This window comes from Camellia sinensis, chromosome 7 (genome assembly GCF_055761805.1).
Source record: "Camellia sinensis isolate YWXY chromosome 7, ASM5576180v1, whole genome shotgun sequence".
NCBI lineage: Eukaryota > Viridiplantae > Streptophyta > Magnoliopsida > Ericales > Theaceae > Camellia > Camellia sinensis.
The window spans coordinates 106,867,393-107,011,571 of NC_138967.1; the positions used below are offsets into that span (position 1 = coordinate 106,867,393).

The 144,179-nt window shown below is 37.5% G+C and overlaps 1 protein-coding gene and 1 long non-coding RNA gene across 4 annotated transcripts; both read left to right on the forward strand.

Moving 5' to 3' along the window:
- Positions 1 to 3,422: 3,422 nt before the first annotated feature.
- Positions 3,423 to 45,621, forward strand: LOC114265542 (disease resistance protein At4g27190). The gene is made up of 8 exons (XM_028206361.2): positions 3,423 to 3,597; positions 29,712 to 32,826; positions 33,807 to 34,196; positions 37,658 to 38,029; positions 39,733 to 40,113; positions 40,434 to 40,790; positions 44,807 to 44,875; positions 45,030 to 45,621. The coding sequence occupies exons 2-8, from the start codon at positions 30,103 to 30,105 to the stop codon at positions 45,111 to 45,113; spliced, it is 4,377 nt and encodes a 1,458-aa protein (XP_028062162.2). The 5' UTR covers positions 3,423 to 3,597; positions 29,712 to 30,102; the 3' UTR covers positions 45,114 to 45,621.
- Positions 45,622 to 58,710: 13,089 nt separating this feature from the next.
- On the forward strand, positions 58,711 to 85,748 carry LOC145795241 (uncharacterized). Of its 3 annotated transcripts, XR_014335832.1 has the most exons (7): positions 58,711 to 59,007; positions 67,591 to 67,668; positions 67,825 to 68,019; positions 84,379 to 84,506; positions 84,630 to 84,706; positions 84,916 to 84,977; positions 85,344 to 85,748. It is a non-coding gene; the product is annotated as an uncharacterized LOC145795241 (long non-coding RNA). The 3 variants fall into 3 exon arrangements; XR_014335835.1 differs by lacking the exon at positions 84,630 to 84,706; XR_014335833.1 differs by lacking the exons at positions 84,630 to 84,706; positions 84,916 to 84,977.
- The last annotated feature ends 58,431 nt before the right edge of the window (positions 85,749 to 144,179 follow it).

The window sequence follows — 144,179 nt, forward strand, 5'->3', positions numbered from 1 at the left end:
GGGAGCTCAATGTATTTCTCAAAATTCTCTTTAAACATTAAGGGAGGGTTGTGTAATTTGACAAAATCTTACCCTTAGAAAAGATAGACTGCACTAACTACTCCACAAATTTGACAAAATTATATTGACCACTCTTTTAGTAAAACTAAAATAATTAGAACTAATGTAGATGATATAGACAAAGAGATAGAAGAAAAAAATATTTATTTCAATATAGAAGAGATGACAATATCATTTTTTTTCACCAATCAGACTAACAAATTATTGATGAAAAATGTGACTATGTAAATTAAAACTTTAAAAGAACCCGGTGCAATTATGTTGAACTTGTGAGGCTCGATGCATTTTCTCTAGATCTAAAAGAAGATTTGTGTAAATTACTTATAAGAAAAATGAAGGGATATATTAGTTTTGTAAAAAAATTATAATATACACCCCAAAAATGGATGTACCATTTGCCTCAGTTATAGGATGACCTTTTGTGATCTTTAATTATAAACCATTATAATGTTTGTTATATAACTTAGTTTATGACTCATTGTGCTTATTATTTTTAATGAAAATCAAAGAGGTATTTGATTATGTTTCAAGTAGTGTTTGATTATAATCTATTGTGGTTTTTTTGTTATAATCGATAGTAGTTTGGTTATGATATAAAGTGGCATAAATATTATAAAATATCACAGCTTGTATAGATATGTAATTTTGAATAAAGTCATGTGGCACGGCCTTGGGTTGAGATATTAGCTTGTAGAGGAATTGGTATGGATCACCCCGACCTAGATTTTAGGTTAGGAGGTTGAGTCTTGATAGAAGTGCGACTCATAAGTTGGATATAAGGATAGAAGTGTCCTAGATGGGATGAGTTTGACAAGCAAGAGAACTTCTAAGAGGCCAAATGATGGGAAAATTCTATTTTTACACACCACATTGTCTCTGTATATATCTTTTCTCATTCCACTCACTTAGTAATTTGATTTTTAGGTATTTATCTCAATCCACACACCTTACATTTCAAATATACCCATTTAATAAAAAATGAGTGCACACCCTTATTTTCTTCATCTTCCAAACTCTAACCCTAATCAACAATCACCTCGCCGGCACTAATTTACGAAATTAAGTAACATGTTTCTTTCTACTTACCTTAAGCATGCCAGTAAATCACTAAAGAAAAGTTATATCTACAATGTTTTATCAACAAACAAGGTGCTTTTCCTTCTTCTGAACTAACAAATGTCCATGTGATTTCTTCACATAGCCAACAGTCAATACGACATCCCAGCTCCCTTTTTATGCTTATCAATTACCAATCCTTTTATGTGATAATCCAAAACAGTGTTTGGCAGGTAGTATATAGAATTACAAAGACATATTACATTAAATATAAAACAGACCCCATAATATTTTCTTAGACTTCTAAAATGTTTCACAAATAATTGGTTCTACAACTCCATTATTTTCTTATCTTCTTTATTTTTAATTGTTGTCAATGGCTACTGGTAGTAGGTAGTGGCTAGGATTTTGATTGAGGGTTAGAGTTTTGATTGAAGGAGAAAGGAATATTTTGATAATTTCATTTTAGAACAAAAATGTAATAAAAAAAAAAAACTTCATTAAATATGTTGACAGAGAGTAAATGGTGAATTTCCCCACATGACACTTTATATAAAGATCAGCAACCTCCGAAGGTAAAAGTACGTGTGAGTTCGTGCATTCAAATTGTCTTTGTAGGTCGAGTATTTAAGAGCATGCCAATGGCTAGTGTCATCCCACTTGACAATTACTTGGGCAGATACTAACATCGGTATCAAAATTTTCTTGTGGGTTGAGTATTTATACTTGGATGATCAATTTAATTCATGTCTCTGTAATTTCAATTTTACAATTAAATTATTTGATTTTAGATCAATCTTACCTCCTGTTGTTAGGTGTCATTTATAATCAAACAAAAATTGCTGACATGGTACCTAAATTTCATTTGAAATTTTATTTTGCCTATCAAACTATCTCAGAAATATCAATTAGATCCTCAAATTTTATATTGTTTAGGAGTCTAATTGATATTCTGGGATAATTTGAGGAGTAAAATAAAATCTCAAATAAATACGGCAACAAGTGCTATCTAATTGTAGATAGTAGATACTGGTAATGGTGAAATTTATTAAAAATTGAATAGTTTAAGTATAAAATTAAAATTATAAAAATACAGGAGTTAAATTAATTATCAAGGACAAAATAAAATTCTCTTTTAATTATTAATATTTACAAAATTAGTTATATTTTTATAAATATTTCTCTCTTACAATCACTAATTAATGGTAATTCCCTCTATAAAGAAATAAAATATGAAGAAGGGCTCATATTTTTAGAAGCAAATCAAGTGTCAAATGTCACCTCATATTTTCGGAACTTAGTTGGAGTGATTTGGCGGCACCATACTTTATACAGTTTGACATTTTAATTTTATGCGAATAGTGTTATTTTTATTTTTTTTAGTTTATACCATGCTAATCACGTTCATATATAAATAAAATAGAAATAAATAATTGATGATAACTTCAGTGCTGGCACTGAATAGTGACGGCACTGAATGGTTCCTCAAAATTTACATATAACAACGTAAAACTTCTCCGGATTCCCGGGCGAAGTCGTTGACTTTACATTCTTGACCACTACATATTCATTGGTGGATGGATGTTGTTTAGTCTTGACACAAAGTCTGAAATTTATAGGGGAATTGCGTAGAGTGGGCAACAAAAGAAAATTATAAAAATATATAAGGTGCAAATAATTTTATAACGAGGTATAAGTAAAATAATGTGAAAGTGTAAGTGTGACTTGCATCCCTTTATATTTGTATAAAAATAAATTTTTTCTCCCCTTTAGATGTAATTCTCTCAATTTTAAAGAGGTATATTGGATAAAATCTGTCATTTGGGTTGGGATAAAATATAATTTCCATTTGGCAAGTGAATTGAGTTTAGGTTGGGATTATAAAAAAAAAAAAAAAAAAAAAAAAAAGTCAATAAGACAAAAAAAATCACATCTAAATTATAATCATTTCACTTTTTTTCCTCACAAACTAAAAAGTCAAAATTAGAAAAACAAAAAAGTCAAGCTAAAAAAGTTTTTTTTTTCCAAGTGACTTCTTAAATTCCAATATAATAATATATTTTTTATATTATGTGACAGTTATTGTAATATTTTCTATTTAATTTTGAATAGAAATTAACTTTAGCAGTAAAAAAAAAAAATTTTGAAATATAAAGGGTTAAAGTGAGAAGAAATAAATTTAAAGAGCAAAAGTGAAAAATATCCAAACATGAAAAGGGCAAAGCGTGATTTACCCTTTTATTTTTAAATATTTCAGAAAGTTGTTGGCTATTATTTTAAGTGAGGTAACTACACTATAAAGCCATCCATTCATCTTTCTGGTTTTGCTTACCTCTCTCTCATTGTGTGCCTTTCAAACTTTAGTTATTCCCATTTGTCTTGTTCTTAGCTTGGTATTCTTCACTCAGCTTAAAACGATCGAAGGGTGCTTGGTGAACTGAGGCATAGACATCTTAGTTTGGTTGGAGAACAAGAACCGAGGTATGCCTCAAAGCTTGTGCATGGAATTATTTCATTAATTTGATAAATAGCTCAATTTTGTTTCAACTGCTTATTTGCTTTTTCATATCGTCCTACGGTATTGCATCATTTTTTTATATAATAATAATAATTAAAAAGGTAAATTATGTTGATTTGTTTTAAATGCAGGCAAATCTTACAAAGTTTGACATAATTGTTTTAATTCACATCAATAATTGTTTAGTCATATGGAGAGGAAAATAATGTTTCTATTGCTCCCACTTAAATATATATTGTATTTTGTTTATCTTTGTATTTTTTGCATTATTTGTATTAATTTTAGTTTCTCTAATCTTACTAAAAAGGAGATCAGTATAATTATGCTAAATCTGTGGATCTTGATCTATTTATTCCAAGGCTCCATTTGTTTCAACCTAAAATATTTTACACAAATTTATTTTTTTTCTATAAATTGATTTTACACAAAATATATATATATATATATATATATATATATATATATATATATATATATATATGTTTGTTTTTGTTTTTCGACGTTTGGTTGGCACTTACAACAAAAATATTTTATTGTCTAAAAAAGAAATTTTGATTCAATAAAGTATCATTTATGAATTTTAAATGAGCTAAAATACTTATTTGAAAAGGCTAAATGTGTTAAAAAGTAGTGAGTGAGAATTAATTTTATTTTAACTTGAGAAATTTTGTAAAAGTAAGTCATTTTTAGCAAAATAATGAAAAATTATTTTTCTTAAAAAATATTTTACTTCACGCCAAAACAAATGGAGCCAAAATCTCAAATTGGTTAGTCATATGGATAAGGAAATAATATTACTATCACTCGCACTAAAATATATATTGTATCTTATTTATCTTTATATTTTTATATTATTTCCATTAATTCTGATCTCTATAACTATACTAAAAAAAATCTGTGCAATTATTTCAAAATTACGGATCATGCTCTATTTTCTCTAAATCTCAAACCAGATTAGTAAAATTTATCCTAATAAAAAAGAATAGATAAACACGTGAATAGTCTTGCAGTATACTGCTGAATAATCTTTCTCATGTATAAAAAATTAGAATTGACCTTTCGGCCAGAGATAAAGACGAAGCATATCAATATGATTCAGTAGGGTTGGGTATAGTCTTATTTGAATTGCCCAATTCGCTCAATTCAATTTGATCCACATATAAGTGAACAGTTTCTTAAATACAATGTAGGCGGATGCAATTTGAAATATAACATTATTGCGGGACGTGAGTTTTGTTGTTCAAATTTTGAAATTAAATAAATAGATTTATGAAGAAATCAAATTATATATATACTAATAACACATGCTAATAATTACAACTAAATTTCAACAGAAATACACAAAACAATAAAAGGGTAAAGAGACAAAACCGAAGCCTGCACGGAAGCAGTTTCCTTAAAACAGATTTCGCCGCCTCACTGGTCGAGTGCTTGAGGAATCCCGGCGTCTGTCTCCCAGGATACGACGATCAAAACCAGCTACGGCAGAAGCACTTTCTGTCTAGCTTAGCGAACAAAACAGTGGCAGCACTCTCTCACTGTAGGAACTTTCAGGCAAACTGACTTGTGAAATGGAAGTAAAAATTTCTGTGTTTGAGACTTGACAGGAGGGTCTCAATTTATACATGTATAGGGGAGAGAGGAAGAGCCTCCAACCTTTATGGCTGTTCATAATGCACCATTAATCCTCTGCAATAAAGGCAGGAGTTACAAACCCCATTAATGCAGGAGTTACAAACCTCATTAATGCAGGAGTTACAAACTTCATTACCTTTTTTTCCATGAAGCTAACTTCATGAGCTAATTTCTCATTCAAATCTCAATGGTTTTTGGCCATTCTATCTGTGGTGTAAAGATCTCAATGCAAAGTATCTAGACCCACTTGGACCCAACACAATACATGGTTGGGACCCACTTTAATCTTTAATTAAAGTCACCATACTTTAATATTAAATTAAAGTCCCCAAAAATTATTTTTTCCAACAATCCCCCACATGAATAAAAATTGACCGAATGACGCAACAAACGAACACCGTTCAACAATAATGACTCGGAGAGGGAGTACAATGGACTAACCCCGACATCAGAGAAGGTAGCTTTTGGCTTTGAACCTCTCCCAATGAAAACCTATCGAGTTTACTGACTGATCAGTGAATATGACATCTTGAACTGCTCTGCCGTTTATGTAAACTGAGACAATAGATCTCACACGGGAATTACTCCTACCACCATTCTGTTCTCACTGGTGTGCCCTGTGTGGCCCTGGACACTAGCCTGGTTCAGCGAGTGGTTTCAAAGAATCTTGGCCTGCCCAATTCTTCTAGAAGCGGCCCCACTTCACACTCACATAGGTGACTCTACCTGAGTATCCTGCTATACTCAGCTCAATAGCTTAACACACTAGAGTCATTAAAAGCTCAGCTTAACCTCTACACTTGCAGGTATCACTGATAGAAGGAATGACTGGAGGTTTAACCTCCTCAGTGACATACCACCGTTACACGCAATTAGGTTGTCCCATTGAATCTAGATCTTGGGATCTCCAGTCAACTAAGTTGGGTTTCCATTCCGGTAACTTCCAAAGGCCTCAACCCTATTCCTTTTGACAACGTTTCGACTAACACTCGATTTAATCCTTTGGTTAGCGGATCCGCAATGTTGTCCTTACACTTTACATAGTCTATAGAGACAACTCCATTCGAGAGTAGTTGTCGTATGGAATTATGTCTACGACGGATATGTCTAGACTTTCCATTATACATATTACTCTGTGCCCTACTAATTGCAGATTGACTATCACAATGAATACAAATAGCAGGCACAGGTTTGGACCAACTTGGAATATCTTCAAGGAAATGGCAAAGCCATTCAGCTTCTTCCATTACTTTATCCAAAGTAATAAACTCTGATTCCATCGTTGATCTAGATATACACGTTTGTTTGGAAGATTTCCAAGACACCGCTGCTCCACCAAGAGTGAACACATATCCACTAGTGGACTTTGAGTCCTTTATATCTGATATCCAATTTGCGTCACTATAGCCTTCAAGCACCGCTGGATATCGAGTATAATGCAGCCCATAATCCCGAGTGTAGCGTAAATACCTTAACACCCGCACAATACCCTTCCAATGAGAAGCATCGGGATTACTTGTGTATCTACTAAGCCTGCTAACCGAGTAAGCTATATCCGGCCTAGTACAACTCATCAGATACATTAAACTTCCAATTACCAGAGAATATTCTAACTGTGAGACACTTTCATTATTATTCTTGGTAAAATGTAGACTTAAGTCTACAAGTGTCGATGACACACTCGTATCTGATCCACTAAACTTCTCAAGTATCTTATCAACATAATGAGACTGAGATAGTACAATTCCGTCAGAGATTCTGGTAATCTTAATTCCCAGAATAACATCTGCAATGCCCATATCCTTCATGTCAAACTTAGAGTTTAACAACTTCTTGGTAGTTTTGATCATTTCATCGTTACTACCTATAATGAGCATATCATCAACATATAGACACAAAATGACATAACCTCTGTCAGTGTCTTTGACATAAACACACTTGTCACATTCGTTGATTCTAAACCCATTTAACAACATTGCGTTGTCAAACTTCTCATGCCATTGTTTAGGCGCTTGCTTCAAACCATACAAAGATTTGACAAGTTTACAAACTTTCCTGCTTTGCCCTGGAGCTGAAAATCCTTCAGGTTGCTCCATGTAGATTTCTTCATTCAAATCTCCATTTAAGAAAGCTGTCTTTACATCCATCTGGTGAATTTCTAGATTGCGCAAAGCAGCAATCGCAATCACCATCCGAATGGATGTTATCCTAGTAACAGGTGAGTACGTATCAAAGTAATCTAGGCCTTCTCGTTGCCTGTACCCTTTGATAACGAGCCTCGCTTTATACTTGTCAATTGACCTATCGGCCTTCATCTTTCTTTTAAAAATCCATTTGCAGCCTAAAGGCTTGCAACTTGGAGGTAAATCTACCAACTCCTAGGTGTGGTTCTGTAAGATGGAGTCAATCTCACTTTTGATCGCTTCTTTCCATAATGGACTCTCAGGAGAAGTCACAGCTTTGTGGAAAGTTTGAGGTTCGTTCTCAACCATATAAGTTAAGAAGTCTGGACCAAAAGATTTGGATATCCTAGCCCTTTTACTCCTTCTGGGCTCATCTAAAACCTCAATTTGATCATCACCTGAATCATCAATATGATCATCCTCAGTAGCAAGCTCATCAAATTTCTCCAAAGACCTTGGAACCCTTTCGTGGGTTCGGCAAGGAAAAATGTCTTCAAAGAAACATGCATTCCTTGATTCCATAATGGTATTCCTGTGTATGTCTGGAATTTCAGACTTATGTACAAGAAATCGATATGCACTACTATTATGTGCATAACCAATGAATATACAATTCACGGATTTCGGGCCTATCCTAACCCGTTTGGGTGTAGGAATTGCCACTTTTGCAAGACACCCCCACATTCGTAAGAATTTATACGAAGGCTTAACGCCTTTCCATAACTCATATGGCGTCTTGTCCAACTTCTTCCGGGGTACTTTATTCAGAATGTAATTTGCAGAGAGAATTGCTTCCCCCCACATGTTCTGTGGCAATCCAGAACTTATCAACATTGCATTCATCATTTCCTTTAGCGTCCTATTCTTCCGTTCAGTAACCCCATTTGATTGAGGAGAATAAGGCGCCGTGGTTTGGTGGATAATCCCAGATTGAGCACAAGTCTCAATAAACGGAGATTCATACTCACCACCACGATCACTTCTTAGAGCCTTAATCTTGCGGCCTACTTGATTCTCAACTTCATTCTTATAAAGAACAAACTTGTCAATCGCCTCATCTTTGCTTTTGAGCAAATAGACATAACAATACTTAGTGCAATCATCAACAAAAGTGATGAAGTACTTATTGCCACCACGTGATTGTATAAATTTTAAGTCACACACATCACTATGCACTAAATCCAACGGTTCTGAACTTCTTTCAATAGAATGAAACGAAGATCTTGTCAACTTCGCTTCAACACAAGTTTCACAATTGTGTTTCGGATTAATCTTAAAAGATGGTATGTGATCTAACTTGATTAAGCTACGTAAAGATTCAAAGTTCACATGTCCTAGTCTACCATGCCACAAATTGGAAGACTCAAGCATGTAAACAGAAGAAGATGCATCTTTATTCATCTTTGGGATAATAGTCATTACATTGAGTTTAAACATACCCCCAACATATAACCCTTACCCACATACATTCCGCTCTTGGTCAAAACGACCTTGTCGAACTAAAAAACAATGCGAAAACGATGTTTACTAAGAAGAGACCCTGAGACAAGATTTTTACGAATGTCCGGAACATACAGAACTTCGTTCAAGGTCAGCTCCTTTCCTGACGTCAACTTCAGGACCACCTTTCCTTTCCCCTCAACAGTCGAGGTAGTAGAGTTTTCCATAAAAAACTTCTCACCGTTTGTAACCGGTTCGAAAGTTGTAAATAGCTTTTTCTCGAAGCAGATGTGGTGTGTAGCCCCAGTATCAATCCACCATTCTCTTGGGTTTGAACCTACCAAATTCACCTCAGAGACAACGGCAGACAAGTGCATATCATCCTCCTCATGGGAGTGCTCTTGTAAATCTGCCATATGAGCACGGGATTTAGTCTTGTATGACTTCTTCTGCTTGTGGCAGTCACTAGCCCGATGCCCATTGCTACCACAGTTATAGCACTTCCCAAAGAACCGATTACTTAGTTCCGGTGGCTTGTAAGCCGGCTTCTTTGCAACACCACCTCTAGGCCCCAACTTAGAGGGCTTCTTTCTTATTCCAGAAGATTTGCCATGTTCAATGACATTGGCTTTTACTGAGGAGGTACTCCCTCCTTTCTTTCTATTATCCTCCTCAATCCGGAGTCGGACCACCAGCTCTTCAACTGACATTTCCTTGCGCTTGTGCTTCAAGTAGTTCTTGAAATCCTTCCAACCATTGGGAAGTTTCTCAATGATCACAGCAACTTGGAATGACTCGTTCAAAGGCATTCCTTCAGCCTGAATTTCATGCAAGATCACTTGAAACTCCTGGACTTGGCTTATCGCAGTTTTAGAGTCTACCATTTTAAAATCAAAGAACCGGCCAACCACAAATTTCTTTGCCCCGGCATCCTCAGTCTTATACTTTTTGTCCAGAGATTCCCATAACTCTTTTGCTGAGCTCTTGGAACAAAACACACTATAGAGTGAGTCTGCCAAGCTGTTGAACACATAGTTCCGGCAAAGATAGTCTGTCTGCTTCCATGTGTCAAGCACCATGACTTTCTGCCTATCAGGCTCATTCTCTGCCACGGCTGGAGGATCCTCGCTCAGAACCTTTGCAAGGTTTAGCGTGGTCAAGTAGAACAACATCTTTTGCTGCCATCTCTTGAAGTTCACCCCAGCAAATTTCTCTGAGCGCTCATGATGACTGAGCGGTCCTCCCGGAACAGCCGGAGTAACGCCACGGTTGACCACAGAGGTCACAACAGTAGGGGTTGGCAACCCAGTTGCCCCGGGGTTCAGATCCCCACCAACATTAGCAGTAGCAGCAGCATCAGTGATAGTTGCCATTTCGAACAAATAAAACCTCCTTTTTAGCCAAGGCTAAACACTTTGGTTTCTATTCCAGAAAACCAAACCAAAATCCAAACTTACAAGAAATTTAAACTTGCAAACACTTTAAAATTGCTACAACCAAATACATGCATATAAAATGCGTCTAATAAGCAAATAAACTTGCTACTACAAATTGGTAAACAAACCAACTAAATCTCAAGTAAAAAATTTCTTCAAACATAAAGAAAAATAACCAATCCAATTGAGGATTATAAGTAGTCCATACAATTCCTTTCTACGCTTAGGTATGCCTACAAAGAGAGTTAGTAGAAAACGACAACATAATATAAAGCAATTGTACATACAATCAAATATTATTTAACCTTCTAGCAAATCATAGAATAGCAAAATAACTAAGGAATTTAGATACTATACAAGTTACAAAACCTTATAACTTCTACATTAAATTAAAAAATTAATTGCCATAAATTATATAAGAATTTAATTCACAATAACCATGTAAATAAATATAGGCAAGTTACACAAATTTTATAACTCCAAAGAACTACATTTAATTCAAACTTTAATTCATCCAATTAAATCACACACTATTCATGGAAATAACTTATGTGTATAACTCTAGAAAACTAGAAGCAATTTTACATGCAAATTAGATAGTAAAGCTAGAAGCATGCAAAATCAAAATATACATATGCAACATTAGACAAATAGGATGAAACCAAATAAGTAGCATGAGGTTTATGTAAATAATTTGAATTGTTTATATGTAATAAACTAATAACCAAGCACTTCAAGTATATAACCATTCAACCATTAACATGCAAAAATTCTAAAGATTAAATAATGTAATCTAGTCTAGAAAATAATAAGCATGTAACAAATTAAAACCTAGAATAGAATAGAATTAGCATGTCAAATTGCAACATCAATAATTATATTTTATAACCTTAAAATTCATGCAAATCATAGAAGGGGAATGATGAACCATACTCATAAAATAAGATCAGAGTAATACAATTAAGTATACAAATTATGATAGGGCATTCTAATTAAACTAAACAATTAGAGAATCACATTGCATAATTTACAATCATTGAAATAGGGAGCAATTCCGCAACAGTTCCTAGTAACATTATACAAATGTCTATATAAATCTATTCGATCAATTTCATAGGAAAAACATTTATGAAAAATCTGTTTTAAGCTTGTTGTTCAAATTTTGAAATTAAATAAATAGATTTATGAAGAAATCAAATTATATATATACTAATAACACATGCTAATAATTACAACTAAATTTCAACAGAAATACACAAAACAATAAAAGGGTAAAGAGACGAAACTGAAGCCTGCACGGAAGCAGTTTCCTTAAAACAGATTTCGCCACCTCACTGGTCGAGTGCTTGAGGAATCCCGGCGTCTGTCTCCCAGGATACGACGGTCAAAACCAGCTACGGCAGAAGCACTCTCTGTCTAGCTTAGCGAACAAAACAGTGGCAGCACTCTCTCACTGTAGGAACTTTCAGGCAAACTGACTTGTGAAATGGAAGTAAAAATTTCTGTGTTTGAGATTTGACAGGAGGGTCTCAATTTATACATGTATAGGGGAGAGAGGAAGAGCCTCCAGCCTTTATAACTGTTCATAATGCATCATTAATCCTCTACAATAAAGACAGGAGTTACAAACCCCATTAATGCAGGAGTTACAAACCCCATTAATGCAAGAGTTACAACCTTCATTACCGTTTTTCCATGAAGCTAACTTCATGAGGTAATTTCTCATTCAAATCTCAATGGTTTTTGGCCATTCTATCTGTGGTGTAAAGATCTCAATGCAACGTATCTAGACCCACTTGGACCCAACACAATAGATGGTTGGGACCCACTTTAATCTTTAATTAAAGTCACCACACTTTAATATTAAATTAAAGTCCCCAAAAATCATTTTTTTCAACAAGTTTTACCCGCACGTGCAAGGCCTGCCTCGCACTTAGACTGTTCTTTTTTATTTTTTAATTGAGTAATATTAGGGACCCCAAATAATCTACCAAATGTTTGACCATCAGCGTAAGAGATTTGGTAAAACAATTGGTAGATTATTTGGGATTTATAGCATTTTTCTTTTTCTTTTTATGATGGAGTTTGCGAGTTTACAAATATTTTTATTTTATTAATGTGTTTGAATTGGATGAAATTTGACAATAATTTATTGTTATTTTATTATTATATTTTGGATGAATGTAAAAATTAATGAAAAATTACTTTCAGGTAAGTTTAAGATTTTGAATGATTTGCTTGTATTAGAAATCGATTTGCTTGTGTTTTTAATTTTATAAGTTTTAATTCAATAATTATTAATGTTGAGCATTTTAGAAAATGGGAGAAAAATGGCCCAAAATAAATATTTACAAAACAGGTAAAAAAAAGACTTAAAAATAAATTTTTAAAGAAAAAAGTCTAATCCACAACCAGTTTACGACTGCTCGCACATCCGCGAACCCTATTCTCACAAATCGCAACCAGCACTGCAGGTAGTTGCGAGTTCAATTTTTCTCAAATTGCACATATACGAGCAAGTCCAAACCACAAATCAAACTGTCTAAAATTGAACTGCGAATATTTCTATGATTCAAGTTACATTTGAAAAGTAACTAATAAATTAGTCAAAAAATTTAAAAAATTAACAATCCAAGAAGACATAAAAAAAAATTATAAATTATAAATTATAAATTCCTTCACATTTTTTTGTTATTTTATATAAAAATAAAAAATTATTTTAAATTACTTTTATTTTTTTCATTTCATATTTTAATAACAAAATTCATTAAAAAAAATCACTTTTCCCAAGATGAACCATGAATTTCATTGATTAGTGCATGGCCCACAATGCTTCACACAAATCAAGACAAAAAGCGATGGTAGTAGGTTTCGGCCTATAAATAAGCCTAAACAACAGTGCTATAAAAAAATATATAAAAAATTAGTAAATACGCGACAGAAAAAAATAAATAATAAAAAAAAGGAAAAATATAATAAAGAAAAGAAAAAAAAAGGAAAGAACATGTGATGAAAATGGATGTTGATTCTTTTCAGGGGTGTAAAAATGGCCCGTATTTCGTGGGTGGCCCAAGATTAGCCGGCCGTTTAGACCCACTTGGGCCCAGGCTCCTGGGCCATCGTTTTGAAACCCGTCTTAGAAATCGGTGCAGTTCCCGGCACTAAGTCAATGCGAAATTTTACTATTTGTTGAAGTGGAGGTCCAGGTATCTTCTGAAATACATCCTCAAACTCACGCACCACATCTACCTCACTAATATTCTGCTTAGGGATTTCTACTAAGCACTGAAAACTCGTTATCACCGACTCTTCTCCATCGCTAGAAATGTGGGTAAGTTGTGGCATATCAAGAATATCTATATTTATAGTCCTTTCGACACAATCTAGAGTCACAAAGTATTTTCGCAGCCAATCCATACCTAAAATAATTATAAACCCCTCAAACCCTAACACAATTAGGTCTGTATACAAGATTACCTGTAAAGTCAATTTCAAAATCTTTACACGTCTCATAAAGAGTAACTGCCCCTTCTAAAAGGATCTCAACACGAATAGGCCTAGACAATGAGGTAGTTACAAGGTGTTCTTTTTCTACAAACTGTCTAGATATGAAAGAATGAGAGGCTTCAGTATCAAAAAGTACTCTAATGGGTTCTTGAAAAAGATTAAAAGTACCTTGCACTTTGTCATTTCCTAGCATCACTGCAAATGCCCTGGCTGGAGCTGCCTGACCTTGTTACATCTACTGTCTCTAAAGGCAATTCTTGATTGCATGTCCCAACTGCTGACACCCAAAACACTTCCTATTGATCGGTTGAGGTGCTACTGCTCTAATAGGTGTGGGGGCCCTCTAACTGAGGTACGGGAGGACGATAACCCATCTGTGGCACTTGCTACCACTGTCCTTGATAACCCTGTGGGTGTAGACCATCTTGTCTCTGATAATAGTGCCCCTAGGGCTGGAAATTGCCTTGAGGCCTGAAATTACCCTGAGGTCTGAAATTTCCCTAACTACCCTATTGCTGTGCCCTCTGAAACTGCTGACCCCTATACCTTTGATCATAGGGTCGGTATCTGTTCCCATCCCACTGCTAGAAGTGACTCCCTTTAGAAGTCTCTCCGATCTTGGTCTTCCCTTCTTTAAACTACTTCTCCTTTTCCTTATACTTTAGTGCCAAGTCAAGAACTCTGTAAAACGTTTCAGCATAAAAGGAAATAAGGGACTTAAACAGATAATGATTCCATCTCTTAATAAACTTCTCATTCTTCTTCTCCTGCGTGTCGACCAAGTAAGGGGCATAACGAGACAACTCATTAAACTTGGTGACATACTCAATCACTGTTCTACCCTCTTGAGTTAACTTTGAAAATTCATCACTCAGTTGAGATTGAATAGCAGCAGGAGCAAACTTCCGGTCAAAACGAGTCTTGAAATCTGCCCAAGTCAAATTCATCAAATCTAGACCCTCCTTCCATGAGTTCCACCAAAATAGGGCTACTCCTTTAAGCTAATGTGTCGCCAACTCCTATTTTTGGACCTCAGTGAGTTGCATACAACCAAGCACCATCTCACATGTCTGAACCCAAGCATCAACTGCAATGGATCCTCCATCTCTAGAAAATTTCTAACCTCCCAAAGAACCAAAATCTTTGTTTCTCTTTGCAAATGGATCTCCCTGCTAACTTTGATTATTGTTCTGCACAACCTGAAGTAATTAAGCCATCATCTCCCCCACATTAACCTGTAGCGTATTGGTTGCCCTGGTAGCAGCCGACGTTGCCCTGGTAGCAGCCGTCGCCACCGTGTTAGCAGTGGTTTCTTCCCTTGTGCCATTGGGCTTAGCACTTCTCAAATTATACCTTCCAGCCATTACCTTCAAGACACACAAAAAGAATTCGTTCACAAATACTTAAAATAAACTCAACCACCAAACTAAACCAGCTAACCCATGTTTCCACAATCTGAAGATCACCTAAACTCTCACAAGTCTAGGGTAACCTAGAGCTCTGATACCAAACTGTCATGTCCCAAAATTTGGATAATTAAATATTAAATTAGGACTAAACCCCAATCAATATTCCATCATCCAAATCTTAGGGGTGAAACAAAATCTAAACATTCTCGTCTCCATAAAATTTAAGTAAATTTCAATCCTCAAAAGATTACAAGGGATTAAAAAAAAAAAAAAAAAACTAATATCAACCTTAAGCTCAACAAAATAAAAGAAGTCCAAGCGACATATCCAACAACTATAGTTATTTCTCTTCACCATCGTAGTCTCAACTAATCCTGCAAAGAAAACTCGGCTGCACTCAAATAGATCGCACTCGAGACGCTAAGAGATAAAACAAGTCAGTAAACAAGTATATTGGTATGAGTACAAATATTTGACACTCACGTGTCCACCAGACACAAACAAAAATACATTAATTCTTGTTACGAGACAAGACAAGTAGTTTCATCTGCACTGAAACGAATGGTTAGTTTCCCGAGATACGGTGGTATTTAGTTTCTTACCCGTACACAACTAAATATAAATTGAGTATAAAATAAACAAAATAAATATAAAACTATGGTGGGTCAGCCCTACATAAAATGTTAGTAAAACCCATCATTGTGCAAAAAAAATAAAGTTAGTATAATTCAATCATAAGTAACTTGTTAAAGAAGTATAAAAATGCACCATTTCATACTTAAATAATTCAAATTGACCAAAACTCAATAAACAAAAATTGTACATAATCAAATTTTATAAAAAGTTATGCGGACGAATTTAGTAGAAACTGAACAGGTTGAGAAAAAAACTTAATAAAAAAATCCTAAACGAAATACGATCGAAAAATCTGGAACTGAAAACGGAAAGAAACTGTCCTAAGATGATTTTTTTCAGAAAAGTTCAAAAAACGAAAAGTGTTTAGAATAATGTTTTACTTCATTTTATGAGAAACCAATAAAAATGAACTCGTATCGTGGGTTAAAACAACCTCTAAAATCTGTATTGCTGAAATGAATAAAAACTACTATAACCAAGATCATCTGATTATACGTTTTAATCGATCTTTTTAGTACAAAGTTAAAACAAAAAAATTATCTAGAATCACATATACATGCCTTTACGCAAATTTTATAATTTATCGAGGCCATTTATTATTTTTCAAGATGTACAAATCAATACAATTCACACTATAACAATAAAACTCATATTTAATTCTTTGTACCTTAACTCTACCACTTCAGCCCTTCACTTCCAGCCTACACATATATCTCATGTGCCTCCCGTATACCTAACACTGCTCTGAAGCCAAACTTGCACGGGGATATCGTCCCGAGTTTGACCCACACTCCCCGGATAGTTAGCATATATGTATGCGCGTAAATCAAATCACTCGTCTACTCATGAGAACGAGGTAACAATATATATATACGCAATCTCTCATCTACTCATGAGAACAAACATTACAATGCCAAGCCTAAGGTATTCAAATAAATCTCATAATCTCATTTTTTTTTCTTATACATTATTTCTCACCATTACTCAAATAAAACAACAATCCATGGAGTCATGCTGGAGTATAAAGAATTTATTTATGGGTTCCAAGTTTATTTTAATTTCATATATCCATGAGTGTGATTACAACAATAAAATAAATCCATATAAAAACTCTAAACATGGCATACACAACTAATTAAAACAATTAAAATCAATTAATCATCTATATGCAAATACAAAATTAAACCAACATCAAACAAATAAAAACAAAGAATTAAACATAAATCAAGAAAAGTGAATTTTGCACTCACAATTATTTTTTCAAGATCAAATAAATATTTGGAAGATTAATGAAGGCACCAAAACAAAACCCTAACATTTTTCTTCCTTTTTCACCACCTTTTTCTCCTTGCCGTCTCTCTTTTCTCGTTGTTTCTTACATTTCTCACAGTGCACTCTCTCTTTCTTTTGTTTGATCAATCTCTCTCTCTCTCTTCTCTCTCCGTCTCTCCTGTGGCTGTTGCCCTTCTAAGAAAACTTCGCACACACTTTATGATTATAATAACCTATGTTTAACATATGATAACCTATTAACATTATATTATATTTATATTATAAAAATACGACATAAATATAATATATATTTTATTAATATATAAACACCTTTTATATATATATATAACAAATATAAATATATAAATATTCGAATTAATTATATATAATTAAATAACACATTAAATTAATTAAATACCACATTCAATTCTTATGTAGGCACGTAATTAATAAAGCCAAAAATAAAAAAACGTAATAATAATAAATAATGACTTACGAAAAATTATGGTCGCTACACGTGCCCTTCCTGAATTTTGAGATTTTTGTTTTATTTTTTTATTTTGTAAATATAAAGAAAATATTTTAAATAAAAAAATTACAAAAATATTATTATAGTGAAATGTCAATGACATTTTAAAAATTATGAAAATAATATTGATTGCTTTGATTGAAAATGAATAGACTATTATAAATTATATTATCTACGAAAATTTTATGAAAATTTTTAAATGTAACGGTGATGTCATTATTAGTGACATGCAAGTATAAGTAATCTCACTATAAATATATAAAATTTATTGAATTGTTAGTTATATTTGACATGTGTTGTTCACTCTTTATGTGTTTATTTACTATTAATGGGTTATATCACATACCAATGATGACGTGATATTACCATTATATTGAATTTTTAATCAAATTTTGTATAAAAGAATAATTTATCATTATATAATTTATTTTAAGACTTATATCTATATTTTTTTTATATTGTTCATGATACACTAGTTACAAATAATATTATTTTTTTGATGTTTCTCGAAATCAATCGTAAAAATTTGCGTGGAATATTTTTGTAAAATTTTTTGATATTGTAATTAATAAGTGTCTTCTCTAATTTAATTTTCTAACTCTGCCACTGTACTGCATGGGAAGAAATTGTCATCTACGTAATGTTTCCTTTTCTGGCCTCGGAATCCCTCATTCTGCAACTTCTAGGTAGAAGATGCAGAAGCCGTAACAATATGAGATCCTTGGGATGACTTGAAGCTAGCCTTATAACTAGTCTTGAACCCAGAATTTTAGTCTTGAGGAATGTAAGAGAGGGTTCAAGAAAGGAGTTGGAAAATTCAAAGATCTTCGAAGATCCTTGAAGAACAACTTCGAATTCTCTAGAAGATGATGAGAGGCTTAGATTCTTCAATAGTCTCAACTCAAGAACACAAGAGTAAAGGAGATGATAGAGATAAGAGATTGGGTGAAGAAGACGGAAAAATGGCTAGAGAGAAAATAATGGCAAGGCTCTCCCATGGATCTCTTACTTTCACTCTTAAGGTTGATAATGGAGAAGGGAAATTAGTTCTTTCCCAAGAGTTAATTCTCCAAAATCCATCCCTTGTAAAGCTATGGGTGGGTGCTATTTATAGGCACCTCATGATGTAAGATGGAGCCCATGTGCAAGGCACATGTGGAATATTCTCTCTAACCACCTTGTCCGAGGAGGTGACCTCTCCGAGGATGAGGAAAAACCCCGAAGAGGAGATCAACCTCTCAGCGAACCCTTCTTTTTAGCCACACCTAACCAATGATCCCCAATCATCCCAAAAGGTCGAGGTAATCCTAGAGGACCCCCCGCCGCTAAATATTGCCGAGACTCATGGACCCCCCGGAGTCATGCCACCCCGACCCGGGTATAGGCTAGTTCAACCGAAGAGTGAATTTATCTCTACTCACCATCCACGGGATCGGGTCCTTTGTTTGAACTCCATTACGTCCAGGTTCTGGTGCGTAGATCCCGGAAAGCTCCAAGCCCGCAAGTATTCTAGGACTCATTAACGGAGCGACTTCTAGATTGCGTTTGAATCCGTTCGAAGCCAGGTGCTTCGGATCTCTAGGTTCGTGGATCCGAACCCTTTCGAGTCCGAGCTCGAGTGAGTCTCTAAGTTCGTGGATCCGAACCTTTTCGAGGCTTAGAGCGATTCAACCCGTTTGATGGCGATACATCAAGGCCCACCAATCTTGGACTTGCGATAAATTCGGGTCCACCAACCTTCAACTATTGGGCCTAATTAATTTAGTGGGCCCAAATTAGCTCCTCTTACAAGGAATATTGATATTTCGTGCTATATCAAACAACGCTAAGAAGGTTGGAAACTTGTGGTTAACTAGAAGGAACTTGTAGCCATCAAGTGTTCTTTCTATACATATTTGAACTAAGTAACTCTCCTTCACATATTTGAGGATGTTTTCACCCTCCCGCTGTTTTTCCTTATAGAGAGTGAAAGTGGTGACCTTCTCGACTACTTGAAAGAATTTTGCATGAAATTTGTTGACCATCTCCTCCTAGCTCTTGATAGAATTCGGGGCTAAGTTGATGTACCAATTGTATGCCTACTTGGTAAGAGACTTAGAGAATTCTCTCAGTTTGAGGATGTGATTGGAATCGTGGATGCCTAGAGTCTCAATAAATCGCACAATATGTTCCCGAGCATTTCCTTGTTCACCGTCAAATTTAATGAACTTCGACACCATATGCCCCTCTGGATATGGATAACTTAGCATCTTGACCGGATATGGTGGTTTGATGTCTAGGTCGGGAAAAAAAGGCTGAGTCCTCTTGCCCTGCTCTAGATCAAACATGGTTTGCATATCCGCGAGGGTGAGGAATTGTTAAGGAGAACAATTCGAATACGGTACTCCCAAAACTTGACCCATAATGCCATGAGATGATCCTGGAGCAAATTGACCATTTAGGTGGAGAGTATTCATTACTGGAGAAGAAGCATGACGATGTTGGCCAATTGCCTCTCCGAAAATACCATTTAGTGAAAAAACACAGATTTAGGTTCTGTAAACACCATTATACATCATGGGCACTCCATGTTGAGTTTGGACAACCGTTGTCTGAGCCAAAAGAGACCTGCTCAGAGCATGGGTAGAGTTTACGATTGATGAAAGCAAATTCACAATTGATGATGACCCATTTTGCAAAGAGACACCCGTGGCCATGACTTGAACTCCACTCGCCACCGAAGCTTTGTTCATTATGTCTGAAGCTCCATTGACCACCACTGGATGGAACTTGGCTCGCCATGAAAGCCATTTTCCATCGCACTACCTCTACTAAACATGCCACTGCCCGGCGCAGCCTGTATGTTGCCCACTGCTACCTCGCACGTCCTAGCTGCGACCTATGCAGCATGTGCTATGACTTGCACTATAGGCCAAACAGATAGGCCGTGGCCTATGCAACATGTGCTATGGCCTGCACTGCTGATTTGTTTCCTCTAGCCATGGCCTATCTGTTTCTTCTGGGTTGGGTTGCTTCGTGGCCTAATACCTGGCCTGAACCAGTGTGTAGGGTGACATGACCAATGGCTACTACTGCTGTATTGCTGTGGGCCACTCCTTAGCCGTTGTTTAACTCACCTAGCCCCAGATTCAACCTATGACCTAGATCATTTTTCGGATGAATTAGGTGTAGATTTAAATAGGTTTGATCACCTCCAACACCACCATGATTTTGTTGAAGATTATCTACTCCAATTTGACCTTCGTTCGTCATCAGTGGTAAAAAATTAGAACCCATCGCCAACATAGTGTGGGTGAGATTTTGAAGTGTGGTAAGAATTTCTTATTGGATATGTTAGAGCCCTTGAATAACTTCAAGCAAGAGTGGTTGTTCTTGGGTCAATGTTTCCTCACCACCACCATTGTAAGATCCTTGTTGATGCATATCTTTTGCCTCCACCATCTTTGTCGAAGTTATGTTTGTTACGGATCTTGTTGAGACCATCATCCAATCTGCCTCCCCAATGAAGTTGCCAAAAATGTATGAAAGGGTCTAAGAAAATCGCTGAAAAATTCAAAGGTCGTCGGAAAAGTCACCGGAATCTTCGAAGGCTTGCCAAAAATTCAAATGTCACTGGAAATTTTGAATCTCCTAGAAAAATATGAAGAGGCTAAGATTCTTTAATGGTCGCAACTAATAGAAACCCACATAGAGAAGAGATGATGCGAAGAAAAGGTTGGGTGAAGAAGAAGAAAAAGAAGCTAGAGAGAGATAATCATGATAAATTCCCATAGATCCCACTTTTACTCTTAAGGAAGAAAGATGAGAACTTCCAAAGACTCTCTCTCTCTCTCTCTCAAATTCCTCATCCATAAAGTTATAGGAGTGCTCCATATATAGGCAACTCAAATGGTGGAGTCCTATGTGCAAAGCACATGGGGAGAATATAACTATTTTGTCTAAGGAGGTGATCTCTCCAAGGATGAGAAAAGTCCTAAAGATGAGATCAACCCCTTAGTGAACCCCTCTTCTTAGCCATATGGAACCAATGCTCTCCAACCATCCCAAATGGATTAGGTAGTCCTAGAAGACCCCCTTGCCACAACTATTGCCAAGTCTTATGGAGCCCCCAAGGTCGTGTCATCTCAACCCGAGTATAGATTCGTGGATCTAATCTTTTTGAGACATACCAATTAATTCAGAGAATGGATCTCCTCCGAAGGTTTCACCTTTTCTGAACGTTATATCTCTCTTTCAGGCTCATTTCATGATGATTTTCCCTAGCCCTAGTGGTTTTGGGCTTTCCGAATGGCCTCTGATCAGACCCAATTAATTTAATGGACTCAAATTAACCCGTCTTACACTTAATAAGAGAAAATTATATAACAATACTGAGTGTTTATTCATTTTTTTTTATCAAGCTTGTTTTTTAATTTAAAAAAAATCTAAAATATTCAATCAAGTTAATAGTGTATCTTAATAAATCTAAATCAAAATTCCAACAAAAACTCAAACAAAAGGTAACTACTAGTACAAGCATAAATAAAGTTAGTTGTCTACTTTCATCTGAACAAGTTTTGGATTGAAGATTTTAGTTTGGAGTTTCTCAACACACTATCCATCAGTATTTCTATATATATATAATATTTTTTTTTTCTATTATGTTCTTTCAAAAAAAGATACACAAAAAATAAGAGATGTGATGTAAAGAGACAAGATGAAAGAAAAATATAAGGGGCATTTTGGTCTCATTATAAAAGCATTTATTGAGGTGAGACAATTTTTAAACTTTTTATTCTTCCTATACAAGTAAGTGTAGTTATTCTCATTTAACACTTCATTTAATGTTTCCTTAATATATACTCTAAGGACATATGTTAACAAAAGCCATTCATATTTTACAACATTAAATTGATATATATTTCAACTATATATATTATTTAGAAACATTGCTATTTAATTTTGATTTTAAAATTTAGTTAATGTACATTTTATGTGAGCCAATAAAAAATCTAGGATATATAATAAATACACTCCGATTTACTTTAAATATGAATTGTCCCTTAAAGAATCTAAAAATCTCTGAGATATTGGTTTGTGATTATGTTTCAATTTTAAACAGTGAATACTAATCTCAATCAAACAATCAATAACAAATTAGCACAACGAATTATTGTGAAAATATCATAATTGGAGTACCTCTAATTGTGATAAAAAAAAATTATGAGCCAAAGTCATAAAACAATCCACTAAAAAGATAAAAAGGAATTACACACGATTACCCTCAATTACCTAGTGAATTTACGTCCGAATTGAACCAAATGTGTCTCTTCCACCACCGTCTTTACCTCAGAATTGCTTTGCCTAACGTCGAATCCATAATACCGATGTCAAATCCATGATGATGAGCCACTCCGAAATCCACCAAAGATTTAGACCCAAGTTCTCCAAAATCTACCGGTGAACACCTTTCTCTTTTTATGAATGAAAGAACAAAAACAACTCTCGATGTTTGACAATATGTAATTTGTTGATCTATCACCTTTTATACATCAAGAAAGATCATACAAAACACCCTCCAATATAAAACACTTTATTTTCTCTTCATCTTTAAGAATCTAGACAAGGGTAAATCATAAAAATAGTAAACAATGCAGTCTATACTAAACAGAGTCGCAAAGACCGCTTAAGCAATGTGACTAAAAGGTAGTGCTCACATATAGGCCAACTGCTCGAGTGCAACATCCACTGCTCAAGCGGTGAAACATATTTTCTAGAAGTTCAGTTTACAAGAAGAGATACTAGATGAACCACATCACTGCTCGAGTACACAAATGACCACTCGAGTGGTCAAACAACTTTAACTTCTTTTTGGTTTCGAGGGTGCTACCCCTTGACCTTGTACTTAGTTAGCGAAGTGGAAAATAAGGACTGCTCATGATACGAAATATCAGCAAAAACTCCTCTACACAGGCACAACTCAGGTTGAAGTCGTATCTAAACATTCATAATCTCACTGAAACAAAAGAGCGAATAAAATTACAACTAAAAGAATTTTGTCAAACGAAATTGCAATTACAAAAACCTAACACCCCTTATGAGTTTGAAAATTACAAATACTCTCTTATCTGAATTTTTTATTTAACAAAAAAGAAAAAGAAAAAGTAAAAAGGCTTAACTACTTTTCTATACAACAGTTTAATTACCGAAATTGTTAATTGACATATAATTTTTTTTTTATAGAAATGGTTCATTTTTATGTGATTAGAAATTTAAATAGGCGGAATATAATTTTTAAAATTACAAGAGTCAATTCGTATTTTAAACAAATCTTAGAACGTGTCTTTGTAATTTACCCTAAAAATTACTTATAATTAACTTTGTAAATTAGCACCAATGTGATTGGGGTTCAAGGAGTATATCCAACCTGTGACCCTATTGCATAAATAGAATAAGGATTTCCATTTCATTTCATAACATTCCTAACACATTAAAAATTCAGTAAAATAACTAGCAAGTCATGATAAATTTTGAAACTTACCTTGGCCATTTTTCACTTTCAAACAAATATTTATTGATGTGGATCTTTTACCGCCATTGATCGTGAAATGAAGACTTTCATTTCTTAAAGAGAGAATCTAAACCCATCAAGGAGTAATGTAATTAGTCCAAATAGTATTGTAACATTGATGCATATCTAATTGATTTTTTTTTTCTTTATGTTAATATATATGGTATATATTTAGATATATATTTAGCCCACAATTTAGGTATATATATTAGGGATTGATTCCCTATAAATCTGCCTTCCATACTTGATTGTAATACTCTCCTATATATAGCAGTCCTTGTACCTTGATTCATATATACAATTGATACATATTTCTCTTAACCATTTTAACATGGTATTAGAGCTCTAGGTAATAAATTATAGCCCTCTTTCTTTTCTCTTTCTGCTTAGTCCTATATACAGTGGTACTACAACATTCATTCAATCATCAAAACACTTTATTTTCTCTGTTCCAACACTGTTTTGTCATTATTTTTTACCCAAAATTTTTCCCCTTAGCATCAAACTAATCAGAATCTTCTCACGATTCCAACAGCACCAACCTCATCACCAAAAAATCCCTCACGCGCCCTTATGGGCCTTCACGCTCTGTTTCTGTGATTGGCGCGTCAATCGTTTCCACCATCACTCTCACATGTGCTTCCATGCACACATAGCCACGCCAACTGTTCAGCCATAAGCCACTCAGTCGCTTCCTCTACTAACATCGTCTACCTTATGTCAACCCTACACGCTCGATTTTGGCCTAGCCATGTGCGTGTGGCGTCAGCATCACATCTCACCTACGCCTTCATGACGTCACCCTCACACCTTCGTGCCATACTCGCTGACAGCAGCCCTATGCTATGTGACGTCAGCCTTAATCACTTCAACCTCTGATTTTGCTTATTCTGTCCAATTTCAGCCTATTTGTTGGGTGGTTCAACTTGGTTCCTACCTAATTTGGACCTTCTGAATCCATTGGTGGACTCGTTTTTGCTGATTCTGCTCCTATAGCACTATTCTTATCTATTTACTTCATCAAACCACTGTTATGGATCGTTATGATGCTTCCTATCCAATCTCTGTTATACTTGATGGCTCCAACTACATGTTATAGGCCCAAGCCATGTCCAGTTTTCTAAAAGGGAAGAAATTCTAGCGCATTATCACTAGTGATGTGGTTAAACCAATAAAAGAGGTTAATGAAATAGCCATCAAATATGAAGATCGTTTAGAGGATTGAGACAGTAAGAATTACCAGATCATTACTTGGCTTTGGAATACATTTGTTACCTCAATCAGTCTACAGTTTGGTCATTTTCAACTTGACACTATGACTGCTCCTGCTAAAGACAATTGGGACTTTTTGAAGGAACGTTATCAGACTACTGGTTTTGGTCATGAGTATCAACTTCAGAGTCAGCTTCATCGTATGCGTCAAGAGCCTGATCAATCTGTTAATGGATTTCTCTCTCAAATATATTCTATTTGGGACCAGCTTGCTCTCTCTGAACCTAACTGGCCTCATACTGAAGATATTACTTTATTCACTAAGTATCGTAATCAGCAGTTATTGGTTCAGTTTCCCATGGCTCTCACTACCCAGTTTAAGCTAGTATGCGCATCTTTGCTTCGTTGCACTCCACTGTCCACTCTTGAGCAGGCTATTTCCGAGCTATTATTTGAGGAGACTCATCTTGGCCTTCTTCACACTCATCACGTGGATACAGTTATTGTCATTCTTCAATCACTGAGTTCATTTTTAACAACAACCTAACGGCCCACTACTTGCAATTGTTGTCAGAATGGGCGTTCTTTTTACTCATCTTCTACTTTATTGCCTAGTTAGATCTAGTCGGTACTACAACAAGATTAGTCCTGGTCATCTGCAACAAGATTGCTTGCACAATCCAGATCGCTTATCTATTACTCGTCACTTCTCTCGTGGTGCTTCTTCATGAAGTCGTTCACAATGTCCTAGGAATCAGTCTAGATTTCTGCTTGCTCATTGCACTACTGCTATTGCCTCTGAGGAGTTTTTTGAGCCTTTAGATCTGGCTTCTCTTGTCTTTTTCTAAACTGATGTTGAAGCCATGTTCAAACAGTTTCTCACCACCTCTGGTACCCTCATACTATTCTGTCTATGATTTCAGGTACATCTTCCTAGTGACTCAACATGTTGCAATCATATGACTTCCAATTCTACTATATTTTCTTCAATCTCTTCCTCTCCTCATATTCCCTCCATTCATACTGCTTATGGTTCTCTTATGTCTATAAGTTATATTGGTTTTGTTTCTACCTCTTATCTATCCTTATCAAATGTTTATCTTATTCATGCTCGCACTTTAAATCTTATCTCTATTAGTCAATTATATGAGCTTGGTCTAACTATCACATTTGCCGCTAATGGTTGTTTGGTATAGGACCCTTAGACGGGACAAACTCTTGGGATCGGCCGTAAGTATGGACGTCTCTATAAGCTCATTTACCTTCATGTTCCAGACTCCACCCCGTTAACTGCTCCTACATTTGCTTCTATCATGTCTTCTTTTAATCTTTGACATTGTCGTTTAGGATATATTTGTGTTAGTTGGTTTAAATCTTTAGTTTCTACTAGTCAGTTGGGTCATGTAATTCCTGATACTTTGGATTGTTTGTCTTATCAACTTGTAAAACAACTTATTTTTATCATTTAATACAAGTACTTCTGTTTCTCATGCACCATTTGATCTTATACATTCTGATATTTGGAAACCGTCACCTACTACCACTATAGGGGGATCATGTTACTTTGTTGATTTTGTTGATGACTTTTTAACGTTTTACATGGTTGTTTCTCATGAAAATTCGATCAAAACTCAAACAACTATGTTACAATTTTGCAAAAATGATCCAAACCTAATTTTCTAAAACCATTAAATTTTTTCGTTTTGATAATGCTATGAAATATAGGGATCTTGATTTTCTCTCCTTCCTTTAGTTTCACGATACTCAGCCTCATCGTTCCTATGCTGGCACATCCCAACAAAATGGACGTGCTGAACGGAAGTATAGGCATATTACACTACTCAAGCTCTTCTTATCTCTTCCTCGTGTCCAGAAAATTTTTGGGGGAAGTTTCCCTTACTGCTACCTACACTATCAATTGTATTCCCACTCCTACTATCAATAACCAAACTCCTTATGAACGTTTACATGGCACTAATCCTCTATATACAAATCTTTGGGTTTTTGGGTCTGCGTGTTTTGTTCTCCTCCAACCTCATGAATGCACCAAACTTGAACCCCATTCTCGTCTTTGTTGCTTTCTTGGGTATGAGATTGAACATAAAGGCTATCTCTGCTGGGATCTTATCTCTAAATGTCTTCGTATCTCTCATCATGTGGTTTTCTGGGAGCATAAAATGTTTTCATCATTATCCTCGTTCCTCTTGTCATCATCTTCTACTTCCATTCTATTTACTAATCCTTCTGTCGATCTCTGCTCTAATGAATTTGATACAGGTTCCTCCCCTTTAGAGACGCCTTTGCCTACACCTAATCATGTCCTGACTACTCCCTCTGATGGTCCTGCTGTTCTCATTCTGGGCCCCTCAATTTCCATTGAGTGTCCCGTTGAGTCTCCTATCACCCTACCAGATCCTCCTTCCACAAGTCGTCTAAGTCGAGTAACTCAACAACTTGCTTATCTTCGTGATTATATTGTTGGATCCACTGCTTTTTCTACTCATGAACCTATCTCCTATCGTGAGGCTTGTACTAATCCTTTTTGACAATAAACTATGACTGATGAACTTCAGGCTCTAGACAAAACTCTTACTTGGGACATTGTTGATTTTCCTCCTAGAAAAACTACGATTGGTTGCAAATGGGTCTACAAAATCAAGACTTACTCTGATGGTTCTATTGAGCGGTACAAAGCTCGCCTTGTTGCAAAAGGCTTTGTTCAGGAATATGGTATTGATTATGAGGAGACCTTTTGCTCCTGTTTCTAGGCTTACCTCTGTTCCCAGCCTGATTGTTGTTGCTACTTCTAGCCACTGGGATCTTTTCCAAATGGATATGAAAAATGTCTTTCTTAATGGTGATCTTCTTGAGGAGGTCTTTATGCAACCTTCACCTGGGTCTACTTATCTGGCTAATAAAGTTTGCAAACTTCAACGTGCTCTTTATGGTCTCAAACAAGCCCCTCATGCTTGGTTTGCTAAGTTTAGTTCCACCATTCATAATCTTGGCTTTACCTCCGGCTCGTGTGACTCTGCTCTCTTTATTCAGAAGACTGCTCATAGGACCACTCTTTTTCTTCTTCTCTATATGGATGATATGATTATCACTGGTGATGATGTAGCTGGTATTCTTAGTCTCAAACAATCTCTCAGTTGACATTTTGAGATGAAAGACCTTAGTACTCTCAATTATCTCTTGGGTCTTGAAGTCTCCAATGATTCTACTGGTTATTATTTATCACAGGCCAAATATATATCCGATCTTTTGGCTCTACTACTCTTACTGATTGCAAGACTGCCCCTACTCCGATTGATACTTAGACTCGTCTCACTCCTCTTGATGGGGATATTCTCTCAGATGCTACTCTTTATCGCCGGCTAATAGGTAGTCTTGTCTATCTCACCATGACTCGCCCTAACATTGCTTATGCTGTACATCTTGTTAGTCAGTATATGTCGGCTCCCCGCACCCCTCATTACACTGCCATACTTCGCATACTTCGCTATGTCAAAGGTACCATGTTCCATGAACTCCATTATTTTGCTTACTCCTCTCTTAAGCTTTGTGCCTTTTCTAATGCTGATTAGGCTAAGGATCCCACTGATTGACACTTCACTACGGGTTACTATTTCTTCTTAGGAGATTCACTTCTTGCTTGGCGCAGCAAGGAACAAAGTCTCACTGCTCGTTCTAGTACTGAAGCTAAATAGCGTGCTCTTGCTGACACTATTCAGGAACTTATATGGCTTTGCTGGCTTCTTATTGACATGGGTGTTTCCTTTTCTGGTGCTGCTAGCTTTATTGTGACAATCAGAATGCTATTCAGATTGCTCATAATGACATTTTCCATGATCGCACTAAACATATTGAGATTGATTGCCATTTTATTCGACAGCATGTTACTTGTGGCATGGTCCATCTTCTTTCTATTGCTTCTATTGATCAACCTGCTGATATTTTCACCACGTCTCATCCTCATGGCCGTTTCTGTGACTTGATTTCCAAATTCAAATTAGTTGATGTTTATCCTCCTTGAGGGGGATGTTAATATGTATGGTATATATTAGGTTAATATATATGGTCTATATTTAGGTATATATTTAGGCCATAAATTAGGTATATATGTTAGGGATTGATTCCCCGTAAATCTACCTTCCATACTTGATTGTAATACTCTCCTATATATGGGAGTCCTTGTACCTTGATTCATATATGCAATTGATATATATTACTCTCAACCATTGTAACACTTTGTATTTAAAATGCAGATACAAAGAACATTTGTCTTCTCAAACACATCACTGATAGTTGACATCTTTGGTTTTTGAAGTTGAAAGATATGAAGAGTTGAGTAGTAACCGGAGGCCTCGACTAGTCTCTTCTGCAATATTTACAGTCTTTCATTTCTTTGCTCTTGTTGGCATTTGCTTTGTACTTCTTTTATTTTGTATCCTTAAAAAAAAAAAAAAAAAAAACAAAAAAACAAAATAAAACAAAACAAAACAAAAAAAGAGAAAAGAAAAGAAAAGAAAAGTAAAGTGAGAAAAAAAGAAAAGAAAAAAAAAAAGAAAGAAAGAAAACAAGACCCAAAAAGGAAAAAGGAAAAAAAGAACACAATACGTACAGAAGAAAAAAAGAAAAAAAGAAAGTGAATCGAAAATGTGTACTCCGCACGCAATTCTGTCTTCAATTACAAGGAAAATCACTAATGTAGTGATTGAATCAGTGGTGCGTCATGTCAGTTTTCTTCTTTTCTACAAGAAGAACCTGAAGGCCTTGGACACTGAAATGAAGATCCTACAAAATCATAGAGGAAAAAATAAAGGAAAAGTTGATGAAGCCCTAACCCGTGGTGAAGATGTTAATGATGACGTTTCAAACTGGCTAAACCAGGTGGACGGGGTGACACAAGCAGTTGAGGAATTTATGGATGAGAAAACTACAAAGGAAAACATGCAGTGTAAGTGCTTTAAACTCTCATGCCCTAATTTCATTTGGCGCTACCGACTGAGCAAGCAAGCCCAAAAGAAGATTCATGATGCCAAAAAACTAAGAGAAGACGGAAGTTTTGAGAGAGTTGCACGCGCAAAGCCACCTCCTTCGGAACTTCAATTCCCGTCTAGTTCGGATTATGTGAGCTTGGATTCAAGAGCATTGGTTTTGAAGAGAATCATGGATGCATTAAAACATTCCACAGTTAACATTGTTGGGATATATGGAACAGGAGGGGTTGGCAAGACGACGATGGTTGAAGAGGTCGGCAAACAAATGAAAGAACACCGGGTTTTTGACGAAGTGGTGATGGTAGCTGTCTCTCAAGATGCAAACGTGTTCAAAATTCAAGGGCGTCTCGCTGACCGTTTGAATCTAAAACTGGATATGGAAACCGAAGTGGGAAGAGCCGCTCAACTATGGAATAGATTGAACAATGGAAAGAAAAATCTCTTAATATTGGATGATATATGGAAAGAACTGAACTTTAAGGAAATAGGTATTCCTATCACGGATGGAAACAAAGGCTGCAAAGTTGTGCTAACATCTCGAATCCGAAGTGTGTGGAAACATATGAAAGTTGATAGAGACTTTTCAATCCAAGTGTTATCAGACGTAGAAGCATTGGCCCTATTCAGGAAGGTGGTGGGAAATTCTATTGATTCTCCTCATCTACATTTACTAGCAAAGAGGGTGTGTAAAGAGTGTCAAGGCTTGCCGGTTGTTATACTTGCAGTTGGAGCAGCATTGAAAAACAAGGAGAAATATGCCTGGGAAGATGCACTTGATCAATTGAGAAATAGCATGCTAAAAAATGTTGAGGGAATTGACCCAAAAATGTATGCCTCGTTAAAGTTGAGCTACGATTGTCTAGAATCCAAAGATGCAAAATCCTGCTTCTTGCTCTGTTGTCTGTTTCCTGAAGACAACGAGATTTCAATTGATGACTTGGTCAAACATTGCGTGGCGAGGAGGTTGCTGGATCAAAACCCGGATACACTAGAAAAAGCAAGATACAGAGTACTTACAGTGGTCGAAACCCTCAAAACTAGCTGTTTGCTGTTAGACGCCACTGATGAAAATGTCGTCAAAATGCATGATGTCATTCGAGATGTTGCCATTTCAATTGCGAAAGAGCAGGAAGCATTTCTTGTAAAACATGGCGTCCAAGAATGGCTGGAGAAAGGTACATATGAATCTTACTCAGCAATCTCATTAGTGTCCGAAACCATTCATGATGTTCCTAATGAGTTAGGATGTCCACAACTCCACACCTTATTGTTGGAGTATAACAATTCCTTGCTTAAAGTTGCAGACATGTTTTTTAGTGGGATGGATAGACTTGCAGTTTTAGATGTGAGTGGAATAAGTATGGCTCCACTAACATCATCACTTGCAAATTTGGTTAACCTTCGAATGTTACGTCTAAATAAATGCAAGTTGGAAGACATAGCTATACTCAAGGAACTAAAGAATACCCTTGAAATACTTAGCCTTCGGGGTTCTGATATCATGATGTTGCCACCAGAGGTCGGACAATTGATTCGTCTTCGATTGTTAGATTTGGGAAATTGTGACCAACTCACAGTGATTCCACAAGGTATCATATCCAACTTATCTTGCCTTGAAGAATTATACATTTCAGACAGCTTTGATCAATGGGAGGCAACAACAGTCAACAAGGAAATAAGCAATGTGAGCTTGGTTGAGCTAAAGTCATTGACTCGATTAACCACTCTACATATTCATATACCAAATGTGATGCTATTGCCCAAGGACCTTAGATTTGAGAACTTGATCAGATTTAAAATATCTGTGGGTGGTAGATTTGGAAAGAATGAAAATTATTCCTCAACAAGGATCTTGAAACTTGAAGGAATTTCCTTACCAGATGAGCTAATGGTCTTGTTTGACAAAGTTGAAGTGCTATATTTGAAAAAAATAGAAGGTTTGAAGAAGGTGGCACATGACAGGTTTTTAAACTTGAAGTTTCTTGAAGTTGTCAATTGTGATGACTTGGAACATTTGCTTGGAAAACCAAAATGGTTCATGGAGAGTCATGAACTAAATCCACCAGGGCCTTTCAATAAATTGATTGTATTAAAAGTTCGAGATTGCAATTCCAAATATCTCTTCTCCCCATCCTTCACAAGAGCACTTTTGCAACTCCAAAGGCTGGAAATACAAAATTGCGAGATCATGGAAGAAATAGTTGGAATTGAAGGAGAGAAAGATGAAGGGGAAATAGCGAGTAAGGTAAATTTTAGTCAATTGAAATATATGGAGTTGAGGAATTTGGGTAACCTGATCAGCTTCTACCCTGAAATGAAGAAGACGAGAACATCAGAGGGAAATTCTTCTGTCCATGCAGAGTCTCTTTTTAATGAGAAGGTATGCTTTCTCAACCTTTTATGTATTAATATGGGAATGTCATAACATGATGACTCTTATCTCCCAAACCTTTTCTAAATCAGCCAAAAGAAAATATATTAATGCAATTAACTAATTACAAGTGAGATTACATCAATACAAAAAGTTAAGGTGTTTAAAACTGCATCATAGCAAGATTGCTCTCCCTCTTTCTCTCTCTTCAATTTTCTCTCACAAGTTATTCAATCCTTGTTAATAGCAGTTCTTGTCACTTATGGTCTATCTGTCATTCTAAAATGGATAACCACGATTATAGCATTTTTTTTTTGAAAATTGATGAGCACAAAATTTTTCTCCTTTTCAAATGAGAAATGTTATATATTATCATATTTATTTCACCTCTCATATGTAATCATGCAATAAAAGTAATGTACATGTGTACGACTCACCATATTTTAAAAATAACATGACACTTGCTATTCCATACCAGAAATCACATAGAAAATAAAGAGTTTTGGTTAAATATTTCGATAATAGATAGCACTCCTCTTTCAAATATATAACCGTCTTCAAAAAATCTTCAGCTGACAAATGTCAACATAATTTTCCTTATGTTTTGCCCATATGTTAGGCAACTTAGTAATTTGTTCATTAGGGGGAAATATGAAGGGGAATTGAAGCTCTACATACTGTATTAGAATAGATTTTCTTGATTATTTTTTGGCACATGGCATGGCATTTGAGACTAATAAAAATCAGAAAGCTATGCAACTTAATTTTTTCTTTGTTATTAGGTGATGTATTCAAAATTTTAGCATATTCATTAAGAGGTCAAACTACCATTCAAACAGTCTCTTGACTCCTCAACTTTCACATCTTTCTCTTCCAAATTTCCATCTCACCTCTTTCTATAGATTCGAACACCCGCTACTAGAATGTTGACACGAGAAGTCATTTATTTTTGAAGTTACTAACAAAATGTGTTGTAAACAACTTTATAGGTTGGCTTCCCTGCATTGGAGGCATTGGACATTGTCCAGCTGCCTAAAATTACAAAGATTTGGAACAATCAATTACTACAAGTCCCAGAAATAGAAGCAAGCTCCTTTTGCCAATTGACTGTCATGAAGGTTTGGTGCTGTGAGAAACTGGTGAATGTGGTTCCATCCAATATGCTTCGACCGTTACAGAATCTGAAAGAACTCAATGTAGACAGTTGTGGAACAATGGAAGTCATAGTCTCAAAGAACCCAGAAGGAACAGAAGATGCCAATGATCATATCTTCATATTCCCTCGACTAAGGACTTTGCATCTTTCTGATTGTGAGAACCTTATAAGTTTTTACAGTAGCTCTACAAAATCCCAAGGCCAACCATTCTTCAACCACCAGGTATGGATGTCCCAACTCTTTTAATTAACTACCACCTCCACAAAGAGTTTTTGGGGTGTTTTGTACTGTTTGCTTTTGGTATTTTATTGTTTTTTCTTTGTTTGTTGCTTTGGTTGGTTTCTCACCAACCCTGATATGGTGCTTTGCCTATGATTGCGGCTCGTCTATCGGTGGCAACCTAGTTGGAATCATTTGGTTTAACTATGATGCTTTTTGTTTTGTTTTGTTTTGTTTTTTTTTTTTTTGTATTTTTTGGATCAGCAAAAAATCCTTTTATTGATGAATCATAAGCTTACAAATACAGCAACAAAACCATACCAACTAAGTTGGCACCCAAATGAATACACAATTATATGCTAGCACTAAGCCAGGTTTGGTGAGAAACCAAACAAAAAACAATGAGCAAGGGAAAAAAGGAACAGAAACTAAAAAGCAACACAAAGAATGCTCCACCCAAATCCATCAGTCACCCAAAAGCTCAATCAAATCCAACCTGTCTCCAATAGAATGCTCCAGTAAAATCAGTCCAGCAAACAGATAACACTCCAGCACCTCTGCAGCAGATGCCACACCTGCAGCACAAAAAAAAAAAAAAAAAAAAACAGTGGCACACACCTGCAGTAGCTACAGCTCTAATCTCCACAGCTCTGCTGCTCCCATTAGGATGGTCCTAAGCATCTCCTAACTTGCTGCAGATTGAATACAACATCATTCACTGAGTAAATAATCCCCAATGTCTTGAGACCTCATCCAAATAGCCACTCTCAGTTTTATACAGTCGTAGAGATCATCAATATTGGGTTGGACATTATTAAAAATGCACTCATTCCTACATTTCCACAACAACTAAAGAACTGCTATAGTAGCACTCTCCATATTTGTGTTTACTTCTTTTTGAACTTCCAACCCAACCACCATTGTAGCAAGCTTTCAATGGATCTAGGAATTGCCCATTGAAGCCCCCACCATCTGGCTATAGCACCATATTCTCCAGACAAATGGGCAGTGGATCATAACATGATCTATTGTTTCTCTTTCCTCTTTGCAAAAGATACAGTTAAGCTCCCCATTTCCTTCCAAAACTCCCATTCTATGCAACATATCAGTTATTTTTAGTCTTCCTTTCCAAGCTAGCTACTAAATGAATTTTGCTTTAGGTGGTGAAAAATTATTCCAGATAACATCAGTTGAGCTACCCAAAGGACCATCATTCACTTCGCCCCAGCAATAGGCATAGTTAGTCTTGAATGCCCCTAATTGTGAAGACTTCCAAATGAGCCTATCTTCGAATTCAGACTCAAACATGGACCTGCTCGCAGAGAAGTGAGCAATCTACCAACCTCCTTTTCCTCCCTTGCCAAAAGGGGTCTTCTAAAAGACAAACTCTATTCTCCATGATTAAGTCTCCTAGAAACTTGCAAGCTCAGTGATATATCTTTGTCTTCATTCAGCTGAAACAATCTTGGGAATTGGGACATTAGACTTGAGGAGCCCATCCAGTTTTTCTCCAAAAGAACACTCTTTTACCATTCCCAACTCTAAGTTCCACATTATCCATGTAGAATTGATATAGGCTATCATTCCTCTAAGCCACAGCCAAAATATCATTCCATACTTTAGAAACAGAGGCAGATTCAACTGAAAAGGGAAACTACCTACCTTCCACTGAGACATACTTCTCGCAAATAATCTGCTTCCAAAGTGCATCATCTTGTTGACCATACCTCCACCACTACTTCATTAATAGACTGTCATGCTAATCTGATATTCTTGATCCCCAAACCTCCTTGTTTCTTGTTCTTTGTTGCCTCTTTCCATTTCACTAGGTGTATCTTTCTTTGTACACTAGCTGCCCTGTGTTGCCCTTTATTGATGTTTCCTCCCTGCATGGTTTCGTTGATTCATCAATAAAACTTTTTGCTGATAAAAAAATAAAAATAAAAATTCCAATCCAATCTGATTTGAATATATTTGAATTATATCCAAATCCGATCAAAGGTAAAATGACTTCAACGTATACATACTACAATATTTAAGCAAACTCAATATTATTCAGACAAAATATGTATGAATTGTATATATAACAATGCAATCTTTCTAAGTAGATATGAACCTTCTGCCGGGAAAAAAAATATATATATATATATATATAAATTAAATTAAATTGAAGATAATAGTGATTATCATGCTATTATTGACACGCGATATCATAATCTATCTTTAATCTATATGTATCTTCTATCTATCTGCTATTATAAAGTGAAGTGAAGGCTTCCTGTGGTGTTGACAATTTGTGACATTTTCATTTCCGAAAATGTCCTCCTTAACCAATTTAAACCTTCAGTCTAGAAAACAACATCTTTACTACTTAAGCAGCGTAAAGAAAAGGCTTCTGTTGGTGTTTAAAAAAAAAAAAAAAAAACCTCTCAACTTCTGATTTTTTCAATTCATTTCAATTTTTATATTTTGCTTATTTTCTAAAATAAAATGATCACATGTGCATGTGTTGTGTGCACCCCCATTTCTAATCTAATAATATGTTACATGCAGCCTGCCATGTTTATGTGGCATTTTTCAAATTATTATGAAAAGGATTATTATTAATCGACATTTAATATTTCTCCATAAACTCATTACACTAAACCTTCCTCGAAAACCAAAGACTACAACTTGAGGTAAGCTCTAGTTAAACCATGAACGGTTATATTGTGTACATATGTTCATTTTAATAATATTATAGTTAGTAGTTACCATTGTTTATACTATATTTAATTTAGGAAACATAATTAAAAAAAAATTTAGGATTTGACCTTTATAATAAAATAAATCTTAAATTTTTTATTTTATCAATTTAAATCTTAAATTTTTTATTTGTTTTTAATTTAAACCATTCGCCTTCTTCTTTTTTTTTTTTTTTTCCTATCGATTTTACTTAATGAAAATAAATAAATAGTTTAAATTGAAAGAAAAAAAAAAGATTTAAATTAATAAAATTAAAAATTTAGAATTTATTTTATTATGAAGGTCAAACTCCGGAAAAAAAAAAATATTTCTCTTAATTTATTATCTCATGTGACACATCTATAACCATAGTTGAGCTTATATGGGACCTATTATATTTATGACTCGTGAACTAAATGCAGTATAAACAGATGGTAAAGTGCGAAATTGTGATGCAATTAATATCTTATATTTTTTTTAAACCTCAAGTGGTTGGCTTAGTGGGTGTAGCTTAGGGTCTAAAGGTGTGCTCCCTTCAAATATCAGTTTCAACTCCTACTAGATACTATTAAGTCTTTGAGGCTATAATCTTGGACTCCGCTCAAGATTTGTCTGATCCACATGTAATGGGCACTTTATGTGAATCTCGGAATTAATTGAGATCCACGTAAACTGGTCTGGACAGCCGGTAAAAAAATAAAAATATAGTCATTTTAACATTTTGTATGTAAACGTTGCAGGTTGCATTACCTGCGTTGGAAGTGCTTGAAATTGAAAGAATGCCAAACATAACAGAGATATGGGACAAGAAATTAGTCCCAGATGCAGGGTCCTTTTGTGAACTAAGCAGACTGATGCTTTGGCATTGTGACAAACTTGTGAATGCGTTCCCATCCAATATGCTCCCGCAGTTACAAAATCTAAAACTAGTCTCTCTCAATTATTGTTATGAAATGGAAGCAATAGTCTCACAGAAAGAGGAGGAAGAAGTAGAAGCCAATGGTGCTATCATGGTGTTCACTCAACTACGAACCCTCAAACTTGAATCTATGAAGAATCTCAAAACTTTCTACACCTCCAGTTCTGATGCACAGCCATTTTTCAATCACCAGGTACCAATATCGTTACCTTTTTACCACAGGATGAGTTTTTCTAATTTTTTTTTTTTTTTTTTATCAGCAAAAATGCAACTTTATTGATGAAAATCAAGATAAACAGTACATGAAACAAACATTTTGGTTTGATTTAACTATAACCTCATAACTAAATTTCAAATTTTGAAATTGATTTTCACTCTTTCCTTTCATTTATTTATTATTTTTTGTTCTATCGCATTCGATAGAACATTATAATATAAATAATAAAATTGTCCCACTCTTTAATAGATTAAACTTTTAGATGAAGTGGTGGTCAATATTTTAATATGTTATTCAAGCAGGTAATAGATCTTGTGTTCACCGCTTACCCAATTATTAAAAATGATTGCACGTGTTTAGCTTGCTATGATGAAAAGCCTGGTCACACGTGAGGAGCATGTTGGAAATATACTATAAATAATAAAATTGTCGCTGTTTGTAACAGGCTAAGTTTTTAGATGGGTTAGTGGTCAACACTTCAATAACCATGGTTCTAAATCACGGTATCAGATAATGCAACGATATCGATCACGGAGTATCGGTATCGATCGTATCGGCTGGTACGTATCGGGAATCAGGGGTTGCGGATATGAAATTTCTTAACCATTTTTTACAGGTTTTTCGACACTTTCTTTCCAATATTGATCTAAACCGGTGAGTATCAGTCTATCGCGGCCTGTGTAACGGCTACATCTCGTTACGTAACGGGAACTAGATGGTTATTCGACGAATTTCATTCACAGCGGTATACCAGTGGGTATCCAAAACGATGGATCCATTTTCTGTTACGAACGTAATGGCCATTTTTTATAACCTTGTCAATAACTACCAAGAACATTACTCTCATATTCGAGTCTTTTTGTTGCAAGTCTAGTTTCTCCTCTCTTATTGCCCCTACCCAACCAATTGTCCAAAAAGAGAGAAATAGAAAGGTTCCCCAACTAGTTATTTTTATTATAGTAGTTCTCAGTTTTTTTTTATAATACCAAGTATGTCATATTTGAAGTTTATCATTATTTTTTGTAATAATGAATATTTAACTAAAAGGGTAATATTTAAAATTAAAAAAATTCTTTAGCACCATTTATAAATATGCTATTCATCTTATTTTGAAAATTCTATTGTCACTAATTACAGTATAATTAATCAAAAACTTATTAAATACAAATAGTAGCATTAATTATTGCTAAACAAATGTCCAGGCTACTTGCTAGCAGGACCAAAAACAAAAAAATAAAAAATTCTTTGATGATTGATTATGTGAGAGAAATAGATTTGGGCAGACTTGGCTACTAAAGATCATTAAAATGCAAGTTTGATATCATGTTTGAATCTTTAAAAGTATTTAACAAAAAATTAATTAGTACTGATTAAAAGGACTTCTCTAGTATATTAACTAAAGTGGCTTATGGAGATGATAAGTCTCTAACAATTGTATTATAGTTTTGGGGCATTGTCAGGTTGTTTTCGATTTAAACGTAATTGAGTCATTAATCCATCACTATTGTATTGATGTTTACAGAAACCATATATATAGTTGGTGAATGATGTGAAACAATTGCCCAAAAACTTTGTATAATTTTTCTTCGTGCACACAAGCTCTTCCATTGATTGTGTAGTGATGGTTAGTGGAGATTGCTGACATTGGAAGAGTTATTAATGAAACAAATATGTTGCAGATTGCTTTTCCTGAGTTGAAGGAATTGAGCTTTAGAAGGGTGCCAAAAATAACACAGATTTGGGACAACCAATTACTTCCCAAAAAACCGGAGTCCTTTTGCCAGTTAACAATTGTTAAGGTCTGGTTTTGTGACAAATTGGTGAATTTGGTCCCATACAATATGCTCCAACAGTTACAGAATCTGGAAGAACTTGATATAGCAGGTTGTCCAAAAATGGAAGTAATAGTCTCCAAGAAAGCAGAAAAAGAAGAAACCGCCAAAAATAATGTCATTGTGTTCTCTCAACTAAATAAACTGAAACTTGGAAATATGGAGAACCTTAGAAGTTTCTACAGCTGCTCTAGCCTATCTGACGCACAACCCTTGTTTAATCACCAGGTACGAATGTCCTAAATCTTCTAAAATGTCCATGGAGAAGCACATTAAAAAGAAGATAGAATTCCAATCTTGTTGTGTCGCAATTATCATTGTTGGATAATGCTGGTTTGGATAAATATTGGGTGTCAAATGTTGCACACTGACTCATATAAAAAATTCAACAATGCTAGAGGGTCACAATTTTTGTGGCTACAATGGCTCAAAACTGTCAAAACGACATCGTTTTGGATTCAAAACGACCCAGTTTTGAACCATTGTGGCCACAAAAATTGTGGCCCTCAAACATTTTCCTAAAAAATTATATATGATGAATGTTGCAGGTTGCATTTCCTGCTTTGGTGTGGTTGGATATTCACATGGTGGCAAACATAACAGAGATATGGGGCAATAAATTATTCCCGGCCAAGTCCTTTGATCAACTGAAGGAGGTTACAGTCTGGAGTTGTTACAAACTCATGAATTTGGCCTCGTCCAACGTGCTCTCACAGTTGAAGAATTTGCAAAAACTCACTATCGAACATTGTCGAAAGATGGAAATGTTAGTCTCAATGAATGGGGAAGAAGAACAAGAACAAGTCTTGTTCCCTCAATTATGGAATTTGAAACTTAAAGGATTGCAAAGTCTCAAAAGTTTTGCCAGTTCTAAATTTGAAACAAAACCCTTCTTCGACTTTGAGGTACGAATGTCCTTACCCTTTTCTTTTAGTGTTGACCGTCAAGGTCGGGACAAAATAAATTGAGGTTTAAAGCACCAATTTAAAATGAGACCTTTTGCAATTTTTAATATAATTATAATAAAAAAATATTTAAAACTTGTTTTTCTACGTTTTTTGACTTACAAAATTATTAATTAAGTCTTTATATTCAAATTTTGCTAATAGATCTTTGGGCAAAATTCACCTTCTTGCCGTTATTTATTCTGTCTAAAATGATGGAAAGTGTTCCACACTTGCAAACCGTAAGAGTTGACAATGAAAAAATAGAAGTCAAAGTCAAAAATCAATGTTAAAGACAAGCATGGCCTTCACATTTTATACAAGTTTGTAAGAAAAATGTCATATCATTGAGTAAATTTAAAATTTTTTTTTTTTGTAAATTTGTTAGTTCATATAGCATTGCTCATATTGTAGATGCCATATTAGTTTGTAAGAGAAATTTGTAAAAAATATTTATTTTGTATATAGCTTACTCGTTCAGGACAATAATTTTAGCATTTTTAAGCAAAACAATGATAAAATTATACGGAACTTAACTATGCTTTTAAAAAATTGGGGGCTTTTTAAAATTTGCTTGATAGTTAAGCCAACTATTCAATGGAAAGTTCTTGAAAACATTAATATACATATCTAGGTAGAGAATTGTTACAATACACACCCATTAAAAATGGCGTACTCAATTATTGTTAGGTATTTTATAACTTTTTTTGGGTGAATAGGAATTTTATAACATCTAACTAGGATGGACAAGACACGAAAATGGAGAAAAATAAACAAATTAGAACTATAAATCTAAAGCACACATAAAAACACAAGATTTATGTAATTCATTTTAAAGCTAAGATTATATTTATAATTTGCGGTTTTACTCCGATTAGAAAGAGTAACTAGGAAGACATAGAGACACCATCACCCCCACTCCCCCTTTAAAAAAATATTATATGTATCTATAATTAAAACTACAAATGTAGACATTCGATTTCGACCTGTCATAATCCTCCTCAATGATGAAACTATTACGTTGTATTAGTGGTGCTCCTGTTAAGTTGATGGGTCTGCTAGATTGCCAAGCCCATTTTGACAACATTGTCACACTTAGACAAAATAATATTTCCAAATTTCTTTCAAGAAAAGAAAAGGAGAGGTGATCACTAATTAGTTTCACATTGAACCTGAATTTGGAAGATTATGAATTATATGATCACATTTTGAGTTTATGATATAAATGTAAGTATTAATACATAAACTAAGAAAAAATAGTATTATATGCACAAATATTTATGTGAATTATAAGTTTAATCATATATAATATTCTTAGTTGATTTCAATCTTAGTCAATTTGTATTTATTTATAGAAAATAAGTTTAATCTTTTTTTTAGTTGATAATGTTTGGTTTGATTAAACTATGTGGTCATAACTAGATATCTAATTATGTTTTTTGGTTTTGGAGCAATGGATTGCATTCACACAGTTTGTTTTTCAGTTTTCAAAAATAATTTTTTGAGTTTTCAATTCGTATTTTTATATTAATGATTATTTTAAATATTTTAAATATTTTAATCAATTTTTTTTTTTTTTTTAATTTAGATTCATTTAGATTCAGTTAATTTTAATATACAAAGTAAAAAAAATTATACAAAATTTTTTTTGAATACAACAAAATATAAAATGTATTGAATTTTCAATTTTTTTTTTTTTTTTGTATTTAGTGAATTTTTAAAAAAAATCAAAAAAATTTTACATTTTAAACGTATTTAGATTAGGTGTATCTAAAAAATTTAAAAAAAAATTAGGTAAAATATTTAAAAAAACACACACACAATTTTCCGAAAAGGCAACTCCCTAGAACAAAACATGGTGATTGCATTACATAATCAATAATAAGGCCTCGTTTGGGAACATGCTTTTTTAGTAATTTTTTAATTTTTTGACTAAAATGTGATGTAAAAAATTGATTTTTTCTGAAAAGATGTGCAAAAAGTAGAGAGAAAATGAAAATTTTGACTTTTTGATATAAATTGTTAGCTTTTAGTGACTTTTTGCCTTTTTGGCTAAAATAACTACTTGTCAAACGAGGCTTAAATTTGGATCCATTTAGATAGAGTGCATAACACAGTTCGTCTGGTTATCAGATTTAAAATACTTTTTCTTAAACTGGAAACAAGCTTAATTTTTTTCCCGCGAGAAGAAAGAAAAAGTAGCCAATCAGGTGAAGAGGGGGTCAAGGGGGTGGGAAAAAAAAGGGGGTCCAAGTCATTATTATTTTAAGGACAAAGTTATAAACTTACTCAACTCAGTTAATTAATCTCAATCAATTTAGTGATAATTTCTCTTGAAAAACACTAACAATATTATTAATTGTACCAAATTAAAACAAAATCTAAAATTAATGATCAAAATTGAGCCAATTTTTTTTTTTTTTTTTTTTATCGGCAAAAGGAAAACTTTATTGATGGAAAAGGAAAATTATATCAATAAAGTGGAGCTTGGAGCTAAAACAAGCTCCAACCTCCAAGTTGGTGAGAGACCAACGAGCAAACACAACAGAGAAAAAAAAAACCAGAAAAACAGATAGCTTAGGCACTACAACACCAAAAAGGCACAGATTTACTGAGCTATATGCCATGAATACCCACAGCTCAAACAAAGCATACCAAACACCTAGCCTTGAGCCAATTGATAGTGATACAAAGGGTAAAATCTAGGGTCCATCATTGTAATTTGTCCTTGTATAAATTGGTTTTTTATATTGGACAAACTATAAATTATTTGTTCAATTTTATTTTAATTTTTCATGTGATGCCAGAACTTCTAATTCTTCTATTTAAACTCTTCATATTGTTTTAATTTCAATACGACCCTTCAATGTAAATTATTATATTTAAACCGTCCAACTTGTGTAAGTATTTAAATATACTACGGCCTATTAACAAATGTAGAAAAAATTATTAATCCAACAGATGAAAATTGATGAAGTCAGCATTTTTAAATGTTTACTTCACCCTTCATTATTCTTGTATTCGAATATTAGCTACATCCAAATAATTATGGATATTACATGCTTAAAATCAAATAGACATTCCTAATATCCTTAAAATCGACCACAATTAACCACCATGGACACCAGCTCCCATATCTGTTCTTTTCTCCTTTTCTTTCTCTTTTTAGCCACCACATGCACCGCCTCAATTAGACACTGCCACCTTGATCAAGCACCACATGTATCCCCTTCGGCCCAATTGCTAATCAATCGACCGCCACCACCCTCACCTAGTCAACCAATAGCCAATTAACCTGCACCCAACCACCGTTACCCAATCACCCACCACCACTGTTACCCAATCAACCACCACCACCCTCACCTAGTCAACCAATAGCCAATTAACCGACACCCAACCACCGTTACCCAATCAACCACCAAAAATGTGAAGAATTGAATTCTTCAAGCCCACAAGATATGAAGGTATATTAGCAAGAAAATAGATAACGAGTAGGTTTCAATTAGTCCATGATGGCGATAGGCGAAGGGTGCGAGACTAGTCCATGATGGCAATGGGATAAGAGGATCTATATCAGTCCATAGCATGTTTATAAAAATATAGTATTAATTCTATCAAGGGCATTTTTGTCCTTTCACATCAAAATTAAACGCAACTTTTAAAGGAAAAAGTATGAGTAGAAAAGTAATTTTCTATTTACTATTAGTTTTGTTTATTTCTCTATTATTGAAGTTATTGTTGTTCTCCATTAAAATGTTCCTTCTATCATTCTTGTATTACACATACCATAACATCCTATAACAACCTTTTTTTTTTTTTATTTATTTTTTATTTTTTATATCAATGGTGATAACGTGAATTTTAAGCTCATCAAATATCACAAATATGACTCATCATATCATCGTAGAGTTAAAATTTTATTCAACAACCCAACTTCATTTAGTTACTAACCAAAATGATAAAATGAATTTTGGTAGATTGCATTTCCAGAGTTGAAGGATAAATTTCTTGATGACGATTTAAAGCAACTACTTCTGAAAGCAAAGGTAACCAAATCAAATTTATGGTTGATAGATTTGATCATTTGATGAATTCTGTCTTTTGAAATATTTATTAGAAACTACTCAATTAATGCTTCTTATATATATATATATATATATATTTTCCCATTTGTATATAATTCACTTCCTTTCATTTTAGGAATCTAATGATGAAGCAAACATGACGAATCTAGATTCTCTCAATTGCATGGTTGTTGCGGATGACCACCATTATTTCATTTAATGGTTGAAAAATAAGCATATGAAATTTTTTTTTATTTCAAATTAAGAAAAAATCATTACAACCAAGTTTAACTCGGTTGTAATGATTTTTTCTTAATTTGAAATAAAGATAAGTTCATATAATTGTTATACAACTATTAGATGTGTTGTTGGCGGAGCTTGGAAAAAGACTAGGAATAAGCACAAACGGAAATTGGTGTTTTGTTTAGTTTTCAGCTTTCTAAATTGCTTTCAATTATTGGTTTTGATTTTCCTTGTTGGTTTGGTTTGGGTTTGTGTTTCCATCTTGGTTTGGATTTGGATTTTTGGTTAGCACTATAAATAGCCTTATAGCTTCATTAGTTATAAGTTTTGTGATCTTAGTGAGAGATACACGATAAAGAGAGATCATTGTGAAGAGAGAGTTTGTGAGATTAAGTGTAAGAATCTTGTAACTTCTTTTATATTCATCTTAGTGAAACCATAGTGACCCCGTGGATGTAGCCCTTAAATTTGGGTGAACCACGTAAATCGCTTGCACTGCTTTATGAGTTTGGTATTTCTCTTCATCTACTTCTCCATTCTAGAATTATTATGTGCGTTTGTTTGCTCAAGTCCTGGAGTTTGGTATTGATTGTATATACTATAACAAGTGGTATCAAAGCGTTCATTCCTAGAGCAAGATCAATAGTGAATAAAATCAAGATGAAGATAAAAAAAATTCAACAATTCAAACTTTGGATTGTGGAAGATGCAAATAGAAGATTATCTCTATCAAAAGGATCTTTGTTTTGCTCTTGCAAGAGTAGTGAAGAAGTTGAAAAAGGTGAAAATTGGTGAGCATGAGTTACTCGATCAAAAAGAATCGATATGGTAAGGCTATCCCTTACTGTATCAATCATTTTCAACATTCACAACGAGAATACAACGAAAAGTTTGATAGCTGCATTGTCACGGATGTTTGAGAAACCTTCAACCATGAACAAAGTCCATCTAATGAAGTTAACCATTTGAAAATATTAGAAGGAGTAGCGATTGAGCATATTAAGAATTTCAACACACTAATTAGTTACTTGAAATCCATTGAAATCTTGTTTGATAAAGAACTCTCTTGACACCCCATTTTTGCCCTCTCTATAAAAAGAGACGTTTTGCTTCTATTTCACTAAAGGATAGCTTTCCCAAGATCACCCAGCTTGAGTCCAAGGCACTTATCCTACCAATTCAACAAAGATATAGGATACAACCTCTCCAAGAATAATAAGTATGGACCAAGACATGTAATATCTATTAAGGACTCACTAGAAGCATGAATGCAAACTTAGATGGGATTCAAGTCAAACAGATGTCGCCATTGCATCCAAATATCAAGAACCTTTGGAAGTGTCATAACTAATCAAAGACAACCTCAAGGTAATATTGTCATTTCTTGAGCCATTGAGTCACCAAATAGGTGTTCAGGAAAATTCCTTTTCCTACTATATTCTTATTCTAACTGGCTCATAAAATATTTGATAATCAATTTGAGACCCAAAAGTAGAACTTTTGACCACCATAACGCAAAGATCGAGGCATTGCTGTGGCAAATAGTTTCACCACTATATTCAGAATATCAGAGACACTCTGGTGGTATCCTTGTTGATCTTGAGAGGATTCCTTCATTTTTCAAAACTACGAAAAACACCTTGTGAGCTTCCGCAAATTCAAGTATGAATGAGGAATAATGGAGTTGAACAGACATCGCTATTACAATCAAGGCATCCTAAAACCCTAGGAAATACACCCCTTTATCCTATTTCATTCCTGATAATCTAAAAAAGTATTTGGTAATGTAAGTGCAATCGGCCCCTGGGATTATAGAGTAGGTGTGACGGGCTTATAACTTTCATATTATCATTATACCATGAGATTGTTAAAGATCCGGTCAAATAGCATTTTATCAAATCCCACTAAGATCTAACATATAGCTTGCGTGGATCTTTTATTATTTTCCTACATAGGGTAAGTGATCAAATAAACAACAATAAAAAAACCTCGATGCCATAATGGGTCATATGCTTAATATGACTAAAAAATAAAGACAGAAAATAAAAATAATAATGAAAAACAAAGAAAATACTAGCCTTTTAAAGAGCAGAACCACAATAGAGAACGCCTCACTACCCTCAGGTTTTCTCTTTACTTGGAAGAAATCTTAACTCACCTTAGGATGAACACACCAAAGATTACACTCCAAAACTTTGAACTAGGGTGGTGTAGACACCCCATTTTTGACCGCCCTTACGACTTGGGCACCACCAATTGCGCACCCAATGATAAATTTTTATATGCTTGTCAAATACTCGAAGTTCTCAGCAGAATGTCTCAGCTTTGTGCCTCAAAACCCTACATACCTTGTGTCTTGTTTTTGGACCAAAACAGTAGTTTTTGAAACCTAAACATCCTGGGACCTGCAGACCCACTAGTGTGGACTATTGGCCATTAATGTGGCTTGCCGGCCACTATTAGTGGCTTGCTGGCCACTTGCTTGTTTTCTCAGATCTTTTTGCCAGGTGTGCTATTTATTTCCATAGATACATGCACCAGTCCATATGTGTTTGTATAAATATTTCTGAGTTGGTCTCATGTTTTTCTATAAATAGAAGACCCTCTCTCATATTTTAAAAGGTTAGAAATTTTGGAGCAAAAAAAATATTTCTCTCTTGCAAGTTCTTCACTCTTTACTTATACACTCTAAACCAAAACTTGTGGTATTTGTGCTGAGGTGTTTTTGAGCTTGCCTTTAGCTCTTGAGAGTGTGTAAGTGTTGGTTTGTAATTCAAAAGGGATATCCCTCTTCAAGAGGTATAATTCTTAGCTTGTTTCCTTTCTTTATTTGCCATATTTCCTACTATTTTTGGACTGTTTTTACTCTGAATTTTTGGACTGAAACTTATGGTTTAAGGGTATTAAGGGTGGAGGGGAGGATCACCCTTCTTTGCACCTAACTTCTTAAGTCTTTGCCCTTGTGTTTCCCACCTTCCTATTATCTTTTTTTGAGCTTTTTACTACTGAATCTCAAAAGTTTTTCAGAGGCTAAAATCGTGTTTTGAAGTCCCAAAAATGGAGGGGGTAGCCTCCCTTCCTTGTGCTTGTTTACCAGCTTAACTCACTCCATGTTGTAGCTTACTCTTTTTGCTCTTTTGACTTCAATTCCAGAACTGTTTTAGCCTATTTTAGGACTGTTTTTATGTGTTTGTTTCATTCATGCTTTGTATTATAGGCTTGTAGTGTCATAGTCCTCATAGGTTTGGTGGTTTAGGCCTTAGCCACCAACCTATTTGAGTTGATAGTGTTTATTTCTTGCTTTCTATACATGTGTTCATCTCTAATCACCTCTGCAACTTTCCTCTTTTCTTGGCTTTTTCTTTGTTTTGAAAATTATTTCAAACCAATTACTTGTTTAAGCTTGAGATTAAGGTATTGTGCTTGATGGTTTAATCCCTTTGGGGGTTCATTACTAACAGCATGGTGTCTCTCTCATGCCCAAAACAATTCTTTGTTTGATGCTTCTTTCCATTAGAGGACTTAGAGCTCATTATTGGACTTAATGAACTAAGGAATGGATGACAATTAAAATGAAGTAATAAAATTGGGATTAAAAGCGATGAAAGATAATAAAGTAATTTGGTGTTCAATCGGACGTTAATTGAACACATGGAAACTTGAGTCATTTCATACTTGTTAGTGATGAAATGGTTCAAGTTTTCAAGGTCAACCACTTCCCTTGATCAATCCATGATAGGGAGGAGGTTTTGTTGGTATTTCCTTACCATTTATTGAGATTGTATCCCTTGGTTCATAAGTCATCATGCAATGAAATTGCGTTGATTGATGGCTTGCAAATTAAGCCTACCCCTCATTTGAGCTATTTGATGATAAGGAGAGGCAGGATAGACAAATATCCCCTGAGAATACTCTGTTTGTGCTCTATATGCTTTCTATTGTAGTAGGAGGAACCAAGTATTGGTGGCCGGAAGGCCACTTTTACTGGCTGGCATACCACTTTTTTTGGACGGCAGGCTACTTTTAGTGGCTAGCTGGCCACCACTTCTGGCCTGCCAGCCTCTTTTGTCAAACCAAGCAGTACCTTTTTAGCATAGAACAAGCAGAGGTTGAGGTGAAAAAGAGTGCAATTTTTCTAACTGTGCAACAGAGGCATTCTAGTAACAGAAAAGTGAACATTTTGGGTGAAAACCCGCGCGCATGCATAAGCATTCCTCACTTCCTATGGTTGATTAGTTAGAGTAGTTAATTGTTTAGCCTACTTTTGGTTATATTCATGTGGTAATTAATTAGCTAATTATAATTTGTAATTAATTAGTTAGTGTAATTAATTAGTTTAATTCCAATTTGTAATAATTAGCTAGTATAGTTAATTTATTTAATTTGGTTTGTAATAGCTTCGTAGTAATTAGTTAGCTAGTTAGTTTATTCGGACCATCCTGCACGATGGCACAATTGTAATAATGTGTATGTCTTCCAATCCCACGTCTTTCTCCTTTTTATTTACTTGCTTATGATGGTTAGTTTAGAGCATCATATTTCGTTTAGCATTTCTCATGCCTTGCATCCATTGTCTTGCATGCATTGGGCTCAGCGCATCATTCTAACTAGCATTGTCATTGTTTACACTTTTTTTGAATATGTGCTTTACCATATGCTATCAAATTGATTCATATGCCATATTAGTAGTCGAGCCTAGTAATTGCATATTGTGTGTGTTGCATTAGTCACATTGCATTTTTTCCTAACTCTTTTATCTTTTTTGGCTTGCCTTGGAGTACTAGGTGAGCTTTTATCGCTTTAGCATATTGCATTATATGTTAGTATTGCCATGTTAAGCATGATCACCATGAGGCTAAGTGTTTAAGTGATAAACTGATTGAATGCTTGTGGATAAAGGCTAGTTGCTTGAATTGGAATAGTTTGATTAATGTACATTTGAGCCTACTCTTTCAAGTGGCGCATTTACAATCTCTTTTTCAAAAAACAAACATGAAATCAAATGTTCCAATTTTTGCAAATTAGTCTATACTTATGTGCAACATATAGTAAGTTAGGCTAAATAATAGGAACAAGAGCATATAATGTAAATGAGAATCACATCATGATTAGTAGAGACAGATCTTTGATCGGGCGAGTGGGGGTGCTCAATTCATGACCTTTCCCTCTCGTACCTAATTTCCCGAGTCGAGACAATCTTGGTGATGACGGACACGTGGCCTTCGGCATGAGTCTCGGGTTTCTTAAATTTTTCAAAAATATTTAGGTGGTGACTCTGTATCTGGCAAAGCTGTTTATTTTTGGCATTTTGATCCAAAATCGATTTCTAAAAGATTTGCCGGATTTGGACTCTTTTGTGTTTTTTTCTATTTCACATTGCACTTGTGGAATCAGATTCAAAATCACGGGAGTTCGAACTATAGGACTTGTCGTCTTCCGAAAGGAGTACGAAAAGTCGAGCTACAGTTTCTAGTGACTCTACTGGGGATTTAGAGAACTTGATTCAAACTTCATGATGTAAAATTTTATCTACACTTATATGTTTTTTGCATTGCATTTGCATTAGTGCGCTTAAGTCATTGTGTTTGTTGACTGCTATTCATGGACGGTTTGCTGGAGGCTTGTCCAAAAGCTTGCCAAAAGGCTGATCGGTTGTAGGCTGTTCCATGTTGGGAACACAACCCTTGGATCTGGACTACCACTATACCGTTTGATCCTCTTTTCACTTCTTAGTGTTAGGTGTGAGAGGTATATTAGGTAGTCTTGTTGAGGTACCCATTTGACCATTTGGTGTAGTTGCATATAATGAAGCCATAGAGACTATTCCAAACTAGGACAAGATGCTCACCTGAATACAGGATTGTATGAAATTACGTGTTTGAAATAGTGAACCCTAGTTCCCGACGAAACTAGGACAGGGTAACCTTACCCCATCATAGGGGTGTTTTGGTTCTCTTTTAACTAGTATGTGCTTTACAGTGAAATTGTACAGGAATGTGCATATTAGTTGCACAGTTGGTATTTATTTCGGAGTAAAATTCAGTGTGGAGTGCAGTCCTACAGCTTTGATCATGTCTATGTTAATAACATCTTAGCTGAAGGTGCTGTGCGGTTTCTGATTCCTACTCTTTTGCTTTATTTCTTTTTGCTAGGTAATTTAAACCATAGCTTCAGAAGGTTCGGATATCCCCTAAGCACTCTGGACCCGGGTCAGAAGACTTTGCAAAGTCGGGGATCTTGTTCGAGGACAGCCCGTGTTTGCTTCGCTCTCACCGATTACAAGATGGAGGAGGGTCAGGCAAAATTCACCAGTCCGATTTTTACAGCAATCACCACTTAGTTCACCTGTGTCCAGTCCAGTTTGGGAACAATTGTCCACTTCCAGTCCAGTTCAAGACCGGTCACCTGTTCAAATGACACAGTATCCCCTATCCAATATAGAGGAGTTAATATTCCAGTTGCAACAGACAGTTCAAACACTACAGGAAGATGTGTCCCATCAAGCCGGTCACAACCTATCAGGCCGAGGTCATAACCAAGCTACAACAACAGCAACCACAACCGGCTGCGGTCTCTACATCTCATGCACCTACCACAGCTATCCTAACACTTGGAGCCATTGCTTATGCTGCCAATGTTCAAGAAAACTAGGGTAATCCCGTAGAGCCAATCCCAGTACAAGCCTCTAAAGCCCCGATTTATTAGATCGAGGCTCCGTTCGAGTTTGAGGTTGACCTAATTGCGCTTAAGGTCAATAAACTGGAGAAACTATTCAAAAAAGTGCAAGGGGTTAACTACATCCCAGACATAGAAGATGGATACACTGATTCTGCAGTTACATTACAGAATCGGTTTAAAATGCCGCACATAGATCGTTTCGATGGCTTTGGAGATCCAATAGTTCACCTGTATTTGTTTTCAGATATTGTGCAGCTGATGGGCTTAACTAAACTCCAGAAGCTGTCTCTCTTTGGTCTCACTATGTTAGGTATAGCAACCATTTGGAATGCTAAGTTAGAAGACTATGTTAAACAAAATTGGGAAGAGATGGCCAAAGCCTTCATTGCTCAGTACTCTTACAACACGCAAATCGAGGCGAGGTCACAACCTGTGATCTCGAGGCAACACACCAAGAGGTGAAGGAGGGTTTCTTTGAATTTGTGACAAGATGGAAAGCTAAACCCTGGATGATGACTACGAGGCCTTCCGAGAAAGATCAGATAAGGATGGTTGTCCACAATCTGCATGGTAAGTTGTTGCAGAAGATGATTGTCCTACCTTTGTTTACATTCACCGAGCTCCATGAAATGGGAGTGGAAATCAAGGATGCCATGAAGCAGGGCAATACAACTCAACATCGTCGTGATCTTGAAGTCTTTTAGACTTGGCGTAACAAAGATCGGTGTTCGCGCTTTACCATGTTGAGCAGCATGCACAATGACTTGATTAGTGAGTTTGAGCATTGCTTGACTGTATTTGAGATATGGAAAGCTCTCAAGCAAAAGTTTGGTATCACCTCTTTGGCAAAGCTACATGGGCTGACTATGAAGTTTGACTCTTATCATAGAAAGGCGCATCATTCTATGAAGCTGCATTTGAGGGTCATCTCAGCCATGATACATGAGCTTATGGCAGCTGGACACAATTTGACTCAAGAACAACAAGTACAAGCTGCGATTCGCTCTCTGCCAAATTCTTGGAAGCAGATGAAGTAGAACATGATGCATAATAAGAGTGTGAAAACATTCGAGGACATATCGCGTCATTTGGAGCCAGAGGCTAAGCGCCTAGAGACGACTAAATCTGATAGTTCTACTATAGTGATTGAGTCAAGCTCATATAGGGCGTCTCAGTTTAAGTGTGGAAAAACTAAGGGTGCTCCTACGAAGCAAGCAGTAGCTGCGCTAAAACCCTATGGTGCTAGAAACGTTAAGCATAGAGACAAGAGAGGTGGCAAGAAGGTAAAGGCTAAACTGACATGCTTTAATTGTAACAAAGGACATTTCGCTCAGGATTGCCCTGAGTAGAAGAAGGTACTCCCTTACTTAATTTCTTGCATTCAATGCTTTGTTTCTAGTCAAGCATTAATTGCTCATTCTCCATATTTTTGGGTTGTAGACTCAGGAGCAACCGACCATATCGCGAGGAACAGAGTAGGGCTCGTTGAGTATCGCCGAGTACTTGTTGGGAGCAGAAAAGTTTGCATGAGGAACGAGTCCAATGTAGAGGTGCTTGGCATTGGCACATACGAATTGGAAATACGACGAGGGCACCTTGTATCTTCATGATGTTCTTTATGCTCCAGATATTCGGCGAAACTTAGTTTTAGTTATCAGCATGATGGGCCTTGGTTTTAGCTTTTGTTTTGAGAATAATGGTGTTAGCATTTATTTGGGAATAATTTTATATGGTTTTGGTTACCTTTCAGATGGTTTTTTAGTTTTGGATGTGGATGATTCTAGTTTTAATAAAAATGCCAATGGTTTTGTTTCTAATATTGCATCTACTTGTGATAATGATTCTATAAGATGGCATGTTAGATTAGGCTACATAGGGCAAGATAGGATGACTAGATTGGCCAAAGAAGGTCTTTTAGGCCCACTTGCTAGAGTCACTTTGCCTACTTATGAGCACTGTCTTGTTGGAAAGGAAACAAGGAAACGATTTGGGAAAGCCAAAAGGGCATCTATCCCATTACAGCTTATTCATTCTAATATATGTGGACCAATGAATGTGAGGGAAAGGCATGGAGCCCCTTATTTTATCACATTTATAGATGACTGCATGCATTTTGGCTATGTCTATTTGATTTCTCACAAGTCAGAAGCATTGGATTGCTTTAGACGGTATGTAATGAGGTTGAGAATCAATTAGACAAGAGCATTAAGGCTTTAAGGATTGACCGGGGACGCGAGTATCTATCTGAGCAATTTAAAGTGCTTTGTGAGGAAAAAGGAATCATCAGGCAATTAACAATTCCTGGGACTCCACAGCAAAATGGTGTAGCGGAGCGAAGGGATTGCACATTGCTTAACATGGTTAGATCTATGATGGCGAAGCTAATCTTCCCATTTCTTATTGGTGAGATGCTTTGTTGACTGCTGCCTACGTCCTTAATCGTGTGCCCTCTAAATCAATTCTTTCCAAGCCATATGAGATGTGGACTGGTAAAAAACCTAATATGGGCAATTTGCGGCCTTGGGGTTTGGCAGCTTACATACACAATGCTTCTCATAAGTTTGGGAAGTTCGGCCCTAAAGGAAAGAGGTGTATCTTCATTTGCTATAGTGAGCATTCTAAGGGCTATGTGTTTATTGGGGAGCATCCGGATAGAAGTGTGACTAAAATTGAGTCACAAGATGTGGATTTCCTAGAGAAGGATTTCCTTAGCAGAGGTGAGGTAACTAGAGATGTAGAGCTCTATGAGATTAAGGATCTACATGAAGGCTCACTTAGTAGCCTAGTAGAGAATAAGGAAATTATCCTTAAGCTCCTAGGGATAATGGGATCGATTTTCATACTCATGGATTAGATCCAATGAATGAGGATTCTTAGGACTCTCTACTGTGTAGAAGCAAATGTGGAGCTATATCCCGTCATCATTTTGAGATTGAAGGGGAAGCATTCATGACTGCTCCGATTGATGAGATGGAGTCTAAGAATCTCAAAGAGGCTTTCTCATCACCACTAGTAAAGAATGGAGTGCTACAATGGATGAGGAAATGGAGACTACGAAGAAAAATCATGTCTGGGACTTGGTTGATTTGTCGTTAGGGCGCAAGACTATTGGGAACAAATGGGTTCTTAAAATCAAGCGCAAGTTAGATGGTTCCATAGAAAGTTATAAGGCTCGTTTAGTGGTGAAAGGCTATACCCAATGAGAGGGTGTGGACTATAAAGAAACCTTTTCACCAGTTGTGAAGGTTGCCTCTATTCGCCTAATTCTAGCCATTATAGCTCAGTTGGACCTAAAGCTATATTAGATGGACGTAAAGATTGCATTTCTCAATGGAGAATTGGATGAAGATATTTATATGGATCAACTAGAGAGCTTTGTGGCAGTAGGTTAGGAGCACAAAGTTTGCAAGCTTCAATGATCTATTTATGGCTTAAAGCAATCATCCAGACAGTGGAATCTGAGATTTCATCGAGCCATTGTTTCGAATGGGTTTGCGATGACCGATGAAGATCACTGTGTGTACGTCAAGCAGTCTAAGAATAATTTTCTGATATTGTCATTATATGTGGATGACATATTATTGGTTGCAAATGACAAGGAGATGATTGTCGCCACTAAAAAGTGGTTGTTCTCTACATTTAAGATGAAAGACATGGTGAAGCAAGCTATGTGCTCGGTGTTAAGATCCTTAGGGATCGCTCTAGGAGACTTCTCGGTTTGTCTCAAGAGACTTACATTAAGACTATCCTAGAGCAATTCCAGATGCAGAGCTGCAAACCCATTGACACTCTTGTAGCGAGAGGCAAGAGCCTAAACCTTGATATGGGTCCTAAGACTCAGAAGACAATGAAAAGATGGCCCGCGTACCCTATGCGAATGCTGTTGGAAGCTTGATGTATGCTATGGTGTGTACACGTCCTGACATTTTCTATGAATTCAGATTGATGAGTCGTTACCAATCCAACCCAAGACCAACTCATTGGAAAGCAGTTAAGAGGATATTACGATATCTTGAAGGACTGCAGATGACATATTTTGCTACCAAAGTTCAGATCTATGTCTAGTTGGCTATTGTGATGTTGATTGGGGAGGAGACTTGGTTGAGCGTAAATCTACTTTAGGATATACTTTCATGCTTAGTGATGGTGCTATTTCTTGGAGTAGTAAGAAGCAATCCTATATCGCCTTATCGACTATGGAGGCTGAGTTTATGGCTTGTTCATCTGCCGTTTAGGAAGCCGTTTGGTTAAAGAGATTCCTTCAGCATTTGGATATTGTTCATCTGCCGTTCAAGAAGTCGTTTAGACCTTGTGACTATCCATTGTGACAGCTTGGCTGCACTCGCTTACGCTAAGGATCCTAAGTACCACGGGAGAACCAAATACATTCATGTGAGATTCAACTTTATCAAAGACATTGTGGCGCAAAAAGAAGTGATCCTAGAGCACATCCCTATGAGTCGTATGGTTGCGAACCCCTTAACTAAGCCCATTGCCAGAGATGTTTATCTTACTCATGTTAAGGCTTTAGGACTACGTAAGTGGTGATATATGTGTATTCAGTTGAACTCTTATTTATTTTTATTTTTTTTTGAGGAGGGGGGAGGGAGGATATTTATGCCGTCAATATTCATATTTGTTTCTATTACAAATTTATGTTTACTACCTTTTGCAGTGGTTTGTGAATTAGCACACACAGAATAAATAAATTTGATTCTAGCTGGCAAGATTGGCTCACTCACATGAGCAATCGCCCTTAGCGCTAGGTAGTGAGCAAGGATGAGACTAGTGGTTTATTGTATTTGGAGCTAAGAGAGAGGCTAAAATTATCCACTAGCTATGTAACCTTAATTAGAGTCAATATGAGGTCTTGTTAAAGAGAAACCATGGATATGAGAGTACTTACATTTCCATGATGTGCCTTATATGGATAGCCAGACGCGAGATCTCATTTGAGGCCTGAGAGGCGAGCAAATGGAGAATTCGAGTTAGACGCTAGGAAGCGACTTGTGCACTTAAGAGCGACTAGACTAAGATCTGTATGATGTATGAGTTTAACATCACTCTTTGGAAGAGTTACTCCACTATAGCATGCATTTGTACTGCATGTGCTTATCGACCCGTTAGTGAGGTGAGAGAATGTATCTCTGTTTCTTCACTGTGTGAGTCCTAAAAGTCATATTTTTTCCAATGACTTCACTTTGTACCTTTTATGACCTTTGACTATGTCATAAGATAAGGAGTTGATGTTCGACTACTTTGGTATGTTGCCTACAGTCATGTATGATTCGGCTTTATGGGACATTACTGGGAAAGCATTCAAGTTCGAGTTAAATGATATGAGGGTGAAGGGAAGATCATTTAGTTCTACATCTCTGCTCTATATTCATCGTCGACAACTCAAATCACTCTGTATGGGATGCTGATTGAGTGTGAATATAATGCGGGACCTCGGAGGGTCAAACATGCTCTTTGAGGGATTAGAGATGTTTTGGACCGATGTAACTAGATGGGTCTAGGTACATGAGACACTATTTCTATTCTTTTTTTGGGTTGATGTCTCTATGCTGTCTCATTTTGAGTTTCTAGTATAGAGCTCCACCATGCAGGTGTTCTCAATGGTCGCACGGTTCATTAGCTAGTATGAGATTGCTTAATTTTTTGGGAGATTGAGATAGAAATGTAGCATTGTCATGCCAACTCATATGTGAGTGAGAGATGTTGGAAATTGGGCCAGGTATTGGACCCAAATTTGGGCGCCCATGTGGCATGACCCATTTAAATTACCCATGTAATTTAAATTTGAATTTTCATGATTATCCTATTTGGATAAACCACTATCACTATCTATGTCTATCATATCTTATCAAGAGATATGGATAGATGGTTATAATCTAGCCTATATATCAGATACGATATATGGGATGTGGGATGAATCAAATAACGAATGAATTTTTCCCTCTCTCTCTCTCTCTAACTCTCTCCCATTAGAATAATGATCAAGCCTTTGCACTGTGACTAGAGTGGGTGATGCTTATACTGTCGTATTACTCCATTGCTGGGTGTTTTTAGTTCGTGGTTGTGAAGCACGTGATTTACCCACAAGGTTCTTCTTTTCAGATTCTATTACCTAAGTTATGGTTTGAATTCTTTTACCCCATGTGTTATCTGTATCTTACGGTGAAAGGTAATCTCTGAATTTATACACTTGTATTGACAAAGAGCTGTCTTTACTTGAGGCTACCAAAATAGAAAATGTTTTAAGGAATACTTATTTGCCTTGGTGTAATAGGAGTTCGCTACTAATTATATTTTTTGTTGAGTATTAAGTTCTTTGTTGGATATAGAGTCTCGGTATGAGTTTTGTATAACTGCACTATTTTCTGAAGATCTATGCTTTTAACGCGATGTTCCTAGTCTTCTTAGAAGACTAGTTATAGAATTGCGACCAAACTACCAACTTTGTTGAACATATTTTAGTCTTGATCTATGGATGTTGTCTTACTACAACAAAATTAATTTTTTACAGCACCACATCAATGGCATACAATGAATGCAAGCCGCAATTTCTCACTTTTACGACTTGCTTTTTTTACATGTCGTAAATAATATACTAACCATGGCGTGTCTATTGCGCAAGTTGTTAATGGTAAAAATGATAATTTTTTTATGTCTTACAAATTTAATCGTAAATAATAAACTTTTTATGACATACATATGGTATGTCATTAATATATCAATTATATACGACATACGTACGCCAGTTGTTAAAGGTAAGTCACTTTTTATAGCTTACCACGTGTGTCGTCAATGGTATGCCCAAAATATTTTAGGCGCCAAAACCCTAGCGCCACTAAAAAAAAACATATATTTAATTTATTTTTTTATTATCAAACAGACTGATGCAATTCAAAAAAAAAAAAAAAAAAAACACTAGTTTCTAAGAAGAGAGAGACAAGAAAGACGTAGGTGAAGGGGAAAGGGTTCTTCAATCAATTGAATCGGTGGAGATCGAGACGCATGGCAGTCCATTGACGCAGTCCGCTTCCTTCCTCAACAAAGCAATCACGCTTTCCATTGAATCAATTTGTAATCTGCTTCGACTATTTCGACTTGGACTTGGCTTCAATTTCTAATTGTTTATCTATTCTATTTGCGTAGGCCCTTTCGAGGTTCTTCAAAGCCACACGTTGGTAAGGCATTCTTTCTTCTCTTCCTTCTTCCTAAAACCCTTGTTTCGTCTCTCTCTCTCTCTCTCTCTCTCTCGGTATATGTATATATATATTTTTATATACCCCTTATCCCTTCCCTTCTCTGTTTTTCTCCTCTCCTCTTCTCTCTATACATGCATACATACACCTATATCTATCTACATTTTTGGGGTTTTTGTTTCATCTTTCATTCAGGTAACATCATCTTTAAATCGCATAACATTTTCTTTCATTTTTAGGGTTTTCTTTTCTCCCTCATTTCCAAATCCCTTTCCAAATTTTCAACCAAATACAGCGTTAAGGTTTTTGAAATGAAATGTCAACTTTGAGTTGTAATGTCTATGTTGGCTCCATCCACTACCCACATGGTAAGGAGTCCACCATCCACATGGTGTGGGTGGCACCATGTGGTAAAAGAAGCTGGTAGAGGCCAACACCAACTCACTAAAGGAAGATAGTGAGGGTGGCACCACCCTGGCCAATTATGGCAATCACTTCACCTACTCCTCCTCTCTTGGTTATAAATTGAGATGAGTGAGGAGGGGTTGGAGACATATATCAGAAATTGGAGAGTGAGAGCTGTGAGTTGAGTGAGTTTTATCTCCTCCTCTGTATTTTTGTATTTTGCTCCATTTTAGTGAAAATTCTTATTTCTGTCCGTGGATGTAGGCATTGGGCCGAACCACATAAATATTGTGTTCTCTGTGTGTGTGTGATAATTTTTCTGGGTGTGTTTGATCCTAACAAAGTGGTATCAGAGCCAAGTTGAGTCTCTTTCGGAAAAACAGAGTGCATTTTTCGGAAATGCCCAGAAATCAAAGTGGTCGAAATCCACTTTTGATCACACCAGCTTAAAGCCCTCGACAAGACGATCACAGAGGCGAAAACCACGTCGAAAACGGAGATCGGACGGCCACACACGCGCCACACGCGCCTGTGACGCCGTTCCCACGCGCGACCACGTGACCCACATGCAGCACGCGCTTTCAGAGGAAGAAGACGCGTGAGGTGAGACGCAGACACGTGCCGCACGTGTGCGCACCAAGCCGAGCCGGAGCCGAGTTGACCAAGCCGCTGACTAAGCCCCTGACGTCAGCAGAACCGGAGGAATAATCTGGTGCTTCGCAGGCGCACCAGATTCTGCCGATCTTAACCGTTAAAATTGTTTTGGCTTGATTTAAGCCATTTGAGGTCCGATTTGGGTGATCCAATAGTGCTTTCCAACTATTTGGAATATTTCTGACACATCCGTACGGTCAGATTTTGCAAATAAGCTTTCAAAAATTTTCCGTCTTTCTTTTGACAATCCGAAGTGTTTTTCCAGCTAATTTGACCAGTCCGGACTCTACAGCAAAACTTGTTTTTCAGCCAAAGATCTTTTTTGTATGATGGAGGAATCAACGTCGACTTCAGGTTCCATGATAAAGTTAAATGCTTCCAATTATGCCATTTGGAAGCCCAGAATGGAAGATGTCTTGTATTGCCGAGATTTGTTTGACCCCATTGAACTTAATGGAGTTAAACCACCAACGGAAAAAAACGAAGACTGGAAGCGGAAGAACCGAAAGACCATTGGCCAGATCAGACAATGGATTGATCACAGTGTCTTCCACCATGTCGCCCAGGAGACTGATGCCTATGCTCTCTGGACAAAGTTAGAAGGCATGTACCAGTCGAAGACTGCTCGGAACAAAGCCCTCCTGATGAGAAGACTTGTGAATTTGAAGTTGAAAGGCGGTATCTCTGTTGCTGAACACACCAGTGAGTTTCAAAATTTGGTGAACCAACTAACAACTGTCAAAATGGAATTAGATGATGAGATGCAGGCCCTATTGCTGCTCAGTTCTTTGCCAGACAGTTGGGAGACATTGGTGGTGTCCCTCAGCAACTCTGCCCCAGAAGGGAAACTGACCATGAGCATGGTTACAGATGCTTTATTTAGTGAAGAGGCAAGAAAGAAAGAAATGGGTGGAGATCAATCCCATGCCCTCGTCACAGAAAATAAAAGCAGAGGTAGAGGTAGGGGCAGGGGAAGAAGCAAAAGTAGAGGACACAGCAGAGGAAAATCTCAAGACAGAGGGAAATCCATAGAAGGTACGAGCCAGCCAAAGTTCAAATGTTACCATTGTGGCCAGGAGGGTCACATAAAGAAGTATTGCTATGCCTTGAAGGGAGAACAACAACAAGGCAATAGACAGCCAAAGACCGAAGATGGGACCACTGCAGTTACTATCTCAGAGGATATTGCATTATTCTCTGTTGAAGAAGAAGAATGCCTCCATATGTCAGACAACGACACCGAGTGGGTGGTAGATACAGCAGCTTCCTACCACGCTACATCCCAGAAGGAGTTCTTCAGTACGTACCAAGCTGGAGATTTTGGTACAGTGAAAATGGGTAACTCCAGTTTTTCAAAAATTGTGAGAATTGGTGATGTTCATATCAAAACCAAAGTTGGGTGCACGATGGTGTTGAAAGATGTCAGACATGTTCCCAATTTACGCCTGAATCTTATTTCAGGGATAGCCTTAGATCGACAAGGCTATGAGAACTACTTTGGCAAAGGCATATGGAAGTTGAAAAAGGGATCTCTCGTAGTAGCCAAAGGACAGGCAATTGGCACACTATACAAGACTCATGTGGAGGTGAATTCAAATAGCCTCAACGCAGCAGAAGATGAGGCGTCACCAAATTTGTGGCACAAAAGGCTGGGTCACATGAGTGAGAAAGGGTTACAGATTTTGGCAAAGAAGTCACTTATTCCCTTTGCCAAAGATGCAAAATTAAATCCTTGTGACAACTGCTTGTTTGGGAAGCATCATAGAGTCGCTTTCCATTCATTATCCAGAAGACAATCAGAGTTGTTGAGCAGAGTATACTCTGATGTTTGCGGTCCCATTGAAGTGGAATCTTTGGGTGGTAGAAAATACTTTTTGACGTTCATTGATGATGCATCACGGAAGGTATGGGTTTATGTCTTAAAGACCAAAGCTGAGGTGTTCCAGCATTTTCAGACATTCCATGCTATGGTAGAAAGGGAGACTGGAAAGAAGCTGAAATGTCTCCGAATAGACAATGGAGACGAGTACACGTCAAAGGAATTTAAAGCCTACTGTACTACTCACGGCATCCGGCATGAGAAGACTGTTCCTGGAACCCCACAACACAATGGTGTAGCCGAGAGAATGAACCGAACCATTGTAGAGAAGGTCAGATGTATGCTCAAAATGGCAAAGCTACCAAAGCCATTTTGGGGAGAAGCTGTTCGTGTTGCTTGCTATTTGATCAACAAATCGCCATCAGTTCCACTGAATTTTCAGATTCCAGAAAAAGTAGAAGGGAGATCTCTTACTCTCACTTGAGAGTGTTTGGGTGCAAAGCATTTGCACATGTATCCAAGGAGCACAGACAGAAGCTGGATGACAAAGCCACTCCATGCATCTTTATTGGCTATGGAGATGAAGAATTTGGATACAGATTGTGGGATCCGAAACACAAAAAGGTCATTCGAAGCCGAGATGTGGTGTTTCAAGAAGGCCAGACCTTCGAAGACTTTGGGCAACCAGCCAAACCCAAAGTTGATGATGTTTCAGAAATTATTCCAAACCCTGCACCATCACAGCATGCCACTGATGAAGAAGAGTTACCGCAGCATGCAGTCAATGATGTAGAGTTGCATGATGGATTTTCAGAAGAAGAAGATCCAGAAGCAGAGGGTATTGAGCAGGAGGAGCCACAACCCCCTCCGCCAGAGACTGTTGTTCCACAGTTGCGAAGATCAACAAGAGAGTTTAAGCCGTCAACCAAATACCTTGCTTCTGAGTATATTTTGCTTACCGATGAGGGGGAGCCAGAAAGTTTTCAAGAAGCTCAAAATCATAAGGAGAAGAGTAGCTGGCAGCAAGCTATGCAAGAAGAGATGCAATCCTTGCAGAAGAATCAGACTTATGATTTGGTGAAACTTCCCCAGGGTCGAAAAGCATTGCAGAACAAATGGGTGTTCAAGTTGAAGAAAGATGGCAGCGGAAAGCTAGTCAAGTATAAGGCTCGATTGGTTGTCAAAGGTTTTGGGCAGAAGAAAGGTATTGATTTTGATGAAATCTTCTCGCCAGTTGTGAAAATGACATCCATTCGAGTAGTTTTGGGACTAGCAGCTAGTTTGAATTTGGAACTTGAACAAATGGTTGTGAAGACAGCATTTCTCCATGGTGATCTGAAGGAAGAAATTTACATGGAGCAGCCAGAAGGTTTTGAAGTCAAAGGGAAAGAAAACTTAGTCTGCAGATTAAAGAAGAGTCTCTACGGCCTCAAACAAGCGCCGAGACAGTGGTACAAGAAGTTTGACTCATTCATGGTAGGTCATGAGTACAAGAGAACTGCTGCAGACCAGTGTGTTTATGTCAGGACATTTCCCGGTGGAAACTTTATTATACTTCTGCTCTATGTTGATGACATGTTGATCGTTGGACAAGATGCCACAACAATCAGATCACTGAAGAAGGAGTTATTACAGTCCTTTGACATGAAGGACCTAGGCCCTGCACAGCAAATTTTGGGCATGAATATTGTGCGTGACAGGAAAGCCAAGAAGTTGTGGCTGTCACAGGAGAAGTACGTTGAACGAGTGATTGAGAAGTTCAACATGAAAGATGCCAAGCCAGTCAGTACTCCGCTGGCTAATCATTTCAAGCTGAGCAAGAACTCTTGTCCCTCCTCTACGAAGGAAAGACAAGAGATGGAGGCGATTCCCTACTCATCCGCTGTAGGGAGTTTGATGTATGCAATGGTGTCCACCCGACCAGATATTGCTCATGCGGTTGGAATTGTAAGCAGATTCCTTTCCAATCCAGGAAAAGAGCATTGGGAAGCAGTCAAGTGGATTTTGAGGTACCTTAAGGGTACAGCAAAAATGTGTTTGTGCTTTAGAGATGCTAAACCAGTCTTGGAAGGCTATACTGATTCAGATATGGCAGGCGATCTTGATGGTAGGAAATCTACATCAGGATTACTGTTCACCTTCGCAGGGGGAGCTGTGTCTTGGCAATCCAAGCTGCAGAAGTGTGTTGCTTTATCCACAACTGAGGCAGAGTATATTGCCGCAGCGGAAGCCGGGAAAGAAATGTTGTGGTTGAAATGGTTTCTCCAAGAGTTGGGATTAAAGCAGGAAAAGTTCACGGTACACTGTGATAGTCAGAGTGCCATAGACCTGAGCAACAATTCGATGTACCATTCTCGCACAAAGCACATTGATGTTCGGTATCATTGGATACGCGAAGTGATGGACAAGCAGTTATTGGAACTGATAAAGATCCACACAGATAAGAATCCTTCTGACATGATGACCAAGGGTGTCACCAGAGACAAACTGGAAGTTTGCAAGCATCTGATCGGGATGGACTTCAAGTGAGAAGTCAGTTGTCCAAGTGGGCGTGGAGGGGGAGAATTGTTGGCTCCATCCACTACCCACATGGTAAGGAGCCCACCATCCACATGGTGTGGGTGGCACCATGTGGTAAAAGAAGCTGGTGGAGGCCAACACCAACTCACTAAAGGAAGATAGTGAGGGTGGCACCACCTTGGCCAATTATGGCTATCACTTCACCTACTTCTCCTCTCTTGGTTATAAATTGAGATGAGTGAGGAGGGGTTGGAGACATATATCAGAAATTGGAGAGTGAGAGCTGTGAGTTGAGTGAGTTTTATCTCCTCCTCTGTATTTTTGTATTTTGCTCCATTTTAGTGAAAATTCTTATTTCTGTCCGTGGATGTAGGCATTGGGCCGAACCACGTAAATATTGTGTTCTCTGTGTGTGTGATAATTTTTCTAGGTGTGTTTGATCCTAACAGTCTAATGGCAATTTTGGCTAATTCAATCTTAGTTTAAAAATCTGTGATATTCTTTACAGTTTAGAATAAACTCCTAAATTGGTTAAACAAATGTTTCATTGTGATTATTTATTTCATATTCTTTTGTGTCATTTCGGAAATTCTTGTGTTTTCTGTAAGTTTCTCCATTGATCCCAATGTAGGGGTGCTTCGTGTCATTTCATTTTAATACTCAAAATTAATATTGGCTAAATTGATTGATGAAATTAGGGGCATTTTGAACAAAAAGATTTGGTTTTCTATCATTTTTTGAAAATTAAATTTTTTGGTTTTTCATATGTTTTTGGTTTAGCAAATTTTTTTAGTATTTTTAAGTTTCTTACTTTTTAGATGCACCTAAAAAATGAAATAATTGTGAAAAAATAGATTTAAAAAATTAATAAATACACAGGAATTTATAAATGTACTGAATTTTTATTTTTATTTTTTATTTTGTATTTTTTTTAAATATGCCTAATCTAGAAACACTTTTTAGATGCATCTAAAAAGTAAAAAACTTGTTTAAAAATACTAAAAAAGTTCACTGAATATATATATATATATACATGAAAATAAAATATAAAAAAAATTCAACTTTTGGAACCAATTAAAACCAAATTGAAGGTCTTACCAATTACAATAGCAATTTCTATTTATACACATTTCAATCTTTTAGAGTATATTCATTTGATTTCTAACAGATGAACAATTTGATTTTATTTTATTTTTATATGATATTGGAACTGCCCATTAGCTTGTTTGATTGGTTCTTGTAATGCTTTTAGAAAATATATTTGATTTATGATTCCTATTTGTGTTTGACATGATTTATGATTCCTCTTTAGCAGATATGTTTCAAAATTTCATTAAGGATAACATGCATCCTAGAACTATTTGACTGACAAGGATTGTATTCATCCATCTTGATTAGTTTGAACACATCCATCTTGAAGAGCTCTCCCTTCTATACCTTAAATTCCAGCCACCTAATCTATCCTTGTTTGTCAAACTTAACTAAACAGGCTTTCTTTGAGAAGAGCTAATCGTCAAAAAAAGACTTTTATAGCTATGGTTGAATACTTGTGATGTATGCTTTCTTGACACATTTGATTGTGTTCATCTCATTTTCTGATTGTTATTGAATTTTATTCCATGGCAATATCCAACAAGGCAATTCACTCTTTTATGAGATTATATAACATGTCTAACAATGGTTTAGAATACAAAGTGGGGTAAAAATCTCAAATGGACAGTTTTTCTACGAACTTAAAAAACCAAAAAACAAACTAATCTTCCCTTTGTGTACAACGGTCTATTTTGATTTTGACCTTCAATTTGGATTATTTTACTTTGCATTGACATAGATTCAATCTTAACTTGGACATGAAGTATATTAAAACGAACTGGGACTGCATGAGTTTTGTTGACTTAAAAAGGAATCTAAAATAGAAGTTTCCTTGCTGAGTAGTATTAGGAGGCAATTCTTGTGAAATATCAAAACATAGGAAATTCAGGGTAGTTCATAATGTAATTAAGGGAACTTCATAGAAGACAAGGCATTTGGTATTTACCGCTATTGAAAAATAAATTAACTGGGGCACTTGGTATTCACTGCTATTGAAAAATAAATTATGCGGTATAATGAATATAAGCTTAAGGAGTATTTGTTGATATCTACCTATCAAAAAAGAAAGAAAAAGAGAACTGATTGATATTTGCATTTGGGTTTCTCTCCTTGAGGCTGAGTTGGTAGACAGGGTACAAACCTACTTTCTGGTTTTATTCACATGAAGTGGCTTCCCTTGGCTCAAACCTGTTCTCAAGCTTGACATCCTGAGCTTTTACCATGAAATAGCCATTTGTTTCTTGAGGGAGGGGGAGGAGGAGGAGGAGGAAGGAGGGGACTGGAGGGGGCCTTTCAGAAGCAGAGAAGGAGAAGAGGAGGAGGAAGGAGGGAGGAGGAGGAGGAGGAGGAGGAGGAGGAGGAAGGAGGGGACTGCGACGGCGGGGCTGGGTTGCGACGGCGGGGCTGGGCTGCGACGACGACCGGCGGCTGGGCGACAATCGGCGACTGGGCATCGGCGATCGACGATCGTCTTCTGTCTCTCTCTCTCTCTCTCTCTTCCCCTCCCCTCTGCTTCTCTCCCTCTCCCTGTTTCAGAGTCGAAAATGGAGAAAGAAAGAAAAAAAAAAAAATCCCCAAAACGACGTCGTTTTGGGGATTAGGGGGGGCCAAATTCGAGCTCTCAAACATTATCCTTGTTTCTTTATTGTTAATCGGTGTAAAAGAAAACACTGACCACCATAAAGTAGTCATTTGATAAACATTGTTTCAGAATACTTGTCCTTTATATTGTGGTATGCAAAATTTTTCGTCCTGAAGATGAAGTTGCTACATGCATGACCTCTATTTTGCTTGTAGAGTTGTATCTCCCAACACTTTCCAGTTTGTCAATTTATAAACCATTCATTTGCTGAGGCTAATCTAAAAGCTGATTTAAGATCCAGAATAATGCTAACTTATGTAGAAGTCAAACAATTGTTGTGTGCAACAATCTTTTCATTAAGTTTGTTTACAATGGTCATGTGAGTAGCTATATGCAAACTTTTCAGCACTTCTAATAAAACATAAATTCTTCCTGATATGGACTGACTCAATTAAGGCCCTAAAATTTCATTTCATCACGTAATATTTTTCAGCCGATCTTTCAAAGGTGTCCACGGCCTGAGGAGTACCAGTCCTTGTCTCTTATATATAACGACAGTTCACTGGATTTGGTAAGCATCTCATTTGACATATCCATTTCCTTCTTAATTTTCAGTTGCTGCAACGATCTTCCTAAAATACCAATTCTCTCATGCTATTTTAGAGTTGTTTCCAAATAGATATATATTTTATTCTATTTGTAATTTGGTAATTGACTTTCATTCTAGATTTGTAAGGATAAAGATGAAGCTAAGCAATGGTTTATTGGTTTAAAAGCATTAATTTGGCATGGCCATCAACAGAAGTGGAGAACAGAATCAAGGAGTGATGGTATTCCATCAGAAGCTAATAGTCCCCGAACATACACTCAAAGAAGTTCTCCTTTGAACTCTCCATTTGGCAGTGGTGATAGCTTGTAGAAGGTATGATTTCTAGTTTTGCACACATGCTGAAAGTTCACCTTGAAACACATATAGGCAGCTTTATGTAAAAACAAATGCACATGGACACAGTTCTCCTTAAGAATGCTTAAACTGGTCTATATTTTCCTACAAGTTTTACTTACTATTTTTCTTTTTGGTTTCATTGGTTAAAGCCATATGTTATTAAAGCTTGTGATTTCATTCAATTCAATTGAAAGATTGATGGCTGTTGCTTTACACTTGCTCATCATGTTAAAATTAAAGAAAATCAGAGATGAACTTGAATGTATTTGCAATCTGATGCAATTGCTCTGTTGGACTGAACTGTGGCTGCAATTGCTGCAGCTATTCTGTTGTTCTGAGCTGTGGCCATGGCTGTGGCCATGGCTGTGGCCTTGGCTGCAGCTCTACCTTGACTTGTAATGCTTTAGCCAACTGCCCATGTTGTGGATATGGCTACAGCCATATAGCCCTTGTGTCCTTCAATTGTTTTACTGATCTGACCTCCTAAACCTGCTGGTAGTTACATAAATATGGTTGACATTCAGATTTGGCATGCCTTATCCTACCCTTAGAACCCATTTTTATTTAGCATTCAAGTTTGTATTTTGTTAGAATTCAAGTAATAACAATTTTATCATAATTAGCAAAAATTACCAAGAAAAGGGTTTATCACATCCATTGATTTCTTAATGAATAAAAACTATGGAAAAACAATAACTTCACAAAGAGGGTAAAAAAGAGAGAGATTGAAATGGAAAAAGATAAGTAGATGTTGAGCTTAAAAATCACACAGAACACCTTTTTCATTATTAATTATACAGTTCTTTTACATACACAAAATTGGATCGGAGAAATTAACAAGGAGATTGGGATTTGCTTAATCTCTGTCATAAGCCAAATGAAAAGTGACTTTCATTATTGGTCTTGCGGTGTTGCTCATGTTGTACTAAGAATTGGAAAGAGAGCTGAAAATCATTCAAAACAAGAAAACCAAGAAAAGAAAACAAGAAACTAAGAAAGAATTTAATACAAAGAGAGAGTTGAGTGAAGTGAGTACCCTCATTGATAATCTTTGTTGTACAGGTTTATAATCTTTACCTGCCATTCAATTCTGAGTTGGGAGTGTCTAAGGGTTGAGTTTTGTGAGACCACACCCTTATTTATAATCTGTATGGGCCTTTAATGCATGTTGCTGGTCTGTTGCAATCAAGGTCTTAAAAATGATTGGAAGATTCTGCCTATTTAATAATGATAACAAGGTGATTATTGTAATTTGAATAGGAAAATGACAGGTTGGTATGTTATAGAAGGGATTTTGAATGACTTGTTCAAGTCTACTTTTTTCATCTTATCTGTAGAAAATCCGCTTATGAACATGGAAGATGCTTTTATGCTGTTTAGCTATTTAGCTACAGTGGAGATCATTCTTGTAAGGGATTTAATTAGTTGGGAATTTCTTTAGTCTATCAATCAGTGTTGGAAATATTACCTTTGACAATGTTGGAGCCATGTTTAAGAGAGTGGTGTCAATTGATGACACTAGATAAATTTATTATTATTATTTTTAACCCATGCGGAAATATGCTAAAGTGGTGTCTAAAATTTTTGTTTTTCATGTGATTTGACGAGTTTGAATTACTTTTGTTTATAGAGAATATATAAAATTACAATGCATCATATGAAAGTTGATTTTGTTGTAGAAATAAAAAATCTAATACAATGACATTGATGATAACTAGCTGAATGAAATTCTTAGTTACGCCATTGAATTTGTTTAGGGTATGGACGATATATACAATAGATGACAGAAGAACCCTAATACCAATGATGGATTAGTAAACCATTTCATCGAACTCTGATTTTTATTAGTTAAAATAGTAAAATTTATTATTTTATTTTATTTTTTAAATAATGGTTTGCTTTGGAGCATTATTTCAACACCATCAAAACAACCCCTCCCAAAAGGGTCTGCAACAGATCAGTAAAGTGCAAGGACTAGGCTTAGAGCTTTAGGTGGTCTCGTGAAGTCCCTATCCTTGTCTTAGAAGCAACGGGAGTGGGTTTGACAATTTTTTATTCTAATCAATACTTAAACAAACAGGTCTTAATCAAAAGTGGGAGCTGTCACTACTACAAAAACAGATAAAGATCACACTTTTTTTGTGTGATGTATGTAATTTAATCTCACCTTTTAAGTTTTATTAAAGTGTGATCTTTGGGAGTGTGATTAAAAGTGGTCATTTTTAATCACACTTTTTAAGTGTGATTAAAAATATTTAAATCACACCTTTTAAGTGTGATTAAAAATATTTTGATCACATCTTTTAAGTGTGATTAAAAGTATTTAGATCACACCTTTTAAGTGTGATCTTTGGAAGTGTGATTAAAAATGGTCATTTTTAATCACACTTTTTAAGTGTGATTAATAACATTTCGATCACACCTTTTAAGTGTGATTAAAAATATTTACATCACATCTTTTAAGTGTGATTAATAACATTCACTACTAAAAAAAATACTTTTTGCGACCGTCACATGCCGTCGCAAATAATAAAAATACAGTCGCAAAAGACTTTTTGCGACGGCCTATGCGACTACACATGGGGTCGCAAAAGACTTTTTGCGACAGCTATTTTGCCGTCGCAAAAAAAAAAAAAAAATTAAAAAAAACACTTTTAGCGACCATTGTTTTACTGTCGCAAATAATTATTTATTAAAAAAAATCATATATGGGTTTGCTACAACAAAAAAATCAATTACAAGCACCAAACAATTTTTTGTAAATGAAAAATAACAAAATTAACAAATTAATTAAATTTATAATAGACATTATCCATTAATCATCTTTAAATACACTGTACTAAAAAATTCAAGTCTTCAAAAAAAAAAAAAAAAAAAAAAAGAAGAAGAAGAAGAAGAGCAACATAATCTTTGGCTCCCAACATCAACCGCTCGATCATATCAACTATTCCCTCAACAAAATCTGTAAAAACATATATCAAACTTGACTTGAAAATTTAATGCACTTAAATGTGTTAGTTTAGCTTAAAATAATCAAAATAAAACTATGTCAATGACCTATCTCTATGGCAGATCAGTGATTTGCAACAAGAGTTTCAATTACCTTAAGAGCAACTTCAAGCTTAACTATGGAATCACTTAATTATGGCATTCAGAATTATATAATAGTATTGTGGCGAAAGATTTCCCTAAGAACTCCACCATCACCACCACCTACAACCAAAACCTGCATCAAGTAATTCAATTAAATTTAGCACAAATACCTGACAAACAAAATAATTATAGATTGCATAAACATGAAGAGCAGAAGATAGCTAGCTCTACCAACAATGTTTTCCTCAATCATTGGCAACTTAAATTACAAGTTCTCTTTCTACTTGTAAATATGATGAATTGAGGCTGAGAGTACATAGAAATATTATTTGTTCACAATTTAACAATGAGACAAAAACAAGGTGAGTCTTATATTCAATTCTAGAATTAAATTTGTCGTACAATGCCTTCAATCTAAATTGCCATTCTCGATAAATTCATAGACTAGAAAAAGAGAGCCCTCTACGCAATACCCAATCAAACGCACCTACATTAGATGCCAATGAAAGTTACAATGTCTATATAAATACATATATGTATATATACTTAACATCGTCCTTTATATTTCAAAGATCAATCAGTTAGAAGATAAGAAAAAGTCGCTTAATGATATCACAATCAAAATTAGAAGACAATTGGACCCTCAAGTTTCCATCAACAACAAAATTGTACTGTAACAACCAACCTACTGAAATTCCATATGATAATACACTTTAAATATTCATCTCCTACCGTAGAAGACTAAACCTGTGAATACCTCAACCACAGAGACTTTTAAACAATCAAAAAAAAATCATGATAAATTAAATGGCGCAATGTAAATATATTGGTCATCAAATTACCATGAAATGATAAATCCTGGAGGATTAAAAATAAAAAGGATTCCCCAAAATGGAAGTAAATATCAATCAATTCCAATTACTCCAGGTTCTAAATGTCAGTGAAGTCCATATCAAATCAAGAGAAGTGCATGTGCATATATTTACTAACAAGATAACCACATCTCAGATTTAAGCATGATGGTGTGTCTGTAAAAATCTGTGGTGCACGCACAAAATATCAAATCATGCAATGACAATAGAGAACAGACTAACCCAACCAAGACAATTAAACAATATCTTTCACACTGGTGAAGTGAAACTTAAAACTAATAAATTGCCAAAAAGTCGCAGCATCAGCAATGACATGAATGCTCAACCTCAATGGCTTAGCCTATTGGCTTGAGACCTAGGCTTAGCGGTCTATTCCTCTAGATCTTAGGTTCAATTCTTCCAACCAATATAAAACCTTTAAGGGCACGGATCACAAGGAAACTTGTTTTGAAATGCTTGTTTGAGCTATAAGTATTTAGTCTGATGCCCAAAAGCTAGCCAAGGATACCCAACATAACAAAAAAAAAAAAAAAAGAGGTAAATTACACTAACACTCCCTAAGGTTTGGTCCAATTATATCCCACGCCCTGACGTTCTGAAAATTATATTCTCACCCATGTGGTTAATAGTCACATTTCACAAATCACCTGCTTATATAAAAGGTAACAACTCCTATTAGAAAAATAGAGGAAATTACATTAAAAAAAATTTAAAAATAGTAAAGGAAAGGAAAGAAAAAGGGAAAAATAAAGGAAGTAAAGCAAAATAAGAAAAGAGAGAGTGTCTGAATCCAATATTTTCATTCCGTCTAAATAATTAGAACGATAGGGGAGTTAGTGAAAATTTTCAAACGTCAGGAACTGATATGTATGAATTTCAAACTTTAGGGGGTCTAAGTGTAATTTATCCACAAAACAAATGACATGACTGCTCAAGAAAAAAAATAGAAGAGAATTCGATGCAGTATTTTTTTATAAATGTTTATAAAAATTGTGAGGGTCATATGAGATTTGATTGTTTTAGTAATTTTTTAAACGGTGAAAAAAAAAAATTAATGTATTTGAGAATAATTTTTTTATTTGTATGGAAAAACATGAGTAGTTGACGAGCTTGACTTAATTTTTAAAGATATATTTTTTTACTCTTTTCAGTGACCGTTTAATTTTTATTTTTATTTTGTATTTAATTTTTGACTCTTTTAATTTAAAAGCCAAGTTGCTAAACGATCATTGAGAATCGTGACATGTGTTGTTTTGAGTAGAATAGTGTCATACAAACTAATAAATCCTTTAATTTAATTTAATTTATTAATTTATTTATTTTTTTAACTTATTAATATGACACTTGTCACATTATTGAAATTGGTCATGTTATCTAAAGTTTCTTATTGCCTAGCACATCAAAATTATTAATTTTTGGATGAAAAAGTATTAGACTTAATATATTACATATTCGATAATAAATCGTTAATTAAATTATATTGAAGTACAAAATAGATTCTGAAATAAATAAAGAGAACCTCTATGCAAAGAGGATACACATAAGGAGAAAAATAAACCTCTATGTAAGGAGGAGAAAACCTCTATGAAATGAGGAGAAAACTTGTAACGCCCCCAAATTATTTAAAAACATAACAATATTCAACATGAAAGATATATATATGATAACAAACAGTGATTTCAAGATTAGTTCTAAAGATTCTATTTCTCATTGAACTACAAGTTGAGAGTCATCAATTACATGTTGAGTTTTCATAGTTCAAAAAGTTAGAGAAAATCATAACAAATGTCCTATGGGCTTACAATCTTTAAGGCAAAGCCTTCATTGAACAAAATGAATCATGGTCCCAAAACTAAACAAAACTTCAACAAAAGATTGATCCCCTTCTACTTTATTTGGGTTGTTGCTACTCACCAAGTCTTGAAATTTATTAGATAGGAATGAGCAATTACCCAGCATTGCGATCCTGCTATAATATTGATTTTACAATGATTTAGATCATTTTGACAATTTTTAAACTTGTGATCCATATATATATATACATATATATATATTCTCATCAAGTTGGAATGTATCCCATATGCTAAAATTAACAAATGGTTTAAAATCTCTTGACCAAACCATGAGACAGACATAAAGGTTCGGGAAGCTTCACATAACTGCTTATCCACAAAAGAATCAATCAACTTACAAACTGAAAACAATTATATGCGACTCTTAAGGTCATAATTGAGTGCACACGATTAGAAAAGGTACAGGAACTCCACCATCCAGTATCACCACATTAAGTTAGTTGTTTAACTATGACCTATGCCCCCAGCAGCCAAGGACTGGCAAGTCCCTGCATTATATCAGTCAGCGCATGCACAAAAAGCCATACCAATATCTAAGAAAAAGCCAAAAACAGTTGCATGCTCTCCAATGTGCCTACAAATCATTATTCGCAATTTGTTAACAAGCATCAAGCCATCAATTATCCTTCTGGTTTTTCACTTCCTTAGATGTTTTGAGATAAGCCCATAACCTAGTGGGATTATATTGATATTGTCTCCAAAAAACAACCATTTTTAAAAGCCCCTTTCTTCAAAGATTCATAATTTAATTCTCTTTCTTATTTTTCTTTTCATATTTAAAATTAAAATGTTACTAGGCTGAAAAGTACATGATTGAAATAACAAACGAAAAAGATAAACAGTGATCCAACTCTTTCTTTTGATAAGTAACCATGATCCAACCTAACCAAGAAAATTTTGAGTCAAGCAAAAAGTAATTAATAAATCAAACGGTGACACTGAAAAGGAAACGCCATAAATCTATATCTATATCTCATCTTACTACTACAAAAGGTCTCTCTAAAGGTGTAAAACAATTTTAGGAAAACAGTACCCTCTATAGCTCCAACAGATTGTTGGAAATGAAGATTAAGCATGGCGCAATAACAGCTATCATCAATTGTAATGCCAAACTATCATAAAGCCTACAAGATAATTGCATCTCAAATGAGATTATCAACTCCAAAATCCATAATTTGGTATACAATTGTCTATTTTCCCTTTCAATTATAAAAATTTCATGTGAGAGTGCTTATAAGTATCCTGGTGTTAGTCTCTCCAAATCAATGGTCTATTTTATCTGATGTTAAAATATGGATGTTTAATAAACCCGAGAAGAAACCACGTAAAGGGTCCATGGTTCAACCGTTGGATTGACCAGAAATGAACCATCACATCATAATCATATCATTAATACATTACAAATAATAGTTAGAAATGAAATAAAATAAAACATAACCAAGACATAACATAACAATTTTCTTCATTCTTTCCTTAGTGTGTGCAAAAATTTTCATTGGCTTACCTAGTCCATGTGAGCAACTACAGAGACAATTTGTAGAAAACAGATATGATGCAACAATATGATTAGCTAAACATATGAGCAAAAAGGAAAAAACAGTATCAATGACCATAGATGAGAAAAGTGGCCATACAAGAAAATTAACAAATTGTCAGAAAGAAAAGAAAATATATTTTCCAAATGAAAATGACTGAAGACATCACCAAAAACAACACAAGCTCAAATCCTAATGAAAACTACTCTACGAAATGCCAACAAATTAGCCAATAAATTGAGAAAACAAATCAATATTCAGGAATTCTTTTGATAAAAAAGATGCCTGGATTCTCATGGGATGTTAAAGAACCGACTCATCCATGGCCATTTCCACAGGCTTGGGATTCGTCCGAAAGGTATATTCTATTATATATATATATATATATATATATCAAACCTTCTTTGTATAAACATAGATTTGTAACCATTAATTTCATTTTCATGAAGGTTCGATTAGGCTCTGTTGCAGCATTTGAAACAGTTGATGAACCAGAGTCTCAATGTTGACACCCAAACAAACCCAACACTCAAATAGATCCAACAACCCATAACATTAATCCATCGATCAAAATTCTACAAACCCATAATCGAAATTGCAATTAAAAACACCAAATAATCGAACAAATATGGAGTGAATGTGTGTGTGTGTGTGTGTGAGAGAGAGAGAGAGAGAGAGAGAGAGAGAGAGAGAAGGGTAGAATCCGAACATACCTCAAGAATCGAACTGATACTTTTTTTGATCGAAGAGAAGAGAACGAAACCCTTCCATCGTCGCCGCCGCCCAAGCAGTCTCGCCGCCGAAGAGAGAGCACTGTTTCCAGGTTGAAATCTCGCCGCTGCCGAAGGGGTCAGAATCATAGGCAAACTGATCGTCTGGATCTTACTCGGCCTCTCAAACTTCATCTCCACATGTCGATCGATCGATAGAGAGGGAGGGGTAAGAAGAGACTAGGGTTTTTTGGTTTTGGGCGGGCGGCGGAGCGGGAATGGAAAAAAATGAGGGGGGGAAATCAAAATCTTTTTTTTAAAAAAAAAAAATTAAACAATAAAATAACACTGTTTAATTTATTTATTTTTTGCGATAGGGGTTGTCGTCGCAAAAAAAAAATTATTTTTTGTTAAAATAAATTTTTTTTAAAAAAATTATTTTATTTTGGTTACTAATTAAGCTTGAAAATTTATTTGTTTCATTTTTTTTAATAAAAAAAAATTATTATTATTTTTTATTTGGTAGAAGTGGGGGTAATATTTTAATGAAAAATATTGTACTGGTAGTCGTAGTGGTGAAGTGGCGACTGTGGTAGTAGTGGTGGTAGTGAAATGGCGTTTGCAGTAGTAGTGAAGGTGGTAGAGAAGATGGGTGGTGAGAGAGAGAGATAAGTGGGAGACAGATAGAGGAGAGAGAGAGAGAGAGAGTGGTGAGCGAGAGAGAGACAAAGTGGTGCTAAAAGTGTATTTTCTTGTAGTGGATCGATAAATTGAGAGGAAGCTCAGTAAATAGAGAAGACAGAAGGGAAATAGTGAGCAACGCGAACACAATAGGGGAGAGAGAGAGGGAGAGAGAGAGACAAATAGACAGATAGGGAGAGAAGAGTGATGAGTGAGAGAGAGAAAGAAAAGAAAGAAAGAAAGATGAAAAATAGGTGAAAAGATATATAGAGAGAGAGAAAGAGCGAAAAGAGATAAACGAGAGAGAGACAGAAATAGATGAATAAGAGAGCGAGAGAGAAAAGAGACAGAGAGAGAAGATAGATGAAAGAGATAGAGAGAAGAGAGATGGACGAGAGATACAGAGAAAAACAGAGAGGCAGATAGACAAAGAAAAGTGATGAGTGAGAGAGAGAAAGAAAAGAGAGACAGAGACACAGAGAGAATGAGAGAGACAGACAGACAGAGAAGAGTGATGAGTGAGAGAGAGAAGAGAGACAGAGACACATAGAGAAAGGGAGAGACAGACAGAGGAGATGGAGTGGCAGTGGTGGAGGAGAGGTAATGGTAGTAGTAGTGGTAGTAGTGGTAGTGGTGGTATGGGAGTGGTGGCGATGATGGTAGTAATGGTAATCATAGAGGTGGAGTGGCAACAGTGGTAGTAGTGGTGGTAGTGGAATGGCATTTGCAATAGTGGTAAATGTGGTAGAGGAGATGGGTGGTGAGAGGGAGAGATGAGTGAGAGACAGATAGAGAAGAAAGATAGAGAGATAGAGACAAAGTGATAAGCGAGAAAGAGACAAAATGGTTGTTAAAAGTGCATTTTCTTGTAGTGGATCGATAAGAAAAATGCCCTAGACTCCCAGTGGGAGTGACCCCCACCACCCCTACTGTTTTCTGATTGGTTCAAAAAAATTTATTTATTTATTTATTTTCACTTTTGCTCTCATAGCCCCCCACGTGGAGGTGGGGGTGCTGGGGGTCACCGTCCACTGGGGGTCCCCAACATGGTTGGATCGATAAATCGAGAGGGAGCTCAATAAATAGAGAAGAGATGAGGGAGAAAGTGAGCAAGGCGAACACAGTGAGGGAGAGAGAGACAGACAGACAAACAAATAGACAGGTAGACAGAGAAAGAGAAGAGTGATGAGTGAGAGACAGAGAGAGAAAGAGATAAAGATAGACAAAGAGAGAAAAAGATAGAGAGAGAGTGAGACAGAAAAAGAGAGAGAAACAAGAGATGAACAAGAGATTAACAAAAAGAGAGAGAAAAAAAGCGAAAAGAGATTAACGAGAGAGAGAGACATAGAAAAAAGAGAGAGAGAGAGAGAGAGAGAGAGAGAGAGAAGAGAGAAAAACGAGAGAGACAGAGAGATAGAGAGAGAGACAAAAAAAAAAGAAAAACAAAAGATGCTCGAGAGATGGACAGAGAGAGAGAGAATAGCAAAAAGAGATAAACGAGAGAGAGACAGAGAAAGAAGAGAGATGAGCGAGAGACACTGAGAGAAAGAGAGACAGACAGACAGAGAAGAGTGATGAGTGAGAGACAGAAAGAGAAGAGAGATAAAGACAGAGACATAAAGAAAGAGAGACAGACAGAGAAGAGTGATGCGTGAGAGAGAGAAAGAGAAAGAGAAGAGAGACAGAGACACAGAGAGAAAGAGAGAGAGAGAGACAGACAGACAGAGAAGAGTGATGAGTGAGAGAGAGAAAGAGAAGAGAGACAGAGATAGAGACAGAGAGACAGGAAGATGAAAAAATTAATGAAAAGAGAAATGTTATATCAAAAGAGTAAGACGACGTCGTTTTTTTCAATTTTTTTTTTTATGATAGAAAAATACCATTGCATTTATTTAAACCATTTTGTAACTATATATATGAAGTCTCAAAAAGTCACATTTTTTTGCAACGACAAGTTGTGCCGTCTCAAAAAGGCATATTTTTCGCGACGGCAAGTTGTACCGTCTCAAAAAGTCACATTTTTTTTTTCCGAGACGGCAAGTCGTGCCGTCTCAAAAAGTCGTATTTTTTACAACGACAAATTGTGCCATCTCAAAAGGTCACATTTTTTGCGACGGCAAATTGTGCCGTCTCAAAAGGTCACATTTTTTTCGACGGCAAATGTGCCGTCGCAAAAAGTTCCGTCTCATAAGCCCACTTTTCTTGTAGTGTTACTTAAAAAGTGTAATTAAAAAGTAGTAGTGTATATATAATCACACTTTAATTAAAAAAATGTGATTAAAAAATATATAAATAATCACACTTTAATTAGAATGTGTGATTAAAAAATATATATATAATCACATTTACTTAAAAAGTGTGATTAAAAAGTAGTAGTATATATACAATCACACTTTAATTAAAAAGGTGTGATTAAAAAATATATAAATAATCACACTTGTTTAAAAAGTGTGATTAAAAAGTAGTAGTGTATATATAATCACACTTTAATTAAAAGGTGTGATTAAAAAATATATAAATAATCACACTTTAATTATAATGTGTGATTAAAAAATATATATATAATCACACTTACTTAAAAAGTGTGATTAAAAAGTAGTAGTGTATATACAATCACACTTTAATTAAAAAGGTGTGATTAAAAAATATATAAATAATCACACTTTAATTAGAATGTGTGATTAAAAAATATATATATAATCACACTTGTTTAAAAAGTGTGATTAAAAAGTAATTGTGTATATATAATCACACTTTAATTAAAATGTGTGATTAAAAAATATATAAACAATCACACTTTAATTAGAATGTGTGATTAAAAAATATATATATAATCACACTTTGTTTAAAAAGTGTGATTAAAAAGTAGTAGTGTATATATAATCACACTTTTAATTAGAAGGTGTGATTGAAAAATATATATATAATCACACTTAATTGAAAAGTGACATAAAAAATAAATATTATCACACTCAATCAAATTAAGTGTGATTAAAATATCAATATAATTTTTTTTATCACACTTCTAATAAAAGTGAGATCTTTTTTTTTGTCAAAGTGTGATCTTTAATTATTTTTGTAGTAGTGTGTGAAAGGGATTTTTGAAGGGGATGAAGAAGAAGTCACACACCTTTGCATTGCAGCTCTTTCTTTCTTGTGTTACATTTTGACATTCTCTCAATTGTTTTCCATCTATGTTTATTTGGCCTATGATTTATTCCCCGACAGTCCAAATGGTTCCTCCGCTAAATTTTTGTGATTTTTTTTATAATTTAAATCCATAAAACAATTCCACACCATGATGTTGTTCCGTTACAACTTCTGGTTCAATCTATAAATCTTTTAGTTTTTTTGTTTGATGCATTATTTTAGATCAGATCATCTGATGTAAATTGCTGCTAGACTGGGTGGTGGCATATTGGGGCTTGAATCTTCGAATATTGTCATCATGGATATAAGTTGCAGATATCTTCTTTTTTTTTTTTTTTCTTTTTTAATTTGTTAGTAAAACTTGATCCATCATATAAAAAAAGAGTTGGGTGAGCAAAAAGAAAGAGTGCTAGAATTTCATTTTGTTTTCTCTAAGATTTCCTATACATATATTCCTGATATCCTGCTACTTCACCACTTTGAAAATCAATATGGTGGTCTCAGCTAATTCTTCTGATTAAACTACTTTACAAAACACTCTATCTTCAACTCTAAATTCCTATAATCATCTCTGGTCATCCCTTGTTTGGGCTGCTGTTACTGTGCTGTTTTGTTTTGGTATGAATGTCGAACAGATGCTTGATGATATGCTGATATGCTGTGTTGGTGAACAGATGTTTGGATTAGGTAGTCTTAGGTTGTTTTGTGGCTAGCTGATATGTCACGCCCCAAATTTTAATTACTCGAAATCTTTACCAAAGCCTTTAATTTAGGTCCCTTTTTTTTTTTTTTTTTTTTACAAACATCCATTACCTTTGAGTGATAGAAATACAATGATACATGTTCTCTCTCTCTCTCTCTCTCAGTGAATACTACAATGATAACATTACATGTCAATCTCTTACTGAGAAGCTACAAATAAATAAAATACAAATACAAGATCCATTATATCTACAATGAAATTACGTACAAAAGACACATAGACTTCTTAATTCTTCAATCATAGAATCCACACTTTCTTCCTGTAAAAAGATAAAAACAATAGGGGTGAGCACGAATGCCCAATAGGAATCTCATAGTTACAAATCAATAACTAACACATAGATAGAAATGATCATGCATGCAGGATGATACCATATAGTAGGTGACGTTTTCTAATTTCAAAATACCATACATAGAGTATCTTTTTTCTCAAAATTCATGTGAACATTTATGGAAAACCTTCAACCATCAAAACTGTTCCTTTTGATTAGAAAACCATAAATCCGTTTTAAAGCATTTATGTTTAAGGAACCACATCATTTTATATTCATTAACTTATTCCAAAATATTTTTCATTTAATTTCCTATATTTAACATTCCTCTTTGTATTGATATACACATCAATTTACAATATCACAGATTCGTCATAAGTCACAAAAAAAGCATCATCAACTTAACACATATATCAATACAATCCACCTTTTGCCGACTTACTACGGTGGGATAGCGGGCACTCAATCCATAACACTTTTCACCTTTCACCGGCTACTATACGGCGGGAAGTGAACTCCCAAAAAAACTTTTTTCTCAAAATACATTTTCTTCCAAAAATCTTATTTTTCCAAAACCATTTTTCAACTTTTGAAAATCATCCCCACATTTGCCGGCTACTATACGGCGGGATGGGAGCACCCAAAACATTTTCAAAAACCATCTGTTTCTTCACTTTTGCCGGCTACAATACGGCAGGATTGTGTGGACACCCAAAAACACTTTCCTACATTCGTCTAGCAATAAGCCTAGACAGGGCAATTGGGCACCTTTAATCCAAAATCACCCCGACATTTGCCGGCTACTATACGGCGGGACGTGGGCCCCCCAAAACCTTTTTCTCAATTTTTAAAACCATTTTTTCAACTCCCCTTGCGGGTACCAACACAACACCACCCAACACAACTCAACCCAAACTCCACACGTCGAACACAGCACAACTCAAACTCAACACAACGCAGCATGACACAACTCAAACTCCATACACCGAACACAACACAACTCAAACTCAACACAATTCACATGATTCAAACACAATTCATCATAGTTCAACACCATTCAATTCAACATTATTCAACACAACTTAATTCAACATAAGTCAACACAACTTTTCAAGAATACTATTTACAATTCAGCATAATTCAAGATAAATTCTTTAATTCCATTTCAACATTCCATAACCAAGTTTATGTCATCCATATCATTAATACATCTTTTTTCCCAAAACATTTCATATTATAACATGATTTACAATGCCCAAAACAAAGGCTCATTCGCTAATTTTTTTAACATAATTTTCAAACACTTCCAAAATTCAATTAAATTTGTATATATATAATTCAATGCCTCAATTTCATGATTCTACTTTCAATTTGGACAAAATCATTAATTATCATAATGAATCAACTTAGAGTTTTCAAGAAAAATTAAGATTTTCAACAAAAAATCAAACTTCTTAAACCGATATTTTTAATTCCAATTTCCCTCTTGATTATACACCCAAGATTCATAATCCACCGTATTAACCCATCAATTGAACCCCAACATTTCCAAACCCTAAATCCTCAAATCTCAAGGTGCACACTATATGCTAAAAAATGTAGGTTTTGTATATATATAATCAAAATACCATAAATCTATCTATTTATGGAAGTATTGAAGAAGAACTAGGACCCCTACCTCAAGAATCAAGCAAGAAAAGCAAGCTTTGAGAAGAATCCTTCGCGAATCCGAATTCTAATTGGTTAAAAATGTTGAGCTTCAAGCCTTTTTCACTTTTTGGTGGAAGATCTTGATCAATCCTACGGGAAATGAAAGGCATTTGAGGTCAAAGACCTAGGGTTTTCGGACCTAGGTGAGAGGGATGAAGAGAGTAGATGAAAAATGTGAAGAATGATCCAGAAATGTGCTTTTAAACTTGCTGAATTCGCGCAGTCCGCTCGAGCGTCGCTTTTCTCGCTCGAGCGTACCTGCTTCTAGCATAGATTCCAAACTTCAAACGGGTATGACTCTCTCATCTGGACTTCGTTTTAGGTCATTCTTGTGTCCAAATTGAAGCCTCGGAAATAAGCTTTCCAATGGTTCTAGTCTCACATCCAAATTCAAAGTGTGGAAAAAGAAAAGGGCAAAAGAGTGACGGTTGATCGTAAGCAAATTATTCGAATTAAAGTTTTCGGTGCAATCTTACTTTACCATCATGTTACCACCTGAATCAATACCCCAAAATAAAATAAGGAAGTTCCAAATACACTAATAAAAATGTCAAGGGCAATCTCACTTTCCACGCTCGAGCGTCGCTTCCCACGCTCGAGCGCGCGCAGACCAACAAAGCTGTCCGCTCGAGCGACCACTCCCACGCTCGAGCGGAGATTCACAACTCTCAGAATTTTAGGCCATCTGAAAAAATGATGGAAACCTCTCAAGTCAGCTTGAGCGTCAACTCCCTCGCTCAAGCAGAGGGAAAAATTATGGATCGTTACATGATAATTAATAAAGGCCCATAAAGATATTAATTTATTTTTTTATCTATGGTCTTGCTCTCTGATAATTGGGTCTCTATAATTTGGTCTCTATAATTTCAATTCAATCAATTTTGACTGTAATTCTTGAAGGAAATTGACAAATATAAACTTCTTTAGATTTGCCAGTTTCATAAAGAAGTAACATCTACGGGCATAAGTAGGTACCAAGGGCATGTGGTGTGCAGTCTAGTGTATCTATATGTATATAATGTATGTAATAGATGTGTGTGTATGTGGGCATGAGATTACTACAATTAGGAATTAGCCCGAGGGTCAATGAAATTAAGCTTAAGGTTATAATTGGAGTTTAAAGTACATAGGGCATAGCAGGCATTGTGGCTAGTGAAGGGTTAAAGGTAGACTAACCATGTAACATATGTGTGTGTGTGTGTGTGTGTAGAATGAGCTCATGTTATACTTGTAAAGAAGTCAAAAGATGATGTAGAGGAGGCGGCCACAATCAGTGTCCCTAACATAATGGCGGGCAAATATGAGGTAGTTGTTATATAGTTATTCCTTCAAAAGGTTCGGATAGAATGAAAAGCAATTTTTTGGTGAAGAATAAGACGCATAAGGAGGTAGCAGCTCCCTTCTTTTTGTATTATAGTTGTACACTTCTTCTATAGCAGATGGAGTACCTGAAACTATGTTTTTTATTATTATATTGATCACTGGTTACGAGAATTAAGTTTGTAACCACAAATTTATTTGAAGTGAGCAGCTCCTTTCATCTTTTAATATAGTAATACTTCGAAAACGAAAACTGTGTGTTTGAAATAATCACTGGTTACTAGCATTCGTGTTATGTTTTTCTTTTCTCATTTTAAATCTTCAGATTTATTCATTTAATGTTGTTTTTTTACCTGAGAAATGGTTTTGTGTTGCAGATGGAGTTTGTGTCCAAAGTAGAGAGCATCCTGGTTGTGTTTGGGATGTCAAATTCTTGGAAAATGGTGATATTGTGACTGCATGTTCTGATGGAGTTGTGCGTATTTGGACAATACATCAGGATAAGGTTACTAACTCGTCCGAGCTTGAGTCCTTTGCTTCTCAAATTTTTTATTACAAGTGTAGTAGGTAGAACATTGATCAATTGCTTATATAAAGAGCGTCAAACTAATTATTTGTTGTAACATAGGCTATATGCATGTTGCCATTAAACGCTTATTGAAAACTAAATCATCATCCTTGGGTAGTAGTTACCTTATACTTCAGGTATTCTTTATTTTTTCTTTCTTTCAAATTCATTTTTTTTAATACCTGGATGTTCATTGTGTTATGGTTTTTGAGTTACTCTATAGTCTGAGTGATGTGGCATATAGCGTTTTTATTGCTAGTAAACCACGAAAATAGTTCGCTGGCAGAGCCTCTATAACTTGTAAGCTTTGCCTAATATACATGTTGTATCCCGTTGTATGTACTAGGAAGAGGGTTGGAGGATTGAAATTGGAAGAATTACCAGGGCTAGAGGCTTTATAGGTTCCAGGTTCGATCCTACTTATGTGCATAGCAAGAAACATTTCATTAATTTTATAACAGTTTTGTTGTCTAAGAACATTCTGATGTTTGATAGATGATGCCACAGTAGTTGGGTGGACATATATTTTGTGTTAAGGAAGACTAGTCTCTTTGATTTGAACTGTATTTGTAAATTTTGTATCAAATTTACGTTGTATTTATATTAATTTGTTATTACTTGTATGTCAAGAGAAAATAGTTGATGAAACATGGAAAATATAATTTGACGGATGTTAACTGTGTCCATAATTTGAGGATGTTTGGTGGTCAAAGAGGTTGTAGAAAAATTGTTTTACATATAAATAATAATAAATTTTGATGGTCTGTTGATCAGGAACAAGAGATGGCCAGACAAAGGTTGTAAGAGAAGGGGACAATGGTGTAGCATGTTCATGGAATATGAAGGAGCAGTAGTGGGATAAGATATTTCCTTTATTTTATTATCTTTTCAACCCTTCGTCTCATGGTTAATTTTTGTACACCTTCTCCACCAATTATTTAAATATTTTTGTACATTGTTGTATTATTTTTTTTTTTAATATTTGGGCTTTGAAATAATCTTTTGCTGCTGTATAAAGGTCACATGTAGTGTTTTGGTGGGACATTTTTTACACCTGGTTTAGATGAAAATGACCAGATTGTGATGTGATGAATGAGGTATTGATATATTGTAATTGATGGGTATTAAGGCTGAAGTTATTGTTTTTAAACCTGCCTGAATTATTACTATTTTTTTTTTAATCTCCTTTTGCAGTATTTATGACTTTTTTTTCCGCCTTGGGTTTGTGGTATTATACTTATTTGACCATGTAATTAGCAGGAAAATTTGAGCTTGCTGATGCATTATGTGCAATATAATGAGTGGCTTCTAGCAACTAATGTAGTTGCCATTGGTCCTTCTCCATTGAATGGCTAATTTTTAATCCATCTCCTTTGATTTGTGTGTGTAATGAGGATGATGTGCCATGTTTGGCAATTTTAGTAACAAGTTGTTCATGCCTAGGGCTGTAAAATGAATCAACCTAGCTTTCATTTGGCTTGGTGTAGACAAGGATCATATCCTTGATAAGGGAAGGGGTATAACATGCCAGGTGATGGGGGAGTTATGGGAAACGAACTGGTGAGGTGTGATAACAATGATTAAGAAATTTGGATAGAAATTGAAAGAAAAATAGTTCATTCAAAATGAAATGGAATATTTTAAATTAGATGTCAACTTTTTAATCCTTTTGTGAAAAATGAGTTGATTATTCTGTATGAACCAATGTTTGTATTACCTTTGTTACATTGTCTGACTTGGGTTCTTTATCATAAATGTTATATATAGTAGAATAAGGTTCAAGAGTTTCACAAGCCTTCTACAGAAGAAGGGCCAACGTTTATCAAAGATGATGCAATTGTTCATTCGTTTGGTCCAAAACGGTGTGGAAGGGTAAGAGGGCTTGGATTTGTGCTTGAAGGTGCTATTGGAAGAACTGTTGCTTGGCTAACCCATTTCATTAGCTTTGATTTTGAGTAGAACTAACATCTATAGATAGTTTTTGAGGATTTTGATGAATAGATTTCTATAATTTTTGAATAGTTTTGAGTAATGTTTACAAACTTATATATGTATAGTTTGGATGGTTTATAACTTTTTGAATAATTTAGAACTTAAGAATAGTTCTTTTGGATGTTTGGAATGTATATATTGACAATTTTTGAATATTTAGGGTGTGTTTGGTAATGTTTACGTTTTCAGTTTATATTTACAAAAATTTTATAAACTGATTTTTGTTTATTTTTTGTTTATTTTTTGAAAAACATAAACTACAAACACGTTGGTAATTGACAAAATGTTTAAAAAAAAATTTAAAATATAAAAGAGTAAGAGATGGCAAGTGGTGGCAAGTGACGGTGGAAGACGGTGGTAGAAAGTGGTGACGGTGGGTGGTGGGTAGCTGGTGGTTGTGGGTGGGTGGGTGGGTGGGTGACGGTAGCGGGTGGTGGGTGGTAGCGAGTGGATGGTGGTGGTGGTGGTGGCGGGTGGTGGGTGGTGGTGGAAGGTGGGTGGCAGATGACGGGTAGTGGTGGTGGCGGGTGGGTGGGTGGGTGACGGTGGCAGGTGGTGGGTGGTAGCGAGTGGGTAGTGGTTGTGGTGGCGAGTGGTAGGTGGTGATGGTAGGTGGGTGGCAGATAGCGGGTGGTGGTGGGCGGTGGCGGATGGGTGGTGGGTGGGTGACGGTGGCGGTTAGTGGGTGGTAGCGAGTGGGTGGTGGTGGTGGTAGTGGCGGGTGGTGGTGGTGGTAGGTGGTAGCGAGTGGGTGGTGGTAGTGGCGGGTGGTGGTGGTGGTAGGTGGTAGCGAGTGGGTGGTGGTGGTGGGTGGTGGGTAGTGGGTGGCGGTGGCAAGTGGGTGGCGGGTGGGTGCTGGGTGATGGTGGTGGTGGTGGTGGGTGGGTGGGTGACGCTGGCGGGTGGTAGGTGGTAATGAGTGGGTGGTGATGGGTGGCGGTGGCAGGTGGGTAGCGGGTGGGTAGCGGGTGGGTGGTGGGTGGTGGTGGCGGGTGGGTGGCAGGTGGGTGGTGGTGGTGGGTAGCAGGCGGTGGATGGTGGTGGCAAGTGGGTGGTGAATGGTGGTGGCAAGTAGGTGGCGGGTGATGGTGGATGGTAGTGACGGGTGATGGCGGGTGGGTGGTGGTAGTGGCGGCAAGGGGTGGGTGGTGGTGGCGAATGGGTGGCAGGTGGGTGGTGGGTGGTGGTGGCGGGTGGTGGTGGCAGGTGGGTGGTGAGTAGTGGTGGAGGGTGGGTGGTGGTGGCGGAAGACGGTGGTGGAAAATGGTGGCAAGTGGTGGCTAGTGTTGGGTGGTAAAAAAAAAAAAAATTGAAAACTCAAAATGGAAACACATTTTTTGTGTTTTCATTTTTTGGCCAAATTTATAAACTGAGATCATTGATTTATAAATCAAAAATTTTACCAAACAAGTTTTTATTTGAGTTTTTTAAATTTTTATAAATATAAACAGAAAACAGAAAACAGAAAACGTAAGTGTTACCAAACGACACCTTATAATTTATAGATATAGTTTATTTTTCATGGTTGAAATAATATTTTGGTAGTTGATTAATATTTTGTGAAGCTTGTTTGTAATATTAAATTGTATAAAACAGGTCAAATATAGAATCTGTTGAATTAAAAAAAAATGCACATTCTATGGCAAGCAAATTAGGTTATTATATGAAATATTCTACAGCATTTCACGTACGCCGTGATATGTTCTACTTATCTATGGCAGGTTGAGCACGTCATTGTATTATATATTTTATGGCATGCAATCAGCGGCGTTGTTTGTCTCACGAATTAACGGCGTGCAAAAATAGTCATGGAAAAAGTAATAATGACACACAAAATCTGTCATTAAAAAGTTTTTAACGGCGTACAATAGTATGTCGTAGAAAAAGTAACAACAACACACAAAATCTGTCGTTAAATAGTTTTTAATGGCGTACGAAGCATGTTGTTGAAAGTGAATGACTTTCTATGACTAGTCATAATATGACGTGCGTCTGCATGTCGTAGAACACGCCATAAAAACCCTTTTTTGTTTTAGTCTTGATCAATGGATGTTGTCCTATACACCAACCATTGACAAAGAAGTCTTTTGATGTCTTTGTTGTTGTAATTTTTATGAAAACTAGAACGCCGAGTTTGGCATGAGGGCATTTTCTGGTTGCTCTTGGTTTAGTTTGGTAGTTTCAATTCTTTCTCTTTGAGTGATATTTGTCCCTTAGGAACTTTATTTGTTATGTATTTGTATGACATTTGAGTTTTCATTCCTGAAAGTTATGCCTAACGGTTCTTAGCTATGACAATGAATAGTTGTGCTAATATTTGTATGAACATTGAATTATAAGCATGTATAAATAAAATGACATAGGGTGGAACCCTCAAGCACTGATCTAATTAGGTATTACTCCTGTGAAAGGATAGTTGTTATCAAATCATTGACTGTTTTGGTATTAACAAGCGAAAACTACATCAGAAATAATTTATGTTTCCTAGATCACAGGCAACCTTAATTAACCTACTCAAAGATAATAAAATAAAATAAAATAAAATAATAAAAAAATAAACATTCTTGAATTTCACATCCAATATTATATTCAAGTGAAATTTATCAATAATGAATAAATTCTGTGATTGACAACGCCTTTTAGGGAAAAAGAATGGCAACTAAGCAAGAAAATTTGAACTAGCTTCTCTCTCTTTCTCTCTCGCATCAAAATAAAAAATGAGAAACTTTGATAAGTTGTCTTTAATTACTCATGTAGCTTTTCAGTTGATAGAGAATGATGTGGTTGCTGTAATTGGCCCTCAGTCCTCTAGAATAGCACAAGTTATTTCTCATGTTGTCAATGAACTTCATGTGCCGCCCATGTCATTTGCGACGACAGACCAAACACTTTCGGCATTGCAGTTCCCATATTTCCTCCGCACTACACACAATGACTATTTCTAGATGTATGCACACTACAAGAAAATATACTTTTGGCGATTAAATTTTTAGTCGTCAAAAGTAAGGTTTTTAGTCGCCGAAATACTTTCCCGATTAAAAATGTTGGTCGCTGGCTTTGTCGTGGGTAGATTGTCAGTGAAGGTATTGGCAACTAAAAAAAATTTAGTCACCAAAAGTCCTACAAAATGGGAACTAATGTTTTAGTAAGCAAAAGCAAAAGGTATTAGCGGCAAAATAGGTTTAGTCACTGATGAGGAAAATTGGCGACTAATATATTAGTCGCCCAAAGGATACTATTTTAATTCAACTCACATCTTCAGCAATTAAATCTTTTGTTGCGAAAACTTCAAATATCTACAGTGACCAAATTGTTAGTCGCCAATGGTGCTGTTTTAGCTACTAAATGTTTAGTCGCGGAAAGGTCGATTCTTGTTTAGCTACTATACAGGTTAGTCGCCCAAAGTCTTTTTTTTTTTTTTTTGCTACAAAATGTTTTGTCGCCTATGATATAATTATTATGTTTTGGCGACTAAATATTTAGTCTCAAAAAGTGTTTTTCTTTTTTAGCTACTAAATATTTAGTCGCCAAAACTATTTTCAATTCGTTTTGGCTACTAAATATTTAGTCGCCAAAAGATTTATTTCTTTTTGGCAACCAATTGTTTTGTTGCCAAAAACATCATTTTACGTTTTTGTTTTGTTTTTTTCAATTTAATAATTTTTTTCACAATCTGTATGTATCCACTGCAACCTGTAATATGTATACAAACAAATCAATATATACATTATCACCTATTCCTTAACGCATATTTCACTTACAACCATCAAACAAAAAAGAACACCTTTTAATGTAAACTTATATGCAAACCAACTATATATATTCCAATTACAAATAATAACGTCATACTGTAGATACCCCATTTTTGATCGTCCTCAAGACTTAGACGTCGTCGTTCGAACACTCGATGATCATCCATGCTCGTGTTCGCTTTGAGTTTTTGAAGGTCTCGGTTGCGCGCCTTGCCTTGGAGCCTCTCAACTTGTTTGTTTTGTGCTTGGTTGTGGACCAAGAGCTTGTGGCCTTGATTCTGAGGGAAGGGGGTGGCTTGTTGGCCAGCCCTACAACCCGTCAGCCAGGCCTTATGCCTATCGGCCTTTTTTTCTTTCCATCGGCCATCATTGTTGGCCAGTCAGCACCTTTGATGGCCAGTCAACACATTTAATGGCCGTTCGGTCATTTTTTTGGCCGAGGCCCCTTTTTCTGCTTTTGCAGATATTTTTCTTCCAGCTGGTGCCAGCTATTGGTCACTTTGTGTATCCTCCATACATGTGTATGGAGGGATGTAAACAAGCTCTTAGCTTGTCCAAGAAGCTTGAGAGTTGTTTTTCTATATAAGGGGAGGCCCTCTCCCTTTCTAGAGGTTCTGAAAATTTGGCATTAGATCAAATATATATCTCTCTCTCAGGAACTCTCCCTCTCTCTCTCTCTCTATATATATATATATATATTGCTTGAAAGTGAGTGTTCTTCACACATTTTGCCTACAACCCTTAGCCAAACCTCTTGACCTTGGAGCTAAGATTCCATAGGACTTGTTTAAGCATCCTAAGGTTGGTTTTGGCTCAGAAAAGCTGCTGGTTTTGCTGTTCTTCAAGGGTGAGTCCCATATTTTCTTTTAAGCTTTGTTTTTCTTAAGTACTTTGCCATATTTGCATGATTCTTTTGGCTTAGATTTCAACTGTAAAAAGCTCTCTTTTCAAGTGCTTAAAGTGTTTGTTTGAGGCACCTTTGGTGTTAGGGGTGGTCTATCCCCTCTTGTGCCTTGTTTGGCCTTGTTTTGTGCCATCCTTTTAAGCCATTGGAACCACCTCTTTTTGGCCTTCTCACCACTGAAAATCAGATGAATTTCAGTGGTGGCAAGTGTGTTTTGAGGTCCCAAATAGGAGGGGTCATCCCCTCTCCTTGTATCTTGGTTGCTTGCCTTGTTGGCTCATCAAAGTAGCATGTTTGTTAAGCTTGTTTTGGCTCCAACTTAGCATGTCTCAGGCCTTATTTCAGCATGGCATACCTCTGTTTTGACTTGGTTTGATAGCCTCTTGCATGCTCCTTGCACTTGTAGTGCATTTCCATTCACTAGCCTAACATGCATCATGCTTTTGACCATCATTCTAGCATATTTTTGGCTCAGCTCCAACAAGCTTTTACTCATGTTTTAGCATGCTTAAGCTCTATTTTATGTTGCTTTGGTTATGCATGCCTTGCTTTGTATAGCCATAGTGCATTCTTGCTCACTAGCTTTGCGTTTCATGGTCTCTAGCATGGCTTACTTGAATTGTTTGCATGCTTTGGCCTCATTTCTACCATGATTTCAGTATGTGTAGTATGGCCATACTCTCTCATACTTCACTATTTCAAAGCTTTTGGTGAGTCATGCTTTATGCCTTAAGCATGAGCCCATATGTATGCCATCTTGCCTAGGCTTTTGGGTTGCTATATCAGTGTATTTTTGGTCTTATTTTGCCATGATACAACTCTAATTTTTGTTGGTAAAGTCATCTTATGCTTGGTCTTGGTAGGTGTAGAGTAATCATGCTCATTGGCCTAGCTTACTTGATGTTTTAGCTTACCATGCTAGCTTGTTTTGGCTATACTCCATATATGTTTTAGCATTGTTTTGACATGCTTTAGGACTTTTTTAGGTGTTCTTCGCCTTTTGGGTTTTGCTTTATATAGCTATAGTGCAAGTGCCTATGCTAGTTTCAAGCTTTGAGCCTGCTAGCATGCTTCATTTGTGACATGTGCCTGATTTGGCATCATTTAACATGATATTTTAGAGCATATAGCATTGCCATGTTCTCACTCCTTTCACTCTTTGAGTGCTTTTAAGGGTTATGCCTTTGTGCCTCACTTATGGCCTAACTTGTATGCATGCATGCCTAGGCTTTTGAGCTCCCATCTCAGCATGTTGTGGTCTTTGTTTTGACCTATTTGAGCTCTGTCCATGGTTGGTTCTATCATTTGTGCCATGTATTGTATGCTTGTGCCTTGGGCCCTCTTGCATGCTATACTTGTGTTGCTTGAATGATTTGGCATCATTTCACACCTGATTTCAGAGCATATAGTGTTGTCACACTTCCACATTTGTCACTTCTTAATCATGTTTGAGAGTTGTGCTCTTATGCCTAATTGATGGGCCAATGCATGAGCATGCATTTTCTTGCTTTCACTACTAGCATTTCAGTACATTTTGGCCACTGTTTAGGCATGCATGAGGTCTATCCATAGTTGGTTTAGCCACTTAAACTTGGTATTGCATGCTTCTTGTAAGATGCTCTTTACTAGCTTTGATGTTCTTGGCTTCCGAACATGCCATGCATGCATTGTCCACATGATGGAATCTTGTGCATGCTATTTGTATTGCATTGTGTTAGCATGTTGTGTGTGTTGCATTGTGTTTGGGTTGGACATCAATCCAAACACAAGGAATGTCGCACGTTTCATACTCAAAGTGATGAAACGCGCCTCATTCCTTAGGTCACTGACACCTTTGATCATGTATGATAAGGTGGAGGTTCATCGAGTCTTATGTGTTATTTGCGTGCATTCATTGACATTGATTTGTGCAACTCAGCCTCTTTGGCCATCATGCATTGAGATGCGTGATTGGTGGCTCGAGAGCCGAACACTACACTCTTTTGAGCTTGAGACATGATAAGGAGTGTGGTTGCATACACATTTTCTTACAAATACACTGCCATGCCTCTGTTAGTGCTTTGTTGCAGCAAAAGGAGGAATTTACAGGAAGCAGTGGCTGACCGGCCATCAAAGCTGCCGATCGACCACTTAGTCTATTGATCGGCTATCAAAATTGGTCGATAGCCGTAAACTCTGGCCGATGGCCACTCCTCTTGACCGACCACCTCTCAGCATGTCCATAAGGTGGATCAAAAGCATCTTGGAAGTTGGCACAATTTTCAGAAGTCCAAAACAGTGCAAACAGAGGCATCATGAGGCATGACAGTGGATTTCTGAGCGAAGCCGAGCGAGCATGCATTTCTTCCTTGCCCGCGAGGCCATTTTACCGCTTTACTAGCTAGTTATAGTTAATTACATGTTTTGTAATTAATTAGTTTAATCTGTGTTGTAATATTTAATTAGCTTTGATTAGCTAGTTATTCAATTCATTTTGGTCTGTAATAAGTAGCTTAGCATAGCTAGTTAGCTTATTATTCGGACCCTCCGTCGAGAGGGCAAATGTTGTAATAAGTGTGCGTGCGTGTGTAAATGTCTTCTAATCCCACGTCTTTCTCCCTTTTATTTACCCGCTTTCAGTGGTTAGATTAGGGCATAGTTCGATTAGCATACCTTATGCTTACATGCGTGCATTATTCATTCGTCTTGCGTGCACCGGGCTCGGCGCATCATTCAAATTGTATTGTATTTCAATACTTACTTGAATACGTGTTTCAAAGCATGTTATCAAGTGTTGCATTCATATGCCATTCTAGACAACCAAGCCTATTTTAGTTACATTTTTGCATGTGTTGCATTAGGCATTGTTGACATAGCTAGGATCATGCATGGATTTCTAACTAGCTTCTGTTTTGGCTCGGAGTACTCGGTGAGTGTTTATGCTTTAGCATCCTTGCATGTGTGTAAGTGACTGCCATGATAGCATGTTTGCCATAAGGCTATTTGCTTATGTGATATAACTGCATGAATGCTTGTGGATGAAGGTTTGATTGCCTAAATTGGAACAACTCGATGATTGTGAGTTTTAAGCCCACTTGAAATGGCAAAATCATGTTTTTCTAAGCCCACTTGAGGGTTGCAAATCCACGTCTTAGCCTACTTGCAAGTAGTACCTTTAAATCATTTTCGAAAAACAAACATGAGTTGCTTTGTTCCAATCCGCGTGATTGAATCTATACTTGTTTGTTGTGCACATCACATAGTAAGGTTAGCTAATAATCAGAATAAGAACACATGTCTTTTCAAAAATAACATATCATGTTAGTAGAGGCCGATCCTTTGATCGGGCGAGCGGGAGTGCTCATTTCAGGACCTTCCCCTCTCGTACCCAAGTTCCCGAGCCGAGGCAACTTTGGTGATGACGTACACATGGCCTTAGGCACAAGTCAGGGTTTCCTAAATTTTCCAAAACAAAATATTTAGGTGGCGACTCTGAAATCTGGCAAAGCAGTCCATGTTTGGCACTTTTTATTCAAAATTGATTTTTCAAAACCAATTGCCGGATTTGAACTCTTTGGTGATTTATCAGTCTCACATTGCACTTTGTGAGATTAGATTCAGAACCGTGACAGGAGTCCGAACTGTAGTAGCTAGAACTACAATTTGCGCCCTCGGGCGCAGAGCAGAGTTCGGGGCGATCTACACATACATAACAAATACATTACCAAAACAATGTCTTTTACACACAAAATATTTTTACTATACTATGCATTGTAATGACCATTTGGCATGGTACAAATTACCATGGTAATATGCACCACGACAAAAGGTAATCTATATACACCACCAGAGCAATTAATACAAGTTCCAAAAGTATTATGTACCCCACCAAAAATTATATGTACGATTCATCCAAATTCCACACAAAAAGTAGAGGACGACAAAAAACTTCCCAAATGTTCAAAACTGTGAATTATCCTCCGTACAAAAAAATGGAAGATCCACATGTCAATGCCAAAAGCCATCTACACAACAAAAATTACACTCATTAGTTCTATTGTAAACAAAAAGTTATAGCTATCTACAAAACACAAATTGCAAGGATGTCAATTGTAATTGAAATTATATTTAAATATAGTTTGAATTTAGGAAGTAACGGTTAAAAATTTTTAACTGCTGAAACTAGGACACATAAAATGAATTTCCAAAAATGGGGAGTTGGAAACATAAAATGAGATGGAAAGAGTATTATAAAATTTTAATTATCAGTTTACAACACTTCTCATTTCAGCTTTTTCCGTCATATGTGCACGCTCCTTTCACACTCCAACCCCAACATGGTGCTCACTTGGTCTTACAGAAAATCTAGGATCTAAATCTCCACAATGACAATATGTGAAAATGTGTGTACTATGTACAATATTGTACTAGAATAAAACTTAATATACTTCTAAGCACTTGGAAACTCAATGCAAAGGTATGTACTGTGTAACATTTATGTTGGCTTATAGAGCAAAGTCTACTTAAATGTTTTGGTATTGTCAAAATCTTGGCAATCATGATCGCATGAGACTTCATTTCATACAAAAGCTCATATGATGTTCGCGATCAAGATTAGTTCGATTCTGGACATGAGTAATTTACACCCCTAAACATCCAATGCGGCGGGTGCCATAAGTATGATTTCTAAGTTGGCAACAACTACAACCACTAACCACTAACCACTAACCATCTACGAAGAAAAATAGTGTGCTTTAAATTCAACTCTAATATGGTGAGGTCCACATTTAAAATGAATATGAATCACATATTATTTTTTCTTTTTCTTTTTTGAATTCTTGATTTTTGACATTATGGTAACATTTAATATGCTTCTAGGCTTTTGGAGTTCAATACAAAGCTATATGTATAACATTTATATTGAATGGACTTACATAGAATAGAACATATAGACAGAAGTTTAGTTAAATGCATTGGTACGGTTTCTCACAATCAAACGATACTCAATGCATAGATATATTATTTGAGAGTTTGCATTCACACCTCAAAAAAGTAATCTGACCAAAGCACACAGTTTAGCTACACCATTTAAATACTCATTTACTCTATAAATTAATAAGCACATAACACACAAAATTGGGTGCTACTTTTATCATTTTTTTTTTCAATTAATCCATAATTTTAGTTATTCCATTGTTAGACTTAGAAAAGTCTCAAATAGGTTACAATTCAGATGGGTTCGGTCGAGTTGAGAGTTTATTCAAGTTTAGTCTAAAGTGTAAAGAAATTTCCCAACTTAGGCATGAGCCCCAAGTCAAGTTTAGTCTAAAGTGTAAACATATATATATTTTATTCATAAAACTACATATATAGACATGCTTATAGAACATATATATTTATAAGCTTTAATATATATATTTATAAGCTTTATGGCATTTTTCATGCCAACTCCCAACGTACACGTGCTAATTACGTCCCATCTGACCCCACAGGTCCTATTTGACATGAGGAGGCTACCCGTGGCATCCATAGAGTGCTTCAGGGGCTGCTTTGAATTTCTAGCCTCGAAAGGCCTTTTTTGGCTAAGTTTATGGCATTTTTTATGCCAACTCCCAACGTATGCGTGCTAATTACGCCCTGTCTATTGCCACAGGTCCTATTTCACATGAGGAAGCTACCCATGCCATCCATACAGTGGTTCGGGGGCTTATTTGAATTTTCGGCCGTCAAAGGCCTTTTTTCGGCTAAGTTTATGGTGTTTTTCACGCCAACTCCCAATGTACACGTGCTAATTACGTCCCGTCTAACCTCACAGGTCCTATTTGACATGAGGAAGCTACCCATCCCATCTGTAGAGTGGTTCGGGGGCTGCTTCCAATTTTTGGCCCCGAAAGGCCTTTTTCGGCTAAGTTTACGACATTTTTCACGCCAACTCCCAATGTACACATGTTAATTATGTACATGGTGATCCAAGATATTCATCAGAATAAAAAAAGAGACACCAAAAGTAGAAAAAACAACGTAAGTCTCATGCGTGAGACATTCGGACCGGCTCCACAAAAACTTGACTCCTCTCATGTCTTTCATTGGGCTGGGTTTGGACATCTCTTTGCTCACCTACACACACATAAATGATAGTGAGCGATAGCCCAGTGAATAATATCAAAATAAAGGAGTACATAACTGAAATTCATAGCAGTCATATCATACGGCCTTAGGCCTATTCATGATTCGATCTAATATATCAAACGGCCTCAGGCCCAGACATATCAAATGGCCTCAGGCCCATTTCGTTCTTATCAAATGGCCTTTGGCCCATTCATTCATATCAAACGGCCTTAGGCCCAATCGTTCATGTCAAATGGCCATTGGTCCAATCGTTCATGTCAAACGGCCTTTGGCCCAATTATTCATGTCAAACGGTTTTTGGCCCAATCATTCATTTCAAATGGCCTTTGGCCCAATCGTTCATAGCAAACGGCCTTTAGTCCAATCATTCATGTCAAACGACGTTTGGCCCAATCATTCATGTCAAATGGCGTTTGGCCCAATCGTTCATGTGAAACGGCCTTTGGCCCAATCGTCGGCCTTTGGCCCAATCGTTCATGTCAAACATTTGGCCTAATCATTCATTTCCGTACTCGTATCCATGTGTGTATGTCAAACTCAGGATTGTAATCACATTCGTATTCAATTAGTCTTGTGTAAAAGACTGTCATTTAGAGTACTCATCCATAATTCAAATGACAAACCCATAAGGCTCACATTGAAGTAACGTTGTGAAAAATAACGTATTTGAACATATCTTTATTAAGACATTACTCACAATGATCTGCCAGATGATTTGCTCTTATGCTTGTCCATACACATTACATAAACATAATGGGTCACAAGCGATTCAATCCGTTCTTAATTTATATATCCTTCTTAGGCTTCTTCCTTATCTTTTTAACTCATTTATAATGCTCAATGCATGCCTAAGAGTGCTTAGAAGTGGAAGAGAACGGAAAACAAATCATAAAACACACTTTTAAAATTTTTGAAACAAGGCTCTCCGCTCGAGCACAGCTTTTACCCCTCGAGTGGATCCCCTTGGGTCTGCAAAAGTACTAGTTACCTCATTTTTGCGCTTGAGCGTGACTTTGAACACTCGAGCTAAAAGTCAAAACATGAGTCTGGGCGCTCGAGCGGAACTCCTCATGCTCGAGCGGGCATCAATGTCTGCAAACTTCTGGGAGCTAACATTTCACGCTTGAGCGGCGGATTCCTCGCTCGAGCAGACATGCTGAATTCTGGAATTTCTAGAATTGCATTTGAAGCTCAAACTTAGTATTCAAAGGCCCAGAGCTCGTGCTTTTGGTACAAAAACATGGAAGGTTAATGCATGGCATGAGAATATGAATTATTTGAAACCAATTGACCAAAACCATGATCTAATTCTCAAATCATTTAACATTTTCTTGGTATGGCTAAAGCTCATGCATTTAAACTTCATATCTTCATGATTCATTTATGCATGTCAATTATTGACTGAAATCTCCCTTCAAATAGCACAAATGATGCTCAAAATTATGGAGTTCATTAAAATTATGCATGCATGCATGATTTGGTGTCATATTCTTCATGTTTCAATAATCAACTTCTAATTACAACATAAATCCTTAGAATTGAGTTTCATATCATGATAATTCTCACATGCATGTAGTAAAGGACTTTCAAATTAACATGAACTACATGTTTCAAGCTCAAATATGCAAATTCATGGTAATTTCTTACATGTATGTGTACATTGACTTCAAATTCATCAAATTCAACTTAATTCTTCTTCTTGGTCATATAACAAGCTAGAATTCATGCAAGGATGAACTTAAACTCATGAAATTGAGTTCATTTACTAACCTAGGAGTTCAAATCTTCTAAATTCTAGCTAGCTCTTTGAATTAACCTCCTCAATTTCAAGCTCTTAGTTCAAATCCCTAATTTTGTGCTCCCTCTCTCTCTACAACCGTGCACTCTCTCTCTAGAGTGTATAACCAGATTTTGAGCTCAAAAAGAGAGAGTTAAGTGTGTTTGGCTCCCTTTATATACACACCCTTAATCAAATTTCACTAACATTAGTTAATTATGCTTAATTAAATCAATTTAATCTAATTTATTCAATCCGAATAAATTTTTAATCAAACTTCACCGTAGCCCCTAAAAATTACGCTAATCACAATGGCGTAGTCAATTTCAGTTTCTGTGGCCAATAAGGCCTTCAATTTTCAGTTCAGAACAGTAAGTTGAATAGATTTTCCTACTGTAGACACCCCATTTTTGACCGACCTTAAGACTCAGACGTCACCGATTGAGCGCTTGGTGATGTTGCATATCGTGCTCGTTCAGAAGTCTCAGAGTCGCGGCCGTGAGCCCTGCCTCTAGACTTCCGAACCCTCTTCTGTGCCTTGTCTCGGTTTGCGAACCAGACTCGGTTTTCTCTGTTTCTTTTCCTAAGGGAAGGGAGAGGTCCCGTAGACCGTCTCTCAATGTCCGTAGGCTACATTTGGTGGCCGTAGGCCATTTTGCCCATTTCGAAGTCCGGTTCCCGGTTTTCGGGACCGTTGGCCGTGTGCCTCGGTTCGGGACCGCTTAACCATCTCCTATTGCTCTGATTTTTGGCATACTTCCTATTTGCTCCCTGTTGAGGGACACTGGGGGCTGAGAAACCCACTTCGTGGTCGAACGCCATTTTCGGTGCTTAACAGCCCATTTTCGGGACCCCGAACTGCGTGTTTTGGTCCCCGAGCATTCGTTTTGCAACGGTTTTCGTTCATTTTTGGCAGGTACCTCTGTTTTATCACTGGAGAGGTCACTGAAGCATGGGAGGCCAGCAATTGTTGCAGCAGCCAGTTATACATCCTCCGGAGCCTCCCGGCGCCCGTTTTTCCAACTTCCGGGCTAATGTTGAACACCCTAGGGTTAGTGTTGCCAACTTTCAACCACATATCTGTGATCTACACACCTGGGAGGCCCCTAAAAGTTGGTGGCCGGCCATTAAGGTTACCTGACCCTTTTGACCCCTTTCTTCCGGGCTAATGTTGAACCCCTTGGACCCTTTTTCTTGAACTTTGAACCACATATCTGTGATCTACACACCTGAGAGGCCCCTAAAAGTCCATGGCCGGCCAGTAATTCAAATTGACCCTTTTGAACCCCTCTTTTCGAGCTAATGTTGAACCCCTTAGACCCACTTTCTTGGAATTTTAACCACATGGTTGTGTTGTACACACATAGGAGTACCTCCCCAGTAGCTGGCCGGCCAGAAAATCTCATTGAACCTTTTGACCCCTAGCCGGCCGGCTAGGGGGTGTGGCCGGCCGGCCACCTCCAACAAAAGTGAGAGGCCGGCCGTGTTCCTTGCACTGTGCACTTTACAGCTGTGGGGCAATATCCCCCAGACAAGATATTTATCCGGGGGATATTTTGTGGGGGAATTTTGCTCTCCTTTTCCCCCACCTTTAAACCCCCTTTTGAACCCTTATAACCAGCTGGTGGCCTCCTTTGTTGGGGTTGGAAAAACTCTTCTTCAAGCTCCCATATAGAACTCCATCTCCATAGCTCTCATTTCTTCAAAAAACCCTAAGTCCCTAACCATCATTCCTTCTACACCACCAAGCTCTACCACCACCACCTCATTTCCAGCAACAAGGAAGGTTTTTCAAAGGTCAAAGAAGCTGCAAATTCATCCAAGAAGCAACAAAAGTTTGAGTCTTCAAGGGTAAGTAACACTTTTACCCTTTTGACCCTTTTTCTTGATCTATTTCTAAACCCCACTTGCTTTTTGTTTCAAGCTCCGGCCCCAACTGAAAAGGGCCCTCTTTTGAGCTCATCTTCACTTTTCATTAAGGGCTCAACCCTGTTTGAGCCCTCCATAATACACTTGCTTCATTGATCCTCTTGTATGTCATATTTTTGCATGCTATTTTTGGCCCATGAGAAATCTGTTTTTGAGCATGTTGTAAACTGATATAAGGCTTATTTTGAGCCCCTCTTCAACATTGGAGAAGGGCTCAACATTGTTTGGTACCTCCATGTGTCACTTGTAGTTATATCCCTTATTTGGCCCCATTTTTGCATAAATTGGCAGCCCCCTTTGCTTCTGTTTTTGGACCTTGGTCCGAACTAAAAGTGGCCTTATTTTGGCCTATACTTCATGTTTCATTAACATTTTTTTTTTCTGTTTGGTGATTATTTTGTATACTTCATGTTATAGCACCTTTTGATCCTTGTTTTGCATCACATTTTTAGCATATTTGTATACTGATTTTGAGGCTGCCATATACTGTAAATGTTCATATTTTTGGTCCATCTTCAGTGTTGTAGAAGGAAATTTTTCAATTTGAGTTTTGCTTATATCACTTGCTTCATTACCCCTCTTTTGACCCCTATTTTTGCATGCTATTTTTGCCATACCTATACTTGCTGTTTGACCATGTTTATAACTGTGAAAGTGCATCTTTTGGGACTGTCTAGCTTCTGTCTTTGCATTGCATGTCCATATTGTGCATGTTTAGCATAGCTATAGGCCATTTCGGGTGCCTAAATTCGCATTTCGGGACATTTCCTTGCATTTCATGTCATTTCGCTTCATTTCGGGACTGTTTTCCCCCCATATTTTAGTGCTGAAATTCCATTGGCATACTTGCATATCATTTTTTCCATTTCATCGCATTTTGCATTGCCTCGGTTTGCGTGCCCGTGTGCACGCATTTCGAGGCACTTCATTTTTATTCGCCGGCATCCTATGTGAGTGTGGCTGAGGCTCACTCATGTTGGTATAAGCCCATTTGTCATTTCCATGCCATTTCATCGCATTTTGCATTGCCTCGGTTTGCGTGCCCGTGTGCACGCATTTCGAGGCACTTCATTTTTATCCGCCGGCATCCTATGTGAGTGTGGCTGAGGCTCACTCATGTTGGTATAAGCCCATTTGTCATTTCCATGCCATTTCATCGCATTTTGCATTGCCTCGGTTTGCGTACCCGTGTGCACGCATTTTGAGGCACTTCATTTTTATCCGTCGGCATCCTATGTGAGTGTGGCTGAGGCTCACTCATGTTGGTATAAGCCCATTTGTCATTTCCATGCCATTTCATCGCATTTTGCATTGCCTCGGTTTGCGTGCCCGTGTGCACGCATTTCGAGGCACTTCATTTTTATCCGCCGGCATCCTATGTGAGTGTGGCTGAGGCTCACTCATGATTGGTATAAGCCCACTTGTCATTTCCATGTCATTTCATAACATATTGTCATCGCCTCGGTTTGCGTGCTCATGTGCACGCATCTCGAGGCACTCCATTCTTACCCGCCGGCACCCTATGTGAGTGTGGCTGAGGCTCATTCATGTTGGTGTAAGCCCATTTGTCATTTCCATGTTATTTCATCACATATCATCGCCTCGGTTTGCATGCCCGCGTGCACGTATTTCGAGGCACCTCATTTTCAATAGCATTGTACATGTTAGGATTGTATCTTAGTTGCATTTCACGCATATCATGCATATTGCATCATGTCCGGAATAGGAGTTAGCCCGGGCACGGGAAACGAGGTACATTTCGTACTCCGAGTGACGAAATGTGTCTCAATTCCCCAGTCACCGACACTCCGGATTATCCATGATGGAGTTAGGTTTTAGCTGTAGTTTCATGTGCATTCATCCTATATTGAGTTGTGCATTTCGACTCCTCGACCATCATGCCTCGGTATGCGTGATTGGTGGCACGAGGATCGAGACATGCATACATTTGTGCAAATACATTGCTATGCCCCTTTCCTGCTCTCTGTTGCAGCAAAACGCAGAATTAGCAACCTTTCGGGACTTGGCACGCATTTTAAGAACAGTTGTAAACAGAGGCTAATTGGGGCATTCCGGTGGATTTCCGCGCAAGACAACCCGGACATGCACCATCCATCAGAAGCAAGGCAGTCCCTGGCTTGCACGCCAGTTTTACTTACTAGTTAATTCATTAATTAATTAGGGTTTTGTAATATTTTGGACTGTAATATTCTTTTATTTGGGACTGTAATATTTGGACTGTATTATTTATTCGGACCCTCTGCGTGAGGGCATAACTGTAATAAGTGTGCGTGAGTGTGATGTATGTCTTCCAACCCCACGTCTTTCTTCCCTTTTATTTATCCGCTTATGATGGTTAGATTAGGGCATATTTAAATTAGCATACAGTATGACAGCATGTTTGCATTCATTCATCTGTATTACATGCACCAGGCTCGGCGCATCATACTAACTGCATCGTACTTTCAATTTCAAAATTGAATACATGATAGTTGTAGCATTTCATATACCATCTTAGAATAGCCGAGCCTGCTATAATTGCATTTTGCATGTGTTGCATTAGGCATTTCTGTATAATTAGGATCATGCATGATTTCTAATAAATGTCTATTTTGGCTTGGAGTACTCGGTGAGTTTTATGCTTTAGCATCCTTGCATGTGTGTGAGTGACTGCCATGAATAGCATGCTTACCATGAGGCTATGTGCTTATATGATATAACTGCATGAATGCCTGTGGGTGAAGGTTGGGTTATCTGAATTGGAATAAATCATCAAATGTTTCAAGCCTACCTGCGGGTAGCAAACCATTTTCAAAAACAAACATGAAATGTTTTGTTCCAATCTGGGCGACCCGGTCTATACTTATATGCTGTGAGCATCACATAGTAACCTAGGCTAATAACCGGAATAAGAACTCATAATGTTTTCAAAAATTGATATCATGGTTAGTAGAGGCCGGTCTATGACCGGGCGAGCGGGGGTGCTCACGAAGTGACCTTCCCCAATCGTACCCAAGTTCCCGAGCCGAGGCAACTTTGGTGATGACGGACACGTGGCCTTTTGGCACCGAGTCAGGGTTTCCTAAATTTTCCAAAATAAAATATTTAGGTGGCGACTCTGTATCTGGCAAAGCAGTCCATGTTTGGCACTACTTTTTCAAAAATCAGTTTCTCAAAACGATTTGCCGGATTTGGACTCTTTGGTTCAGATTAGGAACCGTGACATTTAAGAGTCCGAGCTGTAGTGACCCCAAATGAACAGAACGGGAGCTCACCCTCCCGGGGCGTTCGGGGGGACGTCTACACCTACGATGAACAGATATAAGGCCAAATCCACATATAATCATGCAATTAACACCAAAATTCAAATTAATCACATAATCACAACATAATCATGATTAATTACTTAACACAAGACAGGGTCATCATAATCTTCCCTCCTTTAGGGAGTTTGGTCATCCAAACTTACTTTACCTCCGTTCGGAAACAAGTGTGGGTAGCGTAGTCACATCTCATCCTCTTTTTCCCATGTAGCGTCTGTCCCGTAGTGTTCCTTCCACTCTACCTTTACCATTGGGATGGCCTTATTTCTGTCCCGTAGCGTCTGTCCCGTAGCGTCTTTCCCATGATTCGTTCTGGTCATTCTTCGTATTCCATATTTTCATCGAGAGTTATTCGATGGTAATCAATCACATGAAATGGATCTCGAAGATAACCTCTCAACATTGATACATGAAACACATTATGCATTTGTTTGAATCCCGCCGGTAAAGCAATCATATAAGCAACTGGACCAAGTCTTTGCAGAATTTGAAATGGCCCAATGTAACGGGTGATAATTTACCCTTCTTACCAAATCTCAGCTGCCCTTTTATCGGAATCACCCGAACAAACACATGATCACTAACCTCGTATTCAAGAGGCCTTCTTCGAACGTCTACATAGTTCTTCTGTCAGCTCTGAGCCGTCTTGAGCCTTTGTTGAATAATTTTAATCTTCTCAGAAGTGTCTTGCACAATTTCAGGCCCAAGTAAGGCTTTATCTCCAACCTCTGTCTAACAAATTGGCGGCCTACACTTTCTACCATACAAGACTTCGTAGGGTGCCATACCGATGTTGGAGGGGAAACTGTTATTTTATGCAAACTTTACTAGTGGCAAACAATCTTCCCAACTCCTTTGAAAATCCAAAGTACACATTCTTAGCATATCTTCCAAGGTCTGTATTGTCCGTTCTGGTTGCCTGTCTATCTGTGGATGGAATGCGGTACTAAACCTCAATTCTGTTCCCATAGCTCTTTGCAAACTTTTCCATAATCTAGATACAAATTTCGGATCTCTATTCGAGACAATGGTCATCGGAACCCCATGTAGGCGAACAATCTCATCAACATATATAGTAGCCAGTCTATAAGCATCAAAGTAGTTTTAACAGGCAAAAAATGTGCAGATTTAGTAAGTCTATCAACTACAACCCAAATAGAGTCCATACCTCGAGGATTTTGAGGTAGACCAACAACGAAATCCATGGTTACATGCTCCCATTTCCATTCCGGAATAGGGAGAGGTTGAAGTAGACCGCCTGGCTTTCGGTGTTCAGCTTTAACTTGCTGACACTGAAGGCACTTGGATGCATACTCTGCAATTTCTTTCTTCATTTTAGGCCACCAATAGCTTTGCCTCAAGTCCTGATACATTTTGTTGTTACCCGGATGCATAGCAAACACTGATTTGTAGGCTTCATCTAAGATTCTCTTCTTTAGTTCAGAAATGTTTGGAACACACAGTCGATTCTAAAATTTCAACACTTCCCTATCAATGCTGAATTCTGATTCTAGGTTTGCCTCAAACTCATCAATTATCTTCTTGAGGAACTTATCCTCTTTTTGGCTTTGCTTGATTTCAGTAATTGTTGTTGGTTCAGCTGAAATGGCGGCTATCAACCCAGCTTGTTCTTGTAACACAATTTCAATCCCGGTTCTCTCAAGATCTAGCAAGATTCCTTTTTGTTAAGTAAGCATGCAAACTAAATTCCCCGTCAATTTTTTGCTCAAGGCATCAGCAATCGTATTAGCTTTCCCGGGGTGATACTGGATCTGAATATCATAGTCTTTTATTAGTTCAAGTCATTTCCTTTGTCGCATATTCAGCTCCTTTTGCGTAAAGAAATACTTCAAACTTTTGTGATTCGTGTAGACTTCGCATTTCGCCCCATACAAGTAATGCCGCCAAAATTTTAAAGTAAATACAACGACGGCCAATTCTAGGTCTTGTGTTAGGTAATTCTACTCATGTGGCCTCAACTGCCAAGAGGCATAGGCGATCACCCTTCCATTCTGCATTAATACACAACCCAAACCTTTATAAGATGCATCACTGAAAATCATAAAATTTTCCGTACCTATAGGCAATGTTAATATTGGTGCAATGGTCAGTCTCGTTTTCAGTTCATGAAAAGCAGATTCTCTTTCGTCATTCCATTCAAATGGTTGCCCATTGTGCTTCAGTTGAGTAAGTGGTACAACTATTTTCGAAAAATCCTTCACAAATCTTCTATAGTACCCGGCTAACCCTATGAAACTGCAAACTTCTGTTACATTCGTTGGAGTGGGCCAATTCATAATTGCCTCTATCTTCTGTGGTTCTACTGAAACCCCGTCTTTGTTGATAACATGCCCTAAGAAAATGACTTCATCCAACCAAAATTCATATTTCTTTAGTTTGGCAAATAGTTTTTCAAACCTAGGAATCAAAATATCCAGGGTTTGGTGGTAAATCTTCATCTTTTCTTCTTTGACCTTTCAGTCTCCATTCGCTTGAGAAACAACTAGATTCGGGGTCCCAATAACATCCAATATTTTTGCCCCTAGTTCTAGGGCATCTTCTAAACCATCAATACACGCTTCATACTCTGCTTCATTGTTGGAGACCTTGAACTGGAGTTTGAAGGCTAAAGGTATATGGGAATTGTCGGGTGCTATCAACAACGCACCTATCCCATAACCATATTTGATTAGACGCTCCGTCAAAGTATATTGTCCAAGTCTCTTCCTCGACTTGTAGAATGGCTTCATCTGGGAACAGGTATTCAACTGCCTTATCCTCTTCTATCGGGTGATCTGTCAGGAACTCCGCTACAGCTCTTCCCTTGACTGACTCGCGGGTGACATACTTTAGATCAAATTCGGAGAGAAAAAACAACCAATAGGCTAGCCTACCTGTAAGCACTAGTTTCTCAAAGAGATATTTGATGGGATTTAATCTTGAAACCAGAATTATGGAGTGAGCAAACAAGTAGTGCCTTAACTTCCTAGTAGCCCATACCAAGGCTAGGCAAGCCTTCTCCAGCAGAGTGTAGCGGGTCTCGTATTCTAGCATTTTCTTGCTCAAGTAATAGATGGCTTTCTCCACCCTATCCTCAGATTTCTGAGCAAGCATGCATCCCATTGTAGTGTCCGTTACTGACAGATACATAATCAAAGGCTTCCCTCGCTCTGGTGACGATAACACTAGCAGATTCTGAAGATACTGCTTGATCTGCTCAAAGGTGAATTGACATCGATCATCCCATCGGAATTTCTTTCCTTTCTTCAGGGAACCAAAAAGTGGTTCACAAGTCAAGGTTAATTTGGAAATAAACCGTCTTATGAATTGCACTTTACCTAGAAAGTCTCGCACCTCCTTTTCAGTCCTTGGTGGTGACATTTCTAGTATGGCCTTGATTTTAGAAGGATCTACCTCGATGCCCCTCTGTGTGATCAAGAAGCCCACCATTTTAACTGTTGTTATGCTGAAAGTACATTTCTATGGATTCAGCCTCATTTTGTATTCTCTGATCCATTGAAAGAATTTCTTCAAGGCGGTGTAGTGGCCCTCTCTTTCCTTGGACTTGACAATCATGTCGTCTACATACACCTCGATCTCCTTGTGGATCATATCATGCAGAATAATGGTTATAGCCGTTGATAGGTAGCCCCGTCATTCTTCAGCCCAAACGGCATCACGCGATAGTAGTAGGTACCCCATGGTGTAGTAAATGCAGTTTTCTCTCTGTCCTCGGGCACCATTAGAATCTGGTTGTGCCTAGAAAATCCATCCATGAAGGAGAGCAATGCATGGCCGCAGTAAAGTCCACTAATTCATTGATGTGCGATGAAGGGAAGTCGTCCTTTGGACTAGCCCTGTTCAGGTCCCGGAAGTCTACACACACCCAGATTCTACCATTCTTTTTCGGCACTGGGACGATGTTGGCTAACCAAGTCGGATACTCAGACACTAGCAAGAACCCTGCATCAATCTGCTTGGTGACCTCTTCCTTGATTTTCAATGCCTAATCTGGGCGTATTTTGCGCAACTTCTGTTTGACAAGTCGGGCCTCGGGGTCAAGAGCGATCCGATGCTGTACAATTTCTGGATCAATTCTAGGCATGTCTTTGTAGGACCACGCGAAAACATCTTTAAAATCTTTTAATAAAGCGACTAAGTGCTCGTGCTCCTCCGAAGACAACGTGGACCTGATCTGGACTAGACGCGAATCCTTCTCAGTACCCACATTAATAGCAATGATTTCATCGGCAAGGGGTTTTGCAAACCTCTCTTTCTCTCGATTAATCAAGTTTTTCAAAACCAGAGGAATTCCTTCCTCTTCGTTTTCATTAAAATTCTAAAAATCTTGGTCAATGCAATAAACAAGCGGCATTGAGAAATACTCAGAATCAGCAGCGACATTCTCATTCATAAAGTCCAGCTCTTCGGTTACAACTGACTCAAAAGTGAAAGAAAAAGACGACCTAGACAAGACCTTGGCATTCGGGTTATCACCACCAGGAATACCAGACTCAGACTTCGAAGAACTGGAATCTGATTCCGACTCCACAAACTTTGTGGAATCAAATTCTAGTTCACTGCCCAACTCAGAACTGGACAGGTAGCCCTCCTCCAGCTACCAAATTAGGGATGGTGCTTCAGATGCATCCAAAATGCTGTTAGATGGGTTCACACCCAGCTGATCCTTAATCATGGAGATGGTAAGATTATCCCCCAAGCTCTCTATGTCGGCCGGAAGATCTGAAAGGAGACATGCCAGTGCTGTCCCTATTTCAAGCTCGCTGTTGTCCAAGTCACTTTCTGTGCTCTTCTTAGCTTTAGCAATTGGTTCAGCCTTTTCCTCAGCATCATTGTTTGCAACTGTAAGTCAAAGAAAATCTCAAAACTGAGAACGCGCTACTTCTTAGAATTCATCCAAGGCTCAAGAAAGTCGCAAAATGGGAAATCTTCTCCCTCCTGAACAAAGTAACCAATTAGCATTCCTCGGATTAGCCTATGAACGAGCTCGTAATGTTTCCCGGCTTGCTTGGCTCTGGCTCTGCCTGTCATCTCTTTTCCTTTCCTAATCCAGTCCTCTTTGGTGGGTATGTTTCCCAAACCAAAGGCATGTGGATTATGCAGCACATCGGTCAATGCTATGACGCCCTTCCAGCCACTTCTTCCCAATCCTATTCCGGGTATATGTTGTAGTTTGTTCATGAAATAGATTAATTGAGTGCTAACATACATGCCCTCATCTGCTGCCAAGATGTTCTACACTACCTGGGCCTCAGCCAAGGTGAACACTGAATGGAAAACATCTTCTTCACCGTGAATGATTTCCAGCAGAGGTGTAGTTACCTCTGGCGGAGGATGGATGGATGAATTCCCGAATATAACCGCCACTCCCTTCCTGTAAGGTTACTTCAACATTTGGTGGAGGGTATAAGAGACTGCTTTCACCTGATGCAACCAAGGTCTCCCAAATAGTAGATTGAAGGTGGCTGGGATATCCAAGACATGAAACTCAATATTCTGCTGAGTTGGACTGACTTGAACTCTAATCTGTACTGTGCCTATGACCTTTCGGCTTGTATTATCATATGCCCTAATCACCTGGGCTGTAGGCACAAAATTTGCTAGTTTCAGCCCTATAGCATAAGCTGTGCGAGAAGGACAGACGTTGATAGCTGACCCGGTGTCGACCAATACCACTGGTACCCACTTTTCTCTGCACTCAACTAATAGGTACATGGGTTTGTTGTGTGCTGAGCCTTCTGGGCGGCAGTTCTTTGTCTGAGAAGGTTAAAGTTGGCACAACGCCTCCTGGAAAGACAAATCCCATAAATTGTTCAGGAGTAGTGTCAATGGATAGCTTGGCCTTGTCCATCACTGATACTACAGCCTATCTGTGCACTCGAGAAGCCATAAGCTGACCCCAGATTGAAATAACTGCTTGGATTTTCTTCAGCTGTTTCAGCACTACCTCTTCTTCCAACTATTTTTCTTTCTGCTTCTCAACCTCCCTATCTTTTCTAGATACCTCAGCCTGGTCTAAGTGCGGTGGTTTGAAATACCGCCTGCTTCTCATCATGTAGTCGATTTCTCCTACATACCAGGTGTTATCTAGAAGGTCCTCACCATAATCTTCATTGATGTGAGCCAAATGTAGGTCGTCGTTATCCCACCAAACTCTTTTGGCAGCCGACAAGCAGATGTCCGGCTCCGTTCGGATTACTTTCTGGTCACAAGCCTCTGCCACAGGGTGTTGAGCTACTACCTCTTCTTGGTTGTCTTCGTCCTTTTCTCTTGCAAATTGCTTCAGCGCAGCCTCCTGTTTTGTGTCCATGGTATTCACGATGCCCAGTTCCTGAGCTGATTGTTCTACACCGGTGTTCTCCGGTAGTTTTTCCTTTTCATCGGCCATTCTGGCCCTTGTAACAATTCCTAATTTCTGTTCCTCTGACTTCAGTTCAGTTCTTTCCTCTTTGTGTAGCTCCTCACTGAGCCACCCAAAGTTGTTCGTTGACCCATTCAAATCAAACCAATCAATCTACACGTCTTCTTGATTTTGTTCGTCAAAGAACTGCAGATTGTCTATGTCCTTCTCTAACTCCGCTAGATCATCCAGACCTTGGCTCAGGCCATCTTCCCTAACCACACTGATTTTCATCTCAGCTAGCAATACCACTTTCGACTTAGCTTGATTGGTCGTCACAATATAACGGCATGGGTCATACACCTCATTCGGCAAGTCCGCAAAGCTCTCAGGCAATGGACTGACATTTTCCTCCAAGGCTAACCTCCCTCCTTCTGTCACTGTCACCACCACGGGTTCAAGTTGAGGTATAGACGTGCCCATCATGCACAAGTATGTGCTTTCAAGGATGAGCAACGTCAGTTTGGTTAGGTGGGAATGGGTAATATATACGCTGGGGTCATAAGAGATGGCCAGTGTATGGATTAGGTTTAGATTATGAGGTAGGGGAACTTGATTATGGGGTAGGAGAGGGTTTGTAGTGACGTTTGGTTTTTAGGGAGGTGCAATCACCATGTTATCGATGAGATCTTGAATCTCATGATGTAGCCTGAAGCATTGGTCAGTGTCATGACCGTGCTACTGGTGAAACGCAAAGTACTTGGCTGGGTTGTGTTTAGGTGGGAGGGGATTAGGTAGTGGGCGAGGTTCTAGTGGTCTGAGGTGCCCCTTTTTGATTAGCACCTTCAGGGCTTAGGATAAAGGCATGTAGAGTGGGGTAAAGGTCCTCTAGGATCGGGCCGGGTTGGTTGAGGTTTGTGGAGCTGTATTGGATAAAGGGTTGGCGGTCTTGGGTGTGGTGGTGACCGCGTTCACATCCAAAGGCCGCGTAGCTATGCTACCACTAGTGGTTACGTTGGAACTGCGCACAAAAGGCCTCTTCACCTGCTCTTTCTCATCAGTGATCAGCCCTTGTTTCATTGCATCTTCAATCTGAACCCCTATCTCATGAAGCTTAGTGAACGTGAAGACGATCATTTTCTGCAATAATTTCCCTTGCAAATTGTGAACCACCATCCGTATTTGGTCTTTCTTTGATGGTCTAGTAGTCATCATCGATGCCTTGGCCCTCCACCTTGTCACAAAGTCTGAGAAGCCTTCCTTTGGCTCCTGACACGTCTCCTTAAGATCACGAGTTGTGACCTCAATTTGCATATTGTATGAGTATTGTGCAATGAAGGCTTCGGCCATTTCCTCCCAGCTCCGTTTCACTAAATCCTCCAACTTTGCATACCAGATAGCCGCTATTCCTAATAAGGTTTGGCCGAAAAGCGACAGCTTTTGAAGTCTAGTAAGGCCCATCAGCCGCAGGATGTCTAAGAATAATAGCAAATGGACCATGGGATTCCCAGAGCCATCAAACCGGTCAATATGTGGCATTTTGAACCGATCTGGCAAGGTTATTGTGGAGTCGGTATATCCATCTTTGATGTCAGGGATTGAATTAACACTCTGTGCTAGCTTGAGAAGGTTCTCCAACTTGTTGACCTTCAATACAGTCGGGTCAACTTCAAATTCAAAGGGAGGCTCAGTTTGGTATACTGGAGCCTTGGAGGCTTGTGATGGGATTGGATCTACTAGAGTTCCCGAATTCTCTTAGACATTGGCAGTGATTCTGGGCACCGAGATACCCGCAGGAGGTGCATGAGATGCAGATGCCGCTACCGACTGTGGTTGTTGTTGTTGTAGCCCATTTATCACTTTAGCTTGATGGGCTGTAACTTCAGCTTGGTGGGCAGCATCTTGCTGCATGGTCAACTGTTTATTGGAGATGATGGATCAAGTCCTCCATACTGACTGCAGGGTATTGGGTCATCTAAATAGGAGAATGATCTCTTGCTGGCCTAGCTGTAGAAGACTAAGCCTGACTGGATGTAGGTGATGTGAAGGGTGATTGCTAGACTGGTGAATTATGCCTAACTCTTTTCCGTCTAGTAACCAGTGGGAGCGAAGCAAACATTGGCTGTCCCCTAACAAGATTTCTGAATCTGTAAAGCCTCCTGACACAGGTCCAGAGTGCTCGGGGGATATCCGAACTATCTGAAGCTATGGTGTTATACTACCTAGCAAAAGAAAGAAAGCAAAAAAAATGCAGTAATCAGAAACCGCATAACACCTCAGCTCAGATTTTAATCAACACATAGATGTAATCAAAGCTATAGGACCGCGCTCAACACTGAATTCTGCCTCCTAAAACTGATGCCCAAATTTGCAACTGATACGCACGTTCTTGTAGAGTTTCACTCTAAAAGCACATGCGAATTAAGCGAGAGCCAAAACAACCCTATGAGGGGGGTAGGGTTCCCTGTCCTAGTTTTGTCAAGAACTAGGGTTCACTAATCAAACAAAGTAGTTTCATACGATTCCTGCATTCGGGTGAGCAACCTATCCTAGTTTGGACCAGTCTCTACGGCTTTCGATATGCAACTAGGCCGATTGGTCAAAAGGGTACCTTAGCAAGACTACCTAATATACCTCTCACACCTAACGTCGAGAAGTGAAAGGAGGATCAAATGGTACAACGGTAGTCCTGATCCAAGGCGGTGCCCGTGACTAGTCAGCCTTTTGGCAAGCTTTTAGGCAAGCCTCCGACAAACTGTCCAGGAATAGCAGATGGCAAACACAGTGACTTAGGCACACCAACGCAAATGCAATGCAAAGAAACTTATAAGTGTAGATAAAATGTCATATCATGAATTTCAAGTCAAGTTCTCTAATTCCCCAGCAGAGTCACTAGAACTGTAGCTCGACTTTTTCGTGCCTCCTTTCGGAAGCTCAAATATAAGCCCTACAGTTTGGACTCTCGTGGTTCTGAATCAAATCTCACAAGTATAATGTGAAATTGATAAACACCAAAGAGTCCAAAGCCGACAAATCTTTTGGAAAATTGATTTTGAATCAAAAATGCCAAAATTGGACTGTTTTACCAGATACAGAGTCGCCACCTAAATATTTTTTGTTTTGGAAAAATTTAGGAAACCAATGACTCGTGCCAAAGGCCACGTGTCCGTCATCACCAAAGTCGCTTCTGCTTGGGAACTTAGGTACGAAAGGAGAAGGTCATGAATACATTTGAGCACCCCCGCTCGCCCGATCAAAGATCGGCCTCTACTAATCATGATATGATTTTTATGTACATTATATGCTCTTGTTCCAATTATTAGACTAGCATTCCTATGTGATGTGCACACACAATGTATAGACTAGTTTGCTCAAATTGGAACAATTCAATTTTCATGTTTGTTTTCGAAAAGGATTTTGAATTTGCCACTTGACAAAGTGGGCTTAAAACTTGTGAATTTGCCACTTAACAAAGTGGGCTTTTAAACGTGCATTCATCGAATTATTCTAATTCAAGCAACAAGCCTTCATCTATAGGCATTCAAACACTTTATCATTTAGGCAATTAGCCTCATGGTAAGCATACTAGACATGGCAACATTCACACGCATGTGATTATGCTAAAGTGAGTAAAAGCGAGTAAAAGCTCCCCTAGTACTCCAAGCTAAAAAAATAAATAAGTTAGAAATATGCATGATTCCTAACTATGCAATTATGACTAATGCAACACATGCGATATACAATTACTAAGCTCGGCTACTAACATGGCATATAAAAAAAATTAAATGACATGTGGTCTAAGCACGTATTTGAAGAAGTATTAAACTAACAATGTAGTTAGAATGATGAACTGAGCTCCGGTGCATGCATTACAAATGGATGCAAACATGAGTTATGCTAATTGAAACATGATGCCCCTAAACTAACCATCATAAGCTGGTAAATAAAAGGGAGAAAGACGTGGGGTTGGAAGACATACACATTATTACATTGCGCTCTCACGAAGGAGAGTCCGAATGAACTAAACTAATTAACTAGCTAAGCTAAGCTAATTAAAAGGTAATCTAATTAAGCTAATTATTACAAACCGAATGAATAAATAGCTAAACTACTAATTATTACAACACTTTAATTAATTAACTAGCTAACTAGCTAACTAATTACAAAATGAAATCAAATAACTAGTTAAACTGACTAATTAATTACAACACTTAATTAGCTACAACTAACTAATTACAATAAATGTTTAATCTAAATAATTAACTAAACAGCCTCAATGTGCGAAGAATGCTCATGCTTATACTCAGTTTCCACCCGAAAAGCCACTATTTTGTTTCTGAATGCCTCTGTTTGCACAGCTGAACACCAACATTGTTGCCCACTTCCAAAACAGCTCTGCTTGGCCCCAGAAACACACTGCTCACTTTTTGATCAGTGGCCGGCCGGCCAGTGATCTCGGTTGCCGGCCACCAGTGATGGCTAGCCGGCTATCAATGGTGGCCTGCTAGCCACCTATCGGCCACTGTTGCACAGGTTCATCTTACTGTAATAGAGGACAAACAGAGCATATGCACGGTATTTCAAGGGCTTGATTGCATAACCCACCCCTCATTTTCATGGCAAAATCAAAAGAGTAGCAAGTTTTGGTTCATAAACCATCAATGGATGCAATTTCATTGCATGATGGCTTGTAAAACCAAGTATGCAAGTTCAATAAATGCAAAACAAGACACAAACCTCCTCCCCTTCATGAATGATCAAGAGAAGAAGTTGACCTTGAAACCCTGAGTCGTTTCATCACTAATGAGCATGAAATGGCCTAAGCTTCCATGTGTTCAATTAACGTCCGATTGAGCACAACCGAATTATTATCTTGCTCACTTTTACTTCCAAGTTTTTAGTTACTCAATTTTAAATTGCCAACCATCCTTTAATCCATTAAGTCCAATGGTGAGTTTAAGTCCTCCAAATAGAAAGAAGGCTCAAACCAAAAGTTGTTTTGGGTATGAAAGAGACATCATGCCGTTGGTAATGAACCCTCTAAGGGATTAAACCATTAAGCATGACACCTTAATCTCATTCTTGAAACAAACAAGTTGTGTAAACCACTTTCAAAAGAAAAATAAAACCAAGAAAGGAGGGAGGTTGCAGAGATGATTAAGTGCTGGAAATGAGGGATAAAAGCATAAATAAATGCTATCAACTCAAATAAGAAGGTGTCTAAGGCTTAGAACACCAAACTTGTGAGGACAATTACACTATAAGCATGCAAAATAAAGCTCAAATGCAATAAACAGCTCAAAATAGTCCTAAAATAGTCTAAAACAAGTCCTAAAACATGCTGGAATTAAGCTAGAAAAGACTAGATTAATAGGCTAAAATAAAGAGCATGCTAGGCTAGTAAACAAGGCACAAGGAGGGGAGGCTAACTCCTCCAATTTTGTACTTCGAGACATGATTTTGGCTACTAAAAAAGCTCTGAAAATCAGTTGTTAAATGCTAAAAAAAAAAAGGTGATGTAAGGGTGGGAAACACAAGGGTAAAGGCCTCCAAAACAAGGTACAAAGAAGTGTTCTTAACCCCTCAACCTTGAATGGCCTTAAACCCAAGCTTCAGTCCGGAAAACACAGAGTTTTTGACAGCCCAAAACAGTGGAAAAATTGTAGGAATAAGAGCAAATAAAACAAAGTTACAAGCAAAGTCTTATACCTTTGAAGAGAGGAGGCAATTCAAGCAACAAAACCAAGCAAACAACACCCTCTAAAGCTTAAACCAAGCTCTAAAGTATCTCAACTCAAAGATGGTGAGATTTGGTTAAGGGTGTATAGGCAAAGGTTAAGGAATTGTAGGCAAAAGTGTAGAGAATTTGTAGAGAGAGAGAGAGAATTGTAGAGAGAGAAAAAATTTTGAGTTCAAAATTTTCTAACCTTCCTACAAGAGAGAGGGGGTCTCTATATATAGAAAACATGAAATTCCCTCAAGGAGATCCAGCCCTACACGTGGGGATAGATGCATGCATCTGTGCAAATAATTGGCACATTTGGCATAAAATATTTGCAAAATACACTGGTGGCCGGCAGCCTCAAAAAGTGGCTAGAAGGCCACCAGCAACTGTAGGATGGAAAACCTAGGCTTGGTCCAAAACTGGGACAATAAAGGTATAGGGTTTGAGAGGCTCAAAGTTGTGGCATTCTGTTGAGGACTTCGAGCACTGAACAAACATATACACTCATCATTGGGTGTGCATGTAAGGGTGTCCAAGTCGTAAAGGCCGTCAAAAATGGGTGTCTACGCTTTGATTTTGGAAGGATTTACTTCAATTCCCCTCTATATGATCAGAAAGCCCAATATTTTTCCTACCGTTACGCCGAAGGAGCATTTCTGCGTGTTTAAACTCAATCTGTATTCCTTGGTCCGTTGAAAGAATTTCTCCAGCGTAATATGGTGGCCCTCTTGTTCTTTGGACTTGACAATCATGTCGTCTACGTACACCTTAACCTCTTTGTGGATCATGTCATGTAGAATGGTGGTCGCAGCCCTCTCATAGGTAGCTCCATCATTTTTCAACCCAAACGGTATAATCCGGTAGCAGTAGGTACCCTGCGTCATACTGAATGCGGTCTTTTCTCTATCTTCAGGAGCCATCAGAATCTCGTTGTACCTGAAAAACACATCCATAAATGATAGCAACGCATGGTCGCAATGAAGTCTACCAACCCATTAATGTGCAGTAGAGGAAAATCATCATTCAGACTGGCTCTGTTCAAGTCCCGAAAGTTGACACAAACCTAAATTCTACCATCCTTCTTCTGTACTGGGACGATGTTGGCCAACCAGGTCAAATACTTGAATACTAACAAGAATCCTGCATCAATCTGCTTGGTGACTTCTTCTTTGATTTTCAGCGCCCAATCCAGACGAATTCTACGCAATTTATGCTTGACTGGTCGGGGGGTCAAGAGGGATTCGGTACTGTACAATCTCAGTATCGATTCCAGGCATGTCTTCGTAGGACCACGCGAAAACATCTTTGAAATCTTTTAATAAAGCGATTAAACACTTGCGTTCCTCCAAAGACAACGTGGACCCAATCTGGACCATGCGCGGATCCTTCTCAGTTCCCACATTAATGGCAATGATTTCATCGGCACAGGGTTTAGCAAACCTCTCCTCCTCTTGATTAATCAAGTTTTTCAAAGCCAGAGGAATTTCTTCCCCTTCGTTTTCATTAAAATTTTGAAAATCTTGGTCAATACAATAAATCAACGGCACAGAAAAGTACACAGAATCTGCAAAGTTTTCATTCAAAAGGTCTAGATCTTTGGTTACAAACTTAAAAGAAAAACTAAATGAAGACCTAGACAGGATGTTAGTATTTGGGTTACCACCACCAGAAATACCAGACTCAGACTTAGAAGAATTTGAATCTGATCCCGACCCCACAGACTCAATGGAATCAGATTCTGGCTCATCACCCAATTTAGAACTGGAAAGATAGCCTTCCCCCAGTTGCCAAGTAAGATGTGGTGCCTCTGATGCATCCAAAATGCCACTGGTTGGGTTCACACCCGGTTCTTCCCCGATCATGGAGACAGTAAAGTTATCCCCCAAGTTCTCTAGGTCAGCCGCAGGATCTGTCAGGAGACTAGCCAGTGCTATCCCTACTCGAGGTTCACTGTCGTCTAAGTCACCCTCTGTGCTCTATTCAACCCTGACGCTTAGTTCAGCCCTTTCTCATCATCATTGTCCTGCAGCCGATGGTCAAAGAAGATCTCAAACCCGGGGACACATTGCTTTGAGGGATTTACCCAAGGTTCGGGAAAGCCACAAAAAGGGAAATCCTCACATTCCTAAACAAAACGACCATTCAGTGTCCCCTGGATTGGCCTGTGGATGAGTTCATAACGTTTTCTGGCTTGCTTGGCCTTGGCTCTGCCTCTCATTTCTTTCCTTTTTCTGATTTAGTCCCCTTTGGTGGGCACATAGCCCAGTCTAACGACATGCGGGTTGTGTGGCACATCTGTCAGTGCTGCAACACCTTTCTGACCACTCTTACTGAGCCCCATTCCTGGAACGTGCCGCAGTTTGTTCATAAAATAGATGGATTGGGCGCTGACGTACATGCCTTCGTCTATGACCAGGATTGTCTGCACTATTTGGGCTTTGGCCAGAGTGAATTCCAAGAGGAATACATTCTCCTCGCCATATTTGATCTCTATCACTGGCGTGGTCACCTCTGGTGGCGGATGAATGGAGGAGTTCCCAAAAATAATTGCCACTCTTCCTCCATGAGGATACTTCAACATCTGGTGGAGAGTAGAGGAGACAGCCTTCACATGGTGCAACCAGGGCCTCCCTAACAGCAAATTAAAGGTAGCTGGCACATCCAAGATATGAAACTCGATCTCTTGCTCAGCTGGGCCCACTTGGACTCTCACTTGCATTGTGCCCATAATTTCTCTACCTGTGTTATCAGACACCCATATTACTTGGGCTGTGGGAACAAAGTCCGCTGGTTTGAGGCCAATTGCATAGGCAGTACAGGAAGGACATACATTAATGGCCGAACCGGTATCTACCAACACCACCGACACCTATTTCTCTCTGCATTCCATAGATATATACAACATTTTGTTGTGAGCCGAGGCCTCCAGCGACAGCTCTTTGTCAGAGAAAGTAAGCATTGGCTTGGCACCACCTGGAAAGACCAAACCCACAAGCTGCTTGGGCGTGGTGTCAATGGACAATTTAGCCTTGTCCATTGCCAATAACACTGCCTGCCGGTGTACTCGTGAGGCCATGAGAAGACCCCATCTGGATTTTCTTGAGCTGTTTCAATACTGCCTCTTCTTCTAGTTTGTTTCTCCTTCTGTTTCTCAGCCTCTTTGTCTTTTGCTTGATCCAAGTGTGGTAACTTAAAATATCATCTACTGCGGGTGAGATGATCTATTTCCTCGACATACCACATATTGTCCAGAATGTAATTGCCCCAGTCTTCGTCAATATGGGCCAGATACAGATCATTATCGTCCCACCATTCGCCCTCAGCGGCCGACAAACAGTTGTCTGGCTCTGCTTGTATCACCTTCACATCACAAGTGTCCCACACTAGGTGCCGTGAAATTACGGTTTCTCGGTTGTCTTCAATTCTTTCTCATTCAAACTACGTCAGTGCAGCTCCGTATTTGGTATCTACGGTGTTCACAATGCCCATTTCCTGGGCTGGGTTTTCCACACTAACGCTTTTCGGCAGCTTTCCTTTCTAACCAACCCTTCTGGCTACTACAGCTATCTCTGCTTCTTTTCCCTCTGGTTTCATTCTAGTTTCTTCTTCCTTGTCTAGCTCATCACTTAGCTATTCAGTGTTGTCAGTTGATCCATGCAATTTATACATCTCCCTGATCGTGCTCATCAAAGAATTGCAAGTTGTCCAAATCCTCTTCGAGGTCTACCAAATCATCCAACCCCTGGCTTGGGCCATCTTCCCTGACCACATTGATGTCTACCAAGGTGGGCAACACCAATTCAGGCTTGATTTGACCATTAACACAACATAGCCACTTGGATCATACACCCTATCAGATAAGTCCTCAGAACACTCTGGCAACAGACTAGTACCTTTCTCCAAGGTCAACTCCCTTTCTATTGTAAGTCTCATCACCACAGGCTTGGATTGAGGTTTGGTCATGTCCATCATGCATAGATCTATGCCTTCTGGAATAAACAACGTCAGTTTTGGTAGGTGGGAGGGAGTAATATATACGCTGGGGTCATAAGAGGTGGTGAGTATATGGATCAGGTTAAGATTTCGAGGTGGGAGGACTTAATTATGGGCTGGGATTGGATTGGTGGTCACATTTGGCTTTTGGGGTGGTGCGATAATCTTGTTGTCAATGAGATCTTGAATCTTATGACACAATCGAAAGCATTGGTCGATATCATGACCATGCTATTGGTGAAAGGCACAATACTTTGTAGGGTATGTTTAGGTGGAAGAGGGTCAGGCAATGGGCAAGGTTCTAAGGGTTTGAGGTGCCCTTTCTTGACTAGCACCTTCATGGCTTGAGACAGAGTCATGTACAGTTGGTTAAAAGTCCTCTGGGGCTAGGTAGGGTTGGACGATGTTTGTGAGCTTGTGTTGGCAAAGGGGTCAGCAGTCTTGGTTGTGGCGACAACACTTACTGTAGACATCCCATTTTTGACCGACCTCAAGACTTGGACGTCATCGTTTGTGCACTCGATGATTGTGCTTGCTTGTGCTTGTTTTGAGCGCCCGAAGTTCTCAGCAGAACACCTTGTCTTTGAGCCCCTAAACTTATTTTGTTTTGTGCTTGTTTTTGGGCCTAACCTTGTTACCTCTTGCTTGGAAAGGGAAGGGGCCTTGTCGGCCACTTTTGGTTCTTGTCAACCACTTGAAGTGGCCGGTCGGCTACTTAGAGTGGTCGACGGCCATTTGTCTCCTTTTTCAAATATTTGTTTGCCAGCTGTGCCAGCTATTGTTCACTGAAGGGTATCTCCATACACGTGTATGGAGGGATGAACACAAGCATGACTTTTTTTTCTATATATAGAGGGTTCTCTCCCCCATTTTGAGGGGTTAGACAATTTAGATCAAAATTCTCTCTCTCTCTAGAATTCTCTCTCTCTCTTCTTATTTTGTGCTTTCTAGTTAGCTTTCTCTACACTTTTGCATATAGACTCTTGATCAATCTTGACTACCTTGGAGCTGAGGTTCTAGGAGGTCTTCTTGGAGCCTTAGAAAGGGTTTTGAGCTTGAATTTGTGCTTGAAATTGTCTTGTGCTTCAAGAGGTATAAGACTTACCTTTTAAACTTGTCTTACATAACTTGAGTTACTATCTTTTTTATACTGTTTTGACATGGTTTTTCAACTACAAAAAACTCTATTTTGGAGTCTTGAAAATGGTAGTTTAAGTCTTGGTGAGTTAGGAGGTTGTCTCCTTTTTTTTGTTCCTTGGCTTGTGAAGCCTTTTGTGCCATTTGTTACCACCCATAAACCAAACTTTTTGGCCCTTTCAACCACTGAAATTCAGAGTTATTTCAGTGGTAAAAATCAACTTTTGAAGTTCAAAATAGGAGGGGTTAGCCTCCCCTCCTTGTATCTAGCTTCCATGCCTAGGTTGCTTCACATGTTAGCTTGATTTTCTAGCTTAACTGAGCTTAATTCAAGCATGTTTTAGGCTCTGTTTTGGCATGTTTTAGCTATGTTTTGGGCTGATTGAAGCACTTAAGGCTCGCTTTGTGTACTTGTGGTGCAATTGTGCCTGATAGTCTAGCTTGTGCTATATTTTGGCCTCTTATTCTAGCTATCTTTAGCTTAATCCAAACATGTTCTAGGACTCCTTTTGTGCTGTCTTAGGACTTTTTTGAAGTGTTTGTATCTTTTGAGCTTTGTATTGTATGCCTATAGTGTAATGGTCTCCACATGCTCATTGTTTGCTTTAAGCATGAAATGCTTGAGTTGCTTGCATGTTGTAGTATTATTTTGCATGTAATCTCAGCATCATAATCTCTGTCACACACTTATTTGTTCCACTCTTTCAATTGCTTTTGAGAGTTGTTTCAAGTTTGGGACCTTTTAAGCTTAATATAGAGTTTGTGCTTAATGGTTTTAATCCTCTTTTGAGGGTTTCTACTAACCAATGGCATAACCTCTCTCTTGCCTTACATCATCCCTTGGTTGAAACTTCTTTCTCTTTAGAGGACTCTTACCAGTGGACTAAATCAATTAAAGAATGGTTTGGTAACTAAAATGAGTAAACAAAATTTGATAAGTAAAACTTGAGCAAGATAAGCGTGTTATGTTGCATTGCATGTGTTTGGATCGAATGTTAATCTGAACATGAGAAAATTGGGACGTTTCATACTCAAAGTGATGAAACGTGCCACTTTTCTGGGTCACTATCACCCTTGATCATGTATGATAGGGTGGTGGTTGTTTTGGTCTTGTTTGTGCACTCATTAACCTTGTACAAGCTTGGTTTTCTAGCCATCATGCATTGAAAATGCTTGGTTGATGGTTCAAAGGCCAAGAGTTACCCTCCTTTAAGTTTGTGTAATGATAAGGAGGGCAACAGTACACACATTCCTTGAAAATACCTTACTTTGCCTCTGTTTGCTCTCTGTTGCAGCAAAAGGAGAAGTCCAGGAGATGGGTGGCTGACCAGCCAGAATTAGTGGCCGACCGGCCAGTTGAAGTAGCCGACAGCGACTTTTTGTAGCTGATTGGCCACCAGTGAATTTTTGCACAAGTGTGCTCCTGAATTGGAGCAGAGGCACTCTGGGAGCTGGCACAATTTTCAGTGATCAAACGAGTGCAAACAGAGGCATCTGATGGCAAGGCAATGGCATTTTCGGGTGGAGCAACCAAGCATGCATGCATCCCTCGTCCCTCGAGGCCATATACTTGCTTTGCTTAAATAGTTAGTTGTAGCTAATTCATTAATGCAAGTGTTGTAAGTATTTAATTAATTAATTTGTATTGTAATTAATTAGTTTAATTCGATTTGTAACAACTAGTTAGCTAGAATAGTTAATTAATTGTGTTGTAATAGCATAGCTAGTTAGCTTATTCATTCGAACCCTCATTCGTGAGGGCACAGTGTTGTAATAAGTGTGCGTGTGTGTGTGTGTGCATGTCTTTCAACCCTACGTCTTTCTCCCTTTTACTTAACCGCTTTCGATAGTTAGATTAGGGACATTTTCAATTTGCATACCTTACGCTTACATGTTTTCATCATTCATTCATATTGCATGCACCAAGGCTCGGCTCATCATTTAAATTGCATTGTTATTTCAATACTTCTTTGAATAGGTGTTTCAAAGCATGCTATCAAAGTGTTGCAAATACCATGATTAAGTAGCTGAGCCTATTTAATTTCATATTGCATGTGTTGCATTAGGCGTCTTGTATAGTTAGGATTATGCATTCTTTCTAACTAGCTTTTGTTTTGGCATAGAGTACTCGGTAAGTTTTATACTTTAGCATACTTGCATGAGTGTGATTGCCATATCGCCATGTTTCGCATGCTTGCCATGAGGTTTTGTGCTTATATGCTAAACTGCTCAAATGCTTGTGGATGAAAGCTTGATTGTTTGAATTGGAACGATTCAACAAATGAATGTTTTAAGCCTACTTTGCAAAGTGGCGAAACCATGTTTTAAGCCCACTTGAGGTGGCAAATCCACATTTTAGCCCACTTGAGGGTAGCAAATTCAAACAATTTTTGAAAACAAACATGAGTCTAATTCGTTCCAATTCTTGCGATTTTGGTCTATACTTGTTTGTGTGCGTCACATAGTAAAGTTAGCTAATAACCGGAATAAGAACACATAAGATTTTTAAAATCACATATCATGATTAGTAGAGGCCGATCCTTTGATCAGACGAGCGGAGGAGCTCATTTCATGACCTTCTCTCCTCGTACCCAAGTTCCCAAGCTGAGGCAACTTTGGTGATGACAGACACGTGGCCTTTGACACGAGTCAGGGTTTCCTAAATTTTCCAAAAATAAAATATTTAGGTGACGACTTTGTAATCTAGCAAGGCAGTCCAGTTTTGGCATTATTTGATCTAAAATCAATTTTCTAAAACGATTTGCCGGATTGGACTCTTTGGTGTTTATCAGTTTCACATTGCACTTGTGAGACTAGATTCAGAACCGCAAGTAGAGCCCGAATTGTGAGGCCTTCTTTTCAAACCCTTTTTCGAAAGATGGGGGTGCAAGAAAAAGGTGAGCCCACACTTACGTTTGATGGCCTCGCAGTTGTGCTGCCACTGGCAAAATTGGAACAGCGAACAAATGGCCTTTTTGCCAGCTCCTTCTCATCTGTAATAAGCCCCTGCTTCATGGCATCTTCGATTTGCACTCCCATTTCATGAAGTTCTGTAAATGTGAATAATGAGAGCACAATCATTTTCTACAATAACTTTCCGTGCAGATTCTGGATGACTATCCTGATCTGGTCCTTCTCAGAAGGCATCGTGGTCATCATTAAGGCTTTAGCTCTCCATCTTGTCACAAATTCAGAGAAACCCTCCTTCGACTTTTGGCGTGTTGCCTCAAGATCACGAGTTGTGACCTCAATCTGTGTATTGTAAGAATACTGAGCAATGAAGGCCTCGGCCATCTCTTCCCAATTATGTTTAACAAAATCTTTCAACTTAGCATACCAAATGGCTATTGTACCCAGCATGGTGCGACCAAAGAAAGACAACTTCTGTAGTCTAGTTAAGCCCATCGGCCGCAAAATATCCAAAAATAGTCATAGGTGAACCATCGGATCTTTGGAACTATCAAAATGGTCAATGTGCGGCATTTTAAACTGATCCGGTAATACAACTACAGAATCGGTGTACCCATCCTCTATGTCTGGGATAGAGTTAACCCCTTGCGCTCTCTTGAACAACTTTTCCAGTTTATTGACCTTGAGCACAGTTGGATCAACCTCGAACTCGAACAGAACATTGGTTTGATAAACTGGGGCTTTGGAGGTTTGTGCTGGGATTAGCTCTACTGGATTACCCTGTTTGTCTTGAACATTAGCAGTATGAGCGGTGGCTCCGGGTACTGGGATAGCTGCGGTAGGTGCATGGGATGCAGAGGCCGCAGCCAGCTGTGGTTGTTGTTGTTGTAGCCTGGTTATGACCTCGGCCTGATGGGCCATGACCCCAGCCTAACTGGTTGCATCCCTCTATAGAGTCTCAACTGTCTGTTGCAGATGGTGTATCAGTTCTTCCATACTGGCTAGGGGATATTATGCCATTGGAATAGGTGATTGATCTCTTGCTGGGCTGGAAGTGGATGACTGTTCCCAAATTGGACTGGACACAAGTGTGCAGAGGGGTGACTGTTGTAGGAACTGGATTAGTGAACTCTGCCTGATTCTCTTTCGTCTTGTAACCGGTAAGAGTGAGCTATACACGGGTTGTCCCTGAACAAGATCCCTAGCTGTGCAAAGTCTTCCAACTTGGGTCCACAGTACTTGGGAGATATCTGATCTTTCTGAAGCTATGGTTTTAAACTACCTAGCAAAAGAAATAAAGCAAAAGAGAAGTAATCAGAAACCGCACAGCGCCTTAGCTAAGATGTTATCAACACAGCCATGATCAAAGCTGTAGGATTGTACTCCACACTGAATTCTGTCCCCAAAACAGATACCAAATTTGTAACTACTATGCACAGCCCTATACAGTTTCATTGTAAAGCATATACCAGTTAAGAGAAAACTAAAACACCCCTATGAGAGGGTAGGGTTGCCTTGCCCTAGTTTTGTCATGAACTAGGTTATACTATTTCAATCAAGCAGTTTCACGCAATCCTACATTTTGGGTGAGCATCCTGTCCTAGTATGGATCAATCACTATGGCTTTTCTATATGCAACTAGGCTAAATGGTCAAACGGGGTACCTCAACAAGACTACCTAATATACCTCTCGCATCTAACATGGAGAAGTGAAATGAGGATCAAACGGTACAGCAATAGTCCAGATCCAAGGGTTGTGTTCCCATCATGGCAGAGCCCGCGACTGGTCAGCCTTTTGGCAAGCTTTTGGACAAGCCTCCGGAAAACCGTCCAAGAATAGAAGATGGCAAACATAGTGACTTAAGCGCACCTATGCAAATGCAATGCTAAGAACATATAAGTGTAGATAAAATTTCACATCATGAAAATTGAGTCAAGTTCTTTAATGTCCCTAGCAGAGTCGCTAGATACTGTAGCTTGACTTTTCATGCTCCTTTCAGATATGATAACCTTACAGTTCGGAGTCCTATGGTTCTGAATCTAATTCCACAAGTGCAATGTGAAATAGATAAACACAAATGAGTTCAAATTCGACAATTCTTTTGAAAAATCGATTTTGAATCAAACTAACAAAAATGGACTATTTTGCCAGATACAAAGTCACCACCTAAATATTTTTGGGACTTTTAGGAAACCCATGACTCGTGCCAAAGGCCACGTGTCCATCATCACCAAGATTGTCTCGACTCAGGAACTTAGGTACGGGAAAGGAAGGTCATGAATTGAGCACCCCAGTCGCCCAATCAAAGATCGACCTCTACTAATTATGATGTGATTCTTATTTACATTATATGCTCTTGTTCCGGTTATTAAGCTATTGTTACTATGTGATGCGCACACAAGTATAGACTAATTTGCAAAAATTGGAACACTTTAATTTATGTTTGTTTGAAAATTGTTTGAATATGTATCACTTGAAAAAGTGATCTCATATATACATTACTCAAATTATTCTAATTCAAGCAGTTAGTCTTCATCCATAGGCATTCAAGCAAGTATATCAATTAAGCACTTACCCTGATGGCAAGCATACTAGACATGGCAACAATCACATGCATGCGATATGCTAAAGCACAAAAGTGCTCACCTCGTACTCCAAGGTAAGCCAAAAGAAACAAAAAGGTGAGAAACATGCATGCCCCTAACTAATGCAACATGACTAATGCAACACATGCAATTAATGGGCTTGGCTACTAATATACCATGTGAATCACTTTGATAGCATGCGGTTTAAACACGTATTCAATAGAGTAATAAACGACAATGCTTTGTTAGAATGATGAACTGAGTCTCGATGCATGCAAGACAATTGGATGCAAACATGGGAAACACTAAAAGAAACATGATGCTCTAAACTACCCATTATGAGCAAGTAAATAAAAGAGAGAAAGACGTGGGGTTGGAAAATATACACATTGTTACAATTTGGCCTTCGCACAAGAGGGTCCGAATAAATGCCCTAGCTAAGCTATTTACTAATTATTGTACTTAACTAATTATTACAACAACGAATTAACTAACTTTAGCTACTTAAATAAGTATAACAAAAAATTAACTAGCTATTTTATTTAGTTTAATATAAAAACTAACTAGCTAATTACAATGCACGATTAATTAGCTAATTAATTAATTATTATGAGCCCCAGGGAATGAGGGTTGACCCATGCGTGCACGCAGATTTCCACCCAAAAAAGTCCCCTGTTTTGCTGCCAGAACCCCCTGTTGCACAGTTAGAAAATTGAACTTTTTTTCCACCTTAGCCTTTGTTTTGCTCTGCTGGAAAAAGGGCACTCCCTGGTTAAAAAAAAGTGGTCAGCAACACAAAAGTAGTGGCCTGCCGCCTAGTAAAAATGGCCTGCCAGCCACTAATGTTGGTTCTTTCCTGCAGCAACAGAGAACAAACAGAGCATAAACCAAAGTATTCTAAGGGGATGTTTGTCCACCCTGCCTCTTCATATCAGTAAAAAGGTCAAAGAAGAGGTAGGCTTGATTCGCAAGCCACCAATCGACGTAATTTGGTTACATGTTGACTTATGAACTGAGGGATACAATTTCAATAAATGGTAAGCAAAGACCAACAAAACCTCCTCCCTATCATGGATTGATCAAGGGAAGTGGTTGACCTTAGAAACTTGGACCATTTCATCACTAAAAAGTTTGAAATGACTCAAGTCTCCATATGTTCAATTAACGTCTGATTGAACACCAAATTATTTTATGATCTTGTTCAATTTTAACCCCAATTTTATTACTTCATTTTAATTACCTTCTATTCATTAATCAATTGAGTCCAATAATGAGCTTTAAGTCCACTAATAGAGAAAAGTATCAAACCAAATGTTGTTTTAGGCATGAGAGGGAGATCATGCCGTTGGTAATGAACCCCTAAAGGGATTAAACCATTAAGTACAATATCACCCCCTTTAAGCTTAAACAACACTCCGTTCGGAGCGACTCTCAAAACAAAGAGAAAAAGCCAAAAAATGAGGGAGGTTGTAAAGATTCTTAGATGTGAACACAAGTATGGAAAGTAAGAAATAAAGGCTATCAACTCAAATAGGATGGTGGTTAAGGCCTAAACCACCAAGCTTATGAGGACCATTACACTACAAGCATACTATACGAAGCATGAATGAAGCTAACTCATAAAAATAGTCCTAAAACAGTCCAAAAAAGTGCTAGAATTAAGACAAAAACAACTATAATAACAAGAAAAAATATTGAGGGATTAAAACTAGTACACAAGCATAAGGAGGGGAGGCTAACCCCTCTACTTTTAGGACTTCAAAAAATGATGAAAAACTCTGAAATTCAAGGGTAAAACAGCTCAAAAACAGTTGATGAGAAGATGGGAAACACAAGGGCAAAGGCCTAAGAAGCAAGGTTGAAAGAAGGGTTGTCAACCCCTCTACCTTTAATGGCCTTAAACCACAAGTTTCAACCCAAAAATATAGGTAATAAACAGCTCAAAAATATTAAGAAAAGATGAGGAAAAAGAACTAGAATGTATACCTCTTGAAGAGGAATGATCTCTTGAATTTCCAAACCACTATTTCACACTCTCAAGTGCCTCAAGAGCTTACATGCAAGCTCAAATCACCTCAGCCAAGAACTCTCTAGGTTTGGTTTAGAGTGTATAGGCAAAGGTTATGTAAGTTGCAAGAGAGAGAGAGAATTGTAGAGAGAGAGAGAAATTTTCCAAAATTTTGCCCTCTAAAATTTTCTAAATTCAAATTTTTTTCTAACCTCTCTAACAAAAGAGAGGGTCATCTATATATAGAAATATATGAGAGACCCTCGAAAATATTACAAACACAGCTGGAATGATACATGCATTTGTGGAGACAGCTGGCAGAAAATATCTGATTTTTTGCACTAGTGGTCGGCAGGCCACTAATTGTAGACGGCAGGCCACATTAGTGGGCGGCATGCCACACTAGTGGGTCTGTAGGTCCTGGGATGCTTAGGCCTGAAAAACCACTATTTTGATCCAAAACAAGGTACAAGGTTTATAGCTTCAAAACTGAGGTTTCCTGCTGAGGAAGTCAAGCATTTGACAAGCGTACACATTCATCATTGAGTGATCAATCAATGGCGCCCAAGTCTTAAGGGCCGTCAAAAATGGGGTGTCTACACGCGCGCGGTGCTCACCCGCCCAGACCCGGCCATGTCCAGGTCCGTGGGTAGTGGATCTTGGACCTTGGGCTTGGGCTTGAGGCTTGCTGGAATGGATTGAGTGTGGGGGTTGGGCATGGTCCACACATCTTAATCTTTTTGGGCCAAGCTAGTATTGTGGGTTGCAGAATTATATACATTACACAGATTTATAATATGTGTGTAACTCCTCTATAATGATGATGATTTGTTTTGCAGTTTTATAGGTTTAATACAGAATTCATTTCTGCACTTGTGAGGGGCCTTGATTGCTGGAGCCTCTTCCTTTCTTCCTCCATGTGTATAAAAGAAGACCCTTCTCCTTCAGTTTTTAACCCCAGAAAATTAGCTCTCTGCCTTCCATAGTTTTTTCCAGTTTTTTGTATTCTTCTTGTGAGAGATTGTTGCAAAGTTTTGTTCACCAAAGCTACATAGTATGTGCATTGTTGTAGCTGGTCTAACCGTCATATCTTGGGAGACAGACGTCGAAGAACCTCCAGTACCCAACTGGTGAGGCGGCAAATCTGTTTTAAGGACACTGTCTAGTGCAGGCTTCGGTTTGCTTTCCTTTGCTATTTTATTTTATTATGTATTGTAATTTTCAGCATGGTTTGTTTGTTCTAAAATTTTAATATGAATCTATGTGATAAGATTATTGGCCATGTTATGAAGTTTCGAATAGTAGACTATTGATCACTAGGTTTTCTAAATAATAAGCTATTGACTTCAGAGTGACATGTTGGACCAAACTTGTTTTGGTGCCTTGAATTTGAGAAAGACCTAATTCGGTTAATGATGGTCTGGGAATATGTTTTCTGTGATATGATTATGAGAGTCTCATGATCATTGTGACACAAGAAATTATTTAAAGACCCTGTATGAATTTTTGAAAAGGCCGAAAGATTTCAGATAAATTCTTATGAATGTGGGGGTTTCTTACAAAAGTGGCAGTGCCTACACCCAAGCGGGTTCGGATAGGACCGAAGTCAGTGGATTGTGTATTCATTGGATATGCACATAATAGCAGTACATATCGATTTCTTGTGTATAGGTCTGTTATTCCAAATATACACAAAAATACTATCATGGAATCAAGAAATACATCTTTATTTGAAAATGTATTTCTGTGTCGTCTCCAAGAAGGGATTCAGAGTTCCATGAAAGAGGGTGAAAGTGACAATGATCACATAGCTAATCAAACAAATGATCACTTCAATGTTCAAGTTGATGATCAAGCTGAAGATATAGATGAGCCAAGAAGGAGTGAGAGGACTAGGACTACAAAGTCTTTTGGTCCGGACTTCTTGACTTATATGTTTAGAGGGAGAACCTCGAACTTCCCAAGAAGTCGTGACTTCACCTGAAAGTCCTTTGTGGAAAGAAGCAATTAAGAGTGAGATTGACTCCATCCTCCATTTAGCAGAACCATACTTGGGAGTTGGTTGATCTACCCCTAAGCAGTAAGGCCTTGGGAGTAAGTGGATCTTTAGAAAAAAGATGAAAGCTGATAGGTCAATTGATAAGTACAAAGCTAGACTAGTTATCAAAGGATACAGGTAGAGAATGCCTGGATTACTTTGATATATATTCACCTGTGACAAGGATTACATCCATTTGCATGGTGAATACGATAGCAGCTTTACGTGGTCTAGAGATACATCAGATGGATGTGAAGACAGTTTTCTTAAATAGAGATTTAGATGAAGAAATCTACATGGAGCAACCCGAGGGGTTCTCAGCACCAAAACAAAATAAGAAAGTCTGTAAGCTTGTCAAATCATTATATGGTTTGAAGGAAGCACCTAAACAACGGCATGAGAAGTTTGACAATGTTATGTTGTCAAATGGGTTCAAAATCAATGAGTGTGACAAATGCGTATATGTCAAAGACACTAACAGAAGTTATGTCATTTTGTGTCTATACGTAGATGACATACTCATTGTTGGTAGTAATGATGAAATGATTAGAACTACTAAAAGATTGTTAAACTCCAAATTTGACATAAAAGATATGGGCCTTGCAAATGTTATTCTAGGTATTAAGATTTCTAGAACTTCTAGTGGTATTGTACTTTCTCAATCTCTCTATGTTGAGAAGATACTTGAGAAATTTGGTAAATCAGATACAAGTGTGTCTAGGACACTGGTAGACATGAGTCTACACTTGACCAAGAATAATGGTGAGAATGTCTCTCAGCTAGAATATTCTCGGGTCAATGGAAGTTTGATGCATCTGATGAGTTGTACAAGGCCAGATATAGCCTACTCGGTTAGCAGGCCTAGCAAATACACAAGTAATTCTAATGTTATGCGGGTGTTAGGTTATCTACGCTACACTCGGGGTTATGGGCTGCGTTATACCAGATACCCAACGGTACTAGAAGGGTATAGTAACGCTAATTGGATATCTGATATAAAAGACTCCAAATCCACTAGTGGTTATGTGTTTACCCTAGGAGGGGCAGCCGTGTCTTGGAAATCTTCCAAGAAAACATGTATATCGAGATCAACGATAGAATCTAAGTTTATTGCTTTGGATAAAGAAACTGAAGAAGCTGAATGGCTTCGCCAATTCATTGAGGATATTCCACATTGGTCGAAACCTATGCCAGCCATCTATATTCATTGTGATAGCCAATCAGCTATTGGACAGGCATCGAGTAATATGTATACTGGAAAGTCTAGACATATTCGTCATAGACATAATTCCATATGACAACTACTCTCTAACGAAGTTGTCACTTTAGACTATATGAAATCTAAGGACAACATTGTAGATCTGCTAACCCAAGGGTTAAATCGAGGGTTAGTAGAAAATTCGTCAGAAGGAATAGAATTAAGGCCTTTAGTATAAGGTGTTACCAGAATGGAAACCCAACCTAGTTGACTGGAGATTCCAAGATCTAGGTTCAATGGGGCAACCTAATTGCATGTGACGGTGGTATGTCACTGAGGAGGTTAAACCTCTAGCCATTCCTTGTATTAGTGATACCTGCAAATGTAAAGGTTAAGCTGAGCTTTTAATGATGTGCTGAGCTGTTGAGCTGAGTATAGCAGGATACTCAAGTAAAGTCACCTATGTGAGTGTGAAGTGGGGCCGCTTCTATAAGAATTGACAGGGCCTAATTCTTTAAACCATTTACTGAACCAGGCTAGTGTTCCAAGGCCAAACCGAACACAACAGTGAGAACAGAACGATGGTTGGAGTAATTCTTGTGTGAGGTTTGTTGTCTTGGTTTACATAAACGGCAGAACAGTTTAAGACTTCGTGTTTACTGGACAACCAGTAAATCCGATAGACCTCACTAGGAGGGGTTCAAAGCCAAAAGCTACCCTTTCTGATGCCAGGGTTATTCTGTTGCACTCTCTTCGAATCTTTGTTGTTAAGCATTGTCTGTTTGTTGTTATTCGGTCAATTTTTATTCATGTGGGGGATTGTTGGGAAAATAATGATTTTTTGGTGACTTTAATGCAATATTAAAGTGGGTGCTAGTCCTCAATTAAGGTGGATTAAAGTGGGTTTAGATTCTTTGTAATGAAATATTTACACCACAAAAAGAATGACCAAAAATATTAAGATTTGAATGAAAAATTGACTCATTAAGTTGGCCTCATGAAAGAGGTATTGGAAAAGGTGGATGCAAAATTGTACACATTACACATGTGTATAAAATCGATGTAACTCCTCTATAATGATGATGGATTAAAGCTATCTATTGGGAGTTTTGCAAATTAAGTCTTGCCGTCAATTGGAAGTTTTGCAAAATTAAATCTCTTGCATTTGTTGCAAGAGCCTTTCTCTCTCTCTCTCTCTCTCTCTCTCTCTCTCTCTCTCCATGTGTATAAAAGGAAGCCCTCTCCTTCGGCATTTTACACCAGAAAAGTTGTTGCTCTTCCTGTCAAAAGTTTCCTTTAGCTTTATATTACATTCTTCCTGTGAGAGAGTGTTGCAAAGTTCTGTTCGCAGAAGCTATTCAGTCGGTGCATTTTGTAGCTAGTCCAACCGCCGTATCTTGGAAGATAGACATCAAACAACCTCCACACCAAACCGGTGAGGCGATGAATATGTTTTAAGGACACTGTCTAGTGCAGGCTTCGGTTTGCTTCCTTTTGCTAGTTTTATTTTATCATGAATTTCTGTAAATTCCACCGTGTTCTTGTTTATGAAATTCCAATTGTTTGTTCCATATGAATCTATTTATTTTATGCTATCACACAATTTATACAGCAAGCTTAAAATAGATTAGTATTTTTTTTCCTCATGAAATTGGAACAAATAAATTCATATGTAATTGGACTAGTTAATTTTCCTAGGATTGTACATTGTTTACTGTTTCATGAATAGGATTTGTGTCTTATGTAATTGGACAAATATGTGGATCATTCATCGAAATTCTAATTGTCCGTATGTCCCATAGATCTGCTTCTATTGCACGATTTTTTTTAAGGTTACTGTTTCTTTATACCACTGCACATGATTTTAAATCACTTTGAATTGCATGCTGCAGTGTTGTTTCTATGAGGTTCTATATTGCATGGTATAAGGCTTATTGTATTGGGAGGAAAAAAAAAAAAAAAAAAAGCCCAACATTTGTTTGTTACGGTTTTGTCCCAAAATTCAGTACCTATTTGGGCTAATAGTTTACTGTTTTCCCTGTACATACATGATTGTAAATTATGCAATGTTGTTCTCTAGTTGCTTAGTTTAATTAGAATGCTCTAGTTTAATTTGCGTACTTAATTGTTTTCATATGATTTTATATTAAGAGTATGGTTCACAATTCCCTACTAATATTTGCATGCCATGTATTATATAGGTTTTGTATAATAACATGCTCATAATCTATAATTTGATAATATAATTTGTATGTTTAAATTATCGAGGTTTTGTTGCATGCTTATTATTTTAGAATTATTTACATGTGCATTGCTAGCATTATTTACAAATTTATTGTGTGATAAGTTCATACATAACTCATGATTATTAATTTTTAATTCAATGCTTAGAGTGATAGGTTTATTTTATAACTGTTGCCTATTCATATATTAATTTAATTGTGGATCTATGAATTTTAATTGTGTAACTTGTCTATACTTATGTACATGATTAATGCATAAATTGAATTATGAATTTAATTTTGGAATTTTAGTTTTATTTTGTAACTCTTGCCAATTAAAAGTGTTAATGTATATTTATTTATATGATTATTGTGTTGTAATTTCATATAACTCTTGTCAATTAATTTTAATTAATTTTTTGAGTTATAAGGTTTGTAATTTATTTGGGAGTTATAAGTTTAATTAACTTGTCTAGCATTTTAATTTTATTTAATTTTGCTATTTAATTAATTTATTGCTTTTACAGTTCTTTAGATTATTTGTTTTGTATTTTGTTGTGTTTTTCTGCTAACATTCTTTACAGGAATACCTATGCGAAAGGGGCGGTGCCTACACCTAAGCGGGTTCACATAGGACCGAAGTCAGTGGATTGTGTATTCATTGGATTTGCACATAATAGCAGTGCATATCGATTTCTTGTATATAGGTCTGTTATTCCAGATATACACAAGAATACTATTATGGAATCAAGAAATGCATTTTTCTTTGAAAATGTATTTATGTGTCGTCTCCAAGAAGAGATTCAGAGTTCCATGGAAGAGGTTGAATGTGACAATGATCACATAGTTGATCAAACAGATGATCACTTAGATGATCAAGTTAATGATCAAGCTGAAGATGTAGATGAGCTAAGGAGTAAGAGGGCTAGGACTGCAAAGTCTTTTGGTCTGAACTTCTTGACTTATATGCCAGAGGGAGAATCTCGAACTTTCCATGAAACTGTGACTTCACCTGAAAGTCCTTTTGTGGAAAGAAGCAATTATTAGTTAGATTGACTCTATCTTGCAGAATCATACATGGGTGTTGGTTGATCTACCCCCAAGCAGTAAGGCCTTGGGAAGTAAGTGGATCTTTAAAAGAAAGATAAAAGCTGATGGGTCAATTGATAAGTATAAAGCTAGAGTGGTTATCAAAGGACACAGGCAACGCAAAGGCCTGGATTATTTTGATACGTATTCACCTATGACAAGGGTTACATCCATTCGCATGGTGATTGCGATAGCAGTTTTACGTGGTCTAGAGATACATCAAATGGATGTGAAGATAGTTTTCTTAAATGGAGATTTAGATGAAAAAATCTACATAGAGCAACCCGAGGGGTTCTTAGCTCCAGGATGAAATAAGAAAGTCTGTAAGCTTATTAAATCATTATATGGTTTGAAGCAAGCTCCCAAGCAATGGCATGAGAAGTTTGACAATGCTATGTTGTCAAATTGGTTCAAAATCAATGAGTGTGACAAATGCGTATATGTCAAAGACACTGACAGAGGTTATGTCATTTTGTGTCTATACGTAGATGACATATTCATTGTTAGTAGTAATAATGAAATGATTCGAACTACCAAGAGCTTGCTAAACTCTAAGTTTGAAATGAAAGATATGGGTCTTGCAAATATAATTTTGGGTGTTAAGATTACCAGAACATCTGATGTTATTGTACTTTCTCAATCTCACTATGTTCAGAAGATACTTGAGAAATTTGGCAAATCAGATACAAGTGTGTCTAGGACACCGGTAGACGTGAGTCTACATTTGACCAAGAATAATGGTGAGAGTGTTTCTCAGTTAGAAAATTTTTGAGTCATTGGAAGTTTGATGTATCTGATGAGTTGTACAAGGCCGGATATAGCCTACTCTGCTAGCAGGCTTAGTGTTACGACCCAAACCCACCCCTATAGGTTTAGCGTCGTAACCAACCAGTAATCCTCGGATTACCAAAGACCTCTGATCTGAATATTATAAAATATAAGGGGCTGTGGAAACAAATATATAAAATATATATAGTCCATTGAATTGTGCTGACATACATGGGACATAAATTTAAAACTGGTATAAAATATATACATATATGACGTCATATCCACATAAGTCTCGCAACACCGTACAAGGTGTGCGGATGAACAAAAACAACACAAAACATTCTTTACAAGACAAGCTCTAAGCATGGTCCACAAAACTTGACTTCTATACACGGGAACCTCCCTGGGAGACACAATGGATGGCTGACTCCAAAACTTTCCAAGCAGCAGCTTATGCTTGGTCACGCACCTACTCACCTACATATATAATATAAACAGTAAGTGGAAACCCAGTGAATAATAACAAAGTAAAGGGTTTAAATGAATGATGTCCCAACAGATTCAGAAATAGAAACAAATTTATATTCATATTCTTGTTTGAATCATATACAGAAATCAGAATTCATGCTTGTTCATATGTGGTATATCCATTAGCGTTAACAGATCAAATACGGAGCATTAAGGGTCATACTTGTCAGTTCCATAAAGGAACCTCTGGTACTGAGAACAAATAACATACTTACCAGTTCCATAAAGGAACCTCCAATATTGGGAATAGATAACACACTTGCCAGTTCCACAAAGGAACCTCCAGTACTTAGAACAGATAGCATACTTGCCAGTTCCATAAATGAACCTCTAGTACCGGGAACAGATAACATACTTGAACTACGTAATTGTTGCCACGAGTACTTGTCAGGAATTGGACAATCATTCATAAACAGATCTTATTCCATATACAGAAACTAATTAAAGTTAGACATAGATTTACTAAGTTATTACTTACTGATGGCTCCAAAGCAAACAACAGAGCAGACAAATTAGGTAACTTACGGCGTGTGACCTACACAAATATAGAATGAATACGTACTAAATTACACATCTGGAATTATTAACTTAGTTCTTTCTTCTTTACTTGTGTTTCTACTTCCTATCCTCATTACTATGTCTTAACTAGGGCTTAGAACGCCTAGGATGCAATGAGGATGCCAAAACATGCTATACAACACTTAGGCAAATATGCTGGAAACAGGGGTCTCGCTCGAGTGCAACTTTCTTTGCTCAAGCAGTCTTTAAACTTTGCAAAAGTACTGGTTTCTTAATTTTTCCGCTTGATGCATGCTCGATGGTCGCTCGAGCATAAGATTGAGGTCTTCACTCAAGCACAACTCTTGTCGCTCGAGCAGTCTGCAAAAAAAATGGTAAACTTCTGGGAGCATGCATTTTATGCTTAAGCCAACTTTTGGTCGATCGAGCGAAAGTATCACAAAGTGGTTGTTCGAGCGCAGGCTCTGTCGCTCGAGCAAAGAGACAGAATTCTGGAATTTCTAGATTGCTCTTCCAAGTTAAAAACTCAAATTCAATGCTGAAATTCATATTCTTTTGGGCCACAAACTTAAGGAAACTTATGTAAACTTGGAAAACTTGGTGAATTTATGATCATTTCACAAAATCAAGGTTCAAGAGCATGTGAATTGTGCAAAATTCAAGCTCAAAGCTTTGAAACATAACATGCATGAGTTGATATAAACTTCGACCTCCCAAAACAAGACCAAACAAGGCAAAATGGTATGAAACTTGATGAATTTCCAAAACTACGCCATGATCAATGCATGCATGTAAGAATTCTTCAAAATCAAACTCTAAATGTAAGAGAATGTGCATGCATGTATGATTATCATTCCAACCCTTCATTCATAGTTCAATTCGTGCATCTCATATGTTAATTTCCTTGAATTCATGCATTAACCAACTAAGTCACAGCACTAGGGCTTGAATTCTTACCTAGGCTTTCCAATTTAAGCTCAAAAGGCTAGATTCTTGAGTCTCTAGGTTCAATCCTTCAATCTCCTAGCAAGTCCCTTAGCTTGAGTTCAATTCCTTTCCAATTTGACTCTAATCTCACTCTTCTCACTCTCCCTCATGTTTAGAGCTTCAAAATGAAGAAATGAACGTGCAAAATGAACTAGTGGAGTCAAATGGGCCTTATATAGGCTTCATGAAATTAACTTAATTAATCTTGGCTTAAACTAAGCAAATGAGTACTGATTATTTTAATTAATTCGTTTCAAATCGAATTTTAATTAAACCTACCAAAAATTTTGGAAATTCCAAATAGCCTATAACCTAAGTCAATTCCACGATCGGATGCCGATAAGGCCTTCAATTCGCAGAACAAAACAGAAATACAAACAGATATTCCTACCACAGACAGATATAAACACAAATAATGCAATGTGCATGTAATTTAACTCAGGATTTCATCTTAATTATTTATTAGGCATACTTAATCATGGCTTAACAATTAATCATGGGTCGGGGTTGTTACACTTAGTAGATACACGAGTAATCCGAATGCTACTCATTGGAGGGACATTCTGCGGGTGTTACGTTATCTACGCTACACCTGGGGTTATGGGCTGCATTATACCAGATACCCAGTGGTACTAAAAGGATATAGTGATGCTAATTGGATATTTGATATAAAAGACTCCAAATCAACTAGTGGTTATGTGTTTACCCTCGGAAGGACAGCCTTTGTGAGAACCCGAATATAAAAATTAAGTAAATAATTAAATAATAATTTTACAAATCTCAAATATTTTATTATAAATCTTTAAGTGCAAATTAAATATTATTAGAGGATCTTTTAATTAATTTTAAATCTAAAATAAATTTATGGTGAAAGTCATTGATTGAGAAGCAAGATTTATTATTAAAAAAAAAAAATAGAGAAGAGGGTGTGACTTGAACTCTAGACCACAAAATTTATAAGTTAGACTCTTACCATTTGATTGCATGTAACTTATATATGTATTTTGTATATTTATCTATCTATTTGACCTAAGTGTGCGCACAACTAGTATAAAATAAAATAAACACAAACCCTAACTCTTGTTATAATTGTTTTCCACAACACTAGCAGCCCTAGCAGCCGTGGGTTTATGAAGAAAAGAGAGGGGTCTTTCAATCATCAAGATTATTGTTGTAGCCAAGAAGGAGAGCTTTGGGTGTGTTGTGCTGTGTGGCTCCTAGGTTTTCTTCTCTTCTTTCTTTGTTCTTCATCCTTATTCTATTATTATTTTATTCATTCATGGAGGTTGTAGGTTTATATATTTTGTATATATATATACTGTTAAGAAATTTGAGGAGTTAAATTCATGTATAAAGATTGGGTATTATTCTTAGTTAAAAATTCTGCACATAATCACGAACTTTAAAAATCAAGAAACCATATCAAACGGATGGATTTTAATCTGAAATTTTTACAGTAGATCAATTACATATTGAATTGCATATCTAATTTTTTTTCATAATTTTTGGGAGTCGAAATCCATATAAATTGAGGTATTCAAATCTGTCCAGGAAACCAGTCCGAAACAGTAAATTCGGGATTGTTGTTCTCTTTGGGTATAAATCCAAAAATTATCAAATTAGTGTCATTAGAACCGGTTACGAGTCTAGTTTCATACGTTTTTGGCCTTGCATTGATTGCTCGTGTATATTAAGAGAACCGTCAATTTCTTTAAAGTGCTGCAGAAAACAACCTGTTTGGATATAATAAATTGTAGAAAATTATTTTGATAAGCAAGTCAAGTGAAACCAATTGGGTTTGAAACTTAGGATATATTAGATTATATCTGGAGGTTATTGGAATTTTTCGAATAGCGTGGAGTGGGTTTTGTAAATTTTCAAAGTTAGCGAATAGATTGGGAAAACTTGTTTAAAACACTGTTTCATCTTAAAGTTATTTTTAGTTAAGTTTTGATCGGAATCTATGTCTTGGGTGATTTTAGACCTTGAAAAATATGAACTTAGGTAATATTTAAGAGTAACGGTGAGTTGGGTTGAGCTGTGTTAGTGCGTTTTAGTTTGAGGTTACTTAGTTCCTATTTTTTTTAGTATTTTTTATAGCGATCTCGGGTTTACCCTTGTTGTATAGTGATCCGGACATGTGTCCGTGGATGTTGGTAGTTGTTTATTATCTTGTTTACATCCTTTCTTACTTTGTATTTGAGTTATAGGATGTGTTGGGCGGGTTGGTTTCAGGTTGATTGAGTTTAGAAACCAAAACTAGTTGCCCAGATTTTTGGCCTGTCCGCTCGAGCGGAGGTGTTGGCGCTCGAGCGGGGAATACATCCATCCAGTATCTTGTTGTGCAGTGTTGTGAGCTCGAGCGTAGGGTTGGGAGCTCGAGCGGAGGTCTGGTTCTGCAAAAGTGCTGAGCGAGTGCATTCTGCGCTCGAGCGGGCGGTTGGACGCTCGAGCGGAAGTCTGTGAATGGACGCTCGAGCGGGGTGTTTTACGCTCGAGCGGAGACCTGGGTTAAAGTCCCGAAATTGTGACTTTTCAAATCACTTTTTCACTTTCTCTTCTCTCTCTTACTTTTCCAAAATCACCATTGTTGAGCCTCTCACTCAAGACTCTACCTTCTCTCTAGGTTTTGATCTAGTAGGAGTGATTTACTCACCTTTGGCCTTTACAAAAAAGTTGTTGATCGTCGAGGGCTTCATTTTAATCTGAAAATCTCGGGTTTTGGAGCACGTTGGGTTTTGTCGTCTTCTCCTTTGGGACTCCGAATTTGAGGTAGGGATATCCTACTCCTCTCTATGGGTTTTGTCTTTAAATTTTGGTATTTTGAGATGTTGGGCTTGGTTTGGTAAATTTGTGAAAGTTTGGGGCTTTTGTGTAATTTTACAAAAGTTGGGGTTTTATTCATAATAAACCTAGATGCATGTTTGGCATAGAAAAATAGAATGATTGTTGAATCATTGATGAAAATGGGACCTAAGGGTTGAAATGGTAATTATGGAAAATGGCCTAATTACATTGTTTAATTAATTGGGATAATTAATTGGTGAGAAATGAGGAAATGAAATGTTGATTGAATATCCATTTGTGCATTTATTTTCTGTTTTAGAAATAACTGCTTTGGGCTATCGGTGGAGGATAGTCGAGATTGTTGTAGGCAATGCATGATGATTAGGTAAACGAAAACTAATCAATGGAATGTGTCATGGAACTTGACGGTTGATAGAATACATTAATTGTGTGTATTGTGTGATTGTATATAGAACCAATGTGTTTATATACGTTATGTGTAGAGGAGGAGATAGGGGATGTACTCCGCGGTTTAGGGGAAGATAGGGGATGTACCTCTAAACCGGATAGGTATTGGGAGGAGATAGGGGATGAACTCCGTAGACAGAGCTCATATGCTTGTCTAGAGAAGTGAAGATAGAGCTCATATGCTTATCTTTGTGAAGTGTGGATACAGCTTGTATGCTTATCTGTGGATATTGTTGATATACATATCTGAGAGAATGTGGATATAGCTTTTATGCTTATCTGAATGTGAGATATAGTTTTTATACATATCTGTGGAAATGATGATAGAGCTAGCATGCTTATCTGTTGAAAAAGGGAAAATGAAAAGTAATTGGGACTTGTAAGTCGTTGACATAAATATGTAATTTATGTGATTGTATCAGTGTTGACCAACTATCAATTGCTAATGTTTTAGTCATTGTCCATGGTTGGTTTAGTGTATTTCTACTGGGCTGTGGCTCACCCTATATGGGAATATCATTTTCAGGTACAGGAAGCATGCCACCTCCAAGGACATAGCTGGGAGGCTAGTGGCGGGCATAGTTTTGTCGTTTTACTTTTGATGTATTACATGTAATTTCAAGCCAAGGGCTTAATGTGTAAACGAGTTAGAACTCTTTGTTGTAACCAAGTGTCAACTTGGAAAGCTGTAAGCCCGTAGGGCATTTTGTTATGAGGTTAACATGTAATACTTATGTCTTGGAATTCTAATGAATGAAAGGAATGCGGTTAGTTTAAATGTAAATGCATGTCTTATCTGATGGGTTTATTGTTATTATTTTGAGGGTGTTACAACTTGGTATCAGAGCGTATCGGGTTCGAATACTTTGGGTACGTGGGAAGTGATTAGGATCACAATGGGTTTGTCTCGCTTGATAGAGACGTAGATGTAGTACCATATGCTATGTGTTTATTTGATAACATGCTTATGTGACTATGTGGGTATGGGATTTAATTTCTAGGATGTTGATTGGATCCTTGAGTTTCTGGGAGTTTTGTTGGAAAAGCACTTGATCAACGCTGTTTCTAACCGGAACTCTAGTAACGCCTCGGGACTATCATTATCCGGAAATGAAGTTCGTAAGTGCTTATGTGTTTATGTGCTTATGTGGAGTGAATTACAGTTGTCCATGCATTAGGACGTGAGTGTTTAGTTTCGGCACACTTATGAATGTGCTAACGTTCTGTGTTGCCTTTATTAGGATGTCAGGACGAGGAAGAGGTGCTAGGCGTGGTAGACCTGCGAGGCAGGAAGTACCGTTACAGGGTGAGATTCCGGTAGTGCAGGAGGGAGTTGGGCAGGCCAATGTGGCCGAGCCAGTAGGTCAGCAGGCTATGGGTGCCTTGGCCAGAGAGATAGCGGGAGCTTTGGGTATTCTTAGAGCTGGGAATCAGGCAGCTGAGACAGGGCCTTCCTTCTTGAAGAGGGAGTTCTTCCGGTGTAATCCGGACGAGTTTATCGGGGATCCTAAAGAGCCGCTTAAGGCAGATGAATGGCTCGAACAGACAACGAAGACGTTTGAGATGCTTGGCATCGAGGACGGAGCACTGAAAGTGACCTTGGCATCCTTTCAACTGAAGGGAGATGCGGGTCAATGGTGGAAGTACGAGAAAGCTCGTGTTGGTGGTACTTGGGAGGCGTTTGTGAATGCTTTTCAGGAGAGGTTTTTATCAGCAGCAGCTAGGGAGAAGCTGAGGGATCAGTTTAGCCGGCTTAATCAGCAGGGCTTGTCAGTGGCCGAGTTTGAGGCTACTTTTACCAGTCTGTCTAGGTTTGCACCTGAACTGGTGGCGTCTGAGGAACGCCGTTGCTATGAGTTTGAGCGGAAGTTGAGGCGGGGCCTCAAGTTGAGAATTGGTGGGTCTTATATTCGAGAGTATAGACACCTAGTGGACGCTGCAGCTCATATGGAGCTTATGATGCAGGAGGAGGATGAGGGTCAGAGAGGCTCCAAGAGGAGCCAGGATAGTCAGGGTGATGGCAGGAGACAGAAGGGTTATAACCCTCAGCAGTCTCAGGGTGCAGTCTCTAGATCGACCTTTCCAGTGCCGAGTGGAGGCTCGGGGAGAGGCAGTCAGGGGGAATTCACTTGTTACAAGTGTGGCCAGTTGGGTCACAAGGTTTCTGTTTGCCCGCAGAAGGGTGGGGGTCAGAAAGCTGCTTCTTCTTCAGCTAGACCGCAGAGTCAGAGTTTGGGCAGGGGGCAGCTCTTGACTTGTTATCAGTGTGGACAACCTGGGCACATGAAGAGGTTTTGCCCACAGTTGAGTGCCACTTCGGGAGCGTCTGGTTCTAGGCAGACGCAGGGTTTTCAGCCAGCTCAGTCTGTGCAGGCCTCGAGGGCCAATCCGGGAGCTTCGTCATCCCAGTCTGTGCAGCAGTCTTTTGCTCCGAGAGGTGAGCAGGTAGACCAGGGGCCTACGGGGCGCGTGTATGCTGTTACCGCCCAGGATTTAGT

Bases quoted from the DNA above. Each gene is read 5' to 3' on its own strand.
- LOC114265542 (XM_028206361.2), top strand. From the start codon at position 30,103: ATGTGTACTCCGCACGCAATTCTGTCTTCAATTACAAGGAAAATCACT. The intron at 32,827-33,806 runs GTATGCTTTCTC...ACAACTTTATAG, and splicing joins AGTCTCTTTTTAATGAGAAG to GTTGGCTTCCCTGCATTGGA. The intron at 40,791-44,806 runs GTACGAATGTCC...GAATTTTGGTAG, and splicing joins AACCCTTCTTCGACTTTGAG to ATTGCATTTCCAGAGTTGAA.